At 36.2% G+C, this 144,179-nt stretch overlaps 5 protein-coding genes and 2 long non-coding RNA genes across 8 annotated transcripts; 3 read left to right on the top strand and 4 right to left on the bottom strand.

Annotated features, from left to right (window-relative positions):
* Positions 1-24,005: 24,005 nt before the first annotated feature.
* On the top strand, positions 24,006-27,653 carry LOC144438211 (uncharacterized). Its single transcript, XR_013481033.1, has 3 exons — positions 24,006-24,137; positions 24,860-25,057; positions 27,033-27,653. It is a non-coding gene; the product is annotated as an uncharacterized LOC144438211 (long non-coding RNA).
* A 13,813-nt stretch (positions 27,654-41,466) lies between these two features.
* On the bottom strand, positions 41,467-49,528 carry LOC144437551 (coactosin-like protein). Its single transcript, XM_078126508.1, has 4 exons — positions 49,275-49,528; positions 48,987-49,069; positions 48,331-48,488; positions 41,467-42,351 (listed from the first exon to the last, which is right to left on the bottom strand). Exons 1-4 carry the CDS (start codon positions 49,346-49,348, stop codon positions 42,241-42,243), a joined length of 426 nt encoding a protein of 141 aa, XP_077982634.1. The 5' UTR covers positions 49,349-49,528; the 3' UTR covers positions 41,467-42,240.
* A 5,044-nt stretch (positions 49,529-54,572) lies between these two features.
* LOC144438079 (DNA replication complex GINS protein PSF3-like) lies at positions 54,573-56,318 on the bottom strand. Its single transcript, XM_078127109.1, has 2 exons — positions 55,917-56,318; positions 54,573-54,812 (listed from the first exon to the last, which is right to left on the bottom strand). Exons 1-2 carry the CDS (start codon positions 56,316-56,318, stop codon positions 54,573-54,575), a joined length of 642 nt encoding a protein of 213 aa, XP_077983235.1.
* Positions 56,319-56,452: 134 nt separating this feature from the next.
* LOC144437604 (pseudouridylate synthase RPUSD2-like) lies at positions 56,453-66,317 on the top strand. The gene is made up of 11 exons (XM_078126577.1): positions 56,453-56,795; positions 57,044-57,152; positions 58,723-58,844; positions 60,261-60,449; positions 60,844-60,922; positions 61,438-61,486; positions 62,500-62,592; positions 63,066-63,202; positions 63,840-63,985; positions 64,963-65,514; positions 66,065-66,317. Exons 1-11 carry the CDS (start codon positions 56,553-56,555, stop codon positions 66,140-66,142), a joined length of 1,797 nt encoding a protein of 598 aa, XP_077982703.1. The 5' UTR covers positions 56,453-56,552; the 3' UTR covers positions 66,143-66,317.
* Positions 66,318-67,513: 1,196 nt separating this feature from the next.
* Positions 67,514-108,794, bottom strand: LOC144438174 (cytoplasmic dynein 1 light intermediate chain 2-like). Of its 2 annotated transcripts, XM_078127212.1 has the most exons (13): positions 108,704-108,794; positions 108,555-108,628; positions 108,334-108,450; positions 105,349-105,579; positions 78,734-78,900; positions 78,343-78,436; positions 77,619-77,754; positions 76,669-76,780; positions 75,637-75,738; positions 75,199-75,303; positions 74,226-74,364; positions 72,589-72,615; positions 72,211-72,310 (listed from the first exon to the last, which is right to left on the bottom strand). In XM_078127212.1, exons 1-12 carry the CDS (start codon positions 108,781-108,783, stop codon positions 72,602-72,604), a joined length of 1,371 nt encoding a protein of 456 aa, XP_077983338.1. In that variant the 5' UTR covers positions 108,784-108,794; the 3' UTR covers positions 72,211-72,310; positions 72,589-72,601. The 2 variants fall into 2 exon arrangements, with proteins under 2 accessions (XP_077983337.1, XP_077983338.1); XM_078127211.1 differs by lacking the exon at positions 72,589-72,615 and having other exon boundaries at positions 67,514-72,310.
* Positions 81,045-82,817, top strand: LOC144438176 (uncharacterized). The gene is made up of 3 exons (XR_013481026.1): positions 81,045-81,081; positions 82,481-82,582; positions 82,739-82,817. It is a non-coding gene; the product is annotated as an uncharacterized LOC144438176 (long non-coding RNA).
* Positions 108,795-123,581: 14,787 nt separating the features above from the next.
* LOC144438157 (uncharacterized) lies at positions 123,582-129,086 on the bottom strand. Its single transcript, XM_078127188.1, has 6 exons — positions 129,012-129,086; positions 128,162-128,248; positions 127,250-127,351; positions 126,873-126,946; positions 126,241-126,318; positions 123,582-123,793 (listed from the first exon to the last, which is right to left on the bottom strand). The coding sequence occupies exons 1-5, from the start codon at positions 129,072-129,074 to the stop codon at positions 126,279-126,281; spliced, it is 366 nt and encodes a 121-aa protein (XP_077983314.1). The 5' UTR covers positions 129,075-129,086; the 3' UTR covers positions 123,582-123,793; positions 126,241-126,278.
* Between the last annotated feature and the right edge of the window lie 15,093 nt (positions 129,087-144,179).

Raw genomic sequence — 144,179 nt, 5'->3', positions numbered from 1 at the left:
GAACTTTAAAAACTAGATGAATTAGAGCTGATTTGCTGGAAGTGTATAAACTTTTCCATTTACATATTCTCCTTGATCCAGTTGTATTTATCAAAGTATCTACTTCGACAACAAGGGGATATAGATTGAAATGATTTAAAGACTGATCCAGATTGGATATACCATAATATATTTTCAGTCAACATGTTGTAAACATTTGGAACAGTTTACCAGAAAGGGTTATTGTTATTACTACAGCAATTAAATCATTGTAATTACTTAGTAATTATTTTAATCCAGATTGGATGTACGTAAATATTTCTCCAGTCAATATATCATAGACATTTGGAACAGTTTACCAGAAAGGGTTATTGTGACTACATCAATTAATCATTTTAAAGTGTGTATTGATAACACCTCAGAAAGTAAGTGGACTATAAAAGCCTCAGTGGCTTCCTTGCCCATGTACATTCATGAGTACATGCATCGTAAAAAAATAAAGGCATTCATTTATTGCAGAGAACGACCCTTGCCAAATTATATGTCATTTTGACCAATTTCGCGTATTGGTGTGGCTTGTTATCAAGTGTACATACACACATTAAAAATCTGGCATCTGGTTTTAATACGTATCTACACATGTAGTATTGAATCCTGGGCAGGTACATTCTACACAGGATATAGAGTCCAAGTTTAGGTCTACACAAAATTTGAAATTTACCTCTCAATATTAGCATACAAGTTACATAATTTGGACCTCTTGCAAATATTAGATAGAAAAGAAACATCACTCAGTAAAACACCTTTAGAAACCTGAAACTCTGAGTGTTTTACCCCCATTTTGACCAATTGAGATACTTTCTAGAGCAATGGAAAAAGTCAATATGGCAGCTACTTTAGAACGTTTTTGTTATTTGTTCTGTATGCAGTTCTCCCTCTATGTTCTGTAGAAATATCATGTTAAAAAGTAAATGAATCGTTGTTAAAGGCATTTCATGAGTGCTTATTAATTTCCCACTTTGCAATGGTGTCAAAATGAGATAGACTTAGTCATGAAGTTGGCATGTGACTACTTATTCCCAGCAATGAAGGTTATTTGTGTATGAGAATTACCAAAAGATGTAAAAGGGTACATTCCATGTTGTTTACGTTGAGGATTTGAATGTCAGATTTTCTTTGAGTACTAAAACACGTGGAATGGTAGCTAACAGTGCAATAAAATTTGATTAAAGATACTATTTTCTGGTGGGCTGGTGGTTGGGGTTGGGTGGTACATTAGAATGTGTTTCTGCTGTTACTTTCAACCTTTATTCATGACTGACCAAGAGGAAGTTCGTTGCGTAATCGAATGTAAGAGTGCCTTCACGCTGAATAACTAAACTAAATATGCATATATTCATATTGTTCCTTTGAAATATTATAAAACATATTCTTCAGATACTGAATTTATCATCTTTATTTTATACTACATTGTCCTTTATTGTTTTATTTTAGAATTTCGATGAAATAACGTAATCAAATGTAACAGTGGAGAACACGTCTATTCATGTTGTTCCTATGAATTGACATGTAACGCCATCCAAATAGCTATACTAGTAGAAATGTAGACAATGCATACGACATAATGGCGTGAGTGAGAGAATAGACAGTAGTTTTGAATAAAAATAATTGGGTCTATTCACTCGAATACATAACTTTGTATAGTAACGATTCAATTGATTCCCCCTATGCTATTGATCAACAATATGTTTATATCAGATGTAAACTAAATGCCTTCAGTAAAGGCAAAACTTTGCATTGCTGCTCCTTCACGCCTTATCGAAAGAAAAATTCTGTGCTACCAGACATGATATTGCATATCCATTAGTTACTACATCAATAAATAAAACGTAGCTTTGGAACTCATTTTTCATATCCTCTTCTGTAAAAGTTGAGTTTGCTGTATTTTCAATCCACTGTAACTTTCACTAGAGTTTAGTTCACTATACGATATGTCATATTTGACCATGTCTTTCCACCGGGGTAAATCGTTAGCAGAGGGTGTGTACATGTGGTGAGTATGAGACGAAGTGATACCTTTGACTTAATTCACCTCCGGTGACCTCTCCCCTGGGGCTGTGAAGTCAAAAGTATCACTTTGTCTCGTACTACCCCTTGACAGAGATGATAGTTAGGTGGGTCACAGGTAGGGTAAAGGTTGGGTAAAGGTGGGTAAATTTGACTTTTCGTATAGTTATCCTCAACTGAATCTCTGCCAGTAAAATCAATTTAATACTAGGCAATAATTTTGAAAAAAAAATTAATCAGGTCTACCACTCAAGTAGTTGTTTAGTCAACTATTTTTGTCCTTGTTACCACGTCTACTCAAATAAAGCCTACCTAAGAGTACCCATTCATTCTCATTCAGGCTACTAGCCTACCATCCACAGACACCACCACGATCTAGCCCTATGAGATTCGCCAAGTTTTATTACAAAAGGGCGATGGATATATTCACTTGTTTCAAAGATGGTAAATGTAATTTGCTAGTTAAATTTCAGTGATTGTACGTGTATTAATGTCGTACAGCTTGGTGTAGTTTTAGTGGAGATTCGACTAACCCTGGGCTTCGCATCACTGTTTCATAGCTGACCCCCACAGGCTACCTGTTCCGAATATATGCATGAACCGTTTATTGTTTCGATACTGAGAGGTATGACATGCAAAAATATACATGTACTAGTATACAATATTTTCTCTATTTTATCGATTAAGTAATATATCTATTGCGATCAGAAGTGCATATTTTTAATCAGCTCACACATCCATATAACACCAGAGGATGAGTGCATCTTTAAGTGTGCATTCTTAAGATCTAGCCTAATTACTGAAAATCACTAATTATGCAAATAACTAATTACAATTTCAAGCTATACGTATTATCAAACTTGATGACACATGCACCTTGTTATCATTAATGTATGTATTAAATTGCATTTAATTTAAAGTATGCATTCTTAAGATATAGCCTAATTATTGCAAAACCATTAATTATGTAAATAACTCATTAATATTGTAAAGGATAACAATATGGTTGGATAGGTAACTGAATAAACATTCTGCTAATGAACACCTATACATAGCATGGATCAGATGTGTGGATAAACATTTTAAAAAACGATAGTTGTGCTACAATGCCATTGGTGCTATTTTTAATTATAGATTTGGAAAATACAAATTTAAGATACACACACGTCAATAAATTTATACAATGTTTCATTTTCTAAAGTTCCATACATACCGGTATTTAAACAGTCATAGATTTGTATAAGAGGTCACTTGGTAGACTGAAGTTCATTTGTAGAAACTGATATAGTATATATACAGCCTGGTGTCACTATTGAATGACCTAGATTTTTACTTTACAGATGTGTAAATAATTTATACACAACTTTAATTGTAGTACAACTCCACAGTGTATGTATTAACTTGTAAAGCATTTATCCAAATGCCTAACCATCCATGTTGTTATCTTTTAATTGTACATCCTCGCCCTTATTCATTTGGTTGTTGTTTTGGACACGGTCTTGTTGCTAGGCATCTCTGTGTTAAGATTTGAATGTTCATCTACTTTTATGTATATATATATATATATATATATATATATATATATATATATATATATATATATATATATCCATCCCAATTGTTATTTTTCACATATACAAAATTTTACTGTTGTTATTGGCATGGTCTTATTACTAGACACATGTGTATGTCCTTTTAAAATGTTTATCCACTTGCCTGACCATCCCTGTTATTAGCTTTGCAATATATATCCTCATTTGGAAGTTGCTATTGGTGTGGCCTTGTTGGTAGGGCCAGGCATATGTAACATTGTCCATTTTTGTATGTTTATCCACATATGGCCCTTAATTCTATGTTTGCCATTGTAAAATCTTTAAAATGATTGGTCTGTGAGTCAGTTAAAAATTTAAAAATTTTTTTTTTTTTAAATAGTAAGGTTATGATTACTTGTTGGTGATACTTCCAATTCATTATCATATTTTAATATTCTGAATGACTTAGAAATGGCAAGTAAAGTCAGAAGGAACATTTGAACTGTTTGTTTTATTGAATTTGCCCAAATTTCAGCGATAAACAATAATTTTCTTTCAGTTACGCACTCATGAGTTTCCTAACCCTGCCATAGAGGTCGTCAATTTAATTTTTGTCATCTAATTGAAGACATTTAGGGTCGTTTGGGTCATGAGAAACAGAATTAAGGCTGCCCTTACATATACCTAATTACTGTTGTTATCTTTACAATATACATAATGTTCTGATTGTTGCTATGGACATGGTCTTGTTGATAGGCATATTTGCATACATGTTTTGATAAATTTTTTGCCTGACTAACCAAAAATGTTGTTATCTTTGCAAAATATACTGGCATTGTTGGCTGTTGCTAAGGCCATATCAATGGAAGTTGACTATAATCATGGATTCATGGGTTTCCATTGCCTAACCAATGGTTAAGAATAGGGTCTTGGGGCCAAATTTTATTTTGAAGATAAAAATTGCCAACATGTATTTTTTATATGTGGTTCTATAATTACGTAACCATATATGTTTCATAAAATTAACACGCTTCTCACACGAAAACCCATATGCCCCTGCACTATCACTTTCAATTTAAAAAATAATGAAAGATTTTGCAAAACATTGCAGCTATGCAGGTTTTTAAAATGCGCAGAGAGTTAGTTAATGGACTAAGTCTGTAAAAACAGGGACTCTTTTTATTGCAGCAATACGGAAAATTGAAAATAAAATACGAAAAAGAATCATGTTTGATGAAATGGAGTACAAAGGAGAGTGATGAAAAGTCTAGAGATATCAATCTTTTCACCTATTGTATTCAGTCATCACCATTTTCACCAGTTATAGAAAATATTCAAATTTGAATGATATTCCTGAATCGATGTCGTAAAGTAATAAAATTCACAGTCCAGGTTGAAGAATAAGTGTATGTGTATACCAAGGAATGTGGAACATATATGTCTCTCTGTCTGTCTCTGTCTGTCTGTCATGGGTCAATACAATGTGGAACGTCTTCACGCTTTGGAAACATCTTCACAGCTTCAGAAAGGGTAATTTATCTGGGTAATTAATGGTGACTGGAAGTCCTGAACAATGGTTTTTTACCTTCCGTAAGGAAGGTTATAATATACCGATGAAGTCTGTCGAAAAAACGGCTGCATCAATTCGAACAAAATTTCGTAGACATGTTCCGTACTGGTTAGGTTTTGGTAATAATCCGATGAATATTAATGACAAATTTGAGTAATTAATCGATCGAACGAGTATAAAGTTGGCATCAGATTCAGATTCAGATTCAGGTAGCGTTATCTTATGAACGTTATATTGAGCGTCAGATGGCCTCAGATCCGATTCTGAATCTCACTACTGAGAAAGACTATGTTTTCAGGGGTTTCATACCAACCTTATTTTGTGTGTTTCCCTTGGATCTGCACTCTGCATTGGCTGCACAAACATGATGAAGAAGAAGACCGAGGCAGGGTATTTAAGTGATTTAAACTCACCAGGAAACATTTTTTTCTTGGCCTTAAAATAGGTTTACAATGAGCACGGAGTTCACAGACAGGTGAAATATTTATCATTTTTTCAATTTCGTCAAATATGGACTTATCATTTTCAAATTTCACACACTGATGCACAGATGAATAAAGAGAAATCGTGTCAACGGTTCTGCTAACTTCTTGGACGACAGCTAAAAATTTACCCTGTTGGAGATAGTCAAGGACCTGGACTATGCCACCAAAGAAGCCGAAGGTACTGAGGGGTCCGGGAAGAACAGAAATAAGGATAGAAGAGTTGATGAGATGCTCACAACTGACCAAGAAAGAACCGACCTCCAGGACAAAATAATCCAAGATGGCGACCTGCAACGTGCATTGATGCTACTGAGTAAGGAGCGATCGGAAGTTACGATGAAACTGCTATTTTCTATCAATATAGCTATAGCGAAGATAGACCCAATGAAGAAAATGCTTGAAGAAACTAACCAAAAGGGGGAGGACATGGAATCCTCACTAAATCAAGTATACGAACGAGTGGAGGAAATGGAACAACTCTCGGAAAATCGAACCATAGAAATAGACGCCCTGAGAAACAAAGAGAAGCAGTTAGAAAAACGAATGGAAGATAGTGAGGAAAGGAACGAAGATCTTGAAAACAGAAGCCGAAGAATCAATATCAACTTCATGAATGTCCCTGATGGGATAGAAAAAAGGGATCATAACGGGTCATGCTTAGACTTTATACAACACTTCATCACAAGCCATATGAAAGTAAGAGGGATAAACGAGCGAGTGGCCATACAACGTGCACACAGAGTGCCAACGCAACCACTACATACGGGAAATCCGAGACCCATAAAAGCCACCTTCGTCGATGCCAACGTTGCCAGAACAGTACTATTAGCTGCTCCGGGATGCCTGAAAAAAAATAAGTTCGAAGGGAAAGACATTTTCGTCACTGACGATGTTTGCAGGAAAATCTTGAATGAAAGAAAACGACTAATGGTGTACCGGAAAAAGTATCAATCTGAACATCCAGTCAAAAAAGCTACATCGCATGAAAAGTACCCGCAACGTGCATGATGGAGACTGAGGACGGACACATGAAGCCAGTCAATGTGAAAGACATTACAGGATAAAACGATCCATGACATTGTGTTTTTATGACGAAGCCATTAAGCTGAAACGTACCACAGGCAAGGCCACTGGAAGATGCACTTCCAGGGGCCCTGCTACAGCCTCAGGGCAAAAATTTGGTAAATCCAGTAATACATGGAGCAGTCCATGCAGCAGAACATTACCTTTGAACTCAGTCTCTTACTTTTTTTGCGTTTTGTTTATGACTTCGTTTAGTTGTTACATTGTTTATGAGAAAATGGGTAAAGATTTTTATTCACTGTGTACACACAAGGAACAAAACAAGAGCAAAATATGGACACACAATTATCGCTAATGACTTTCAACACAAGGGGACCCAGGGAATTCAAAAAAGGAAAAAAATAGCTAACTGGATAAATGATAAAAAATATTGATGTAATTTATTTACAAGAAACACATAGCACTCCGGCAGACGAACCCATATTGTTTAATATGTTGACTTCAATGAAGTAAAACAAAAGCCCAGGAAATGACGGCATAACCATAGAATTCTATAGGGCTTTCTGGCCATTGGTAGGAAAATTACTGGTAGATTCCTTGAATTATGCATTTGAACATGGGGAATTCTCTGTCTCACAGAGACAGAGCATGATCACACTAATAGAAAAAACCGGACGGGATCGCTTGATGCTAAAAACCTGGCACTTAATTTCTTTAATGAATGTAGACATTAAACTAGCTTCAAAATGCTTAGCAAAGCGTCTTGAAAAAGTTTTACCAGAGTTTAATAATTGGTCCAACACAAGCAGCGTTTGTGAAGGGCCGCAACATCAGCGACTATGTAAGGCTAATATAGATAAAATTTATCAGTATACCAGAGAAACCAACATAGGAGCAATACTTTTCGCCATAGATTTCGAAAAAAGCATTTGATACTGTGAGCTGGTCCTACTTATTCAAAGTTTTACAGAAGTTTAACTTCGGCCAAAACTTCCAACAATGGATAAGAGTGTTGTATACTAACAGTGAAAGCTATGTAATGAATGGAGGATTCAGCACAGGCTACTTTAAATTAGGAAGGGGGTGTAAGACAGGGAGACCCATTGTCTCCTATGCTTTTCATTCTCGTTTTGGAAACTCTCCTGGTTTCAATACGGTCAAACAAAAACATTTCTGGCATCACCATACTGGGGGAAGAAATTAAGGATGCTGCCTTTGCAGATGACATGACTTGTTTCGTGTCAGATGTTGAGTCTGCTGGGGTGCTATTCAGGCTGTTAAACAAATTTCATGGGTGCTCAGGCTTAAAAATTGATGTGGATAAAACGCAAGGGGTATATACTAATAGCTCGTGCATATATTGAGTTCACTGGTCAAAACCTCTTGTTATACCATCCCCAGGGAGTGGTTTATTGCTTAAGTATACTAGTATTATGACTTGTACATTTAAGAAAGATACCCAATAAAATACTATAAATACAAAAAAAAAAGAAATCGTGTCTTTTTAGATTTTCTATTAGAAGTTTAGGAAGTATTACCTCGAACAGTCTCCTTTTTACCGTGTTCTTTTCCGATTTCTCTCGATAGCAAACTACCGCTGTTTGTTGCAAGGCTTGTACTAGCTCTGTATCTCAGGATATAAATACACTCTCACATATTTATCAAGTGTTAATGTGTGTAGTCAAAATATGGAAAATAGACCAAGCCTCGCCTCGCCGACAAAGGAAATTTCGCGACAATGTATCAATAATGGTGACCTATACATTGACCTCTATATAATTAGTGTACAGTGAGGGCGCTGTACTACAGGGCGCGCCACTCAACAAAATCTTGAGAATGTGCAAATTAAACTGGTGGTTGGACAGAAGGAAGTTCAACACGCACATGCCATATCCCGGGTATGTAGGGGATCACGAAAGCCGAATGAAGTCGAGGATGGCAAGCTTTCCTGTACTGAGAATAGGAGGCGTGGCATGCATTTGAACAACATTTTTGACGACTAACTTTCATTGGGACTTGACGAATCACAGATATAGAGCTAAATTTCTTGCATACATCCTTACGGAAGGCATTCAGTTTAAATCTGGTTAGATTATATATGAATTGATGATAATGTATAGTGTAAGCATTTTAACCACAGACAAGTTTAATAGAATAAATACAAATAACAATCCTCTTTAATACAGTAAACACAAACCACAGAACTATTCCGACCCTCAGCATACAATGTTTACATGCAGTCATCGTACAGGCTGTAAATTATGATGGACAATAAGTTAGATGTTTCTCCTACTGTCCGATGCTGTTGAAATGCATTTCGATATTAACAACAACAGATCGATAACGTTAACAGGTGCTTATCTTACATATCAAACTTTAGCTGAAAAATGGAGCTTGTGAACTTGTAGTGAACTCTTTCTATTATTGTGGCTACAGTGAGCTGATATTAACTATTATATGCTTAATACCACTTAGCCCCAGAAAGCTGACCAGTTGACCTGCTTTGAATATGTGATGAGCAAATTAATATTTGGAGAAGATGCAGCTATGTAATTCAAGTCTACACCACAAATGGGGATATTTCATTAACAAACGTGCCTTGCTGTTCCTTTACTTGGAGTTTAGCCAACAAAGATCTGTTTAAAGTGCTGTATAATGATGATCGCTATGATGATCGCTAGGTGAAGTAGAATGTTAGTGTCTGCTTGTCTTCATGTGGTGCCCAACCAGTTTTGGCGCCAGCTTTAAAGAACATATTCTCAATCACTTCAATTGGCTCATCCATGTTATTGGCACGCAAGATCTTCAGCAGGTTAGTAAAATTGCTTTCCTTGAAAATCTCCTCGTTGGTAGGATTCTCCTGTTCCACTGTCTTCTGTTCGTCAGCCTTGGCTGCTGTCTTCTTCAAATAATCAAAATCTGATTTTTGATGGCTGCATTCACTACTGCCCTCAGATCTAGGCCTTTCGGATTTGGTTCGTTTTTCTTCGGCCCATCTTTTACACCATTCATCCAAGATGTACCCAACAACGGGTATCTTTTCTTCATATAATCGATAGAATAACTCACCCCATTCTGTGCAATTTTCTGTAATACCCATAGCTTTTGACAATAGCCTTAGTCGAGTACAATAATGTAGGTCGAGGGCGTTGAAAAAATCTTCTTTTGCTGGCTGCAACATCCATTTGACATCACACGAGTAACCATATCGTTGTATAAAGGTTTTGTCATAGCCTCGACAAAGAAGCCTGGTAACGTCGTCCTCCTCGTGCAGTGTTTTCCCATCGTCTTGTGCCTCGGTAATCTGCTCCACTGAATAGCATCTAACTAGTTCCGGGTCGATATAGCCTCCAAGTGTATCACCACCTAGGATTAGTTTACCAACTTTGGTGTTGGGACAAGTGATTTCCAACACATCATCTACATCCTTTGATACCATTTCAAGAAATTCGTGACATTTACCATTGTGGTTTTCACTCTCGGCTCTGACAAAGATATGGATTGCCCTCCTATCATGGGTCATGTATACAAGGCCCTCTACTTCCTTCGATATATTGACACCATTTCTCCAGTTGCTGGTAGGACCATCAGTTTCAGATAAATGCTTATGCAGGCGACTCTGCAATTTTGGAAAGAAACCAGCAGTTAAGCTATCAATATCACCAACGCACTGGATTCGTCTTCCATAGTAAATTTGCCTTGAGGGACAGACTTGCCATTGATCTTCGGGCATGTCATCTCTAAGGAGGCCTGGTATTAGAAACGTCTGCCTGGTATCACTAGAACTGTAAGCTGACTGAGTTGGGAAGACGATCTCAATCTGCTCAAGGAGATGGAAGAGCAATTCAACATCAGATGTTTTGCCCACGACTTTCTTGATGTCCTCTCTGCTGTACAAATACTTCTCTGTTAACTTGCTACTACACTGGTCAAATAATTCAGCATATAACATTGGACCAATAACTCTGTTACAAAGCCATTGCAGGTCTAAAATAATAAAATCATCACAGCCAGGCTGTTGTTGTGTAATAAAGATGATCTATAGCAAACAAGAAAAATAAAGGACGAAAGTTTAAATAAACATAATGTGTGGATGGATGGATGGATGGATGGATGGATGAATCAGTGGATGAAACAGTGAAACATACGAACATACGTATTATGTTGTATGTATGTATGTGTCTTAGTCTGTCTGTTTGTCTGCATGCTTGCATGTATGTATGTATGTATGTATGTATGTATGTATGTATGTATGTATGTATGTAGTAAGTACTTTCAGACATAGTGTGTGCATATGTATACATGCGTGAATCGATACATGTGTATTTAGTTTGTGTGTCAGTAAAAATGTGTATCTATAATAAGAATTAGATGCTACACACATTGAAGAACATTGAGATTTTTCGAAGTTACTGTTCATGAGTAAACAGTGTTGATATGGATGTACATCCACCCTCAGTGACGAGGTTAGTCGGGCTGATTAGGTCATACCCACCAAGTTAGGGCGCTATTGCGGCTCAGTGCGATAACTATACAATAATGACACTGGACATCATCGTAGAAATATAAAATAAGCAATGCTACTAATAGCGCATTCGTTAAATAAAGAAGTTCGAACTGCACAACAAAGCAAGCAATCTATCTGATGTGATTATTACAAGACATGTGTTTACTTTAAAGCACAATGCAATAATGTATTTTATATTTCTTACTTCTCCCTTCTCATGAATCAACCTAGTTGCTGTTTTCAGGAAAGTTTCATCAACGAATCGATCCATTTTTTTTACTCTTTCCAGATACGTAGACCAGGTTATTACTGGAAATGATGTATTCTCTATCCACTTCTTTTTGTTTTCAATTATCTTAGCACATAGCTTTGGTATCTTCCCACGTTTCTGAAATGTAAATAAAAACGGGGTTGTAAATATAAACAACTCAGTAAATTTCCATTTGAAAACTAAATGTTCATTCAGCTTGAATTGTGTAAAATGAAAGGAAAAGGCGTTTATCAAGTTAAAGTCCGTTGAAATTACCCGAACCTTCTTAGAAAATCATCCCATCTAATTTCCGCCGAATCTCGCCAGTTTTTGTGAGTGCACATTGGTCATACTACCAAACCAGAGTTACTATAGACTTTCAAGTAAGCAGCTGATGTTTATATTGTATTGCACAACGTGCTTTTGTTACAAATAAATTACTGTAACATTAAACAAAATACAGACACTGATCAGGGCCGTAGCCTGACCAAATTGCCAAGGGGGGCAGAACTTTGTCTTGGTGCAATCATGGATTTAAAATGTAGAAAAATGCTAATTTACATAAATTTGCATGCAATATACATAATATATATTTCAGCATACGCAATTAAATATCATATGTAAGGTCAGAAAAAATAAAAAATGCTGGTCCACGGGTAACCTAACCCATCACATTGGGTAAGTAGGTCGATTTCAGTTTTTCACAGTGCTTGACAAGGATAAAACAAACCATATATAATGACAGCAAAATATTTCAGGTCGAGTTTAGATTATTCAGTCATCTTGATCGTATTTCATGCAATTTGTCTGCAAACTAATGGTGTAGTTCCTCTCACCCCCTCTTCCCAAAAAATGTTAAGCCCCGCCAATTGAATCTCGAGCATTATTTTATTAGCCACCCAGGCTTCTGTCACCTACACTACAGTGGAGATATCAAATCATATGGTACAATGATGCATTGGAAGGACACAACTCCAAAGGTGAAAAAAAATTGAAAATAAGACAGTGTAGGAGGCCATTTTAATAGAGGCACAAAATATCAAACCATAGACATAATAAAATACCAGAATTGAAACAATTATGCTATGCATTACATATTATCTGGAAGTGTATTTTGTTGTGGCAAAGCTGAAAGATATTATGCGGATGTGCACATGGTAAATGACTTCTCCTGAAGTTTAATTTGGTTCCAAAATCTCCCGTATAAGGACCAAAACATTGCAAGACTTTCAGACTTTTGATGGCCCAATGGTCGTAAACTTTTGTTCAATTCTTTTTAGTGCACATTGGATATTTAATCTCAATTCATGCTTGTATGCAACATCAGAGCCAAGTAAACCACTGTATAAGATATTATATAATTTGGAATAGACTCAATTGTACACTGTTACAAGTACTATTCAGAAAATATAAAGAAATGTCCTTACTTTTGAAAAAAATGCGAAGCCCGCATGAGGATATATTGCCCATCACCAAAAAAAAACATATGGGCAGGTTGAACAGCTTTTTCATTTTTTCTGGCCTAATGTCGTATCTTTCAAAGTAGTTGCCGAAAAGATGTCACATTCAAAGTAAACAAAAATGGATGGTGCTTTCTCAAATAAGTAAAACAACAAAATAATCATTTTCTTTACCCAAATTCCAAAACTGTTATGGCCTCGTTTATGTCGGAACCCAATGTGAACTCATTGAATTCCCCTTGCCATTATCATTATAATGGAAATTGAAGTTTGGATTTTGATGTCACTTTTATAATATCACAAACGTTCTGGTTGGTGGCGTTTCAGTTGATCGGGCATAACAACTACCATATTTATTTATTGCGGATATGTATACCAGGTACAAAACTCGTTTGGTATTAGATGCATGTGTTCGAATTTGTTATAGCATTTGAGTGTTGCCCCCCCCCCCCCCCGCATAACTATTCGGATTTAGGATTCACTTCTTGTATTTGACTTGTGGTGACAAGTCCCCTTATGTCACTCGTATTTAATGCAACAGAACGCAAAAATATTGTCGATTGCCTACGATATAAATCTTACGTAACCACCGCACCTACATCAGAGAGAAAATTAATAAATTACTGTACCTTTAATCCATTCAAACAAACTTGAAGTCTCTGAATATCTTCACTCTTAGAATCTCGACAGTTCATGATAAATGCTTCATCCACGATGTTGAGATAGTCTTTAAATGTATTGATAGCTTCTTCACGGATCTTTGAGGCCCCGTCCTCTGCTGTTGAAATTGTCAAATCATATACAAACTGAGACAATATGCTGATATATTTGTTGAATTGTGCACAGACAAGATTTGATCAACCCTTTGACGAAATCCGGATCTGATTTTTTGCATAATTTGATCCAATTGGTCGCAATTAAAAGAACAGCATTCTGAGATAGAGACAGGAATCATTCTTGCATACCAATGTTACCATAGCTTATTTTTCTTCTGTCATGCATCGAAAAATCTCAGTGCATTTTGGAAGGTGCCGTAAAAGAGGCTGTGGTTTTACGAAAATGACAGGAATAAGAAAATATGGCAGAATGATAATACAAATAGATTTACGGTAATGTGCGAACATAAGACAGACAGACAGGCATGCAGGCAGACAGGCAGACAGACAGACAGACAGACAGACAGACAGACAGACAGACAGACAGACAGACAGACAGACAGAAGCATAATATCACCCTTGCTTACTGAAGGTAAAAATGATTGAAGACGAAAATTAGGCAAATGAAGAAATGCTAGATCAGCGTGACTCAATGGTGTTTAAAAACGGCAATTCATTATAAAGTAGACTTACCCTGTCTCCTCTGCTCTTCGAGTAGCATATCTGCATGGCTGGCTACTATTATAATATTCGGTTTATTTTCCGACTTAGACACGTTTGTTGCTTTAATGAACTTTAACCAAGTGAAGACCTACAGACATTAAGAACAAAAAGTATATATAAAGATAATTGAGTGACTGGTGTAGTTCACTGTTATCATAACGCATACATACATACATACATACATACATACATACATACATACATACATACATGCATACATACATACATACATACATACATACATACATACATACATACATACCCGATGTTCTTGTTTTATCAATTTTGCAGAAGTAAAATTCATGTAGGTTTCATACTAATTTCAAGGGATAGAGCTTGAAACTTAGAAACCTTTTTTTTTTATTCAACGCCATAAAATTACTCATCATAGTTGTTTTGAGCTTTTATTGCTATGTGCGTACTGGACCATTTTAGCGACATTTTCTGGAATGGGAACAAGTCGGTTTTTTTACCTGATTCTTTGCCTCTTCCATCACTTCTAACGGTTCCACTGGTTTACCATTCACTTCATCAGTGATTTTATAGACAACTATAAATAAACCATTCTCTTCATCAAGGAACATATTGTGTGTAACATTGTATTCCGGTCGACCAGAAAAATCCCATATACAGAACTTTCCAGCAGAAGGTATTTCAACAGTTTTAATGTCAATGCCAAGTGTTGGTGTGTAATTTGGAACATCTCTCTGTCCACCAAATATTCCTTTAATATTATCATACCATTTATCCTGTCAGAATGACATGATATTATTATACACGTACAAGTGATTTGGTATGGTACGATATGATGATATGATATGATATGATATGATATGATATGATATGATATGGTATGATGATATGATATGATATGATATGATATGATATGATATGATATATGATATGATATGATATGATATGATATGATATATGATATGATATGATATGTTATGATATGATATGATATGATATGATATGATATGATATGATATGATATGACATGACATACAAGCTGTAGGGGAGGGGTCTGGCATCTACGCCGAATGTATAATAAAGGATTTAGACATGCTATCCTAAGTGACAAACACAAAAAGGTAAATGACGCATGCATGAGAGTAATTGACCCACACGTAATGGTAAATGATGCACGTATGAAATTAAATGACACACTCATGAAGGTAAATGGTGGGGTTTTTTTTAACTTCTTTGCTTTCGAATTTTCACATTATTTACCCTTTTCCACCAGAAGTTTGACATCGACATATTCCAATGTTTATTTTTAACTGTGTTTCTTTCTACTGCAGTTGTCAACCATTTCCTAAATTAATTTATTGACATGTTTCGTTTTACATACAGCAGTTGCTTTTGACATTCAAACACAACACTTCAGATTTATTTACTTTACTACCAACATTTGAATCATTACCCCACTATTAGTTTATTTTGTTTTTACATTTGTAGATTTCTGACAAAGGTCCTCTATTAAGGACTGAAACGTAAGATCAAAGTATTCAAATTCAATCAATGCGGGCTCGGGGTATTGTGTTTTGCATATCAAACCTATAAACTATGTCATCACAGATAAAAGGATTTCTAAATAAAACAACATTAATATTTTGATAAGATGAAACATAAATCAACTGTAAGTCACTTGCCTTCTCGAGAGAGTTTGTAAGCGTTGTCTTACCAACTCCGGTATATCCACACATATGGAGTTTGCATATATCGAATTCAACCTTTGGTTCTCTCATCTGCATACTATAGTCCAGTTCCTACATTAAATAAGTACATTTTTGTCATTATACCATAGGCAAGTCAAGTTGCACAAGCACATTATCAATTGTGTTACAGTCGTATCACGCCATTGCAACTAGCTCTACATCATCGATTTGCAATGCTCGAAATGTGAGTTTAATGTTCTGAAACGCCATTATTCTCCCGATTTTGGTTTAATTTGTTAATTACAAGTATAAAATACTGGTGACATAAGGGTTTTGACACTATCCGTTTTAAACTGGTAATACAAAATATCCCGTATGTCATTTGTATTTTCGTCAGGCTCTATAATGAAAAAATATTGCCAGAATAATATCTAATTACACTTCGTGTTAGCCAAGGTGGACGTGTGCGAACAGAACTATGAGAGTATACCCTGGTCGTTTTTCATCACTACGATGTTCATTTATGTCATCCATTTTTTCTGGGCAAAACATTTATGGAACAGGAAGAGACTTCTGGAAGTTTAATGTCACGTTGGCCCATGTCCCTTGGTATAATGTCCAGTAAATATATATTACCTTCTGGTGTGCCGCAAATTCTTTTTCCACGGCGTCTGTTCTAGCAAAATCCAAGGCTGTTCTACCATACTGATGATAAAAGCATGCATGTAATAGTTTAGGTAAGCTTTGTTTTCTGACGAGGTGTACTTTGACTATCCGGTAATTACACAATTTCAATATAATGACTAAATAATTTCATAACTAAGTTCTTAGTTGCTTACCGAGTATGCTCATAGGAATAATATTACACATTAAACAAAAGACAATCCTGCGTAGAAGACATTGCCACCCCCTCCCCTCCACTTGTGTTTAATTCAGCTTGTTTCATGTAGCTTTATTTGTTATGAGCCATATGCATAATTAATGGTTTGGTAAATAAGAAGTATTTTTTAGGGTTGCAAACTTCAAATTTCAAATAAATGTATATATTCAATGGCGATGATAGAGTTTCCAATGATTCATTTGCACTATCAATGGTTTGTGTTAATAAGCCAATGCAAGCTTCACATTTCATAAAATAAGGTACATGCCACTGTAATAACAAACACACATGCTGCCAATAGCTGTACTGGTTTTACTCTATATAACTTTGTATTCACATTTATTTAAAGACACACCTCAAAATACCCCTAAACTCTACGTCTTAGATTTATTTAATATCCCTACCTCATCAGTGTTTGAATACTACTGCTAGTTTTGATTATTATGTTTGAAGGTATCTAGGACTACATGGAGCATCACCAATTGTTTACAAGAATGTATTATAAAATACTATTACTGACCTTGGTGGTTGCATTAATTGAAGCATTGGCAGCTAACAGCAACTTGCAAACTTTTGAATGACCTGACTTTGATGCCATGACTAATGGAGTCTCCTGCCACTGTCAATACAAGAAAATCAAGTCATAAGGATGACTTGCGTGATGACTGGTTTTCACAGCTTGGTTTTTTGATTGATTGATTGATTGATTGATTGATTGATTGATTGATTGATTGATTGATTGATTGATTGATTGATTGATTGATTGATTGATTGATTGATTGATTGTCTGACAGACAGACAGACAGACAGACAGACAGACAGACAGACACAGACAGACAGACAGACAGACAGACAGATAGTTTTGGTTATCACTTTCAGAACCTACACTTTACAGGTAATAATACTCCAAAAACGGTAATTGTTATTCAAGGTTTTTAAAATGTTGCATTTTATCAGCAAAATATCAACAAAGGTGAAAGATAGTAATAACCCCGAATAGATCAGGTGTTTTAGTCAAAGCTTAGGTAGTCTTACAAAATGAAATGGTGTAAGGTAATGCACTAGATGGATAAGATACCAGGTCATATACAGTCAACTTACATCACCAACTGGATCCACCTTTGCCCCAGCATTTAGCAACACTTTACAAACTTCCACATGTCCGAGGTAAGCTACAGAATGCAAGCTTGTCCATCTGCTCTAGTAGTTAAAAAGAAAAACAACTGTTACTTCTCATATGTTTAGTATTGTAATATTTTTTTGTGTGTTTACCATGCAAACGTGAACAATAGTCGTGCCAGGCAGACTAACAGGAAAGCCTGACCGGCTAATCAAGTGGGGAACTGTAGCTTAGCAGAGGAGTTAATTTCGATAGATAAATCAATAGAAAACATATCTTTATCGAAGTCATTTCAGAATTATCGATTTCTATGTCGGTTTTTATTTGAATATAAGATTGAAGGGTGACAAAGGAGAGGCTTGTTTTATGTTAAGTGTACTTGTTCACACTCTCAAGACCTAGAAAAATTATTTTCAGCAATACTACGTGTCAATCCACAACTTGAGGCACTACTTTCTGTTTTCAAACCTGCCATATCATCACGGTTCATGCTTATATTTGCACTACCATTATATCTGTTTTTTCTATGTATTCCACTATACAGCATGTGATACGTTTTCAACCATAACACTGTCACTGATAATTGATGTATAATTCATTTTTGGATCCGCTCCCATAAATCTGTCCCAAACGCGATTGCGATTTTAACTTGAATTATTTATGGATAAAATCGACATTTAATTAACATGTACAATTCCAATGTCTGATTATTGCTACTTTAACGATTTTCAGTGAATATACTGTTGGTTATCTTTATTGAGAGAAAAAAAACAATACGTCAGTTGCAGGGAGTACATGTCTAGGAAATGCGTAAAACGTGTCGATATTGTTTCTGCATTTTCTCAGTTTCAGTTAGTAGTGTATATAGGACATCCATGGCATAACTAACGATCGGATACACTAACCTGCCCAAAGCCTGGATTTGCATAATTCACATCGTAACCATCCTTAATGAGTTGTTTAACCTTGTCTACATCCCCTTTCCCAGCAGCCTCTAGGAGAGCCTAGAAGAAATTAAAACAAATGCACCCATCAATTATCATAACGTGAGTGCACAGTTTATACTTGGGGTATTTGTACGTGTGCTTACGGAGGTCTTTGCGGCCGACATTTCACGAATGCAGAGAGTACTTTCAAGAAAATAAAGAGTGAAGCAAGCACCAATGCAGTGTAAATACTATAACCTTTACTGATACCAAAGTTGTATGGGCTTCTGTTATTATTTATTCGGTTATCTGAAACTGTACAGTAAATTTATGTAAAAATCACCCTGATTCACTGACATCTCATTAGCATTGTATACTCCAAAATACCCTTTTTTCACATAGAATATATATTAAGATTTGTGCAAGGTTAAATTTACCCTTTTATGACCATGCAATCGACACACTTAACTTGACAGTGATTTCTTAAAGGACACACATATCTTGCAAAACAATTTTATCAGATAAAATGTCAAATGCAAAGAACATCGGGACAGGTGTATGTTTTCAATGCCTAGTTTCCAATGGAACACCACGCGAGAACATGATAAGAATGCGCAGATCTATACGCAGCGCACGTAAGTGTAGACCTTGACGTGTTTGGCTATGATTTAGGTCGACATGAAGGGGTCATTCAGTGGCCTTCCATGACGAAAAAGGACCAGCAGGTTAAATTCATTTGTGAATATCATACAATGCAAGTTTAATATCAAGTTTTCTTTATGATATAATATATCAAACGGTATGGACATTAAAGTTGATCTCGTATAGCTTTGAATGCATCTATTAATTGACCCACGCTATAAGCCTTATATCGTACTCGAATAATATTTCAATGTAAAAGCAATAGAATTGCAAGGTCGCTGCATAGATCACTGACACCCATCACACACCATGTACTCGTCGACGACAGCTTTAGCATAGATACGTCTTATTCTGCATTCTGTCTATGTGTTCACTTACCATATTATTAGTAGACTAGTCAAACGCACAAGCAGTATATGTCAAAGTTTTTAAAAGCTTTACATAATGCCAACCTCCCGCCTTATAAACTTTTGTTTATTGTACAGTTATACATACATATATACATATGACAAAGGACTTACCATGTTTTCCATAATTACCAATTCTACACTTACTGTTCAAAACGCAGTTACTATAACCAACTTGAAGACGATGGTGTAAACGCACAGACAACCTAACATGACCCCAGTAATTTAGGTCAACTATTCAAGATATTCGACTGCAGAGAGTATTAACACTACAACAAAGAGATAGGGTGTTTATTAACTGACAGGGAGGGGGTAGTAGTGGTCCTATTGAATATCACTAGGAATAGATAGGAACACACACACACACACACACACACACACACACACACACACACACACACACACACACACACACACACACGCTTTGATCTTATTTTAAACCAACACAGCGAAACACAGTATGCACCATTGAAATAATTAGATGTTAGAAAAATACGCGTGACCTAAGGGGCCTTTGTCACTACGAGTGGCTAGACGCGTAGGGACAACCCTTTGGTCATGAGTATTTTCCAGCTGAATGAAGACAAATATTGAAGAATAAGTTAACGTAATTATACCACCACCAGTAATATCAAAGAAATATCGGGGGAAATAATTTTGAACGTTTTGACTAATACAGCAGAACCAGTGACGTAAACACACGTTGTCGTTACGTAGAACTACTCGAGTATATATTCCGTATTTGTGGCTTATGCATGGTATCATGCACATAATGTGAAACTTTTCTCATATTTTGATTTTCAATTCAAGTTTCAAAATTTTAAAAGTTCTAAATCTGATATTTATATCTGAAAACCTACTTTCAAACTCGCATGTCATTCTAAATGCTGATTGCTTAACACGAGTTGATAAATTGCAGTTATGTGACCAAACGAATTGTTTTCATCTCTAGATATATTAAAATTTCACTTGGTCGTTGTTAGTCACGCTCCCAAAATGTATTCCCTATGAAGTGATAGTCAGAGATCAAATTGATATGTCACTGGATTGATTGCTCGGTATACAGCGACAAGGTCTATCATTGCTTCCAAAATGTTTGAACACGTTTCTCATGTCTACATTAGTCGACATTGCTGTTAATTCACTTCAGGACTGACAACAAATTGAAATTTCACTGTAAGGCCTAATAAAAAAATGTGTGGTTCCAATTACGTTCAATTTTAGAATAGGTGGAGGTAGGTAGCTTTTTTATTATTTTTTGTATTATAATTTGTTTTCATGTGCGAGTGTGAAGTTCAGGTTTTCCATTGTTTTCCAAGTGGTCTCTCTGTTATCTATTTCTTGCTATCAGATGTACAGCCATTACAGATTGGGAGAATACTTTTATATTGTCTTTTTAAGTTGATGTCAGTTTCCGCATCCACTATTCCATACCAGTCTTCACATTTTTCGCGATTTTATTATTTTCTCTCTCAAAAAAGTAAATTTGCCGAAATCACCAATTCACGGTCTTGTAGTAATAGTATGCAATGAGTAAGAAATGCCTATTCGGGTATGATATGATTTCGAACCATTAACCGTAGCCAACACGTCACAATGTAAAGGATAAGGTTGAATAAAGTTAAATTTGAACGTTAGGGAACCTCACAAGACATCAGGAACTATTGAATGTAATTTAACTACATGAAAGTGGTAAAGAACTCATGAAAGGGTCAACATTCAAAATCGCAAATTGTTTTAATAGGCTTCTCGTTGCAAATGTATTTAATTTCTATTTAATTTACTTCGGCAAGTTTCTTTTGGTTAATTTTGCTCATTTTTGCCATATATATATATATATATATATATATATATATATATATATATATATATATATATATATATATATATATATATATATATTGTAGACAGAGGTTAGTAGTGACAATAATGAATGAAAATGAATGAATGATGAATGAATGAATGAATGAATGAATGAATGAATGAATGAATGAATGAATGAATGAATGAATGAATGAATGAATGAATGAATGAATGACATTTTAATAATTCTCCAGATAACAATAATAAGGCTACAATTTCAAAGAACATACGTATGATACAAATATACACTGGATGTAAACTGTATGCCTTCCGTAAGGGTAGTCTTGCAATTTAAAGATTTTGCAAGAAATTTAGCTCTATATGTGTGATTTTTCAAGTCCCAGTGAAAGTTAGTTGTAGTTGTTAAAAATGTTGTTCACATGCCCGCTTCCTATTTTCAGCACAGAAAAGCTTGCCATCCTCGACTTCACTCGGCTTTCGTGATCCCTTACACACCCGGGATATGTACACCCGTTTCCACGGCAAATAATACACGGAATTAAAACTTTCATAACATTGATATTACGCATCAGAAAGTTTACATACTTCATGGTATGCATCATAACAGTTTAACAACTTTAATATAGTGAAGTGATATGGTATTATTGTCCTACTTCGTCCTTGGGTAAAGTGTATACATTCCTGTTTCGACCGAGATTGACAAATGCACCATCTTCCAAATCCAATAAGTTTCTCCTTACAACTTTCATCAACTTTGTCACATATTGTTTTTGTGGCACTAACACCACCATCGGCATTTGAGTGTTGAACATTCTTCTGTCCCACTAAATTTGCCACGAGTTTACAAGTCGGTTTGTCTACTCGAACGCATGTAAACTATTTCACACTCCTGCTGAGCTCTATCGCCGTCAAACAAAATAGAAATATGTTTAGCTTCGTTTCTCATATCGTTAACGAAGTCATTCCTGATTCGTCCAGCAATTGTTCCCATCATCTCCGAGCATCTGTGAGTGTTATCATAGGTTGGATTTAATGCCGACGCCATCTTTTCAGAGCAGTAGCAATAACTCGGAAATAGTGAAAATGACAGTTCTTTTTTGGCTATCAGATAGGCAATATTTATCTTTTTTTTCATTTCTTCTATTTTCTTATCACCCTATTATATCAAGGGCTTTCGTCAAGGGACTGGCCGCCGCTGATTTTGCTAAATATTTTGAATTTGCTCGAACGAGCGTCACCAATTTTCCCCGTTCCAAAGCGAAAACAAACTTCTCTTTCGAGAATTTACATTATCAACACCATACTCTGTAAATACTGCCATCTATTAGGTACTTGCTGTCTTCACTGGTATCAATGGCCATCCAATCAAATTGTTCAAACCACCATACAAATTTTACATCTTTAGATTTCCAGACTGTGACGATTGACCTTTTCAAGCCACCACATTTGAAATGTCGCCTATTCTCTTGTTGCGATTAGCGGGTTGTTCATCATTTCTATCACTCGCACCTGGCTTACTAGCTGGAGAAAAGAAATGTTATGTTTACTCATACTGGAACCAGTGGTTCTCCACTGTGTAGGTACTCAGTCAAAATGTTGTTCTTCTTGTTGCTAAGTGTTATATATATTTCAAAGTGTACAAAAAACAGATAGATTTGACGGCATACAAAGAAAACTTATAAACTATTCAGAGTGTAGAGTTGTATGAGCAGCAAAGATAATGCTGGAGTTTAGTTCTTTTCTTTAATATCAATTGTAAACATGATTTAAAGAAATTGGCTATATGTTAATACTACAACGTCTGCGATAGGCAGAAATTGGCTTCATTTTGATATTTGACCTTGAAGGTCAGGGTCAAGGTCAAGCTTTCAAAAGATAGTTTGCATCTGATAACATTGGAATAGACACTTGAATCGAGTCTCTATGTATTACCGTTTTTAGATATGCAGTAAATGTTGATTTTTAACTACAAACATGGCCGCCATTTGGTAAAATTTGTATACATCAGAAAACAAAGTTATGTACATATGTTCTGGATGATATGTCACCTTTTCGCCAGGTTTGAAAAACATCGGATATTGCTTGTCTGAAACGGATGGACGCACGCACGGAGCCCATTGTAATAGTCAACTACCCTTCGGGGACTAAAAGCAAAAAATTCTTACTGGCACACAATACTGTGGTCTTTGTTGAAAGTATGTCACCCGTCGCGACTCATGAATAATGCCTCACTATGGTAGAACCTAAAGGGGCAAGTTTGTCAATAACAATACTTGGTGTACATTTATTTATAGAGAGATGAATTACCTAACAACTGTATAGGTTTTACGTGACACAGGGAAAGTGAGTCCACCACAAACACTTATCTCCACTGAGCTCAGGACTATCATCAGGGTTGTTTTCATCTCATCAGAAAACAGATAAGGTACAACTTTTATTGTCTCCTGTATGTATTATCTTACTGTGAAATGTAAGGTTTGAACAGAAGCTCTAGTCATTTCTCTACGTTTGTCCATATATTGTGTAGCAGGCAGTAAGTGGTTCGAATGTTACACAGGTAGTCAACCTATACTGGTCGTCGAAATACTGTGTACGACCTAAATGAACTTAAAATATATGCAACTGTGATTGTGTTGCTATTCATTTTTTTAAATGAAACTGTCAATTTTGATAGTAGCGTTATGTATATTAATATGAGTAGTGATTGGTATTCAGTCGATATCGAGTTTATTAGAGACTCGGCCTACCAAGTGCTCTTAGTTGGAGACTAATACGCCCAAGTAACGCAATTGCAAATGGCCGCCGCGTACAGTGACTGTGTAAAATCTGTTATCTTATGGGAAAATAAAAGATTGCCAATTCACCTGACAACAGCACGAGCGTGAACCTCAAATTTCTTTTATCAATTCAAAAAGGGACAGACTTTCGAATGGCAAAATTTGGAGTGATTTAAGAGTTTTAAGGGAAATTGGTGCCTGAAGGGCGTTTTACCATTACAGAATTTTCAAGTACATACTCTACACGGCTTCGGACAGATATCTACGAAGTGGTACTTTGTAATTTGCTCTTACGGAAATCTTATCATCAAAACATTCAACACATTGATAAAAATTAAAGTTTCTGTTTTTTCCTTTTTACGTATTACAGCTTTGAAGGCCATTTTCCTAAACTTACTATGTCTAAGACATTGCTTACTTTCATCATTGTTGGTCTGGTGTTGACCGTTTTTATTCGAAATGGCAAAGGTCGTGGGTACGGGTATAGAAGACATGCACCAGGTTTCAAGAAAGCCAAGGTACACCAGCTTGAGGACACAGTTAACGAAGTGCTCCTGGAAGAGCATGCGTAAGTTCTGTAACACTTTAAAACGTGTTCGATAGTAATACAATTGAAATCACAAAACAACTCTTAACAACAGTGCTACATTTTATCGTCTGGGTTTAACAAAACTCTTACCAACAGAAATATTTGTCGATAAAATGTAACACTCTTAGTAAGATTTTTGTTGCACCAGACGATAAAATGTAGCACTCTTAGTAAGATTTTTGCTGCACCAGACGATAAAATGTAGCACTCTTAGTAAGATTTTTGTTGCACCAGACGATACAACGTAGCACTGTTATGTCGAGCCAGACGACGTTTTTTTCAGGTTTTGTGATTTTGCTTGTATGGTATAGAAAACTACCAGTTTGTCTGGAAACGTCAACCACTCTTAAACAAAATCTGTTGAACTGATTAGCATGGCGTCTGATAGGGGTGAATATTTTGGTTGGCTGTTGGAAAATTGTTCTCAACAAATTGATATAATCTGTGATACGTAAAATAATAAAGAAATCACATGATCAGGGTCAGGAAATTAAAAGTTATCTTTAATAAACAATAAATTGGATTCATAATTCTTCCCAGTTGTACTGACGTTCCACCACTATTCACAGATACTACCAAATGTATCGTAACCAATACAATCAAATGTTCAAGAAATGCATATTCATTGCATAGCTTCACAAAATGTTCATCAACGTATTTATCATTATTATTCAATATTTTAATCATTTCATTGATGTAGTTCTTACAAATAAAAGTACATCATCTGAAGACGCGATGAATTATGAGTATATATTCCATATATTCTCTGGTATTGACTATTTATTCACGTGTCAGTAGGACTAGCATCTCCAACAAATGCCTAACAGTACTAACATCATGAATACTGACAGCTTTGGTAAATTTCTAGAAATTCTTGTAAATGTAAACAACCGTTGTTTGTCTTGAAATATCATACGATCGCGCGAGCAACAAGTCTCACTTTTAGAGACAAGGCTACATAACAGTTCAGAAATATACTTGTTAAACTAAAACTGAGCTACACTTACAAGCTGTAAACATTACCAAAACTCCCAGTACTCCACAGATACGTCCAGTCAACCAGAAGCAGCGTACAAAATGTACAACTTTGACCTAGCTAGTACGTAGTCCCTGCTGGCTACGTACGTGTCGTGTGCATACTCTCCATGGATTACGAAGTACATGTACTCTGTAAATACTGTTGACGCACATCATTGTATTGCAAGTGATCATATGTCACTGTCCCTTCATATCTGTCTAAGTAAATCTTGTAAACACCAATGAATTTGATGATCGACACAGCTTGTGGATTTTCTAACTCAGATTAACTGCACTTGCACAGTAAAAAGAAAGAAAGCATAACTAAGTCATGGGTCATGGGGTCATGGGTCATGAAAGACACATGCATGAAGGTCAGGACAACATACTGTGTGTATGTCGGACCCAGGTGTCGGACTAAATAGGGATAAACTATTTCATTTTTTCTTCGAGAGCAACTAGACAACAATTTTTTTTTTGCCAAACAGGGATACAGCCAATTGTTTTTTTCAATACATGCTGTAAAATATGACTTCGCCGAGTCGTGTAGCGTCACTCAGTGTAACGTTTTATGTTGGAAATTGAATTTCGTCATAACTGGAGACATACATTTGTACATGATGAATGTAGCTTATTTTAAAAGTAAGAGGTAATAATAAAAGCAGCTAGTAAAGTTGGAAAGTAGGCAGTACAATTTGAATAGAAGTTTGAGGGAGCCATGTGTGCGAGAGTGTGGTGGGGGTTCCCCTCCTGCCCCTAGAGATTTTTGAAATTCAAGGACTGAAAAATACTTTCCGGTGCTATTGTAACATATCAAGGAGATAACAATACCTTTTCCTGGTCACGATTGAAATCTGATTTTAAACAACTAACGCCAAGAACAATACTTTTACAGTTATGACTAACCAATTACAATTACTTTTCTTGTATTTTCCAGTGAAGTAATGAATATCAATGATGGAGAATATATGAAGAAATGAAAATGGAATAACCTAACCAGATGCTAGGGTGAGCAACCTGTGGACTCCTGGTTGATGTACAACTGCGATGTTGTTAGCAATTATAATCAAATTCGAAGTTACTGCATAGATGTCACTTTTATATAAAAAAATGATGTTCCGATGCTGCAGTATTATAGTAATCAATAACATTTTCTTGTTTGGTATGATTTGACTCTCGTTTATTCCATATCACCATCAATTATTTTTTTATATAAATAATCAACGTTTACATTTGTAGACACAAACGCTACTACAATAAAGTACATTATAATGTTTGGATGCAGGATGTCTGTTTGTTACGCACTGTTATAGACTTGGCGTTTATTTGTCTGCAAGACACAACTGTTTTCCGTATTTTTTTTTTACAAAATTGTAATCCAATTCATTTCTCTCAGGCCTGACAAAATAAAAAAGAAAGTGTGTTTCCGATAACTCGACCGACCCTAGTTTAAGCCCACCCCCATAAACATTTTTTACACGCAAAAAGGCAAAATGGTAACAATTTACTTGTATCTCCTTGCGTTCACTGACTGAACACTATTTTCGTAATAATAAACATGACGTAGAAAGTCAATAAAATATACTTACTACAACTTGCAATACACGACATTTGAAAAGTTTGAATGGTGTATTTTATTTGTATGTAATTAATATATTATTTCTTAATGGTAGTGTTGTTGAATAGACACAGATAAGCTTAAACAAGTTCTCTGAAAACACATGCACCTTGGAAATTGTCATTTGTAGTTAGTTCCTCCACTCTCAGCACAACACATTTTTTAGCTCATGCTGGAAAAAATGTGTTGTCTTGAGTCGGTCAGCAATTCTTTTTCCTGCTTTTGGCCAGCTACATTTTTTTTCTGAAATACTCCAGCCTCCATCCCCCCCCCCACCCCCACCCCCAGCCCCACGCTTAGTACAACAACAAAACCACTAGACAACGTATAGGCTGTAATTTATGTCGCCGGAGCGTCCTTTAATATCATCCCATTCCTTTGTGCTAAGTGATTAAAAGAGCGCCCACAACGACTGATCTTTCAGACTCCCTCTAACCTGGGTTGATTCAAAGCGAAAACCAAACGTTTATCCAACAATGCAACTTCTAATGAATTGATGGTGCGTGACTAACGACGTCCAAGTGAAATCCTAATCTATCCAGAGATGAATTGATTCGTTTTTGACGTAATTTCAAACCATCAATACGTGTTTAAGAAATCAACATTTGAAATTACATGTGAATTTGGAACTTAGTGTTGCAGGTGTTGATATCGAAATACGAACTTTCGTTATTTGAAACGCAATCAAAATCAAACCACAAACAACGTTTCACGTTTCAACGTTTTACTGGAAAGTTAGGGGGCACCTTTTACTCGTACTATCTGCAGTTTCTTTGAAGTTTGCATTTTGTTTACTAAAAATGATATCAAAGCGAAGATCAAAGGAAAGCGAAGACAACAAGTAACAGATACCGTGGAATATGAACATATCCTATTGGACGTCCTAAATGTACAAATAAATTGTAAATTTGTAATCAATGTTTGGGGCGGGACCTCGTTTCTGGCGCATATTACATGACTAACTGATACCAGCCATCCATCCACCCATACAGTGACGATTGTTTGTACATTATACAAGAATTGTTTTTAGGTAGTGAGTTATCGTCGGTATTATTTTTTCAATCAAATGTATTTATTGTGATGTCATACCGACGGTGTTATATAGTTTAAATATATTTGTGTTGTGACGTAGACGGGGATGGGGAGGGGCCGGCTGCGCCACTAGACTGTGCAAAATAAAATCAGGTGACTCTGCTGAGACTTCCAAATCCAAACGGTAAACCCAAACTCTAGACATTCCACACACCCAAAAACTTACGGAGCTCAAGACCCTTGATCTATGTAATGCTTGAGTTGATTATTTGAATAATGAAATAATAACAATTGTAAGCAAATTTTGAGAAAGCAGCGAATTTTGTGAGCAAAATTTAAGTAAAATATACCCCTGAACTTGGGCAGGTCTTTCAAAAAATATTCCAACCTAGAAAAGAATGCCCTTTATCATACTTAATGAGCAATAAAAAAAAACCCCAACCATTTCCAGCACATTTTGGGTGAGTCGACGTAACATAGTCATTACTATACGTTTGTGTTAAACCTCAGACCACTATGAACACAAGGTTGCCGAGCTTCGAACACAGCATGGCAATAGACTTGGCACAGTTTAGCGAAAGATCAAATTAATGAGATCTAATAAGCTTAGCGTCGTACATTCTTTCCCCGTGCATGCGTGTCAGTTTTTCCCTTTTTTAAAAACACTGACAGATCTAGCTAGATGCAGATTATTGTTCGCTAAAATTTGAGGAGTGACTTTGATTTAACGATTCCTGATTGGCTGATATATATATTTGTACATGTCAGTCAAACTAATTACGCCTACCTTGAGTGTAAAGTCTATTACAATGCGTTCACCCATTGGTTGAAACCAAGTCATTCGCCATCTAATTAGTATTCAGTTTTTATCCTAACTCGCACACACCTGTGTGTAGTGTTATACTTGATAAGGCTGAGTAGCGAAGATGGCGATGCGAATTCGTGTGTGTCGGCTGGTAAAATTGTCGACACAACATCCACTGCTGGTTGAAGAATATACATATCGGTTTAAATCAGACAGGTCGTCTGGCAGGGAGACGCTATTTCACAAGCATAGAACTTTTAAAACTTATGAAAAATATCATTGAACCAGTATTCTGACATGATAGTTTATTAAACCCTATGTGTGACTATCTCGTACTCAAAGTGGGGCTATCGATTTGTTGTGCCACGTCATGCCCGGTGATCGACGGGATATTAACGAAGACGTCTGGTTTGTACGGAAGCGTATTAGTGCCAAGTTGTAAGGAAAAAAATAAAATTTAAAATCTCGTAATTACGAGATTTCAATTCTCGTAATTACGACTTTTTTCTCGTAATTACGAGTTTTCAATTCTCGTAATTACGACTTTTCGATTCTCGTAATTACGACTTTTTTCTCGTAATTACGACTTTTTTCTCGTAATTACGAGTTTTCAATTCTCGTAATTACGACTTTTCGATTCTCGTAATTACGACTTTTTTCTCGTAATTACGACTTTTTTCTCGTAATTACGACTTCTCAATTCTCGTAATTACGACTTTTCGATTCTCGTAATTACGACTTTTCGAATCTCGTAATTACTTGAATCGTAAAGACATTTCGATTCTCGTAATTACGTCGCAATTCTCCGGTAAGTTGATATCTAACTGGAAAAATCACACTGCCATTTTAAGTTCATGTTATAAGCAACAGCTGACTTCTCAACAACACCCGATCATCGGGTAGTAAGTGAACTGAACACTCTCTGAATATAAGTCCAGTGAAATTACATAACACCAATAGGTTAAAAAAAGAAATGGCAATGAAATAACGTGTTCACATATATGTACACACATATACTGGATGCAACAAGAAGTTAGTAGGTTCACTGCAATCTGTCAATGAACTTAGCCAAATAATAAACACAAAACAAGAATTCCAGAACAACAAGAATTCTTCATCAGCAAAGAATTTGTTCAAATAATGGAGTCCAATATTAAACATATAGATATTCTTCTGAAATTCGGACACAACTCCAACTTATATCCAATGATGAAGATGTAGGGAAACTGTCCAATACAAGACAGGATTACGACTGATAAAAGAAGGATCAATAAAGTTTCTATCTGGGGACGTCTCGCCAATGCCTTACTACTAACACCCTGATATACCAGGGTCAATAACCTCGACAAACCGGTCACTTGGCTAACTGACCCTCAAACCAATATTATTATACCATACCAAATACATATATTCAAGTATTTATCAACCGTGGAAAAGGTCTCCACACATTTTCAAACTTGATCGAACGACCTACGGTGCCACGTTATTGAATTTTAAATTTCAAAACCGTATAAATCTGATTTACCTTAATGAAGAAAATTCTAAACTAAAGTTGTGAATTTTACCAAATATCAGATGGTAAATACTATTTTCTTCAATTTCAAACCCATTATTGATTCATTTTGCCGACATATAATGAAAGCATATTCTTCGCTGTTTTAATGCACTCGAGTTTTTTTTAAAGAAACGAAAAACGCAATCAAATCATACAAACCGGTTACCGTGTCAAACACTCTATAGTACATCTGCTTAGTACATCAAAATTATAAGATTCGTGTCTGAACAATTCAAAAATTGAAAAATAACAAACAATAAAAAAATCATAATTTCATAATTACGACAATCAAAAAGTCGTAATTACGAGAATCGTAAAGTCGTAATTACGAGAATCGAAAAGTCGTAATTACGAGAATCAAAAAGTCGTAATTACGAGAATCAAAAAGTCGTAATTACGAGAATCGAAAAGTCGTAATTACGAGAATCAAAAAGTCGTAATTACGAGAATCGAAAAGTCGTAATTACGAGAATCGAAAAGTCGTAATTACGAGAATCGAAAAGTCGTAATTACGAGAATCAAAAAGTCGTAATTACGAGAATCAAAAAGTCGTAATTACGAGAATCAGAAAGTCGTAATTACGAGAATCGAAAAGTCGTAATTACGAGAATCAAAAAGTCGTAATTACGAGAATCGAAAAGTCGTAATTACGAGAATCAAAAAGTCGTAATTACGAGAATCAAAAAGTCGTAATTACGAGAATCTTTTAGAACGATTCTCGTAATTACGACTCGGAGAATTAAACCTGTGATTATTATGAAAATCTAAAACATGTATATATTAGTAAAGTTCATGTTCGTATAAAACATGTGGCGTCTTACGATGTTTTTATCACCATGCATGGCAGCATGTGACCTATTTTTGATCAGCAAGGCGCAAGCTCCAAATACATTTTATGCACTTCGTTGAAAGCGCTTAGAATGCAGTACTATATAAGGGTAATGTTACTTGATGGAGGGGGGGCGAAGAAAATGGCATAAAAACAAGTTACTTTCCGAATTTTAAGGCTGTGACTATTTTGATGTGATTGCTTATATTTTCCATGTTACCTCTAACTCCATTCCTCCGCAGCAAACCAAAAACAAAACAATACTACATATTTGATAATGAGAGGGTGATGTGTCCCCTTCTAAATATGGACCTTGGGAATCCCAAAAGTCAAATGGTTCACTCCTAAATCCCGCGCTCAGAGTGATAACTGACTTGCTACTAACTGTTGTTGGCTTACCACATTCAAAAAGTCGTAATTACGAGAATCGAAAAGTCGTAATTACGAGAATTGAAAAGTCGTAATTACGAGAAAAAAGTCGTAATTACGAGAATCGAAAAGTCGTAATTACGAGAATTGAAAAGTCGTAATTACGAGAAAAAAGTCGTAATTACGAGAAAAAAAGTCGTAATTACGAGAATCGAAAAGTCGTAATTACGAGAATTGAAAACTCGTAATTACGAGAAAAAAGTCGTAATTACGAGAAAAAAAGTCGTAATTACGAGAATTGAAATCTCGTAATTACGAGATTTTAAATTTTATTTTTTTCCTTACAACTTGGCACTAATACGCTTCCGTAGGTTTGCTTCCCTGCGATGTCTCTTTGATTCGAGCCTAGTGGCACAAATGTTGCAATAATGTAACGATAAAAAGTACCCCTAAACAGCTGAAGAAAGTGAAACTCGGTTCATGTTTTGATTTTCGATGAGTCTATAAAAAAAACGAATGTTCAAAAATCGATATCAACATCCAAAAACCAACTTCAAAATTACATGTATTTCTAAATGTCGATTGTTTAAAAACGTATTCATGGTTTGAAATTACGTCAAAAAACGAATCATATCATCTCTGGATAGATTAGGATTTCACTTGGACGTCTTTAGTCACGCACCTGAATGCTTTATGCAAGAAATTTAGCTCTATATCTGTTGTGGCATTGTTGACCATTGATTGTGATACCGAAAAGATGATTGTCGGTCAGAAGTGAAGGAGTTTCGTTTCTTTTTCCAATAAAGATTTTCAAAGGTGTAAAACTTTTTCAGCTTCCTAATCCTGGAATGTATTGACAGCAGACACTCTCCGTAATGCATGGCACAAATTCAAGTTGGACATCCCTGATGAGGCAGTTACAGAACCGATCGTAACAACTAGTGGTGAAACAGTATCAGATGACGTCGACAACGAAAACATGGTGGTGTGATTGACCAGATCGCTCCCACTGACAGACAGGAAATTTCGGACTCGCTTATACTACGAATGAAGCAGACCCCGGACACCAAACTTTTGATGATGAAGAGATATCACACGATGCTAAGATTGACACTGAAATTGATAGTGAAACTGAAGATAAAGAAAACGATGTCTCATGTGAACCAGTATCATCGCACGGCGAAGCGGCAGCTATGTTTTCTCGGTGTTTGTTATGGATGGAGTTACAGCCTGATTGTGAACCTACCCAGTTGTTTGCTCCGTAGTTTACACAGAAACCCCTTACTTCGTTTTTCTGAACTTTATTTTTTTTCTCATTGAGTGGCTAAATTGTGGACACATCGTTTGTACACATTGATACAATTTGATTACATTTACATGTCAGTGAACACTATTTATAGATTCAACCATGACATCAGTGGTGAACTTTGGGGTAGCAGAATAGCTCGCGAGTGGCCGAGAAGCTGGGCTAAATGATGAGGAATAACAAATAACGGGAACATTTTGTAAATGAGTCACCTACATGTTTGCAGTACTGCAGAATATTTTGTGTTCTATATTTTGAAGTCAACTATCATTGGAAATTTGGAGGAGGGGGGAGGGGATGGGCGACGAGAAAGATAATATATAAAAATCAGTCAAAGCTACAGGGCATAGAATAGAAATCCACCCGTGTATTCACATATACCATGCATTTAAGATTTCTGAGTTGAAAGTCTTTCAAGGTGCATTTTAAACTTTGTTTGCGTAGAAATTTAATTTGTGTAGAATCACATTTATTTATAAAACCCCCTCAGTACTTACAGTGGTTGAAAAAAAAGAAAGATGAGGGAGCAACTGTTTTGTCCATACCTTCAATTTCTAGTTTTGACGTGGATGCTGGAAAAGAATGTGTTGATATCTACACAACGGAATAACGGAACTCCATGCGCTTTATACAACTGTTGACATCAGACCGTGAACGAACGGGAACCTTTTACAAACAGGGAAAGTAAAGAATTAGATTAAAAACACTTGGCTCAGCAGCATGATGGAAGTACATACAGATACTTGTGTTACACACGTGGTTTGATAAGAACAGATATAAGGCTAATATTTGGAGAACATGTTCCTCAGTGTTGGTACAAATAAAAGGTGTGAAAGGTGTTCGTTCTGTATGTTCCGTCTTTATATCATTGAGGTTGGGTTATTTTGACTAAATTACAATTTGGAAGACTGGGTATTCATTATTGGCCACTCCGAAGTCGACAAAGATTGCATTAAAAGTGAATAAAGAAATTACTAGGTATAGGTGGTGGTGGTGGTATTTGAATGAATCCGACACATTTGTGTTGGTTGTTTGGATGGCCGCGTCACGAGGGCGTAACATTAACAAAGTTGAGTCTCATTAGTGTATTATTTGCAAGAAATGAGAGACAATGACAAAATGTTAGAGCATGAAGCAAACAGAGTAGTTTATTCTTTTTCCTTGAATAGAGTGATAGTGTAAGTACAAATGAAAATAATAAGTACATACTACGACAACTGATTCGGTATGCTTTTTACAAATGTTCCCACTTCTCATGGTTGAGAAGTCAGGCAAACAGATAACCAACCTTCGATACCCACGATGACAACAACCTTGAAGCTTCAATCATGATGACAACAATCTTATATAACCAGGACAACAGCATAACAACCTATGTTAGGTAACCATGATGGCGACAACATAACAACCTTAGGTAACCATGGCGAAAACACAACAGCCATAGGTAACCATGGAGAAAACACAACAACCTTATAGGTAACCATGGCAAAAACACAACAACCTAAGGAAACCATGATGGCGACAACACAACAACCTTAATAGGTAGCTAGCCCCAGCCTGGTGACAATAACTTTGCTTCAAATCGGAAGGTTAAATTTACCCCCCCCCCCCATAAAATGTACATGTAGAGTATATAGAATGTATGCTCCCTCTGTTGCTACAGCTCATTTTTCTTTTTCAATGTTTACAATTTCTTTGATTTCAAGGTGGCTGTTTCTGACTTGTGTTTGGTAATATCCATGGATACACGTTGACCCATAGAAGCAGCCTTTTCTTTCTTTTGTGCAACCACTGCCATCCGTCGCTCTTCTGCCCTTCGAAGCTTGGCCTCCAGTTCAAACACGTTTATGGGTGGTAGAGCTGCGGACTTGGACTGGCGTATTTTCAGAGGTGGCAACCTGACTGGCTTAGAGATATCAAATTCAATTTTATAGGCGATGTTTTTTCGTTCGCCTTCGACAGCGGTTTTCTGGGTTGATCCATCTGGATAAACTAAATTAAATTTAAAAAAAAAAAGCATTTACTCTTAGACTAGGAGTATCCGGCATAGCTCTATCTATCGTATGTAATAATGTTAATCATAGAATTCATGTAATATAACGTTAGATCAGTTGAACTTATTAATTTTCCTGTGAAAGTAAACCTTCTACCAAGACGTGAGTTGTCTTGAAAATAGACAATCAGACTTACCCACACTCCGCTGAACATTATCACCAGCATCCCGGGTAGTCTTGGTAACAAAATGATCAAATGATGGCGATTGGTTGCGTGGTCCAAACATAGGTAATGGGGAGCGCAGGGCGTCAGAAGTTGTCAAACCACCAATTGGTACCACTTGGCCACGTTTCAGTTGAATTCGTTCACGTAGTCTGGAAAACATTCGGGCAATCGACCCGAAACAACCTACAGAACCATTTGCTACTGGCACATCGCCTACAGCCTTCTTGTTTTTACCGGATAAATCCGTTGGTTCGGCTGCAGTACCATCCTTCTTGGATTCCGTCATCAGACCAGATGTCTGTAAGTGTTCACTTTGAACCCTTACATTTTTCTTCCCTTCTCTCTTTCTCTTTGTCTTCTTTTTCTTTCCCTTCGGTTCACTCCACCTAATCCTGTTGTCAGCACGATGTGGCGCGGTAGAGTTGTTCACATTTTGATGCTGTGATGTGGGTTTTCCACCCGACTGATCTAGGTCGATGACTTCAATTCCGTCGTTGGAATCACTGCCTTTAACGAAGATGGACGTAGTAGCCATGATGGCGTAGAATTCAAACTAGGAATCTACCCGCTCATACAAGATCTCCGGACAAAGACATAGGTACGTGTGTACAGATGTTCTGATGTCCGTGGTGTGATAAACAGAATACGCGTTGACATGCATAGAACATGGAAAATTCGTATCACCCTTCTATACATTGTTGTACGCATTCGAAATATGCCGTGGTTGGTGATTGACGCGTTGGAATGTTGGAGTTTCGAAATGCGCCTTTGTTGGCGCGCGCGTTGGAATATTGGAGTTTCAAGATCGAATTGTTGCTAAGCCATGGAGCTTCCTTTGTACGTACATTTCAGTCTATAGATAACTGTAAAAGCTAATTCTGTACTACTTCTGCAAGGACCAATTTCGAATAACGAAAAAGTTTAAGACAACTTTTGATTTAAATTTACTGAAACACAACTTAATAGTAATTATTGATGGTTGGGCATTTTATCTTTTGGGATTGATGATGTGTGAGAAAGGGGTAAGGGGTCGTTAGTCACGCACCTGGTGTAAGAAATGTCGGAAAATTTTGCAATTTTGCAACTTGGAATCTGCGTAATATACATTGTCAAAATTATGGGGTCAACTTCTATGTGATGATTCAAAGAGTGTGTGACATCTTTACGTACTAATACTTACAAAACAAGAGTCAAAGGTTACATGATGAGTCGAAAAGGGGAAGTCAAAACTTAATATGTATAATTGGTGCGTGACTAAAGACGTCCAAGTGAAATCCTCGTTTTTTGACGTAATTTCAAACCATGAATACGTTTTTAAGCAATCGACGTTTAGAATGCATGTAATTTCGAAGTTGGTTTTTGGATGTTGATATCGATTTTTGAACATTCGGGGTTTTTTTTGAGACTCATCGAAAATCAAAACATGAACCGTGTTTCACTTTCTTCAGTTGTTTAGGGGGCACTTTTTATCGCTTCATTATTGCAACATTTGTGCCACTAGGCTCGAATCAAAGAGACATTGCAGGGGAGCGAACCGTTAATATCCCGTCGATCATCGGGCATGACGTGGCACAACAAATCGATAGCCCCACTTTGAGTACGAGGTAGTCACACATAGGGTATAATAAACTATCATGTCAGAATACTGGTTCAATGATATTTTTCATAAGTTTTAAAAGTTCTATGCTTGTGAAATAGCATCTCCCTGCCAGACGACCTGATGTGGTGTCGTCTTCATAGTAATCTGAGGTTAAACACAAATGTATAGTAATGACTATGTTACGTCGATTCACCCAAAATGTGCTGGAAAGGGGTGGGTTTTTGTGCTCATTAAGTATGAGAAAAGGCATTCTTTTCTAGGTTGGAATAATTTTTGAAAGACCTGCCCAAGTTCAGGGGTATATTTTACTTAAATTTTGCTCACAAAATTCGTTGCATTCTCAAAATTTCCTTCATTTGTTATTATTTCATTATTCAAATAATCAATTGTTTTGATCAGGCCTTAGCTATTTCATTATACGAAGTGTCGTCTCAAGCATTACATAGATCAAGGGTCTTGAGCTCCGTAAGTTTTTGGGTGTGTGGAATGTCTAGAGTTTGGGTTTACCGTTTGGATTTGGAAATCTCAGCAGAGTCACCTGATTTCATTTTACACAGTCTAGTTACGCAGCCGGCCCCTCCCCACCCCGTCTAGGTCACAACACAATTATATTTAAACTATATAACACCGTCGGTATGACATTACAATAAATACATTTGATTGAAAAATAACGCCGACGATAACTCACTACCTAAGAACAATTCTTGTATAATGTACAAACAACTGTCACTGTATGGGTGGATGGATGGCTGGTGTCAGTTAGTCATGCAATATGCGCCAGAATCGAGGTCCCGCCCCAAACATTGATTACAAATTTACGGGTGACACTAAAACGAATGACAACCCGAATGACAGAAAACTAATAACAGCATTTACAGTGTGTAAACAGTGGAATGACATCCTTTTCTGTATGCAGTTAGTTGAATGACACCCTCTGCATTGTAAAACCAGTGGAATGACAGCCGCCACTCTATAAATTAAATGGAATGACAGCATTTTCAATGTTTTGGAACTGGAATGACAACATTTCCAGTATGTAAACAGTGGAATGACACCCTTTTCTGCAATTAGTTAGTTGGATGACACCCTCTGCACTGTAAATCCAGTGGAATGACAGCCGCCACTCTATACAATAAATGGAATAACAGCATTTTCAATGTTTTGGAACTGGAATGACAACATTTCCAGTATGTAAACAGTGGAATGACACCCTTTTCTACATTCAGTTCGTTGAATGACACCCTCTGAACTGTAAAACCAGTGGAATGACAGCTGCCACTCTATAAGATAAGTGGAATGACAGCATTTCCAATGCTTTGAAAAAGGGTGTTATTCCACTGTTTACATACTGGAAATGTTGTCATTCCAGTTCCAAAGCATTGAAAATGCTGTCATTCCACTTAATTAATATAGTGGCTGTCATTCCACTGGATTTACGGTGCAGAGGGTGTCATTCAACTAACTAATAGCAAAAAAGGGTGTCATTCCACCGTTTACCCATTGTAAATGCTGTCATTCCAGTTCCGTATTCCAGTTCCGTAGGCAAAGCTCATAAGCTCGCGCAGGGTAGATTCATTTGTGACCGGTTGCCTGGGCCAGGGTTGATACACTTGATTTGGGTCATTTTCCAGGGGTATTGACCATCAAAATTTATTTTATTGAATGCCATCTAATTCTCTTTACTAATAAACTGTACACGTGCATGCGCAGTAACTGCATAATGACGTCATCATTCTGAAATCTAGAAAGAAAATAGAACAGTTGTTTCAAAGAAAGATCCAGAACTGAAAGACCAGCAAAAGTGATTTTACTCAAAGTCCAATATCTGGACGACAGGTTCGTCATATTGTTGGTATTATCGACGTTTGACATGACTTGGATCGACTTCAAAACTGAAATTCTATGGACGAGCATTAACATCTTCTAGTCAATTTTGAAGAAACTCAGTTTCTTTAAACTGTACATGAAATGGTTATGATTTCTTTAGCTATTAATTGTGTTTATTTTAGCCTAAAAACAAAGGGAATTGGGTTAATACTCCAAAATATTGCGTGCATCGGCTAGAATAGTAGCAAAAGTAGTTGTTTCTCTGTTATATAGTCCCTACCCACTGACTCGGTTCGGATTACCGAAGATCACCGAAGGCCCCGAGTGTATCAACTTTTTATTAGGAAAGTGTAATGAATAACTAATTACGGTCTCAGTCAATGGCGCTGCTGACCCTGTGTTATTCTCCCGTCTCAACTTATTGTCTAACAATGAACCCAAATACGTATATAGAACTACAATCTCATTAAAGGTAATATGTATATATTCGAATCTATGACCGTCGTTGCTCGAAAATTATACAACTTGATGCAAAAGGAAAACGCCCGTAGAGGGCGTCATTCCAAAATCGATTTTCGTTATATTTCCAGCGTTTTAACGAACTGAGCAGATCAGTCGTGTATTGATCAATGCATGGATCATCAAATTCGATGTCGTCGTTCAGCATATGGTGCAAAATCTCACGATACTCAAAGATGTGTAAGTCTATTAGCCTCGAGAAAGTCATATTATGTTTTACAAGAACTCATCTCAGTTGGAACTACTCACTTTCGGGGACCTAATTTACTACTAGAGGAAGTTGTAGAAATCGCGAAAGCTTGTGTGTCATGACTTTGAAGGTATTTTTGAAATCTTCTCTTCGATGATTTACAATATGAAATAAAGTCCAATTTTCAAAATGGAAAGAATATAGATTATATTTGTTTTCAAAGAAAGAACAGGCGATCCGCGATTTCAGGCTGACATAGACCAGGGACTTGACCGTATCCCTGTCAACGACTCTAGCTCTCCGCATCAAGCCGAGAGAGCACATGGATAAGTTTTTGAATTTGAAATTACTACCAGCAACTGCGATAGCTCTGCAAAATTAGATATGGGTCTCATATTTACTTAAGCATTTGTAATTGAGCAACTTCCAAATTTAAGTTACGTGTGACCGCGATTACATTGTAGGTTTACACAAGATCCACTTAGATGTAAAGTAGATGACGTCACTCAAATACTCTGAATTAATTCTAACTTACTATAATCTTTTTTTTCGGGGGGGGGTGCTGCCACCGGGCATGCAGAGCTGTTATAAAATAGTCCTGATCAGTACGTTCTTGATAAATCATCAACACACAAAACACAATATGTAACCCTTAAAGTAGTTTGTGGAATAAATTGATCATAATTCACGTTAACACTCGAATTTAGGTTAATTTCAGTCGGTGATTTGTTTTATATATTCGAATGTGGTTAAAGAAACTTCGTTGAAATTGAATTAGGATTTACATAATCTTAATGACATCACAAATTATATGCAAATGAGTTCATAAAAATATCTGTAGAACGAGGCTAAATGAAAACTTGAGAAATGTTGACATTTTGGTTTACGAGGGCAATCTGAAAGCGTCTATAAAGGTCCAATTATATACCAAAGTTTCAAAAATAGGCAGAGTTGGTGTTGATTTATCAAATGTTCAGAATATCTTGTTGAAATTGCAATTTGTGTATAATTTTTTTTATCATTTTCTCTGAATTTCACACCGTTTTGGGTTATTTGTCCTCTAAATACATAAGGAAAAATGTTCAGGGTCCAAGTCGGCAAAGTCCGGCAAACCAAGTAAGGTTGAGTATAGACCCTCCACCAGTGGGTCTATTGGTTGAGGTATTCGTTGACTGGTTGGACACAACCATCTTCCCGATAACACCATATTATAGATGCGTCACTCACAAAGGCCACACCCATTGACATCACCATCACCTAGCAACACGCCAAACACAAACACAAACACAAACACAAACACAAACACAAACACAAACCACAACAACATTCAGCAGTAACTCCACCCAGCTACACTCCTATGGTTGTACATATGGCCAAGCGTGAGTGATAGTCATGTATTGATACCCAATGAAAATTTAAACACACACAAAAACACAATATTATAATATACACAAATAACTGTTGGAAAATTCAAGAATTTTTAATGAATTTAGAATCTGGTGAAATGAAACTAACATTGCTCAAATGTAAATATATTTACTTCTAATTAACATAATTTAAATCAAAGTTATGAGTACTCTCTTTCTGAAAATACCAAAGACGTGGAAAACTAAATAAACCATAGACAATTTTCTACGGTTGAAGATTTTATTCAGCATGGTTTAATGAAACCTTTGTCAATTACAGTAGCGTCATAGTCATCACAGTGACGTCATGTCGCGTGTCAATTTCAGTGACGTTACAGCAACGTCAGTGACAAATCGTGACGTCATAACTTCCGTGACGTCACTCATTCAAATGACGTCACCATTAAAATATATGTTTGACTTTTAAAATTTCCAATTACAAATTTCCCAGAAAAAATATTTTGCGGCAATGTGTAAGGTTTTTTGGCCAATTGCAAGGTTATAGTTTGAAGATGACATCGAAAAAAAAACGCTTTAAATACCACCGGGATTAGGTTACTCTAACACTTTGCCGCATGGTAAGATTGAAATCGGAACATAATTTATTTCAGAAGTTGGCATTCACTAAATTTCCTTCAATAGTTTTATCATCCTGAAAATAACCAACAACAGAATTTATTCATTCAACGCTATTGTTTGAAAACTTTTTTAAGGTGACAAAAACACACAGTTTTACGGAGAGAGAGAAAAAACGAAAGAAACTAAAAAAATAAAATTAAACGATGATGGCAACATGTTCTGATGAGACCATGGATGACCACACGCATGCTGGCAAAAAAAGAAAAGGAAACACAACGTTGCTATGGTAACTATCTTGCCCCAGTGCCGTAGTTTGCACCACCTGCCTTTTGAACTTCTTCTTTGATAAGGTCTTCTTCAAGGTCGTTAAGGTCACTGATCATAAGTTCTTTTGCGAAATTCTGCAACAAAAACAAAACAAAACAAAAACCGGATGAAATATTGAATGTTAAAAGGTCTCAGACAACAACTCGGAGTCGTGTACATGCTCTAACTTTGTATGGGACGAAGAAATTATTATGTAGACTGTAAGATACGTCATGTCGTTCCGCCCTCACCGGCCTCCTTGATGTGTGAGAGCTCCCCGTCACGACGTACCTTAAAGGTGAAAGTTACGAATTCAATACGTTCGGTTTCTTGATCTGTACGTATACACCTAGTTTACAAAAGGAGGACACCTGGTATATATCTATGCCAGCTGTATATATGAGTAGTATTATATACTATGCAAATTAATATTTAATTATCAACAAAATGCACAGGCCTCGGATCATGTACTGCATAGTGTTCCATTGTCAAGACTGATTTTTGGAAAATGTACAAAAAAAATTAGGAAAATATATGTAGGTATATTGTGTATATTCTCTTGCCCGGTATATATGGATGTGCACGTACATGTATATATTGTATTATGTAAATTAGAATGGCGTCGACGATGGTAGATTCCCAGTCGTCCGAGCACAACACGATATACACAATAATGAGCATCAAGAACTGTGTAAAAAAATCAATTGCTAACGTATTGAGACGCTTTGACTACATGATTAAGCACGACATTGTTTGTATGTTCATTTCAGGATGTCTATTTCAGGATATGCAGGTGATCGGTGTATAGTTATGCAAGTCAAGTGTCGGAAGCATGTACATTTCATTCACAGTCGTTTGATATTGCATTGTTTAAAACCACAGTAAGGATGTTCAGATTTCAAAAGGCAACAATCAAAGTGTATCACTCAACCGCTTTCAGGATGTTTAAGAATTCAAAGGTAATTATACGGTTTTTCACTCAAGATAATATAGGGAGAATTTAACAGACGTGTGTCACCTGTTCTATCACACAGATGGTCGTAGTGATCACGTTTCATATTTATAACATTCAACTGAGAGGCTAGTTTTGGTTTCTTTGACATTCTAATTTATCAAATACAACGTCTACATTCTTTGGGGTACCCGCATAGAAAGGGATACAATATTTGCTGCCCAAATGTGTCACTTCTTTTCGTGAAACAATCCCTAAACATGGGTCAACTTTTCATCTGAAAATTCACTAATCATGGGGTCAGATAGAGTCGCTAACGTCTTCATGTTTTACAAATACTGATAATTCACCGACATATCAAAGTGAACTACAGACATCCACTATGAGTAACACCTAAATGTCAAAAATCACCTCAAGTAAAACCAAAACTAAATAATCGCAAAATGGAAATGGCAAATTCTACCATGTCAGGTGTCAAAAGACGAGCACATTATCCTTCTGAATAAAGTAAATTGAGTCAATCCGTTGTATTTTTGAAAACCAGTTTTCGACCTTTTGATGTATTTTGTATATATTAATTTTGGACTTCGAGTTATCACACCAAAGCATAACTGATTACAGAGAAATATCAACGAGGAGTTAAACACAAGTCATTCCCTCCCACTCACTATTTCAGATGTTGTTAATCGGACTGTGTATCTACTCATTTCTATGAAATATTTATATTAGGGGTATGGAATGTGTTGTATTTATACTGGACACCTTTCAATCTATTGCAATATTTTGTATTTGCACTGTGACACTACAGTAAATCGAAAATATCCCCGGTAATGCTACTAGAGTCGTATGACTCATCGACGCTACCTGGGTACGTGTTGAGGGCGTAATTCATCATGTGTGATTATTCAGTACGCAATCAATTCATTACAGTTCACTTGAGTCTGTCGTCTATAATCCAACGATACTAATGAACATGTCGCGTCAAATTTGTTCTTCTTCCGTTTTACACTCTTTGTAAAGAACCGTGTCGCATTTTGATAAAGTAATCAATTTCCCGAATTTGAGAATTATGCAGACTGTTAAATAAATTAGATGAAAACGGTAAAATTAACAGAGACACAGAATTCTGGACTTTGAGCAGAACATAATCGTGTGTTCAAATATTATATCAAACGTCAACGGCTTGAGGTTTGCAAGGAGTCGGCAAATGTTTGCTTAGTAACATGCATCTATGTTGACGACGTTATCAAAGGGACATTGCTATTTAATAGTATTGTATGGGTTTAGTTTGGGGTTGGTGAATGGTTACAATAGTTACATCGACATGTTTAGTCTTTTATTTAAAATACTGTTTACTAAAACGCCTACAGTAGATAAATTTACATTTTCGGTCATGTCGATTTTTTGTGTGCATTTTTTCTCTTCACATTTTGTATTTCGAAAGTCAAAGCTTTTGTCTGTCTGTCTGTCTGTCTGCCTATGTGTGTGTGTGTGTGTGTGTGTCGGTATGTAGTCTAGATCTATCCGTGCCAGTCGTCGTATCGACTCATCTCTTGACCCCGAAATATCGTGCGATTCCATGATGCCACGGATAGCACTAGGCTAGCAGGTATGTATGTATGTGTATATGTGAGTGCACAAAACCATGTTTTCAGAATAAGCGACCGTAGAATTATTTTCATTCATAATATGATGACATATTTGTGTTTATATTACAAATAAAACATTCAAACAAACCCGGACAAAAACTACACGTAGAGAGAAGGAATAGGTTACATGTAAACAGTTTAAGAATTTTCATTCGAAACGTCAGAGATTAACGTTTACTACTTTATGTTAGGGACTGCATTATCTTTTGACTTCTGCACCAACATATATTTTACTATATCTTGATTTTATCACGAATTCTACAATTAACATATCGCTCTATCACAATTAGTGAATTAGTATCTCTACGACCCCAGGCCTTCTGTGGTCGTTTCAGAACAGCCACAGGTGACATTTGACCTCTGGTGAGGTAAATCTAATTATCAGTGACTTGCAAATATCTGGAATTCAAATTATGTGGGGGGTTTTAACTAATTAAACTACATGATGGTTCGACTGCCTGGATATGACAACTCCTCATCGAATACAAAATCATTTTGTCGGTTATGTCTCATAGCCTTAGGAAAAGCTGTGACTGAACATGGGTTATAAACGAAAGAGTGTATATTTTCATTACTGGGTAATTTGTAAATTTAAATTGATGACATTTTACGTTTCGTTACGCTAAATGTCTTTATAATCAATTGAGAAAAAGGCCTGATTTATGGCGTGTGAAATCAACCAGTACCCAAAACATAGAAATCAGACCTCTAATATGCTGTATTGTTATTTATGACACTCGCAACAGTGACACTACTCGTTCTGGAAAAGCAAATTACCCACGTCTGATATAAAATTTGATTTATACGATTGCGCTTAAGAGTATATAGACTTATATAGTTTCTACGTACACGTGTGCGGTCTATGGTTGTCGTGTACTACCCAAAATAAAAGCTTGGGAACGACTTGGAACTGATTTTCAGAATCAATTTTCAATTGTTTTATTATATCATAGTAGATGTTGAAGTTCATTATTTACAGATACATCACTTCACCCACAGATTGAGAAAAGGAAGTATATTTTTTTTAAACCACCAGGAAGTCAATGATATAATAATGGCGCCGCTTCCCGTTACATGTATAGCGTGGGTGGTGAGAAGATCCCATATCTATCCCAATAATATTGACACACATTCCACAACAATGGTTTGTCTGACAAATTCACACCCTGCAACTCTCAATCATTCAAGGTATTATCCCAATAATATTGTTTCAAAAAGTAAAAAGAATAAATATTTAAAACTATCAGTCATAAATATAAATATGAAAAAAAAGGTTATAGAATTTGTCATGTACAAGCGACAAAGTTCCCTATATTGAAAGTCCAGATTTTTATCTGTGAAGAATGACTTAGGGGTCAACAGAAGGTCGAAATGTCTATTGAAGCCTGACTGACTGACTGACTGACTGACTGACGACTGATGATGAGACAATCCAAATGAGATACATGGTGGCGAGCTTCGAATGACCAAGTATATATACAGATTGGGATTCTGTATCAAAGTACTATTTGCAATCGCCTATTATGAGGTGTATGTGTGGTGACTGTGAGATACAATCTGTAAACTGTTCACGTGGTATGTCGGTGTAATCCTGTTCCGAGTACTGTATGCTATCAATCTGATTAAAATCTGATGTTAGATAGGCTGGTTTTCCTGTATTTAGCTTTATTCCATCGTTATTGCGTCTTTTACGTTATTTTTTTTTTTCCTGGGCGAACGCCTTTCCAACCCAGGAAAAAAAAAACTAACGTAAAAGACGCAATAACGATGGAATAAAGGTAAATACAGGAAAACCAGCCTATCTAACATCAGATTTTAATCAGATTGTGTATGCTATGTACGGGACGTGGATGCAGATTACCGATCAGGAAGTCAGTGCCGCACCTTGCGACGTGTCATGACCCGATCAGTTTACACATGTATTCGTCGGCACGACTATCTGAGTAACGTGACATTTACATGTATTTTGTTTTATTTCAATTCATTTCTCCTTATTTTATTTTACGCCATTTCATCTCATTTTAATTATATATGTATATTTTCTATTTTATTTTATTTTATTTTATTTTATTTTATTTTATTTTATTTTATTTTACATACATACATACATACATACATACATACATACATACATACATACATACATACATACATACATACATACATATAAGGCATGCATTTCCCGTTTCTATCAATTCAAAGTGTGATTGGTGGATATATTTTTGATACCACTATGATACGGACAATACCTGAGACTGAGATTCCTGATCATTATAATGAACTTTGCCAATGACCATAGTGTTAGTAACCACGCCGCTGTATTTCGAACATCCCAACGTTGTAATTCAAAACTGATATATGTAAAGTGACAATGGACCGACTTGAGATCACTATTTTATCTAAATCAATAAATACTTGCATAAACCTTATCTCGTATTATCGTTGTAACTTGTAGTTACGATAGGTTTATACGTTCACATATCTCTATACTATGGTCACGGTGAATTTGGTACATCCAAAACGTATGTCATTGCATTCATTCATTATAATATATACTTGCCCAACTTTTATGTTAGAGACATCACGGTTACGATTGATAACAATTGTTAGAAAGATATAAAATTGTGTAATTGTTGAGATGAAATAGTCAAATAAGACCACACATTCACACTAACACCCTTCCTCAGTTATCCCGACTCACTTCTGAACATTACTAAAATTCGGACCCCCCCCCCCCCCAGCCCCGCCCCAAGAGCTGACAAATTACCCTGTTGGTGTTCTCAGTTCCTTGTCGCAGATCTTGCTCAAGGTGGCTGTTCTATTCATTTATTCAAACTACTACTAGTACACTCTCTCACAAGACCATCACAGTTTTTGGAGAAAAATCATCCACAAATTTTGTTTAACTTAGTCGGGAAATCCGCTCTGATAAAATCAGAAAAGCAACTTGAAGGCCATTGTCACTAAAAAGGGAACTACTCATCACGTTCGATAATGTAAACGAATTTGCATGGAGTATAACTTCCATGGTAAAATAGAAGCTATGCCATGCCATGTCAGGAAGTCACCGTTCAAATCAAGTCTGAGAAATATCTCTATTTTTTTACGAGGACATATATAAAAGCAGAACTGCAGTGAGACTTTGTTTGCTTAATTTTCTGATGTCTTGATAGAGCGATCGATCGAAAAGGTCAAAGGCGTAGTACATAAAACACCCTGCTGTCACTCAATGACACCATGCCTCGATGAATGGGTACTTCCGCAGTGTCAAAGGACATTGTCACTGAGTTTACGTAATAACGGTGCAAGCACGATGCAATGTGACCCCATTCTAATGTCGCCTGGCATGGCGGATGGACGGACGACGACGCCAACGTAATTTTTTTTTGCAAACATACCAGTGTATCCGTCAGAATCACACCAGGAAACTAGCGTACAGGCTCAGAGTAAATTAACGTTTTAATAAAACTCACCTGAATAATTTGTTTAACGTGTCCCTTATCTGTGCTCACTTTAGCTTTCTTGAGAGGACTAACTTGATTGCCGATCCAAGTAATGAATGTAAACTTGGCACGTTTACTCATCTCATCGCCAGTCTCGACACGAAGAAACCCGAAGGCACGCTCCTCGTCTGAAATACACAGAAACGGTTCACAGTTATTAATACATGTACAACGATCGTGTATGCGTGTCAACATCCATACATGTAATGATAGGTAAGGTCAACGTTTCATGTTCCAATCAACATTATTCAATATAAACACAAGAGAATCAATGAAATATTAGCAAACAAAATGATAACACAATACCTGCACATAAACGGTGAATAGACTAACACGAATGTCGCATAGAAATTCCACATAACACGAACTGTACATACACTCGCCGTGAAATTACTTCAAACATAGGCTATTAAAACTCTCAATACATTGGTAAAAAGCCCCTTTCTACATCTCTTTTATTCGATCAGAACAGATGAAAAACGTGTCTGTATAAAGGCTATCCTAAAAACTGATCAAAGGTCAACAAATAGTTCTATAGAGGCGTTTCCCAGTTCGCGATTTGATTAAGGAATTTTCTCATCGTAAAATGTGTGTATGTTTTATTCTTACTATTGTGTTACACATACCTGTAAATTTCGACTGGAAATCTTCGAATTCCGTTCCAGAACAGTCGTGTCCAATACCCGTATCATTATATTTGAACACCGCCCTGTAATCAGAGAAAACGTTAAAGTGTTACACCTCACCTGTGTTAAAACACATATTGACATCGCAGACTTGAGCCCGGGCGATTTCTCTTCACAGGTGTCCGTTGTATGTATGTTCGACCGTTAGTATGTGTCCAACCGTTAACCGTATCATGAGGTGGTAATCACCTCCCCTCCCCCCCCCCCCTCTCGCCTGCCGGCACTTACCACTTTGTCTCTGTTTTATCGTCTCTGACATCATTGTAAGCTTCATTCAGCGCTTCTCTGTCGATTGTTGCCATGGTTTTCTGTATTTTAGAGTAAAAATCGGTGAAAAAATCTTGGTCCGTATGCCTGAAGTCGTATGTATCCTGCTGAGGCTGCGGGTGTGTGTGTACTAGTATACTTGGAACGGTGAATGACTGGGAGGGGCTGTCAATGAGCAAAACCGGTGAACAAGCCGGGTGAGTCACGTGGCATTAGCCTGATGGAAATCGACATCAGACAATGCCACTGACATATATGGTCACGAGAGATCTGTGGCTGTTAATACGTGATACATTATTCATTATAGGCATTCGAGACTGCGCAGAAGAGACCACCTGTCATAGTGTATATACGGTTGCTGCTTTTCCGAGTCAGACTAATTTTCCAATGGACGGCCTGGAGAATATTATATTCAATGTGAAATAACATAATTGAATAATAAATTCTGTCATGCAGGTGTTACTGACACAATAGATACTTCCTTTTCTACTGCCTGCGAACAATAACATACATGAGTGTGTTGATTATGATACAGGAGTAATTTGTACTCATTTCCGCCTAAATATTTCCAAAACTAGTTCACAGAAGGCGATTTTCACCAATTTAGTCAATATAGTAAAATTGTAATTTGCAAATTGCTTGGTTTCTGTTTATTTCGAGAAAAACATATACTAGTACGTATGTATTATTGACAGATAAATTTGTTGTATAGTCGTGAGTATATAGTTTATTTACATGGCACGCATACTACATGTATAGTAAGAACGTGGTGCGTTATGTACGTTTGAATCGGACTGTACATCGGCAAAAAGTATTGTTTCCGGTTTAACACAAACAATTGCGTTTTTGTTGTTGTAGCAACAGTACTGTGCATTCTGTACGTGTAGTAATTAATTAAGAGCATTAAACCCAAGTCGCTAATTTTATGCAATATTTACAAAATCAAAATATTTTCAGAGCGGTAATGAATTTTAACATACACTTGCATACATACATACATACATACATACATACATACATACATACATACATACATACATACATACATACATACATACATACAGATGCAGACATTCATACAGACAGACAGACACACACACAGTCACAGATAGATAGATAGATAGATAGATAGATAGATAGATAGATAGATAGATAGATATAGACAGACAGACAGACAGACAGACAGACAGACAGACAGACAGGCGGACAGATAGATAGATAGATAGATAGATAGATAGATAGATAGATATCGGATAATCGATGCCTCTGTCTGTTGAAGAATAACAAAAATATCGACTGAAAGGCCAATCATTAAACTAATTGATACGCCTGTCGATCGATTGCTTGATTGAACAAGGGTCCTTTCATTGGTTCACTCCCAAATACCTTTTCGTTGCAAATCATATGATATGAATGTGTCTATACAAGTTTAATAATACAGACATATTTATGTTGCTTCATTTTCCACCGATGCACCAATCTATTCGTCGACATATTGCCACAGAGGAATCTTTTATAGACTGTTAGATGGCTATGACGGAAATAGTTTGAATGATTGTACCAATTCAGTTGAGTGATTTATACCCGGACTTACCTGGAACCAAATACAATAATCCACCGTCACGGTGCAAGATTCCGAGCAAAGGTCTACGAGGAAACAGAAATGAACACCGTGTCACACGATACGTGCAAGATAGATGAGCAAACAAGGAAACAAGTCAGAAAATCTCAACTGTTTCACAAATTTATTTTTATTTACCTCTAATGCCAATTCTATCATTTGATCACCATGGATCACTTTACAGTCTGTAATCAATTTCGAAATCTACAACCAATCGCATTTCTGAAACAGGTATTACAGGGAGAAGCGAACTTGTAACTGATTGATCGATTGATTGATCGATCGATCGATTTATTGATTGATTAATTATTTGAATGAATGGATGGATGGATGGATGGATGGATGGATGGATGAATGAATGAATGAATGAATGAATGAATGAATGAATGATTGACTGATCGATTGAATGATTAACTTTTGTGGTGAAAATGATAGCAAAACATTTCAGGTTGAGATTTATATAGTCAATTTGATTTTATCTCTTGCAATTTGTCTGCATAGCAATCGATTTCCATCAGTTCTACAGTTAGGAAATGTACACAATTTACGGTTTAACAAATTTTGTAGCTTCTCTCACCCTCTCATCTCAAAAAATATACAGACCTGCATAATGAAACTCCAACATTATTTTAGCCACCCCTTCTGTCACCTACACTACAGTGGAGATATACAATTTTACGGTACAATGATGCATTAAAATAACAGTGATAACCAACTACAAGAATTGTCCGAACGAGATTACTTTACAAAGGATGTGGATTTCATATGCATAAGGAGATGTCTCATAATGAGCTCTAACCTATACATGTACATGGAAGTGCTTAGCCAGACACCTTCCATCTTGTTTTGGGAGAAAGACAATTATCACCATGATTGCTACTGATTGGAAGGAGACAACTCCAAAGATGAAAATATTTTTGAAAGTAAGACAATGTAGGCCATTTCGAGGCATAAAATATCAAACCATAGACATAATTTAAAGTCTTAAAATGCTTGAATATGGTATTAAAATACCAGAATTGAAACACAATTATGCTATGATATTATCTAGAAGTGTATTTTGTTGTGCCAAAGCTGAAAGATGTTTTGTGGATGTGCACTTGGTAATTTACTTCTGAAGTTTAATTTGGTTCCAAAAAATCCTGAATATAGAACAAAACATTTCAAGACTTTCGGACTATCAGAATTTTAATGACCTAATGACTGCTCAGCCCCCTTCCCAAGGTCGTAAACTTTTGCTCAATTCCTTTGGATATGCAACAGCTTAATTTAATCTGTTCATTCTTGTATGCATCATCAGAGTCAGGTAAACCACTGTACAAGATATAATTTGGAATTGACTCCAATGTATATTGTTACATGTATTATTCAGAAAATATAAGGAATCTCCTTAATTTTGAAACAAAGTGTGCATTTTACTGGCAAGCGAAGCTCACATGAGGATATATTGACCATCACCAAAAACAATATATTGAAATGCCAAAAATATGGGTTGGTCGGGCCCGTTGAACAGCTTTTTTATTTTTTCTGGCCTTATCTCTTATCTACTGGGTTATTATCACACCGAACAACCACTCAGCCTAGCATAAACTAGTACAAAAGAAATTAAAGAACTGAATTGATTCTGCTAAATCGGTTTGAAACCGGTTTATGTTCTCATAAGAAAACTGATCAATAGATTTGCATCGATTCATTCACTTTTTCCTTTTTGCGTCAGTTTCCGACCAATTTACTTTGAATTAGTTCAAAACCAGCAGTCACCAACTGAAGTGGTTTCAAACTAATTCAACTAAATCACTTTAAACCAGTTTTAGTGCAGGTAGTGCATGTGAAGACTGGCCATAGACAACCGACTCTCATTCAATTTAACACTGATTCAAATTTTCAAATGAGGACAGGGCTAATGTCTCACTTTGCTGCAGTGTGTATGGAGAGGTTGAAAACTAACACACATTGATTTCTTATACGACCTAGAGGAAAATTTACAGCCAAAGTACATGTTTATGATTCTCAATTATTATCTTGGTAATGTGAGAAATAAATTTCCACATAAACCTGTCACTGCAAAATCAAATGAAATAAGTTTAGTATCAATACTAAATGAGAATAGACTGTATATTTTATTCAATATTTGAGCAAGGTAAAGATTTATTTAATGTGTGACATAGTTTCAGAAATGTCTGGTGAAATTATAATTAATCCATCTACATATATATACATACTGTCGACCAGAATTGATTAGGACAAGTAACTATGGTAATTAGGACAAGTAACTATGGTAATTCTCGCCACAATAATTCTGTAAAACATAAAAAATGATAAATCTCATTCTAGTTTATAAGCAGTGAAAAAAATTGTGTGTTTCCGATAACATGGCCTGAGAGATTAGAGTAGGTAGGTGATGATTTTATTTTTTTTACTTTATCTTTTTGAAAAATATTACTTCCATCCAAAAACAAATGAAATGTCAGTCAGAACATCTCTTTGGTGATAGTTTGATGAAATATGTACAAGCATCACTGAGGTAAGAAAACAAGAAGATCAAGAAGGCACAAAATTTCTTATTTTTTTGTTTTAAATGTTTACAAAAATGTTTAGGGTCAGTGGCGTAAATAAGGGTCAATGGGGTTCTCAGAAACACACTTTTTTTTATTAATTTTGCCTAAGTAACACTCATTACAACAGACGTACTTCTGCTACCAGAACCGTCTCACAATTGTTGCCCCAGCAAATTCTTTCATTAAAATATAAAATTATGTTTGGCCATTCAATTCTCAGTACTTACAATAGAATTCTACCACCTAGGTTTGTCATAAAAATATTTCCAGGTCGACACCATAACTTCTATTCCACGCGCTACACATGCATTACTGAGTCTGTACTATAGGCATGCCTAGCCTGAGAATAATTCAGCCACCTTGTTCTATTTTGGCCCTCTAGTATAGGGTAAAATGCTATTGCAAGTACAGAGAGTAAGTCGACCATCTTGTTCTATTTCGACCCTCTAGTATGAGGTAAAATGCTAAATTTTGCAGGTACCAAGAGTTACAATAACATCCAGATTACCTGAACAGAACATCATGAATTTTGAGATATGTGAACAGTTTGGATAATTCATTGTAAAATGGTTGGAACATTATAGTGTTTCTGTGTTCAAAACACACATGCACGTAAACTCAATCCACTTCCTACCAGGGATTACTTGCTAAAGTTTAAATGCAAAAAAAAAATACAAGTTTGGGAAAAACAGGACTAGTAAATTTTAACACCATGCAATATCAAATGAAAATAAAAAATATGATTTTTTGTTTTATGATAGGATAAAACATACTGACTCATTCCTTTCTTGCAGGTGACCATCAAAAATGTTGTCCTTTCATAAACAAATTGTGTACATATTTTAGCTTAAATACATGTATGTAGAATAAAGTTCAAATAATTCTATGCATATGACCATTTTGCAAGAGGTTTTTTCATAACAAAAGAGATAAAACCTAAGTGGCAATATCTTTCTTTTATTTGCATATATGCATATCCATATGCAAATTTATCTGTAATTTAGCCAATGAAAATTGATGGATAATCATATGCAAATTTATGCCATTTATCTAATGAGAATTTATGTTACTTGAGCCAAGTTACTCAGTATCCTTTTCCATTTCCTGTCGTTTCCTCTTTTTGTGATTTGCAACCATTTCTGACATGGTTATTTTCAGTGTTTGTCGTTTTTGCCAGCGTTGAAAGTCATTAAGTCCGCACTGTCCAGCTTTGAACACAGAACGTTCACTTTCATCTAACTTGGATATCAAGTGTGTTGTGTCTTCATTGTAAGCATTCTGGGATGAGTCCATGATTTTACGAAAACGTGATGTATATGTCTGAAAAGGTAACCAAGATAATTACATTAAAATGGGTGTATGAACATACAAAACATTTTAGCTGAAATACAATTATTCAAATTAGATACCAATTTATACTGAGCACAGTGGAGATGTAGAAGTAGACAAGTTTTATCAGTTGGAAAGAAAACAATTCAATTTAAGAGACATAGTGATGATTAGAAGTCCATGATGTGTATTTTTTTCAGCAGAAACTATTTCTACAGCATTGCAAAAGAATAGCAATACTTTATGTGCGTTACTATGTCTCTGTTATCATTAGGCTAGAGTTGAAATGTCTGTCACTATCATGTCAAAAAAACAAATTATGTCCCAAGAGTGAACGATCAGGCCCAAAAAAATAATTGTTTGCTTCCAGTTACCCGAACCCACCTAGTTTTTCACTGCCGACCTGAAACTTTTTTTTACTTTTTCGAGAAAAAAATTATAAAATCGCAAAAATTGGGAAGTCTCATGAGAAATAGTGGATGGGGAAACTAATATCAACTTAAAAGGGCAATATAAGACTGTTCTACCAATCTGTAATGGCTGTACATCTGATAGGAAGAAATAAATAACAGAGAGACCATTTGGAAAAACATTGGAAAACTTGAACTAGACACTCACATATCATGACATGGAGAAAAGTATAGGAAAGTAAAATAAAAAATCTAACAAAACTACCCCACCTATTCTAAAATTGAGTGTAACCGGAACTACACATTTTTTTTAGGCTTCATGGCAAATTCATTTCTCAAAAAAAAAAAAAAACCTTGTTTCAGCCAAATGAGCTTGGAACAAAACAAGGCTAGGGCTAAAATACACTTATTCCCTCTAAATTAGGAAATCAAAAGATAATATAATTTTCCAGTTTCTTCAAAATCAGTAACCTCTCATAGCATATTAATCACAGGAACATGTATTCTTGTGCGAGTGATTACGTTATCAATGATGTTGGCAATACTTTATTAAATCAATAAAAAGTATTATATAAATCCACTCACACAAAGTAATATTACAAGTCCCTGTGATATAAATAAATGCATATTGACCTTGACATTGATAAGTTCATAGATATTTCTGATATTGTAGTTCCACACATACCTGTAGCAATGATTCAGCCACATCCCTTACTTCCGGGTTGTCAAAATGCAACAACTTAGTTCCGAATGCATAATAAAAAGGTCCATATTTATGTAAATTTACAACGTTCGCATCTGCTTTTAGAATCTCTCGATCGGTGTCTTTGTAATATTTGGGTATATCGACGCTGACAATTCTCCGCCTTCGAGTACACAACGATGAAGCCAACCAAAATGGCAGATCTAGTTTTGTCCCAGGTTGGATGTCTTTGTTGTCGGAACTAGGATCTAGAAATCCCAGTCGGAGAATCGATTGTTCCACGTTTGAAGGAATTCTTTCCTGTGTCGCCAGTATATCTTCGATGTTGAAATAATTCTCGGCGGTGCTAGCATAGCGAGTGTACGCGGTACTTGTTGAAGACATGGTTTCGAACGGTCTTCTGTTATTTTTGACGATCAAAAGTTGTCATGGTCGTCACAAATCTTGAAATCCGCCGCCAAATTTGAATGCTGGGAAAGGTGACCCGTCGTGAACTCTAACCTCTGACCTTCAATGGCGACCTCCTTCGGAAGGCATGCAATCGCGAATGCAAAACATTCAGTGAAAAATAATGCTTTTCGTTGAACCAATGACAGAAATTCAAAAGGTTGTCCGTGAATGAGAACATCTTTCTTCACGTTTGTATCCTACGGATCAAAATTGCCGTTTAGGAGACGCGTGGACCAATTGTTTAGTGTGCGCTCAAAAACCACCATGTCTACCACTACCAGTACCAAGGCCCAGGAACAAACAGAAAGTGTTCACTCTGCCGATAGTATTGGCACAAGTTCTGTGTCCAGTGATGTCGCGAAGGGAAGAAGAGCCCGTAAACGAAGAAGACGAAACCGTCAAGACACTCAGGTGAACCTTTGTAAATTATAACAATATGTATGTTCATCATGGAAACACTGTGATTCATACACACATTCTTTTCTTTCCATCTCATATTAAACTCGTTTTACTTTGTAAATAAGTGTTTTCTCCCAAAATCATATTCTTTCTACGTATACTGTAAACAGAGCCTTCACCTTTTAAATACCTCTAAACACATCTTTACATTTTCTCATTCCCCCATTAAATAAAATTTAAGTATTTTTTTCATAATCTAGGAGGGTACCAGTGAATCATCAAATTCAGTTCCAGTAGCTGTACCTCAAAAGAAAACCAAGTTTTTTAATGAAGATATGTACAAGGAAACAAGTTACTACATGGATAATGGTAAGTATATAGATATGAACCTGAGGCTGAGCAGATGTGCTAAAACATTTGACATGATTTGCATTGTCACAATTTACATCCATGGGCAAATAGACCATGGTAAAACAGAAACCCTCCTCATACAACCCACGAAAAAAAAAGAGTGTTGTATTTGCTTGCACAGATGTTTCATGCAAAGACATACAATGTAAAATTAAAGTCAGTATTAAACTTATCAAATTATAAACACCACAAGAGCCCTGAATCTCATAACTATTAGAACACTACACATTATAATAATGGAATACGACTATTACCTACATTTTAACTTCCACAGATGTAAACAAACTGATAAAAAGTGTCATGCAAACCTACATCAAAGGTTCCTGTTGTTGTTTTATTTATCAGTTGTACATATGTTGTTTTTATCTAATTTTGTCATTGCAAGCTGTCTTTCATTGGCTCACCTCAGCCTGGTGGTTTTTTTAGCAGATTGTACTTGTATCTCAAATTAATCCTCTTTTAGCTGAAGGACAGTACATGTAGATATCTATCTAGTCTTGCTGCTAGATGTTTGGGCCTTTTTTCCGATGCCATAAGCGAACAAAGTTCGCAGTGAGGGCTTTGCACGAATAGTCAAGCAAATGTCATTTTCAGACCGGACATTCCATTGAGATTACGTTAAGCGGTGGGTTGGGCCATGTATGCATATATATACGTTAATATATTCAATAACCTATGACCTCTATAATACCTTAGGCATCTTCCTTCCTCCAATTTTTTCTTCAACAAATTTGACACAGTCTGCCAAATAGACAGCGCCGATGTTACTTCTTTGGAGGGCATGTATGTCCAGCGAAAGTTTTGTTTTGCCATGTTCAATTGCTTTCCTGATTTGTTCAGACAATGCCATGGTAAACCTATGGTGGGGAATCTCTGCATGCAGGTGTTGACAAACACATTACGTCATTACTATGTCTTATCAGTTTATGGTAATTGTGAGTTTTTTGAGTGTGTAGACATTGTCATTCACACATTTCAGTTAAGGCATTGGTGGTTATTTTTACAAGCCCCTCGATGTTCCATCCTCGATAGCGATGTTCGGTCGTGTGTCGTATTGTATCGAAAGAACATCCGAGGTCTAGCAGATAGACTAGCAGTCTGGTCTCTGACACACAATTATTTGTTAGTCAGTTATTCCCATTTTTGCTTGACTGCGACCACACTGTTCCACCAGCATAACTGAAGGATGTTGACAGATGTCCATACAGAAATGAGTGCATTATGTCCTTTCAAGGGTTGCAACCTGTCAGTACAGTCACTGTCATTGTACCATTAAGTATCAGCTAGAGCAGGGACAGTGTGATTATTGCACTTATTCTGTGCACTACTACTACCCACTACAGTTTAGAGGATTAATAATTATAACATTTGAAATTAATAAATTGTGACTTTTATATTATCTATCAGGTCTACATAAGGTATATCTCTACTACTATACATTGTGACTTCTAAGTTCTATGTTATCTTCCAGGTCTATGTAAGGTATATCCCTATTACTATACATTGTGACTTTTATATTATCTTCCAGGTCTACGTAAGGTATATCCTTACTACTATACATTTTCAACACACTGTAAAGGTCGATGGATTGGACTGAAACTACATGAAGTTTTCAAACGAGAATTCAGATCAGAATCACCAGAATACTATGTAAGTTGGTCATGTAAGTAGTAATTTGTCATACAGTGAAAAATGTCACATGTCATACTTATGTCATATGTACTAATGGTCAAATTATTTGTACAAAAAGTTTGTACATCTTTGTTGCACACACCTATCACAACCAAGTTCAATAGACATTGTTAAAACTGTGTGTGTCGAAAACATTTTCATCTTTGATAGCACTTTTGCAGTGTACTCATTCCAATTACAGGGCTTCGAGAGAGTCCTGTATTGTTATTTTTCATCAGACGTGAAAGCCGCACATCATATGTGTCGTATGATATTTGCCCCCCATTTGTGAGAAACAAAGAAAAAAAACTGTTGACAATGGACTACTGGTAAAAAATAGTCTGCCTGGGTTCCCTTAGTCTGGATGCCAATGTGATCTCTAGCTAAACCATGTCTGGTCAATGTCCCTCAATAAGCACAAAAAGTTGTTCATCCAATCAGTGAACCCCAACTGTTATAGTGATGTAAAGAGTGTATAAGTAGCATCATGAGCTGACAAATATATCATATTTGGACATTACATAACTGCCCCAATAAACACTAACTTTATGAGGGACTGTGTTATTGGTTAGAATTTTGTGATTAATTAACAAAGACATGATGTTAATGACTGCCTGGGTAGCTGTGGATGAATTTTAAATTGCATCTCAGGACTTGTAGAGTAATGACTTTGACTATACTGTGAGAGGAGGTGTAAATGGTAATGATACTGTATAGGAACTAGACTGTGAGTGGAGGTGTAAATGGTAACAATACTGTATATGAACTATACTGTGAGTTGAGGTGTAAATGGTAACGATATTGTATAGGAACTAGACTGAGTGGAGGTGTAAATGGTAATGATACTGTATAGGAACTAGACTGTGAGTGGAGGTGTAAATGGTAATGATACTGTATAGGAACTAGACTGTGAGTGGAGGTGTAAATGGTAACGATACTGTATAGGAACTAGACTGTGAGTGGAGGTGTAAATGGTAAGGATACTGTATAGGAACTAGACTGTGAGTGGAGGTGTAAATAGTAACGATACTGTATAGGGACTAGACTATGAGTGGAGGTGTAAATGGTAACGATACTGTATAGGAACTAGACTGTGAGTGGAGGTGTAAATGGTAACGATACTGTATAGGAACTAGACTGTGAGTGGAGGTGTAAATGGTAACGATACTGTATAGGAACTAGACTGTGAGTGGAGGTGTAAATGGTAACGATACTGTATAGGAACTAGACTGTGAGTGGAGGTGTAAATGGTAACGATACTGTATAGGATCTAGACTGTGAGTGGAGGTGTAAATGGTAACGATACTGTATAGGAACTAGACTAGGTTTTTATGAAGGATGTCACAATTCATAAAAGCAAACTATTTATTTATTTATTTCTATTTTTTCATACAGAAAGCAGCTATAAACTGTGGCATGGTAACCGTCAATGGAGCCAAAGCTAGTCTGGACTATGTGATGAAGAACAATGACTTTCTACGTAGTCGAGTACATCGCCATGAACCTCCAGTGACAGGACAACCTATTGATATTGTAGAATGCAACGATGACATTGTAGTTATCAATAAACCTGCTTCCATTCCAGTAAGATGTTCCCAATTTTATATCTAACTTTTGTATAAATTGAACAGTGTCTTTTATAAGGTTTGGAAACCATGGTAATGTCAATTTATTGAGTTACAAGCAAGGATTTGGCGTATGTTGTTCCACATTGATTTTTCAAGTAGGACGCCATGATAATATTGTTTTATAAATTAAAAGTCCGAAATAAATATCTAATGCTCATTCATATGACCACTTTAATGTCATCTACCATAACAACAATATAATTATTTGTGTCTATCTTGGTCAGCTTTTCGTAGAATATTTGATGTCAACAAAATGAACTGTCATCTGTAAAACTAACTATATTCACATCAAAAAAAAAAGAAAATTCCTGACGAATTATAACTGAATATCTATTCTAATTGATCTGTAGGTTCATCCATCTGGTCGATATCGTCATAACACTATTGTATTCCTACTGGGAAAAGTTCATGGTCTGAAAAATCTTCACAGTAAGTGATTCAAAGCCAATCAATGAATATTCATGAGAGATGTTTTACACTGAAGGAGAAGGCACTTAGGAGTCATGAATATTCTATGTTCAACCATGAATATATTAGTTCTGCTGACTCCCGTGACCATTGGCCTACAGCAAAGATACCGTATACCTGCACAAGATCAACTTGATTTAAAGTCAATCAATGAATATCCATGAGAGATGTTTTACACTGATGGAATAGGCACTTAGGAGTCATGAATATTCAGTGTTCAACCATGAATATGTTAGTTCTACTGACTCCCATGATTCACAGGGCCTCATCAAAGATACCCTATGCGTGCACAAGATCACTTCTCTGAAATTGAAAGTACATGTAATTGTAGATGATGTAAAATCATGAAATGACTCTCAAGAACCCATGGTTTATGAAAATGTCTCTATTTCATGGAGTGATGATCCCCTTTAATTCTCTTAGCTGCCATCCTCAGCCTAAACTGTTTCATTTTATGAATTCTACTTATTCCACAGCAATCCATCGATTGGACAGATTAACATCAGGTCTACTTATGTTTGCAAAGTAAGTTACAATTTACTATCAAAGTTGTGAACTTAGTCTGAAGTGTAAAATAGTATGTTGTCGTATTTTGCCAAATAGATAGGACAATTTTTTAAGGCAAGCAGAAAATTGTCAAGTTGTGCATCAACTGATGAAAACCAGCCTCAAATTTTGAATTGTGTCAATTGATGCAAACCAGTCGTTTATGTTAGATTAGGCTAAATGATCCAAGTCTCTAATAACGAAGTACTTACAATCTATCCTACTGGACTTGCTGTTGTTTTGAATGACAACAGTTTCACGTCCTATCCTGGACACTTCTTCAGGCCAACTGATGATCTAATGACAGGTGGTTGGTGATACTTGACAGAGTAGAATTGTCATGTGATGATGAAAACCATTGCCATTCAAAATAACAACAAGTCCAGTAGGATAGATTGTAATACATCATATTCCGGTTATAGGAAAGATGTAAGATTTCATGGTTTGGCCATTGGGAGTGCTGCTCACAAACCATTGGCAGGAAGTGAGGGTCAGATTAGTAGAGTATATTGTAGCATAAAGACAGCAGACACTAAGTTTACAAACATTCTCTATATTGTTCCCATAATACTATTTTATTAGTGACTACCAGTAATCAAAACATGTCTAACCACTACTGTAATACTCTGTTATGAACATTCAGAGTTCTTTCACACACTTTCATTCACTGCTTCATGTAAGCCATGGCAACGACACAAATTTTAGCCCTCACGTACTCTGCCAATATAGTGCGCCCTCTTGTGATGATTACCTGACAAATGGCTGAAACTTCAGGAACCAGAATACGGTGTATTACTCCATTATTAACTTCATACCTGGGATGATTTCAAACATTCATTGACAGATTCATGTCTCTTCTTCCACAAAAGAAGACTTCATGATTTATCAGTTTACAGTATTGAATGTAACGCATACTTTATTTGTACCTATGTTATATTCTTACATGTACAAAATGATCTATTGATCAAAGCTATTTAAATTTCCTTCTGAAGGACTCTGGAAACATCTCAAAAAATGGATTCACTGGTCAGGGAAAGACAGTTACAGAAAACATACATTAGTAGAGTGAAAGGAGAATTCCCAAGGTAAATATTTAACATGTTTTGATTGGATGCAACCAAATCTTGTTGGACTGTGCAGGATATTGGGCAGTTTGGTACAGTCGTGGTTTAGAAGCTTGATAGGGCTGAATAACATGGTGTATCTTACACTCTACTCTAATACCCACTCTAGTAATGGGTCAAAAACAACTATTCTACCCCAGGCAATAAACCAACCTTGTAGGGCGTGATATAAACCATTTATTTCGGTGTTTTTACTTCCTTTTTATTTATAGCAAAAAATTATGATATGTTGCTCCAAAGCTGTTGAATACGGCGACTAATACCAACTTACAGCCTGTATTGATTCCAAGCAAACAATGAGTCTGTTTTATAACAAACCACATAGAGTCTAACCATTCACTGCCAATGACAAGACCCCTGGAATTTAGGCTTTATGGAATTGATTGATTGATTGATTGATTGGTTGATTGATTGATTATTTTTTTCCCAAACAGTGAGCCAATAGATTGTTCAGAGCCAATACAAACCATGTCTCACAAGATTGGAGTATGCAGAGTGAGTGAAGACGGCAAACCTTGTAGAACTGAGTTTTCTAGACTGAGTTACAATGGCACTAGTAGTGTTGTCAAGTGTAAGTGGACAAATTTTTAATGTCTATTCCATATTATTAAAGATCAAAATTATAATATCCTTGATTCATACTTCTCCAGTGACTATCAATAACGATTACACCATGCACAAGCCAAGTTGTAGACATTTGAACAGGAATACAGGAGATACCTAGCCGATCTAAGTCTAACCCACATTCATCTATGATGTTCAATCTGCTGTCCTTGAAATTTTAGCCAAAATGTTCAAAATCACAATTATTTTTCCTATTTTTTTCATATCTTACATTTGAACAGGTATAATTACATAATTACCATACATATTTCTTCATTCAGTAGGAAAAAATACTCATGACATACAGGTTTTGACATTTGTCTTGGACTCGTAGTGACAAGGCCCCTTAGGTTACTCGTAGTTTCCTTGGCTGAGCAAATGATGATATTGGAAAGCAATATCTAAATACTGCAAGGAGATATGGGTAATATAGCCAATTTTGGAATATACAAGTTTTTGAGGTGATTTTTTTTTACAAAGTTTGATATGTGAAAATACACTATATCGTTAAATGTTTATACTCCTCATAGGTTTTGATTCAATAATTGACTTCATATAGGCACACATTTACTAACATGTTATTTTTTTATTCTATAACTTCAAAGGTGTACCTCACACAGGACGGATGCACCAGATACGAGTTCACCTCCAATATCTAGGTTATCCTATAGTAAATGATCCTCTGTATAACAGTCCTGTTTGGGGACCTGATACTGGCAAAGGTGGAATCATAGCTAAAACTGATGACGAGGTAGGACTTGATCAAGTTCTCTCAGTTTAGAAGTGATTCTCCATGAGTAATACTTGCAATCTAGGTGCATGAATTGTACATACATAGCTCTAGGCAAACACGCCAAAAAAAAATACATCATTACAGTGATTCCAGAGAAAAATGAATTCACTTGTGTAAGCAGACGTTGATAGATTACTAGTATTAGTTTCCAAAGTCCTGAGGCGAGCTTACCTCAATAGTTGAAATATATTCATGTGATTTTTTTACGACTAATGTTAGTGGTGTCCTGATCAGCTCTGGCAATCGAGGTCTTGGTTTATGTTCTTATTGAAAACTATCTTCACTGATTTCAATTTTTGTCGAGGAACAGAAAAAACTAGAAACAAACTAAAAGTGTTGTTGTGATATGTTGATCAAAGTTACATTTTGTACTGAATGGACCACAGCAGGGTGGCATTTCTGATGACTTCCATGATCTTGCAGAGTGTACATCTTTGTGAACTTTCAATGTATGTTTGACCACAGGGTGATTAGATTCCCACAACAGAGGCACCCATCATCACCTATGTGTGTAACTGTAATCTACCAAGTTGATCAACAATAGTTATAGTCTGGATGCCAACGTGGTCTCTCTAACTAAACCATGTCTGGTCAAAGTCCCTCAATCAGCACAAAAAGTTGTTCATCCAATCAGTGAATCCCAACTGTTATAGTGATGTAAATGTATATGTAGCATCCTGAGTTGACAAATATACCATATTTGGACATTACATAACTGTCCCAATAAACACTAACTTTATGAGGGACTGTCATTGGTTGGAATTTTGTGATTGATTAACAAAGACATGATCTTAATGACTGTGTAGGTGGCTGTGGATGAATTTTAAATTACATTTCATGGATCTCAGGACTTCTAGAGTAATGACTTTGACTGTACATCAGTGGAGGTGTAAATCATAACAATACTGTATAGGAATTTCATTTATTTCTTGCAGATACTGACATCTCTGATTGAACACCATAACAGAGAAACTCAATCAACATTGCTAGAAGATAATACAGACGAGATTTCAAACACGGTACATCAAACAAACATGAAGGAAGCTGTCAGTAAGGAAACGGAAACTGTATCTGATGTGAAAGAACCAGATGACAAAACGAATTGTGAGAAACTTGAAAAAAATGAACAAACTAAAAAATTTATGGTGACAGAAAATGAGATGCTAGCCTCAGGAGACAGAACTGAGAAAGCTGGTGTCACAGCCAATAGGGAAGCTGGTGTCAAAACCAATATGGAGGCTGATGTCACAGCCAATAGGGAAGCTAGTATCACAGGAGGAACGACAAGTACAGACACAAACACTAGTATACTGGAGGAATTAAATAAGGAATCAGCACCCGCTGAAACTGTTGAGGGCAGTATACCTGCTGATGACTGTGGGCCAGCCAACGACATAATTAATGCTATGTGCAAGGAATGCAGACTGAAACATAAAGATCCACTACCCCATGAATTGGTTATGTATTTACATGCTTTGTCTTACAAGGTATGTCACGTGATTCATTTTGTTCAAAAAATGAAATTTTTTACCAGTGAGCACATGCACTTGTATCGTGAGACTAGAATTAAATGTACAACTCCATCTTTCTTTGTAGGCTTGAACAAAAAAAATTCTTTCTGGTCAGCATGCACATCACTTAAATACCCTCGTGCCAGTCTCTCTATTTTTTTCATGTTTGTCCAGCCCATACAGTCTACAGATCCATGGGGAAACACAAAAATAACCTTCCCTACTTCAGTGAAGACAACTGCAGAGCCAATCATGAACAAGCAAATGACATCTGCCCCACATACACACTTGCTCTAAAGTACTAAATAAAAAGAACAGTAACTGCCATAAATAGCAGACTGGGTGACAGGTTTGTTGAGAATTAAAAAAAAAACAAAAAAAAACATCGTTACACCATTTTAGACAAACTGTCCTGACCAGAAACAATTCTTTTTTTTGAAGTTAAATGAAAATGATTTTAAAAAATTGTCAGACATGAAAATACAATTACAAGGTGTAACTTTATGTTGTTCTATATTTAATACAGGGTCCAGATTTTGAATACAGTACACCAATGCCAGAATGGGCAGCTGACGACTGGAAGGAGCCCGAGGAAGTAGTGTAAGAAGCTATTGACGGAGAGTGAGCAATGTAAAGGGCGCCCTCTTAGTTCATTTTTTAGTTTCTGTCGTTTATGATCATTGCATTTTTAGATGTCACGATTTCAGCAATGGAAAGAGTCAGATGGAATAAATATGTAAGAAGCAATGGAAAATGTATTATATATGTGCCATTATAAAGAACAACCTCTTTGTTCATGCTGTAGTTTCTGTTTCAATAAATAAAAAGTTTTATTTCAACTAAATGATCAACAGTTTGAACTCTGTGTGTATGGGTGCCAATAATGGAAGGAGTAAGTCTGACTTAGTCTAGTTCCTATACAGTATCGTTACCATTTAGACCTCCACTCACAGTCTAGTTCCTATACAGTATCGTTACCATTTAGACCTCCACTCACAGTCTAGTTCCTATACAGTATCGTTACCATTTACACCTCCACTCACAGTATAATCAAAGTCTTTACTCTAGAAGACCTAAGATGCATCAGATGCAGTTTAAAATTCATCCACAGCCACCTACAGTCATTAACATCATGTCTTTGTTAATTAATCACAAAATTCTAACCAATAACACAGTCCCTCATCAAGTTAGTGTTTATTGGGACAGTTATGTAATGTCCAAATATGGTATAGTTGTCGGCTCAGGATGCTACTGATAATACACTGTTGGAGTTCACTGATTGGCCACGGGTGACCAAATATTTTTGCTGATTGAGGGACTTTGACCAGATGTGGTTTGGTTAGAAACTGGTCTGACTGGTTACATTAGGTGACACATTGCATGCATTGGGTAGATATGAAATTAAAAGCAGCGCCCTCATTGTTCACGTTGTAGTTTCTGCTGTTTTCAGCATTTACATGGCTTTTACAAATACTTGCACTGTCGGCAGTTGATCTGTGTATATGTGCGGTTGTCATTGATGACAAAAGGCTCCTACTGGCGTGGTGCATACTAGTCAAGCACCATTGTAAACAGTGCTCAAAACACAGCTCTGACAGACACAAAACACATACACGAACACACACACCTCAATGAAAGACACCAGCCACACAAAAGTTCAATGATTGAGACTACACACACACACGCTCACTCACAAATACATTATGAGACACCAACCTCACAAAACAGGTAGATGAAAGACTCCAAACACACACATGGACACAGCTCATAGAAAGTCTCCGATCCTTTTCAAGCACACAGACACACAGCTCAGACTCCCATCCATTCCAAGCACATACACAGACACACAGACACACACACACAGACAGACACAGCTTATAGAAAGACTCCCATCCTTTCCAAACACAAGTCAAGACAAAGACCAGATATATAGACGATACAGGAAAAGCAACATTCTATTTTGACACAAAACTTGCTTTGACACGCAGTGACTACACTTGATTTATTTTTGCAGCAAAATGGTGATTACCATAGTCCATTAAGTTTTGACATAATAATTACGAGCTCAAAAAATTCATAAAATTAAACATAAAAATTGCAATTTTTTTTTAATATTATATATTGTGGCAAGTGATAGTGATAAATTGACATTCTTTTCCCCAAATTTCCCATATCTGTTGAATCTCTCTCAAACGATGCTATACTACATTGTGTGTTTTGCCCATCTCTGTGTAAGTGTGTGAGCGTGTGTGTAAATTTCAGAAATTATAGTAGAAAAGAAAATGTACAAATCTTGATGCATACTGATTTCATTTCATACGTGCATTTGATGCAAGTGACACAGTGGTGTAATACCTAAAAAATTTGTCCTCAATGTTTCTATGAGTCATTTCAGCTTTCATTTTCTTCTTCACGTAAGGCAAAATGTCATTTTGTTATCTTCGAATCTTAATGGGAAGAAAGTTGGCATCCTTGTTTACATAACACCAATGTACACATGGTTGCATTCAGTAAGACTAAAGTTAAGAAACAGGTATGTATTTCTTCCAAGACCTTTCTATGTTTCTTTTCTCTGTTACAATCGCATGTACAAAGTTACCAATGATCGTTTACTATGTTCAATGGGTTACAGTTGTTGGGAGTGACAAATTGACGGTATATGTGATGAGCGCCCTCACAGGCCACACCTTGTCTCTTCAATGTTGTGTTTCATTCACATGTTATAAATGTTCAACGTTTTCATATATCCACACTATCTACTTGCATTGGACTATTCCAAATATACATGTTTTTCTTTTGTTACTGCTAGTTTGTTTTGCCTTTTCCCAGTCAATCTACATAAATGCCCTCATTGGTTAATATTTATAAAAACACATACACGATTGGCTAGCTGTCTGAATGAAAATAACCAATCACAGTCCCTAACATAATATCTGTATGACCTCATGCAGCACAAATCACAATGACTGATAGTGTAACCTGTGTCTTAGAAACAAAACTATGACGAACGCGACCACCCCTGTTTTCCAAATGAAATAGACTGATCCATGATACCAAACCATGGGACTTCACCCATTCATCACAGAAAACAGGGGTGACAGACTTGCTTCAAACAAACTCGAGAGATGATTCACAAGTTCTTGTAAACACCCATGACTTGCAATCTGCTGTTAAAAAAACTGAAAAGACTAGCTTCAACTTGAGTTCAATTCTTATTATCCTTCAACATATTTGGAGAACATGAAATTTGAAAAAAATAATTGTTACAAAATGGCAAAATTGGGATTTCAGATACAGACTATTACAGGCCCTGGCCATTGAAAAAATTTGAGAATTTTGAATCAATTTTAATTTTGATGTTCGCTCTCTAATCCTGCCACACACAAAATGAACACCATATTGAATTTTCAAATATAAATATTGACTACTGTCCCCCTGTAGATGAGCTCTACAACTTTTATATATTACACTTCTAGCAAATTTACACTGACATAATATCATTTAAGTGCTGCAAAAACAAAACAAAAACAAAAAAATTCTTTATAAATTAAAATAAAAGTCAGTAAATACAATGGGAACAAAATATAAACCTAAGAAATTTGTGACTTAAAGCCCATTTTGCTAGTGCCTACTTAAGAAATGTATAATTTTTTTACTTTTTTTTCTTACTTTTTTTTTTCTCACTTTTATGAAGTTACATTTACATTTAAGCACTTATATTTGGTTTGGTTTCAACAGAAAGTTGTAAAAATTCTTCAACATTTAAATCATAAAACATGCACCTTTCACCTTTTTTGAGAAGCACTGGAATCGTTATAATGTCTTCAGATGTCAACTGATCCCTGAAAACGTTTTTTTTTTTTTTCAATTTTTTGATCATGCGTCATCGTCTTGGTATATTATATTTAACAACTTACTGTAAAGGTTCAACTGAAAAGTGTATCCCAACTTCAAGTATTACCCTACAACTGGTAAAATAAATTTGTAAAAAAGTTTGGGGTACATCATTTATGACATGTTTTGTGAGGAATAACACTATTAACAGTGGTACATCTGATTCAGAGTACAGCCACATACCAGATTTATTAGCTTAGTAAGTTTATAAATTTGGTATGTGTTCAATGTTATGTGCACATTATAATCATGTGCACATACAGCTCTAGTCTATCATGTGCACATACAGCTCTAGTCTATCATGTGCACATACAGCTCGTCTATCATGTGCACATGATTATTCTGCAGTTGGTCAAGTGTACATACTGCTCTTTTTTGACATACATGTGTACATTATTTTAAAGTCAATCATGTGCACATGAATTATCCTAGTCAGCCATGTGTACATAATTATTCTCTAGACAGTTATGTGCACATACATCTCTTTTCTCATTCATGTACACAGTTATTCTAGACATGCATGTGTACATGGTTATGATTATTATACTAGTAATTCATGTGCACATGATCTCTCTGAGGTCAATCATGTGCACATATTTCGGCAGTCACTCATTTAATTGAAAACTGCGAAGTAATCAATATGCACAAATAAGTGCTCTTTTGACAATCATGTGCACATGAATTACTCTACAGTCATCTATGTACCCATGACCTTTGACACTGAGACAACACCGAAAGTTCAAATCTCTGTATCTCACCCAGAATCATTCAGTTTTGCATTGTCACAAAAACAATCCCCTCTCCCAATAAATTGAAAATCTCCTTTCAAAAGGTACTTTTGCAAATACAACATTTTCAGTGTATGTCTTCTCGTCAGCCATTCATGACAAGATAAATTAATTAAAAACAAAATTAATCGTCTGTGACTTTCTTACCACGTTGAAGCCAACACCAGTCTCAAGACAGGGCTTTGTCTGTCTGTAAATATGCAAAACAGTTCAACCTTTTCACGATCAATAATTTTTGACTTCTGGAAATGTCAATGTCAGATTTCCACAAGATGTTATTTTTCTTCAAGATTTTTCACCACGTAAACATTTTACTGTTAGATAATTCTCCAAAGTTACCTAATTAACATCAATCTTTTTTTTTCTGACCCTCCTCCCCTACCCTCCCCCCACCCCCCTGAGATGGCCTCACATTGGACACTTTTATACAACATTTACTTTTCAACATATTTTTGGACTTTGTATAATAAGAATTATTTTCTGTTTACCACGGATTCACATTTTTGACAAAAAAACATTATTTGTGTGGAACACTTGATATGACTTGGTGAAAAGGTTGATTACTCTGATTTGCATGGAAAGGCAGGATCAAACTATTTTAACATAGGGGAGTGAAGGTTAGGCTTGCCTATTCTTATATACAGGGGTGATAGGTCTTAAAAATACATGCACGTCTCTTGATGAAAAGTAAAATAGACTCAACTGGATAATTATTGATATCACTAGCTATCTTAATATACACGCCATGATGATGACACCACAGCCTGCCATAATATGCACGCCATGATACATGCTGTACCACAGCCTGCCAGAATATGCACGCCATGATGACACCACAGCCTGCCGTAATATGCACGCCATGACACCACAGCCTGCCAGAATATGCACGCCATGATGACACCACAGCCTGCCGTAATATGCACGCCATGACACCACAGCCTGCCGTAATATGCATGCCATGACAACACAGCCTGCCGTAATATGCATGCCATGATGACACCACAGCCTGTCATAATATGCACTCCATGATGACACCACAGCCTGCCATAATATGCATGCCATGATGATATGTGCTGTACCACAGCCTACCAGAATATGCATGCCATGATGATACCACAAGCCTGCCCTTACCACCAATTTCTTGAATTCAAAACGAAAAAAAAGTTTGACACAGAGCACCATGTATTTCAACAATTCCCAATATCGCTGTACAAAGCTTTAACCTTTGGAATTACCAAAAACGAAACTACAAAAAGCTTCTGAGAAAATATCAGGTAAAAAAAGAAGTTGTACTCAAAACAAATAATGTACAGGAAAAAAATGAAAGTTCTTGTTAACTGCAAACGTACGATTTCTCTGTCTTTTTAGCGGCCACTGTATGTATGTATCTTTCATAGCGTATGACATGTATTCGGTACGATCGGTATGCGTGGTGAGGCCAATAGTTCAGTCTTGTGTCATTATATTTGAAGCCGTTACCTATTTCTATGTAATTTAGCTGTGTGTAAGTATCTTTCAAGTGTTTCTTTGAAATAAAAAAAAAATGGAAAGTTGACGAAACTGCTGTTAATTACAGCATAATTGACACCTTAATCCATACAATAAAAAAAAAATAGTGTTGATCGCTTACTAAGAAATGGCAGTTTCTTTTATTACAGTATGCAAATTTGTTATTATATTACTATTTTTCTAATGGTACTGTGTTGAGTAGGGCAGGACATTAGGCAAATATCCAGTTACATGCATGACATAATAACTAAAAAGCATGACAGTCAATAAAATCAGACAGGCCAAGTTGGAAGCATTCAAACATAATGGTAGCAAATATGCCTCCCCACAGACACGTCACGTCAGAGCACTGGACGTTTTTTTATTTTTTACGAGACTAATACACAGAAGGCCACAAAGATATCTATACTTATATATCACGTTTTAAGTTTGTGAGTTTGGTTGGAAAGCTTTCTATAAAGGCAGAGTTTACGTTTTTCATGATGAGTTTTGACTTGGCCTTTGTTCGCCGACTGGTTTCCTTGTCGAGGTTAGTCTGTCAAGTTCTGCGGCTGCGTCTCTTCGCATCGATGTCTTGTCACCTGTAAGACGAAATCGACAAACGCGTCATTACGATTTCCACTACGACTACTCAACTGAAAGACTCAAAATTATCCCAAAAAGTGAAGAACAACACACCACATTAAACAATAACAAATTGAAAATAAGTAGTAAAGAGTATGAAAATTTTACAATCAGAGACAAAAAAAATGAACAAAAAGTTGGACGGAGAATGACAGCACAACAGGGAAGAATTCACATTTGACCTTTGACCCTGAGAACTAGGGCATGCAGAGGAGAATGATCATTCTGTACTGACCAGCAAAGACTACTCATGAGTCTTCACCTTGGAGGATAAAAACAAGAAAACGGAGAAAAAAAAGAGAAAAATGAATCAACAACACAATATCAACAATACAATGAGGTTGTTACTATAAAATTTGTAAATAAACTATGTTCCTGGCCAGACTCCGTGCTTCCTGTTGGAACTTAGTGACATGCTATGTGGACATGCAGAACTGAAATGAAATGTGCATTGACAGGGATAAATCTACGGTATGACCACACCTTTCTCATAAACAGCACCCTCTATAAACTGAAATGTGTATTGACAGGGAGAACGTTTGAAATCCGTGATGACTCGACCTTTCTTGTAAACACCACCCTCGACACACTGAAAGGTGCATTAACATTGAATAACTTTGAAATCTCTGGTATGACCAAACCTTTCTTATAAACGTGTAGGTATACGTAGTAATGGTAATATTGCTTTTAATGCAATGTTTCCGTAATGCAGTATTTCAAGAAAACTTCACTCATTACAGCATGAAAGGGCAGCCCGATTTATTTCATCTGTAATACATATTTGCCATTTTCTGCAGTGTGGAAACTCTAATGTACATGTATAGTCTGGTTCTCAGCCCTGGACCCTTTACTTGACTACAGTGAGTCCAGTGGTAAGAATATGACAAGAGGGTGAAAATCACTAGTCAGACCTCACAAACAGAGGGCGCTGTTTATATGAAATACATCACTGAGTGTGAGGTTTTTAGATAAAGGCCTCTTTAACATCAGGATTGTGGTGGGGGCTACACTTGAACACCTCTGAAGTGTTTTATGATTACACACCAACATAACACCCCTTAATGCTTTACTACACACACAGCATCTACTGACAACATTTTAAATACATTTACATAAATCTTCTGGTACTATTCAGTCATTACTTGGCATTAACGCAACCCTTAAAACTTTACACGTTACATAAAAACTGATCTACAAGCCATGATATTCTGTTGCATTTCCACACTTAATAGTTATAACACATCACTATGAATGCTGCCTACAGAATAGATCACCACATTGTGCCTACTAAACACCAACCAAAGCATGGTATGCATGGCAACCCAGTGCATGAACAGGTAGTGGGGATACAACCCTGTGAAAACTATGTACACCACTGAACAAGTAAATTGCAACCAAAGAAGTGATGTCAAAATACCAACATAATACAGCAAAAGTGACTATTATCCTAACATACTGAGCAACTCTTATCAAATAACACCATGCACATTTCATTTATGTTACAGGGTTATACAGCTATTCTATTCTATTCTACTCTATTCTATTCTATTCTATTCTATTCTATTCTATGAGATTCACAAGCATGATGAGTTTTTAATAAATCTTCTGAAATATTTACACAGTATCTTCAAAAAAATCATTTTTTGCACGAATGGCCATTACCATATATCACTTACATTTTCTCTAGATATGAAAATAAGAATGTCATTACGAGACTCCTTAACTTATCTGATCTGCATAGGTTCCCCTAACTCATCTAATATTTTCAAATCAATTTCGGACTCCTTAACTTTTCACTTCAAAGCACATAGGACTCCCCAAGTTATCTAATCAATACCGATATGCTTAAATCTTTCTTCCAATTTGACTCACCTGGTTTCCCAGGTGTTGGTGGGCCTGTTGATGGCTGACCTGGTGAACCAGGTGATGCAGCTGGCTTTTTACTGAGTAAACTGTTGAAGAAGTTGGCTAGGACACCCTCACTGCTTGAGGGAACAGCCTTACCATCCATCTGTGAAACAAACAATCATAATACCGTCATCCTATGTCACCACTTACAACAGTGACTGAAAGTTTATTACCTTCTTACATGCCTGGCAGTAACATTTCTTTGCCCCTTCCTACATCATATCCTCAGCTGTACGCCGTAAGTGGCACAAGATGCAAGACAAGACTTACAAGTTTACGTGGAATTTGATGACAAAACTTCTTAAACACACACAAGTATATCTGTTAGCTACACACATACACTCTCGCACGCAAGCACACATGCATGCAAGCATGCGCGCACACACACACACACACACACACACACACACACACACACACACACACACACACACACACACACACACACACACACACACACACACACACACACACACACACACACACACACACACACACACACACACACACACACACACAATTGCAATAATAGGTCAAAAATAAGACAGGGAGATGCAAGATGAAAAACACATAAGTGTTTACATGAAGTTTCATAACAAATATTTTTACAACTCAGGAGAGCAAACTTTGCTACTTCCTCCACACCCCAACCTCAACAACAGGTCAGAAGCAACATATAAAGATGCAAGGTAAACAATACATTCATCTTCTTCACTGTGGTTAAAATAGTTGTTAGCACAGTAGTGTAGACTTTTGACATTTTTTACTTTTCAAGTACTCATATTTTGTTACTCTATTTCTAGCACTGATTTTTGTCGATAAATATTTCATCTTATCCTGGTCAAGATGCAGGTATATGAGAGATAGTCAAACTTAATGAGAGATAGTCAAGCATTTTATGGTTGAACAACATATCGCACAAAACTCCAGTTCTCACCTTTGCTTTGCCTGAAGCAGTTATTGGTGATACACTAGCTACATTGGGCCTACCAGGTCTGTCTGGTGTTCTGCCTATCACAGCTGGTGGCCTCTGTGGAGACTCCTACCAAAGAAAATCAACAAACAAGTCAGCAAATATACATATTGTAACACTGTATCAGAGCACAACTTGTCACTGTATACACCACTGATTATGTCATAGATATGCAAATGATATGCAAATATGCAAATAGCTACATACTACTTCACAACAATATGCAATTACAGATTAATAGCCCTCAGAGTGCAGTTAACATAATATTACGTTTACATGACAACTTCACCTGCACAGATGACTTTTTTTGTTTACATAAACTTGTATTGTCTCAAATGTCATTTGGGTGGGAAAAGTGTCAATCAGAAAGATATTAACATTGATTGTGGTTGTCTTGGTTACCTGTTGTCTTCCAGCTGGGATATTCTTACTTAGTAAAGCCTGTTGTTTCATTAAGAACACTTGTTCATCTTCTGCAGTGATTTCTTTCATGTCTTGCACATGCTGCAAATAACAAATATCATGATAAGTTACATATTGTTCTATATATGTTGTGCCGTGAACAGTAAACAGCAGACACACTTCATGCATAGTTGTATCATAAAATGATAAAGAAGTTGGGTTGTCGGTGGCCGAGTGGTTAAACCACTTGCCTCTTACCACTGCAGTCAGGCTTTGAACACATTCAGGGTTTGATTAAATTTACCAAGCTGAAAGTAAGAAGATTGTCGTTAAGTTTGACTCTACCAAACAACGCAGGTTTTCCCCGGGTACTCCGGTTTCCTCCTGCATTAACACTGAACCCATGAGGGTTAGCCCCTAACTGGACTTCAAGTGTTTATATATTTAAAGAACTATCCAGTATAAATAAAGATTATTAGAAGTAGTCTCAAATATACGTTTGTAAGGATCTACAAGATGTGACACATTACCCTACAAGGCTACACAAATTCTTAAAAGTCTTGTATCTTTCTGGCAATGGTCTCTGATTGATACTTATAGACCTTCAAAATCTAGCTAAAGTATCACTACAAACTCCACCAATAGAGGGTGTTATCTGTTGAAAGGTCTATATATCCATTTGACAATGGTCTTTGAATGATACGTGTATGGACTTTCAGATTCCAGCTAACTTATCAATACAAGCTATACCACTAAAAGGTTGCTATGACGTACTACAAAGTCTACACAGGGTACACCAGCAGAGGGCACTATTTACAAAAGGTCTACTCATCCTTCTGACATGTGGTCTCTGAATGACACTTTTATAAGGATCTAACTAACTTGTCACGGTAGGGTACTCCACCAGAGGGCGCTAGTTACCAGAAGGTCTACTCACCCTTCTGATGAGTAGTGATTTTCATAAGGATCTAGCTAACACAGCTACACAAAGTACACCACCAGAGGGTGCTATTTACCAAAAGGTCTACTCACCCTTCTAACATGTGGTCTCTGAATGACACTTTCGTAAGGATCTTCAGGATGCATACTCTGCATGTTTTCAAACAAGATACTAATCTTCTTTAGGTTATCCCAACCTGATGGGCTGCAAAACAAAAAGTTATTTATACAATATCCATTAGTGTGGTTCAAGAGCATGAGGCATACACAAATGCACTTCACACTACAAATAGTGACCAACTTTAATCAATTATTCTTCCTGACACAGTGAGATTGTACTGTCTGCCAGCAGAGTCAGTACACCCTTCCTGACAGTGAGATTGTACTGTCTGCCAGCAGTGTCAGTACACCCTTCCTGACAGTGAGATTGTACTGTCTGCCAGCAGAGTCAGTACACCCTTCCTGACAGTGAGATTGTACTGTCTGCCAGCAGTGTCAGTACACCCTTCCTGACAGTGAGATTGTACTGTCTGCCAGCAGTGTCAGTACACCCTTCCTGACAGTGAGATTGTACTGTCTGCCAGCAGTGTCAGTACACCCTTCCTGACAGTGAGATTGTACTGTCTGCCAGCAGAGTCAGTACACCCTTCCTGACAGTGAGATTGTACTGTCTGCCAGCAGTGTCAGTACACCCTTCCTGACAGTGAGATTGTACTGTCTGCCAGCAGTGTCAGTACACCCTTCCTGACAGTGAGATTGCACTGTCTGCCAGCAGTGTCAGTACACCCTTCCTGACACAGTGAGATTGCACTGTCTGCCAGCAGAGTCAGTACACCCTTCCTGACAGTGAGATTGTACTGTCTGCCAGCAGTGTCAGTACACCCTTCCTGACAGTGAGATTGTACTGTCTGCCAGCAGTGTCAGTACACCCTTCCTGACAGTGAGATTGTACTGTCTGCCAGCAGAGTCAGTACACCCTTCCTGACAGTGAGATTGTGCTGTCTGCCAGCTTCCAATCAATGACACACTATACATACACTTACATGAAGACAGCATCTTTTTCTACAACTAACGCTGGTGTCACAAAGGGAAAAGAATATAACCTGTGTATAATATACTTGTACAATAAATCACAATTCTTCTTTTCTTTAACAGATGTGTAGAATAAAGCTGCCCCATCTGACGTGTTGAGATGTAAGGAAATAATTGACAGTAATGGTAGAAACGGTGTCATCAACTCTAAGTGAACAACACAAGGTTATAATTGGATTTCCATGGCTAAACAAGTAATAAGCAATGTGTCATGAAAAAAACCACAATATGGTTCTATACAAAAATGCAGAAATCACAATGCAGGAAATTAATGTCACGGATCGAAATTATAATTGTACAAATATAAATAGAGATTGTTCAGTCATATTCATATTTTCAGAAATTTCTAAAATCTTTGAGACTACAATTAGCACCCGATCTGAAGTTTAAAATTGTGTACTTATCTGTACATGACTGAAATAAATGAGTACAAAAAATGGCTGGAAATATTTACAGCTTTTTTGAAACTCCTTTTATTGCAGATAAAATCTGTGAGATAACAATATTTTAAAAGTGCCAGTTGAAAGTTATGGAGCCTGCTAGTTAAGCACCTCTGACCAATCACAGTTTATGTTTCTCTGATTGATGACAGTCTGCAGCACAAAGTAACACCAGACGTCATTGGCTGTTACAACTGGGAGGCAAAGGTCAGAGCATCACATTGTTAAAGGATACAATTAAGGCAGAATTTTCTGACGTATTGTTGAATGAAGTCCAACTGTTCATCTCTGTACTCGTGTTCTTTTTCCAAACTAGAAATTGCATCAGACTGCAATGAAAAAGTAACAGAATATGACTTGTGAGTTTTCCAAAACATAATACAGAAGGGAATATTGTGAAATGCAAAATACAAAATCCATCTTTTGTTGCAAACATTTCACATGTTTTCAAATTGTTTGCAGTTTATTGAGTTACAAACAGGGACTTGGTACATGTTGTTTCACATTGTTTCGTTTTTTTCAAGTAGAAAAACATAGCAGACTTGTTTTGTGAATTAAGAAGTCCAAAATAAATACCCTCATCTCATCCATATGACCACTTTAACAAAGTCCTCAAAACAACATACCTTTGTTACTACAACTACAATTGGAACACCCAAATTAAGTGTTAAAGTAGTTTCTCCTAGTGGAAGTAAAACTTTTTCTTCGTCTGTGGTGGGCGTGACAGCCGACGTTCGTCGCGGTGAGTTCTGGCCTTCTTCTGGTTCTGTGTATTCTTGAAAATGTTGAGTCACTGCAAAAATAGCACAGAATGACACAATTAGTTAAAACTGGTAGAGAGTATTTCTATAATAAGGAAACGGAAGTACTTGAGTTGGAAAATAATGAACACGAATTCATAACTTTAATGATATTTTCAGTTTAGCAATGTACATCAATATAATGTTGTTATACAACAAATAACAGCTTCCACAGGATCTGACAAAATTATTAAATCCATACTTGTAAATGACAGCTAGCATCTGATGTCACTGTAACTATGGCAACATATTTTCATGATCAATATTTTGCTGTCAAAACTACAAGTTTCACATATGTAATAAGATACCTATATATTTCATTATCATCAAACTATACAGATATTAGAAATCATGTAATATATATGCAGTTTATCGTGAAAATAGTAAATTGATTTTGAGATTATCGTTATTTGTGAAATTCAATACAGGCTCTGAATAATCTGTGGTCAAATCTTACATACAGATTAACAGACAAAAGTTGGTCAATTCACTGTGACAATGCCACTGAATACAAATATTACAATATGGTATCCAACATTTGCAGTGAGCCAAATATGACATACCACTAAAACACTGCAATTTCTGGGGAGTGTAACCCATCAATATGTGGTGTTCCCCGAAATAACATTTCATATATGGTGACTCAAACAAAAACACATTTCTGATCATTTTGATTCACAACAAAATATCAATTTTTATTAGAGGGCTTGCCAAAGTCCAAATCATTCTGGGGTTAATACCAAAATTGGAATACAATAACTGAATATTGCCATGGTGATGTAAGACAAATGCAGTGGTTTAAACACTCTTTTGCCCTTATAAAGGCTGCAATGGGTTATATGCTCCCTTGGCAGTTCAGGAAGTAAATGGTCATTGTGCCGCTACAGATCTGTGCCGGGATAATAATCATAAAGTGCTTTGAACACAGTGTAGGAAACGCTATATAAAAACCGACATTATTATTATTACACTTTATTTATTAAAACAATTGAAGAAATACTGTGTTTTTATGTCAGACTAAAGTAGCTGGAATCACTATATGAAACAGATGAAAATAAACATGGGTGGGCAAAATGATAAAATTTATACCAATTTATGCCAAGTTGAACAAAAAATATGGAATAAACACTATGGTCTTTCTACGTCACGACAAGGCATGTCTATGTCACTGGTTCTGCTGTCTTCGAAATACAAGTCAAAATATTCAAAATTGCCATGATTACTTTCCCTGAGTTTTCTTTGATATTACTGGCGCTAGTATAATAATGTTATTCTCCAATATTTTTCTTCATTCAGCTGGAAAATACTACTCGTCTAGTGGCTCATACTGACAAAGATCCCTTAGGTCACTCATATTTTCCTTGGCTGAACAAAGAAAAACATTGGGGAATAACAGATAATTATAAAGCTATAGTCACAGGTGGTTGAAACCAAATCAAACTGGGTCATAAATTTGACAACAGATGATTTGATCCTTTGGGGGGTAATACATGATGTATTAATTCATTAGATTACATGAAATATTGCAGCTTTACTTGCTGTGGTATACTTTCTTTGTTAATTCTGGGTATTTACATTATTAAAGGGAAAGGATACCCTATGATTGAATGACTTTTAATAAAAATATGAATGTTAAACACGATAAAATGTGTTGGTTTCATTCACTTTCACTTATCGGTATGGGAGAAGACGTCGCTCGAAACGTCTCTGTCCGGAGGCGGAAGTGACGTGCGTGCATAGACACTACTTCCGCTGTCTGCTTTCGCATGGCAGGAAGTGACGTATGGACCCATGAGAAGTTTATGGTCAGTTCGGTCCGCAACTCTGACGCAAACAGAATGGCATGTTGTCAAGCGTATGGGTGTAAGAACAGAGTTGGTAAAGTATCGGGAAAGAGTTTTTTCAAGATTCCAGATGCATCAAAAAACTATGATCTGGCAAAGAAGTGGCTTTGCAATATTGGTGTCAGTTCTCTTTCTAATTTTAAGTTTGGAAAGAACAAAGTAGTATGTGAGGATCACTTTGAACCCGAATGTATCGAACGAGATTTGAGGGCTGAATTGATGAACTGTCCGGCGAAACGAAAAATATTGAAGAAAGGCTCGGTACCAACACTTACAATATTCAAAAGGCTACAGGAAGATGACGGAAAACTGCGACAAGAAAATAATGAGGTGAGATGAGTCTGTCTTTTCAAATCCGGATCGCTTTGATTCGACCATAAGTTTACAATCTGGCGGAGGCTGTATTTTCATCCCTTCTCCAATCGGTATCTAATATTATCTTTTTAAAATTCGATTTGTACATTATGTTTAGACACGGCCAACTGTACACGTACGTTGACAGGTACAAAACTGCTGTCGGAACAAAGTCATTTTTTTCGATGCGAACGTCCGATCTACTTGGGCCGCCAGATATTTAAAGTTATGAACTTATGTTCCATACCCATATATCAGAATTGATTTTGTTTTCTCCTATTTGTAGTTATTCACTGATATTCAATGACTTTTTAAAAAATTCAAACTCCGACGGCATACCAAGTGATATTTAGGTAATCCACAAATATCTTTGAAAAATAAAATCGTTTTCATGATGTTTTTCCGTCAACTTTTACCTCTTTTTTTATAACTAACGCCAATAAATTATGTACTTTAGGAAAATGGCACGCGATATTTTTCACAGTGTAACCATGTAACATGTAATCGAACTTTACTCTCTCAAAGTGTTGGATAGTGCGTGGGAATATTTCAGCCTGTCATGACTCAAATAAACTGACCGGTACAAAACCATCTGGACCATCTTGTAAAGTGTGAATTGTTCGATCACAGACCCGCCACTATTGTTCAACAGACTTCCTTTCCTTGGTTGCGAAACATTCTCAGCTACATTGTATTTTGATGTTAAAGTTGTCGCCACATCACAGACAAGTATGGGTGTCAGAGTGCGACACATCCAATTTGCTTTCAAAGTCCGCCCACCCGATATTTAAAATCGTACCCATATTGTGAAATTGTTAGCATCATACCAATTAATTTTTTTCCTTTCTCTTTCGTAATATAATAAACATTGGTGAAATGATTGTGAGAAAAACTGGTGAGACACACCCCAAGAGTATAGTAATATTCGCAAAGTACATCCACAACTTTCGATTCGATATAATATTTGAAAATTTCGTTTTCATGAAGATTGTTTCCGTCAACTTAGTCTCACTTATGAAAATAACACCAGGAAACTACTTAGCTAAGGGAAATATCGAAGTGTGTGTCAGCATGTTAATATGCATTCACTTTGTGACCACGAGAATCTTTGAAAAAAAATAAAAGTAGAGAAATTTCTGACCACGGTTTATGACGTAACAATACGCTATACGGACATCGCTACGTTACCCGTTATGGTTTCTTTCACTCATAAAAAAAGTACCAAATACTTATTTATACTTCTGTATTTTTAGTCCCCGCCGGACGTAGTCCGGGACGGGGACTTATGGATTGGGACTTATGAATCGAAAGGGTATACTAGTATATTACATGTATTTTGTTCTGACGTTGTTCTTTCGATACGATCTTTTTGTAGGGTGTGTATATTACAAGTGGAAGCACTGACAAAGCAATGATGGATGCCGAAAGCACTCCTGGAAGTATCGACAGTAACAACGAACAAAATGATAAGGATGAGGTAAGACATACTCTTTTTTATACTATACTTATACGCTGATAACAGGCAGGAAAATAGGAATTTGAAAATATTTGTTCAGATAATTTTCCCCAATCATCGACATTTCTGAATTTGCAGACAATTAATTAATATAAATACATATTTTCTTTATTCTAGCAAGAAGGCACAAAATCGAACACTCGAAGTGTAGAAATCCAGACCGATCCAGTCATCGTCCTATCATTATCAACTGTGTCCAGTGGTATTCACAAGCGTATGCAGAATGATGACAATGAAGAACAGCAACCACCACCAAAAAAATCGACATCCATCCCTGATTCGACACCCGTGACGTCTTCGCCAAGCCAGATGTTTTTTCATCCAGTCACATCTACACCTTTGAAAGACAGACTTAGAAATGACAGTTTTAACTCTCCCTACTTGGACAGCACAATATCATCTCCTAGACAACTAAGTTTTAGGCGAGATCCTGATTATGAGCCAAGTGAAGATAGTCAATCTGAATCAGAACCAGAAACTAGTGACTTTATCAATGAACCAAAATTTATTGTATTTGAAAGTGCTATTGATGAGTTGTGTAATCAATTGAAATGTTGTGAGTGTAACTCGCCTGTTGACGAAAGTAAAAAGATAGTCACAGGTACATCATTGAGTGTTTCCCTGTATTGTATCAGCGGCCATTTGATTTACAATTGGGAGTCACAACCTGTAATAGGTAAAATGCCCGTTGGCAATTTGTTGGTTTCAAGTGCAATTCTTTTTAGTGGGCAAACCTTCCAACGTGTGTCGAATTTCACTGATCTTATAAATTTGCATTTTGTCGGAAAATCAACCTATCAACAGATTCAAAATGATTACTTGATACCAGAAATAGAAAGCTCGTGGAAAAGTGAACAAGAGAAGGTTTTTACTTCCTTGCAAGGTAAAACAAATACAATGATAGGTGATGGTAGGTGCGACTCTCCGGGCTATAATGCTAAGTATGGAGCCTATACGATGATGGATTCACAATCAGAGAAAGTTGTTGATTTTTCTGTCGTACAGGTTAGTGAGGTATCATCCTCTGTAGCCATGGAGAAAGAAGGATTTCAACGTGTAATGGAACATATGATTACCAATAACGTTAAACCAAGTACAGTAGCAACAGACAGGCATGTGGGTATCCGTAGTGTTATGAAAAAAAAATACACAGACATTTCCCATCAGTTCGATGTCTGGCATCTCGAAAAATCAATAAAGAAAAAAATCATGGAAAAGGCTAAAACTAAGAAATTTAGTGCATTAATGGACTGGGCCAAGGCCATTGGTAATCATTTATGGTTTTGTGCACAACAATGTCAAGGTGACAGAGAACTTATTGTTGAAATGTGGCAGTCCATTTTGAGACACATTGTCAATAAGCATTCTTGGAAAGGTTGTAAGCACTTTCACAAGTGTTGTCACGGCAAATTAACACAACGTCAACGTAGGTTGAAGAAATGGCTGAAACCAAAATCTGCAGCTTTCCTAGCTTTGAAAGAAATAGTTCTCGACAAGCGTTTATTGAAGGATATACAACACCTTAGTGAATTTTGCCACACAGGGTCCCTAGAAGTTTATCATTCAATGATGACGAAATATGTCCCGAAACGTCAAGAGTTTGATTTTAAACAAATGGTTGCGAGAGTTCAGTTAGCCGCTCTTGACCATAACCACAATGTCAATAGGAAACAGGCCGTAATTAAAAAACCTAGAAGAAATACCGCTAGTTTTGGCGAGTTACGCTTCAAAACTGTGTATCACAAAGTCAGTGGTAAATGGGTAGCCCGACCAGTGTATGAAAATAAAACGTATGATTATTTGTATATAATGATGCAAAGGGTAATGCAGAGAAAAACCGACTCCGTCAAGTCAAATGTTGACGCAGATCTTGTTAACCGTCCTAAAAATGTCGCAAAGAAACCAAAACCTCTGAAGGAAGAACTAATTCGGCAACACATCAGTCGTTTTGGTGACATATAAACGGCCATGACTGAAACATTTACCATGTATTGTCTGCGAGCAATAACAAATTTATTCACAGTGAAGGAAACTTGAAAGTTACAGTGTTCCATTGTTACAGTTCTTTATAACAATATGTATGCCATGTTACCAACTATTGTAAATATGTAAATAAATGAATATAAAATGTTATCAATGAAAAGAAACGGCTTCTTGAAATTCTTTGTATCCTGTGTATCCAACTGCAGCCAATGGGAATCTACATACGTATGCATAATAACTTAACCAGCTCCTGCTTTTCGACATTTGCAAATGTGTACAGATCAGATCGTTATGGCGTTTGGAATGGAAGGGACGGGTACCATCACTGGGTACAATTTTGAACCAGAGTATGATGACAGTGAGCATTCAGACGAACATTCTACAGACTACGATACTGACAGTGAATCTGAAGCATCAATCTCAAGTAGAGAAAGTGAGATGGTGGCAATTGGCGATCGTTCGCGATTGACCGGTACATCATGGTGCAAGTGTGCTAAATGCGAAGTCATGACTAAGGCAAAGGAATGTAGCTGTTGCTATGAAATGGATGTGATTGCAGAACAGATGGAAAGTGTCAAATGTATAACAGAAGTTAAAGATCTAGCAGTTATTTGTTTGGAGCCAGTGGTCCTCGCAACAGCATATGTACAGTTTCATATATATAAGCGACGTAGTGGGATGGCACCTGATATACTTACAAACAGGTACGTAAACGAAATAATCTCTTCTAAAGTAATTTTGCACTTAAAGTTGCATTCATTATTTCAAGTAATGGTTGCTCTTATAGATCGTATTTGAAAAAGAAAGAATCGGCATCATGTACAGGGAGACACACCGATGGTAGTAGTGGTTCGAATGTTGACGCCATGTCATCAATTCCAGTGATCATAAATGAATACATTTTTTTATCAACACAGAGGATGATCTGTTTTAACTAGATTCTTTTCAGCCTGAATTTTGAATACACGGACTTAAAGATTCTCTCCATTTTTATAACAGGCAGTGTCGTTTGATGGCATACAGGCAGTTTATATTGTGGGCTCACCGAGGTGAACGACTTGGGAAGCACAATCGGCGTGTGATACCAGCCTGTGTTGTTGGAATGATAAGAAAGCGGTTCCCAGAAAATGATGCAAAATATGTTGGCTACAAAGAAGTGGAAGAAGCACTTGATTTCAATTAATTCACTTTTATTGTTCTTTTTACACTATTTACATACCATCGTTTTGCGTATACAATAAACTAGTGAAAGTGATAAGTTGTTGTTCTATGTTTATTTCGACCTTGCATACAATGACAATAGATAATATTATGACCAACTTTCTACTGCTTTCCAAAGCAACTGGTGTCTTTTTTAGTGACTTCTTGTTTGGCAGGCATGGACAACTATGGATAACTAAACAATGTTCCTTACCAATCTCTTGTCTTATTGTATTGGAAGACAAGAAAATTCAACCATACTGAAAACAATCACAGATACTGACAACATATGAATAATCCTCCTGTAAGTCTTTATTTTTAGTATAATTACGGCCACAAACGAAAGAAAAAAAATCGAACGGCAGGCAAAACATTTTCTCGACATTTTATGACAGCATAAACGATAATTTTACTTGGGAGTACAATCACTGGCACGCCGTGACCGGGTTTTACAGCAAAGGCACATCCCAACATATAACAGACAAATGATTGCGATCATTACAGTAACTGTTAACTGAAATTCGAATTCATAGTAAAATTAGAAGAATTAGGCATAGTACCTTCGTTAGTGGTCTGAAATAGTACACAACCTAATAAAAATTAATTCGTCTTGACTTCCGGTGTCAATCCATTTTGACGTTTGTAAATATGAAACTGCACATACATAGTACCGAGAACAGCGTGATCCGGAGAAATCTTTCCAATTTATTATACATGTCAGGTTCTGCATCGGATCTGATAATAGGTGTACATCAGGAACTTTCCCTTACAATCGACACAATTTCACATTTACCGGACTTACAGTTACACCAGCACAGTGTTGACGGGTAAAAATGATCAATGACTGTTGCTGACTCTACAGCTTTGTTGTCATTTTTATTTCCCTCCCTCCCCGAGTCATTTGAATTGACATTGCTATTGGAAGACTCTGTCTCCGAACTTTTATATGTCCATTCAACATCAACTTCGACGCTATTATACGTGTACTCAGCTGCGGGTTTATTCGTAGCTAACGATCGGTTCATTTTGCGGAGTGGCTTACTTGAACTGACCTATGTTATACTTATACAATGACTCGACATTAACAATACAATGGTACCTTGAAATCTTGAAATGAAAAAACTCTTTCCTGACACTTTACCAACTCTGTTCTTACACCCATACGCTTGACAACATGCCATTCTGTTTGCATCAGAGTTGCGGACCGAACTGACCATAAACTTCTCATGGGTCCATACGTCACTTCCTGCCATGCGATAGCAGACAGCGGAAGTAGTGTCTATGCACGCACGTCACTTCCGCCTACGGACAGAGACGTTTCGAGCGACGTCTTCTCCCATACCGATAAGTGAAAGTGAATGAAACCAACACATTTTATCATGTTTAACATTCATATTTTTATTAAAAGTCATTCAATCATAGGGTATCCTTTCCCTTTAAGGTAGCAGTAAAGGCTATTTTTCTCCCATTTCTGTGTAAAAAAAATCATAAAAAATGTCAGAATAAAGATATTGCAACCAAACTCGCAGCAAACATCCTTCTTGATATGATTGTTTTAGGAGTATTATTATTTTGCGTTTCTTTATGATTAATGAAATATGACACCAGTAAATATGAAAAATAAATATTTTTTAATATTTTCATTTCGATCTTGGAAACTACATGATCTTTTAATCATTTCTTTGCATTTATATATTCCTTATAGAATTTTCTAACTTCTCTCGGTGGTTTTTGTCGATATCTATCATCGTTTTTTTTTAATGAATTTTTAAAACTGTAAATTTCGGTAAAAAATGAGTGCTACTTTGGCGACACCTTGTTGTCGAAGTATACCTGCTACGTCGAAAAACCACCGAGAGAATTTTTATATAATCACGTTTTATCGACCATAAAAGGTTTCATTCCATTGCCATGAGTAACAACGTAGATCGAAAGCTTTGAAAAAGAGATACAAAGGGTGAAAAATGACGTTTTTCGTGTATTTTTAGCATTTTTTACAGTACCTCTTTTGCTCTATTCGCTGGTGTGATTGGCATTCTGACATGTTAAGACCCTCTAGTAAACGTAAAGATTATCAATATGGCGTGTTCATTATTGTATGGTGTAGAAAAGCACTCAAGCAAGACACGTGTCAAACGTCTACCAGAATGTGATACTATGTAACTAGGCTAAGGGGTCGTAAACAATAGACACTACACTGCGCATGCGTAGAGTCCTTTCACTAGCGAGTTCTTTAGTAACGTATACCACATGCAACGCTTACACCATGCTTACACTAAATGCTCAAAGAAATCGTTATTTTACCGAGATTCGCCATTCAATATCAAAATGGTTTGCTCAGTAAGTAAGATAGAGAAGGTAAGAACAAGCATGAAGGCTCTGTCTGAGTTTTAGCATCTGAGAAAAATAAGGAAAACTCATCGAGGACTGATACCTCCGTCACAGAGCTACATGCAACACCATGTACCAACAACAAGCTCTGGAACTTGAAGCGAAAGAGAAACTCTAAACACCCAGTATGTGTGACATCAAACTCAGTTCAATACACATAGTAAAAGCATGATTTTGATTCGACAGTTTTGTACGAATAAACATGTCTTCTGTCAAATTAGTTAGTTTTTGGTAATCGCGTACTGTACAGTGTAAGGTCACCGGAAGTACCGTACTTTGAGTGACTCCCGCACATGTAGTTTTGACTTGCAATTGTGAATTTAGTTTAGACATTCATTTCACTCAGAATAACACGATAAAAACGTCTTGAATTGTTCACGATAGTTTAAATAATATTGATATCGACAGACGTCATTGAAAAACAAATTTGTCGCTAGACAAAAACTAGACTTGATTGGTATATCGCTACCACATAGTAGTAGAGTACGCTCGACTTCGGAGCAAGTCGCTGTACACGAAGGCCGGCCCGATCGGGGATGAGTACACGTGGAAGCACATGTCGTGTGATTGTATGTTGGCGAGTCTATGCCAATTGTTTTTGGTAAATACAGATGGATTTCGTAAATAGGACAAGTTTGATATTCATCATCAAAGAGCTTTAGCCATTCATACATTCAAGGGGTGTGGATAGAAAATCATTGAAAGATTTTGAACACAAGAAATCGCGTACTTGTACACAGTGCAAGGTCACCGAAAGTACCGTACTTTGAGTGACTCCCGTACATGTAGTTTTGACTTTAATTGCAATTGTGAATTTAGTTTGCAGTCAATTTACCTAATACTGTGTCCCACATGATGAAATATTTTGCCATCCGTTAAAAACAATTCTCGCTTTTTCAAATTTGTGTTACGATCAAAGCAACCAAAATATGAATCATTGAATGTGTAAACATGTAACCTTTGGACTTCAAGCTTTGGGCTAGTATAGTAGTAATTGTGCAACGTGACACGTTAGTATTATGCAGCGAGTAAGTTTTTCTTTTTATATCCGATGGCGGTTTCATTTGCAAATTGTTTTAAAGTGGTGTTTCGAAATACTGTCAGATTATTATTACAGTTTACACCATCATTTGAAGGTCTTCAGACTTTACTGTAGGCGTGGATGTATTCCCCATTTCCCTCGTAGAGGGCGTATCAAACCCCCTAGCTACACAGAAAGCTTTCCAATGTTGGGATATTTAATTCGTGTGTAGTGTCTCCAACTATGAATGGATTTTTTTTTTGCGTGTGAAAAATAGTTTCTAGTGACTGCTTCAAGTTTTTTATGAAGTGTTTATATGCAAATTCAACTGACGTCCTAGCCTTTCCCGCTACCTTAAGGCAGATTTTTATTCGAGACAATTACTATTATAGAAATATGATGATAAAGTTTTAGGACTCTAGCGTCATATTTGAAGATAAAATATTGTTACTCATACAGCACACAAATAATTCCGCACCCATGATGATAAGATTTCAGTAGAAATTTGTAATCATTCTCAATGATTTTCTGAGTAGCAATATTTTATGTTTACTGTAGAATTATTTTTTTAGTATCTCTATTCTATTATTTTGTCCCCTGCAAATATAACTAACTCCAGTGTAAGACAAATATATGTGACATTTACATGTACCCGAGAAAAACTTAGAAATTATGAATTCACTCATAAATCCTCTATGCCCTGTAGATTTCTAACAATTTCTCACTTTCTATTTATATTTTTCTTGTTTCCCATTATTCTTGGTGATGGAAATATTAGAAATTTGGGGATAATTCCCTTCCCAACCTAATCCTCAACAGTTTTTGGATCAGATTTGACACCCAGACACCTAGATGAACATCACAGAATACAACATTACTGAGACAGACCACAGCTGTGCCATACTTTAACACTAATATCTACCATTAGTTGAATAACTGACCTTTTTTTTAAATACTTTTATTAGCAAATACATCCATTTATATCAAATTTATGGCATGAAATTGTGTTGACATGCAACAAACAGATGTTGACAGTTTCTTTATTCAATTTCAGACCTGAATTGCTGGATTTCACGCTGAAAAGTAAAAGTGGGTGTGTCCAAACTCAAACCCTTCAAAACATAATAAAATCGCTGACGTTGGCCCGTCTAGGTCGGTACATGCAATAACATTTTCCATCATGCTAGGGGGTCGAAAGAGAACAAGAAAATCGACTTATTCGCAATGCGCACTTATAGTAATGTATGTGAAGCACGTGGAGCGGAAGCTATGGCGTCAACCAAGAAATTGAAAGTTCGTTATTTTTATGATGCATGTAGACAGTAATATTCTATTTCAGGTACCACGAATTTACATTCAATTTTTCATATCTTTCATTCATTATCTTATAAACCTGGAAGCGTGGTTTCAATAAATCACCTTTCCTCTGACAAGCAGCAATGGAAAATTATAAAATCAAGTCCTTTTGAAATTTGTCTGAAAACGCAGACATCATTATATATTCTGATCACTTTTTATTACAATGTAAATCCTGTCAACATGTTGAACAATCACAATCAGTCATCACATCTACATGTACCTTGTATGGATAAACACATCATTTCAATACACTTAGCTATGAATACATATATTACATTTATAAGCAAGAACTGGAAATGAGAAGGCAAACAACAGAGCAGGGCCTACCCATACAAATCAGGAATATGTTAGGGAGTCCAATCCTATTCTTATGCCTTACCTTGCCTTAATCATCACTCCCTAACTCATATACAAATGTGTACATATTGTGCAATTGCCAAATGAACTTAGGTAGATATAATAATAAACACATCTTCTCAATGTATTAACTTAGGAGTATTTCCACAATTCCTGTAAATTCTCACCTATTTATATATTTACAGTTAAAAGCAATAACTGGATTTAATCATGAGCCAAATACAGAACAGTGTCCACTTGGTGCATATGATATGAATCAGGGATGTGTTAAGGAGTCCAATGCAATCCTTACCTTGCCCTAGTCCTCACTCCCTAACTTGAATACAAATGTGTATACATTGCACAGTTGTCTACTGTTTCAAAAATGTTGCATAATTCATTGTTCTACTTTCTACACATTACCTCATCAACTCCCAACTCTCAATTGATCTAATCACGTAACTTTATAAATACAAATCAAATTCGGAAGTTCAAAAATGGTCCCTACTTGCACAGTGCAAAAGTGCCCTAAATTTACACATTTTAAGGCAAAATTACATTTATTGTCAATAACAGATTTGCAAAATTTTCATAGTTCCCCCCTGCCATCAGCACTTTTACTGACATTTAGAATCTCAATCAAAAGAAGGAAAATCAGGTCAAATTTGCATTTTCCTATACTTTCAATGATGACTTTGAGGGACCAAAAAAAGATAACCTTTATCTTGCAACCAACAGTTACTAGACATATAGCATTTAGTGTATTTTCCAGTCATGTTACAATTTGTACTGTGGCAGTCATATTGACTACTGAAGACTTCATCTCAGTCATACTGGTGATTTGTGTCTAACTGACATAAGTATTACTATACAAACATCACCTCTGAATATGTACAAATCTAACAACTTAAATGAAAGCAAAGAACACAACTTGTAAAGATCACATGGTACATGTTAAATCCATCTTACAACACAAATACTTGCATGCCTGAATTCTTTATAATAGTCTAGTGCTATCAGTGCATCAAATTTCAAGATTTCTGAGTTGATCGATACCATGTGTAGCATATAGACCAGAATTCATTCCATTTCCCCAATGCATATACATACTTTACCATTGTTACCAAAGGCCACTCTTTATTGCCACTAAATGCTTAGCTAATATTTGTACATATGGCAAAATTTTCATATTCACAATATACTATTTACTAATACACAGAAAGAGAAGTGTAAACTTTGGGTCCTGTTTTTCAATTATAACATGTCAAGTCTAAACTTGCAGCTACCTCTACAATCATAAATATTTAACTTCTAATTTTTTTTCCTTTCATTTCATTTCCAATTGACATTAATTTTAATTAACAATATCGCGTTCATTTATCAACATTTTTAATTTTTGGATAATAATGAACAATTTCATTAATCAACAGGTATATCCTTTCAAAAAAATTACAAATAATCAGTTTTCAAAATTGAAAACCACAGTTCTTTACTATAACTGTCGACTAGCAATAAATTGATGACCTATCTAGGATATTTACAGTTATTATATTCTGCAAGTGATGAACATATTGTGTATCTGGATTGATTTCACCACCTACTACATGTACCTTACACAATCACAACTACGTGTTTTCAATCAATACAAAATATGCTGCATGTTATGACAAGTCAACACAATGCTGGCCAACCTCTAAACTTTGACCTACGACCCTTACAGTATACCTGGGATAATGTCATGGTTTTTGTATACACAACTACATTGTATAGCATGTTATTAACTTTATAAATGTTTTACATGGACAGGCATGCTTTCAATATTTGATATTGAATATATATGCATTCCTGATTCATATCTGGCTGTGGTCTTTTTTTTACCCCTTCTAAAGGCTGACACTATATTTCTGGGGTGTAATTACACAGACTTACTACAAACCAAATCCTTAAAGGGTTACACTATTTTCCCCAACTAGAAATTATTCGTGTACAAACAATACTCCTTTCGGAGAGAGGATTAATGTATGTAAGATCTGTATGTTTCCTTAAACTGTACGACTCTACGAGGGGAATTATTGGAAGGGGGGGGGGGGGGGGGGGGTTTACACAAAACTTCCCATTTTCAAATACATTCATTCAAAACATAAAGACTGTAAGATACATCATGTTGTTAAGCCCTATCAGGCTTCTTAACCGCAGCGAGAGCTGGCTGATAGCGTGGCAAGAATGTCTGTATCTTTTAGATTATTCAAAACAAGGAAGTAAGAACTATGTAATGTTCAGATAATCTACCTCACTATAAATAGCAATGACTTATTTCCTTCATTTATTGTCCTAAGGAAAGAATTACTGATAATTGTCTTACTGCTCACCTAAAGGGAAAGCCACAATAATACTAAAGGGTTTATTTACCAGCCTTAATGTTTTACAATATAGTCAAAATGTACTCATGGGGCCGCTATGACCAAAAGCTGTGACAAATGAATGTAAACAGTTTTCAACAAGAGAGTATTGTCAACCAATAAATCAGTGCATTTTGTCATGGCAAGGAAACAAACCTTAAAGATATATCAAGTACAAGTAATGTACTAGAAGTTTACATAATATTAACAATATTGAAAAGATATACAAAAAATATCATGGAATATCGCAACATACATGATTGTATACACAACCGTACACTGAAATGACGCACACAAACCTCAAATGTAAATCAAAGGATTGACTGATGTACTACTACAAATCTCTGGCTGTACCAAAACAATACATTTGATATATTAATCCTAAGATTAACCTGAAAGATTCATCGTATTTGCACTCCACATTACTATCACTGGAGTAAACAACAGCACTGCGAAATGCCTACAATGATATTTCCTTCATTTCTACACCAATATGGTATAACAAACCTCCATAATGTCAAATGCCTACATGTACATACAGAGTGCATTTCTCATGTTTTTTTTACGTCACTTGAAAATGACACATAATTAATCACACACACATTATCATAGTAAAATTTCTCAGCTGCACCAATGGTATTTGGATAACTATACAGCACACAAAACATTTTATTCCTAAATGACAACATTATTTGCATTTAAAATCATAAGTGGATAATGCATTTATCATATCTACATTAATGTAGACCGCCATCCCTATCAGCTTACATCATGTTACACATTTCTGCCTAAGTCCAAGTTAGTTCCATGGATAACAATAATAAAATGATGCACAAGCCAAGTTACTGTCTTTGAACAGAAAATATGGATTATATACCCTGGTCATTTTACGCCACGTCAACCTATGTCTAAATCACTGGTTCTGTGATGCTTGAAATACGAGTCCAAATGTACCAAATCACATTATTTTTGTTAGTTTATCATAAATGTTACTTGAGGAGGTATAATTATATTATTCCTCAATATTTGTCTTCAATCAGTTGTAATATACTCATGACCTACGGGTTTTATCTCTACACGTCTAAAACCTCATAGTGACAAGGCCTTTTAGTTTAAGGTTATAGACCACGTTCAATGTCCCTTGCTGATATTGGTTTGCAGTTAAGAAAGTAATGATTATACACATCCATAACTATACATTTTCTGAAAGCTCTTGATCCACTCTTTACAATGAAATTAGTAAAATTTGGTTTTATGTACTTCAGATCACGTGACCTCTACATACGTGATAATTTGCATGTTTGGTTCAACAAAAATTAGCTCCTTCAAATTTCGACCAACAATAGAAAACGACGCACAGTGTTTATCACCACGTCAGTGGCTACAAAACCGTGTCTCAGATTTTTCCTATCTGTTTTTGTAACGAAGATATATAAATAATAATAAATAGTGTCCAAATAAACCATGTATGTCTCATCTAAATCCGTCTTACTTTCGAACAAAAGACGCAATCAAAAATCTGAGACACGGTTTTGGAGCCACTGACGTGGTGAATAAGATCCTACTGTGTTTGTTATTGTCGGGTACTCTTTGAGGTTGCTAATTTCCACAAAGTAACGCAATTCTTTACAAAATGTAAACTTGAGAAAATGACAAAAACATGTGTTTGAGTTGAAACAAACAAAAAACGTTTAACACATTCCTTACAGAAAAGTTGTAAGTGTCACACCCTTTATCACCTTCGAAAATTTGTTTTTTTCCATGTTATGACCATTCTATTGGCCAAAAAATATGAAATCTGTCAGTTCAAAGGTAGCCAACGCCCACTATTCGACATGCGATTTTGGCTATTCGGGTTAAAAATTAACTTCCTCATTTGCATATGTTTGCGAACAAATTGAGGGCGGAGCCTACTTCCTTTTATGGAAAGCAGAGTGTCAAGCTACGTTTTAGCGGTCTCAGGTTTTATGTAATTATAAAATAAACGTAGTGGTTTCCGGTGAGAGAGTAAATGTTCCCTGGGTTCCCGTTCAACATGAAACGACGGAAAATATACCAAATGCTTTGAAAGTGGTGTTTTAACTAATAAAGAATCTAGTTACACTTTTTGTCATATAACCTTAGCATTTGGGTGTTTGAGACACACACAATTCTTGTTCGAAACACACACAAACCTTGTTCGAAACACACACAATCCTGGTCATAAGACCTTAGCATTTGCCGTTTTGCGCAACAATTTACTCTAAAACAGGACACATCAAAAGATGCGTCAGTTCCAGGCGACAAAACAAACACTCCAGTCGAAACCACACCAACTTGTGTCTGCATCAACTCTCATTGACGGAACCCTTGATGTCTTCTGTTTTAGAGTAAATTGTTGCAGAAAACAACCAAATGCTAAGGTCTTATGACCAGAATTGAGGTGTTCGAAACACACTGAATCCTGGTCATAAGAGTTTAGCATTTGGGCATTTTCTGCAACAATTTACTCTAAAACAGCACATATCAAAGGGCCGTCAACACGGATTGACAGTTCGGGTAGTCTACAGGACGGGTGTTTTCGGTGACCAACACCCCGTACAATTCTGACTCTCCGACGCGTCGCGACGCCCCAGCAGTGGCAGTCGCTCGATCATGGATTGGTGGGTACCCCGGCTTGTTAGCAAAATTTCATATGTACCCCTTTTCCAGTTAATATTTCAATGAAAAAGAACCCCCTCCCTTTTTTTTATATAGTGAATTTGGGAGAAAATCACTTCAAAAACCCCATTCTTTCCGAAATCCGGGAAGTTTTACCTTCAACTAGCTCTGGATTTCTATGCTACGGGGTTTCGACACGTCGTGTCAAAACCCCGTAGCGTATAAATCCAGAGCTATACCTTCAACGACACCTAATCCTTACACTGAGAGAGAGAGAGAGAGAGAGAGAGAGAGAGAGAGAGAGAGAGAGAGAGAGAGAGAGAGAGAGAGAGAGAGAGAGAGAGAGAGAGGAGAGAGAGAGAGAGAGAGAGAGAGAGAGAGAGAGAGAGAGAGAGAGAGAGAGAGAGAGAGAGAGAGAGAGAGAGAGAGAGAGAGAGAGAGAGAGAGAGAGAGAGAGAAATGGGGCATCGTACCCATATTCTCGGAGGGTGATCTGAAAAAGTACCCCCTTTTTATGATTCTACAGACCTAGATGGCCGACGAGATGCGAAACATCCTTGGACCGCGACCAAGAAAACAGGTCGTAAATTGTGATATTGCGATTCTGAAGAGTCACTTTCACGGTAGTCATGCTCACAGACGGTGTACGCGTTTCGCTCAAGGGACGACTTACCTCCCGTATGCAAGCAGGACTACTATCACGGCAGAGTACCATCTAATTTGGATGAAGAATCATTGAAGTTTGAGCGTATCATACAACACTTTTTAAAATTTGATGTAGACACTGGACGTACGTACTCTACGAAAAAGACACAGCGAGAGAGGGGTGAAAAAGGAGACACGAGAAACATCAGTGGAAAGCGGGATGGTCACCGAAAACACTGGACATCGCGTAGTAGACGTCTATACTGACTGCTCGAGCGCTCTCTTCAACGTTGAAAGCGGCATTTGAGAGTTAATGTCAACAATTTACTCTGTTCGACAGACCAGAAGTTAGTGGGTCTTAGACACCACACGAAATTGTAACAGTGTGTAAAGCAGGATGCTTTGGAAGAAGTCACCTTATTCAGAGTCGATTGTTTTTATTTTGATACATAACATGTATCTGTGTCGAAATCAACGTCAAAAGACGCACCACTATTGTTGTAATTTGATATGTTGCCATTGTTGAATTTCTTGTGTCTACCAGCGCCGGTTCATCTGGATACAGCATACACAGTACATTCAACCATGGGTGGAGCGTCTATGATTCAACACATCGCTTCAACGTCAATGTAAAACGAAAACTGTTAGACATGTCTAGCAATATAGCTCTCTCATGTCTCTAGCTCTTCGGCATGTTAATTTTTTTTTACAAAAGCAAAATAGTCGGAGATGACACGGCACCACGCGAGGGCTTCAGTGAGCACGGGCCGTGTTTAGAAAGAAGACGAAACCACCTCGTGTCAATTTGTGGTTGGTAATGAACTCAATCAAAAGAAAATGAAATAAGCGAGTACATAGTTTTCAAGAGGGATAGTTATCCGACAGCTTCGCTCTACTACGCGTATACGACGACTTCGCATTTTGAAGGTCGAAGTGTAGCGTGATCAGTGACACGTGCTACGAAGGGAAGGGGGCGGGGGGGGGGGGGGGGGCGGACTTAGCGTTCGATACTGACATACCGCGTATACCGATGGAAAATCTGTACATTGAATATCGTAGATTTTTGAGGACATGTACCCAAAAATTCAATAACTGGGAATGATAATGTACCACGTTGTTCGTTTCTGTGACATTTTATTTAGTGTCACCTAAGTGAAGTAGTGTCGATGAACAACACGGGACGGTATATGTTTACATGGAAACGATCTGTTGACCTGTACTAGATAACTAGTCTTGCTGCTAGACGTTCGGGCTTTCTTTCGTATAAGTTACTATAACATATAAGCGAACGAAGTTTGCAGTGAGGGCTTGCCCGAACATCCTCGATAGCGATGTTAGGTCGTGTGTCGTAATTGTAACGGAAGAACATCCGAGGTCTAACAGATAGATTACTAGATAACGGGAGAGATACGAGTGGTGAGTTATATTTTTTATTACAAAATGGCTATGCATGTTGTTCACGAAAAGATAACTTCCAAATCGTGGGTTTTGACTTCACTCGCTGAAACATAATCACCACTACTGTACCACAAGGGCGAGTATGTTTTGTAAACCTAGGCTATGAATCATTACTTCGCCTAGATAGCGAAAATGGATTCCCCAGAGGATCGATGCGTTGCTGATAAATCAGCTGATAAATACTTTTTTCCCTTTTTTGTTTAAAATTGTGATGATGTGGTACTATTTACACCTTTCCACCATTCTTTGTTGTAGGATGCCTTTGGGTTTTGGAAGACTTCGCAAAGACCATCTGTGCTAAACTGTAACAAAGCTGACTTTCACTTGCATTTTGACACCTATTGTAATACATTCCTTTATGCACAGTAAAATTTCATTAAAATTGAGAAATGTTTTCACCATTTAAATAGTTTTGAGTAGACAATCGGTTATAAGCAATATCTTGAAAAGACTGAGTAAGAGAGAGAGAGAGAGAGAGAGAGAGAGAGAGAGAGAGAGAGAGAGAGAGAGAGAGAGAGAGAGAGAGAGAGAGAGAGAGAGAGAGAGAGAGAGAGAGCAACTCTAATTCATTCTCTTTATTCATTTTTTTAGCTCGCTCATTACATTATTGGGCAACTCTTTTTTGACACTGGAAGGACGTCCTCTTGTTATTCATACTTGTGGTACACTGTACCCCAGACCCCATGACCATAACAATTCTTTTACTGGTCTGAGACTGTACTGTATCAGCAAGTTTATGTAAATGAGTAGCCAAGTACTTGACACATTTCGTCAAATGTATGCTAATGAGCTGCCTAGTACTTGACACTTTCCGTTATATTATAATAAAGTGTGCAAATGGTTGTAAAGCCATGTGCATTTGTTTTGGTTTTTTATTCCTTCCCATATCTCAAGATTGAGAAGTGCTACATTTATTTGGGTTGCATACAATGATAGCTCAAATGGTTGGTAGTCATTTCCCCCAAAAAAGTTAATTTTGTAATTTTTTCTAGCTTTATCGTGGTCTATAACCTTAAGTCACCCATATTTTCCTTGTTTGAAGTTGAGCAAAGGAAAATATTGGGAATAATATAATTATGTCATTTCTCTCAATATATGTACTCCTCTATATGGCATTTATTTCCTTTAATAACATGAAAAATTTGCTTCGATCTTCATATTTTCTTTCATTTTTCTCACAACTGACATATCTCTATTTGATTATTAAAGTTTGCAAACTTTAGCTGTGATGTAAACAAACAGGAGAGCTGCCAGTCACACATAATCTAGTTCCTATACAGTATCGTTATGATTTACACCTGAGGACTTCCATCATAAACATACAATAGGGTAATACACAAAGTCAGAATCCCTACTAAAAACTATTGCATTTATGCCTGCAATATTCCGTCATAACATGAACACAGGATGAAGACATTGATTATATGAAAATTATTAAGTTTTAACCCTAAACTATATGACATTGGTTTCCCGATACATATTATAAACTAGAAATAGCAGGTTGAGTTTAATAAGGTTGATAACACATAAAAACATATTATTAGCATAATTATATTATTACTATGTATATTATTACTATGCTGTTAAGAATAGCATTAACAATTGGAAACAATATGGACAATTTGTATTTGATAATGTCAATATTTATAGGGTCTTGGTAAAATGATTGTTCTTCCATTTACTGAACACAGCAAACATGTCAGTAATAAGGATGACAAACATACAGTAAATGTACAATACTATTCTTTGTTAGACAAGGACACTTAGAAAATGGAAGAAAAATGCTGACTTTTAACTGTGTGTGACAACAATCACATAAATCACCTCTATACTTCTGCCGTGAACTCATTCAATTTAGAGAAATATATACTGAGGTACACTCCTCGACCATGAATTCATTCTTAACTTTAGGAATACACTAAGCTACATTTGCTTTAGAAATATATCGAGTTCCACTCCTCGGCCATGAATTTATTCTCAATTTTAGAAACACACTAAGCAACAAACAAAAGACATCTGAAATCACTGCACCAAACTGTTCAGACTAGGGGATTTAAACAAGTAATTTTCACACACAATACAGACAAACTAGTTATAAATCAGTCCGGTTCTCAAAGACTGTCACTATGCAATTCACAACAACACATTGACATCTCTCCAAACATTTCAATAGAAAACCCTTATTGATTTTCAGATTGTCTACAGATTATGCAGGCTATAGTGCTGTGAAATGTGCAATAATCACATCATACCATCACATTGCCCACCATACATTCATCACCACACTTGTTTTTAATAAATATAGTATTTATAGCTGGCATCACTCTGGTCGTATTAACTGCCAGGATATTGCATATAATGAAAGATCTCTTTGTTACAATTGCAGACCAGTGAGTGTACAGGGTGGGGTGAATGAACAATTACTATATATATGTGTAGACATGAATCCTGACCTGATCTGACCTGCCTTTCAGTTTAGTTTTCGATAGGTTAGCCATTTTATTTTCAATTGGTATAAGTTACAGTGGACATAATGCGACATACAAATGTTTACTAACATCTCTAGATATTGTTTTATAAGCACAAATGGTGTATGTGTGTGTGTGTGTGTGTGTGTGTGGGTGTGTATGTATGTAGGTGTGTGTATACATTGTGTGTGTTTACATACATGTCTATGAATGTCATTGTGTATTTTATTATTGCAATATTCCAACATTTCAGTTATGATATCCAATATTTGATAATATTTTAAAACCTTAATTTTTGACAAATATCATGACTTTATCTAAAGGTAGTAAGCACTTAGGAGTCATGAATATTCAGTGTGCATCTAATACATATCTATCACGAGGTAACGGTGGGCCATTCTGAGAACAATGGAAGTGGAATAGAGTTTCAATTTGGTGTTACTTGGCAACCATGAGAAAATTTATGTGATGTCAAATCATGAAAATACTCTCCAGAAACCCAAGTTTATGAAAATTCATCTATTTACTGGCATGGTGTCCTATTTAAAACTGTCCCATTCATTTAACAAAATAATATCTAACAATAGACATTCACCTTTGGAAATAGCTACATGTACACATGATGGTGTACATACAAAAAATTGTATCTAAAAGTAATGAGACTTAATAACAGACTCCACCGTAAATAGATACATCATTGCAACAAATCTTTTACTCCAAGGGTGGTATATTTTGCTGATAAATGAGTCAAAATTACTTTATCTGAATTTTGCCCTCCTACAGCTCAAGAATGGCATACAAACCAATTATTCAAAACTGAAGAAATTTATAGTTTGTTATCATTACAATATTGAGAAAATAATGATTTCAATATCAAATTATACAGATTATCCCAACTTATGCTTTATTCAATGAATTTATAATGAGGTCACATTTAATATAAAAATATAAATATCTCATTTTTTTTATTATTAAACTCCATAATCTATTAAAAGTTTCTTTCATCAAATTATTTATACATATTCCTATTAATACCTGATTGATATTTGTACATGACCTGGGTTATATATTGATGTCATGAGGTGCCTTTAAAGCAACAGGGACAAATATTCCAAATTTGCATATTAATGATACTTTTTTGTGTTCAAGCCATCTGTCACACTTTGTCTATGATATTTACAATAGATTCTATTACATTACAATGGCCGTCAATCATAACAGATAATGATCATGTGTTTCTAGTGAAATGTACAGCATGCTATGTACTACTGTTTTCACAGCTGGTATACTTGTAATGTATTATTTCTCCTTTTTTGAAGGTTAATAGCCTTTTTACAGTATAGACTCATATTCTGCATTTATCAAGCCTACACTCGCCGTACAAAATCATTCAAATATGGCACCTAGATTAGCTTGTCTATGAGGTGTATTGTATTGCCTCTCATTTAGCAATTGAATCCCAATACCAACCCAACATACGTGGTATGACTAATCATTTAAACAGAACACAGGCCTATAAAGGGTCGTGTCTCAAATTTTGCATTAGTTCAGGGCACATAGACTACTAACGGTTGTATCTTGACTACCACATTTGCAGTAGTTCAGGACACATAGACTACTAACGGTTGTATCTTGACTGCCACATTTGCAGTAGTTTAGGACACATATACTACTAACGATTGTATCTTGACTACCACATTTGCAGTAGTTTAGGACACATAGACTACTAACGGTTGTATCTTGACTGCCACATTTGCAGTAATTCAGGGCACATAGACTACTAACGATTGTATCTTGACTACCACATTTGCAGTAGTTTAGGACACATATACTACTAACGATTGTATCTTGACTACCACATTTGCAGTAGTTCAGGGCACATAGACTACTAACGATTGTATCTTGACTACCACATTTGCAGTAGTTCAGGACACATATACTACTAACGATTGTATCTTGACTACCACATTTGCAGTAGTTTAGGACACATATACTACTAACGATTGTATCTTGACTACCACATTTGCAGTAGTTCAGGACACATAGACTACTAACGATTGTATCTTGACTACCACATTTGCAGTAGTTCAGGACACATAGACTACTAACAATTGTATCTTGACTACCACATTTGCAGTAATTCAGGGCACATAGACTACTAACGATTGTATCTTGACTACCACATTTGCAGTAGTTCAGGACACATAGACTACTAATGATTGTATCTTGACTACCACATTTGCAGTAGTTCAGGACACATATACTACTAACGATTGTATCTTGACTACCACATTTGCAGTAGTTCAGGGCACATAGACTACTAACGATTGTATCTTGACTACCACATTTGCAGTAGTTCAGGACACACAGACTACTAACGATTGTATCTTGACTGCCAGATCCATAAGGTGGTAGTCTGTTAGACCAATGGACATAATTAGGAAATTGTAGCTTAAAAATGAAAAAGTTCACTTGGCTAAATCTGACTATATCAAATATAGACGTTAATGTCAAACCATGACTTTCACTTAGCATTGCTCCAAGCTTACATTTGCAGCACAAAATGTGAAATTCAAAATATATAACTACATAATATATTTCTTTATCCATCTAAAGAAAACATGAAGAGACTACATGTAAAGGCCCTAATTACAAGTTGAAGATGAGTATAATCTTGTAAATTATGTTGAAATGTGTACATAATGGCCTACACATGGCATAATGTTGCATATTTGGCATTAATTTGCATTCACATTCAAACAAAACAATAACCATGTCTAAGGGTATATAACATTTGCCTTTCTACATTATGCCAGCAATGTTTACATCTCTATGTATTTCATACTAGTACTAGTGTACATTGTACATGTACGTCACAAAGTCATTACAGTGCCACACATGATTATATCACAGCCTTCAAGCCTTCATTTCATATAATATGATTGACAGTACATCATGATAACATCTCATAACTGACAGATAACAAATCTGTGCTGTGACAGCGGCAGCAACATATCATCAAGCAATACAAATAAATTCAATTCAGTTAACATTTGTGACAATCCAAAAACATGCATGTGAATTTAGAAATGGCAAATCAGAAATCGGTTGTCTGTGAATAGTACTAACAGCAAACAAGGTCATCATGTCAGGTACTTTGACAAACCCTCATGTTGAGTTCAAAACAATCTATACTCAATAGTAGTACTTCAGTACAAAGACAGCTTGATTCTTTGACCAGTTTCACACCATGAGCAAGCATTGTCAATATATTCATCCATTTACTTCCGCTCAACAAATTCCTACCAGCACATATTATCATAATACATCATGACACGTTAAATGACATATTAGCTATCACCCTGTGCATTCTACTGAGTTTTAATTTCAACACACATGCTTTCAAAAGTAATATTATCCAAAAGGCTGGGGTCAAAGGTCACCAGGGTCAGGTGTTCACAACAGGAAACTACTCAAAGTAACAGCAATATAGTTTTATGTGTTGTTTCCTTTTGAAAGACGGAGCATAAATGTACCTCTGTTCAGATTTTATACCCCTGGAGAGATTCTATGTACAAAATCCTGCAGCTAACCCTCTGGCCAACGACGCTGTCCTAAACTTGTTTTGAGTGAGTGTATGTGACTTCTGCAACTACACTATACCATACAGCTCAAGAAACCTTTTCTGGTGTCAGCAAGATATCATCACCAGCCTTGCCTGTTATTACATGTAACATCAGGCAGAGGCAGGCAGTGATCAGACCATTCCTAATTACTAACACAGGCATGTGAGGTGCTTGGCACCAGACTGGTAGTGGCACTGAGCTAGCTCGATACTAACACAGTTGGCAAGTAATTTTTGACCTGTATTATAGAGTTGTACATGTCAACATAAAATAATCAAACCATAGGTAGAGACAGTCCACAAGCATATAGCTATTAAAACATCTATTAGTAAATGGTGCTAATTTAGCACATATAGTCAGTTGTAATTCAGTACAAACATGGCTTGCTTGAATCTCTCACTGTCTCAGTATAGTGTATAGTATATGCCTTGTGGGTGTAATAAATCCTGACTTCAAGTAGGTACTGACTTTACATGTACTTGTCTATACTTGCTTCTTTTCAGATACCATGAATAACTTCATTGACTTTGTCTTAAAAATCATTCAAACACTTGACTTGTTTCTATTTACTAAACATTTCCAACAATGGATGTTTTCTTTGCAAGTTACTGGATGCAACAAACTCTGGCTAAATCAGTCACACACATTTGTACACTGTACACTGATGTTTATCAGTACTAATCTATAATTACCGGGCACAATGATGGGTGCTACAGTCACATACACATAACTTAAAACATGCACCTACTACACAAAACTAACTCCCTTTTCTCACTCTGACCAAAAACTAAAGTACTTTAACACAGACCGTTCATTTTTAAGTTTTTCTCTTTCTATGTACAGTTTTCTATATTCCTCAATATTTTGGTACGTGTGATTCTAATTCCAATTCTGAATCTGAATGTAATTTTTTGGTTGAAAAAAAACTTAAGTTTGGCATGTGCATACAACCATTCAGAATACCATAACCTCAATATTTGCACTACTAGAGAATTTAGTGATTTTTGCAGCTACATGAAGTTCCCAAAGACTAATTTATACTAAGTAATTACCAGACTGGTACATTGTGTTAATGTACAAGAACGACATTTTAGTCACTACTTAATTTTGCGTCTTTGTTTTCCAGCGAAAAATTTTTGCGAAAATTTCCAGGTTTTCAGTAATACTGCCGTGCATCTAGAAAAATACAAGAACTACTTACATGTTTCTTCTAATTCTCTAGTTTTCTCTGGCGGTACTTGTAGTAAATCTATGTGGTCTCTAAGAATTCTAGCCCATTTATTTAGTGATTCCATTATAGTCCATGGCCGTGACATATCCACAGTAATTAAAACTAATGTGTGTTCTATGCTATCCGGAGTCAGTGCAAATTTTAGAAGACGTTCGTGTCTGGTATCTCCATCTAAGATCCAAACTCCACATCTTGTTACGTCTGAAAAACAACAATAAAAGAAAGTTAAGTTTCTCAACATCCCTGCTGTGTATCTGGTGCAAGATTGGAATCGAGGACACTCACTATTCATAAATTGCTGCCATATGCAAATTTAATGATTCATTATCTATGGAGGATATTCAATGGCCTTGGATTGTGCATTGTATACTGTTTAAATTTAGCAGTAGTCTAGGGCACTATAGCCTACTAAACACTGTATCTAGACTATCAGATTTCTAGATACTATATGTTTAGTAGTCTATGTACTGTGGACTACTGCTAAATTCAAGCACTGGATATCTAATAGTCTAACTCTTAAGCTACACTGAAAACTATATTTTGGGAAATGACATTGTGCACAATCCAAGACAACTGAATATCTCCTTGGCGGTTAGACAAACAACAATCGACAGAAAACTGTAGCTGAATGAGTTCACTTGGCTGACACTGAACCAAGCCTATCAGTTAAATTGGAGCCTGGTATACCACAATAAGGTACACTTGTACCAATATACAGATCTTTAAATTTAATAGTTACCAGTTCAAACTACTTGATCTAACGTGACCCTATACACAAGTTACTGAAGTACTTTTAGTAGAAGACTAATTTACTATGAAGTGGAAGTTACTGAAAGTAGTAGCAGTAAACACAAAGTTAATGTAATATGTTCAAACACAAGATAGTTTTTTAATGTAGCTTAGACGTATAACCCACTCTATCACACTTTTATTAAACTTTAATAATTTCATTTTCTTAATAATGTTTACTCAACTCATTACATGTGACCTACTTTTGACAATGCTGTCCAATTAATCATAGTGGGTCATATTTTGTTGGCCCTAGAACCACCATAAAATTGCCACAAGGTCAATCATGGTGAAAATTTAGGATTAAAACTAGGTTCTAGTATACAGACAGAGACCAAATTTATATCGCCACACAGTCTGGGTCCATTTCACTACAGCTGTCAAATACAGAATTATCATTAAATCCTGGTATGAGTCCAAGCTTTCGAAGAAGCCTTTTCAAATTTACACAGAAGACAAAGTATATTTTTTTAATAAATACTCTATAAAAATAGGCATCTAGATATTGATATATCTCATCCCAAGTAAGAAATGTTATAATATGATTCTAGGTAATGGACTGGCTTCAACTACTTTATCATCATATATATTTTTATCCCAGTTTTAGTTAGTATTTTTCTATTAATTTTTTATCTGAATTAAAATTGACAAATCAAAATAACTTCATTCGTTGTTTACCCAACAATCAAGAAATTATTACATTTCCCTTCTATTTCATCAACCTGAATTACATTTCTCACAAATATTTGCAGATTTTTCTACATTTTAATATACATTGTCATTGTCAAAGGTGCATGAGCAGCAATTGGAACGTTGTTTGAAACTTTTCATTTTTTTTAGATATAATTGACTTTATCCAATAATAACATACACCCTGAACAGTATTGAATCACCTGTAGATGAATAATTTTGTCTCGTTACATACACATATAACAATGGAACAACAAATCCAATCAAATTGATTTTTGGGTCCACACCCAAAAATCAGAGGCCCTACATGATCATGATTTCAACTTGTTACTGCATATGGATAGTGTGACTGCTAATTAACACATATAATTATGATTATTGATATTTTAACATTTTTTCAGTGAATTTATATTGTTGGTTGCCTGATTTAAGAAATAATTCTCCGGTTTTAACACTTCCGTTTCAATTACTGTCTTACTCAAAAAAATATAGAAAGTGGAAGGCAATATTGTTTGTAATTTATGGCGTTGTAATGATATTGACTAAATTATTCAGTTTATGGGGAAACTGTAATATGATGTAAATACGGCCATACTGGGTATTCTAATAGGTATACAGCTAGACACCATTTAACAGTATGTGTCTGGTACAATAGACACATGTCATTGGCATTTATAAACAATTCTACCCTCCATGGCCTCTTATGAGTATGATTCACGTGGTCTGCTTCTCAAACGTACAGTGTGCATAAATTATCTTATAGGTGAACTACAATTTGAACTCTAGTTTAGAGAAGATATGGTCAGAAAATATCTAAGTTTTTCCACAATTGGCGCAAACATAGCTTAAATTTGTGAAAGTGTTTATATAATGTCAAGTGTTAAAATCACATGATGAGGCAAAACCGGGGTTGTCAGATATATTGACACTTCGTTGTTTACATACAATGTGAGTGGCATTCAGTGAGGAGACAAATTACCATGAATCTTGCTAATCAGTTTAAACACTTCACTGAATCTTTTAACACTTTATCTATAAGATTGCATTTAACTAATTCAAGCAAGTATTGTTCACTAATCCAATCTCACTATGCATGTATTTAGCAAGTTGCAAGTACAGACAATGATATGTTTGTTCTGCGCTTTCACAGTTTATATTGCATTTGTGAAGGTCAAGTGTAATATCGTTATGATGACGTGATTATTTTAAAATGATGCAATGTAATTACGGTGCTTAATTTTAAAATAAATGTTTCAATTCATCACACTCATTGAGAACGGTTATGTCACATGAGGGCGTGCACCTTTTTCGTTCTGTCAAAACATTGATTCGTGACATCATGCTCTTTAAAAATAACGTTCGCGTGCGTGCAAATATAAACATGTGTCGTTCCAGGCCTTACTCAAAAAGCCTGCTGTAAAAACTTGTCGGATACGAAAAATTGTTAAAATTCTAGTGAAGTAAATTGCAGCTTACCATCTCTATCTTCGTCCCGAACGTCGAAATAAAGGTATTCTAAACCTTTACCCTTCTTCGGTTCATCTGTTCCTTGTAATTTGGCAATTAGTGTTGTTTTCCCAGTTTCATCTTCACCTGAAAGCACGAAGACAAATAAAATCCCAAATGTTGAAGAGGTAAAAGTAGAAACGAGAAAAAGTATGAATTATTGCGATTAAAGCGACGGAAACTGCACCCACCTAATACGAGAACGGACTTGCAAGATGGCAGCTTCGAGCTCGAATGGGATGAAACTTCGGCCAAAATGGACGACCTAGAAAATAAAAAGAACTGTGAGACATTGCCTAGAATAACTTGAATCGATACAGCCTAAAGGTATTGGTCTTACCACAAGTTTTGCTGACTATCTTGGTCATCATTTAAATCTACTCCGCCTGACACAGCCGCCTTCTCACCGATCGGCGCCATCTTGATTCCGTCAACGACCCGGATGTGCGATGAAACAGGCATGCGTGAAAGAGATATTAAATATTCATGACACGCCAAAGTAATGATGTCATGTTTTTGTTAGCGTTTCCTTCTGTGTCAGATCGCTGGAACTGATAAACACAGATTAATCCGAAAATAAGAGCAATTGCTCAAAATCTATCGAGACTCAATCAGTTTCATAAGCTGCATTTTTCCTCGATATAGTTAGATGCAAGTTATTGAACCAGTGATTATAATAATGGCCCCGTCTCCCCATTTCAAAAAAAGTAATTGGTTTTACAACACGCCTGGACCTGTAATAACTTTATGAAAGTTGGTTCATATTTTCTATCTCTTAATATATAGTAATTAATTATTTTCCATCGTTAATATCTGCTGACATTATTACACTAGCTTAGTCTGCAACACAAATAAAATTTACATTCACGGTTGATGCTGTCATCACTGTTGTTGTTGTTGTTGCTGTTGTTGTTGTTGTTGTTGTTGTTGTTGTTGTTGTCATAGACGCCTAGACAGCATGATGAATTGGTTTTGAATAAATTTTGATAGGTCTCAACCAAGAAACTTGTAAACCTTTCGACATGTTCATTATCTTCATTGTAAACATTTATGAATACATTATTATCATAATCGGTATTTCCAACTCCTTTCATTTGTAAATTAAAATAACTAACTTGTAGACACTGCACTGCATGGGGAGAAAGTTTGTAGTGCCTGTAAAAGTCACGTGGAAGTTGTTCCAACAGTGTTTATATATACTATAGTGCATACATGTAGGGCATGTACTTAGGGAGCCTTTAAATAGGGTGGATATATGGGTGGGGGTCACTGATTGTACAAATGGGTTCTCTGCTGGGAGGACTATACTTTAGAAACCGGGAATTGGGGAAGGTCACATTTAAATTGACTCATTATATTATCTAACTTTTATGTTATTTTTGTGATTTTACAATCCGGCCGCATGTCTTCGCTGTCACATCCCACCAGTCCCCGGGCCACTAGTACCACCATTCTACCGTAATATCAAAACATATAAGTGAAGTCGCTGCTGAAAACCATGTAGTGAATTAATTGTTAGTTGTTATGTGAGGAGAGGAGTAGGTCTCACAGGTGGAAGGGGAAACAGTGTTGTAAGATATTTGGGGACAATATGGTGGAGTGGGGATGTTGACCTAGGACCCGACAATGTCAGTAGCGCTCCCATATAAGTTTGGATGATTTTGCCTTCAGCTCTGTCAATTAGATCAAAATATAGGAGTTAATTAATGCAATGCCTTCATACAAATTCACGGTTATGTGTTAAGAAAAACAAAAGCCTTTAATGTTATCAGACTGTGGTGGCAGCATTTAGTTCGATCTTTACTTTTAATTAGAACTCGTGTCTCAGATAACATTTTAAACCATATTTTATTTTTATGAATATCAACTTGAAGATAACTATTCGCAATAACGTTGTGACATAAAATCACCATTACATATTAATACCGTAGAATAGTTGTAACAGTCATGTGACAAATTATCATGGTTTTAAAATTTCAATTTATCAACTAAATCTGGGGCCATATTATTCATCCAATTATAAACGTTATGCGTGTGAGAAAGCTGTTCCCGCGTACCAAAACTGAGGCGGAGGACTTCTTGGAGATACATGTCCTGTGTTCCAATATAAACTCACACCAGAACTCGCGATATTCTGCGTGACTTTGAGAAGTTCGAACATAGTTACCATGCACAACGAAAGTTGTCAATGTAAATAGAACGTGCAAATGCTGACTGTTTATGCAGAGATAGCAAACGTATATGCCGTATATATTCACTAATATTACTCGAAAATGATTTGTTCAAGACGAGCTTCTTTGTCAATGTTGACAACATGTACTCAAGGTAAGATAGAAACTCTTTTCTTGACAAAGAAGGTATTCAAAGCTACTTTTTTTAAATATCAAATTCAATGCTTCCGTTCTTCAAAGTTGAGGTGCGTTGCTTGTACTATTTACTCTTATTTGATACGGATGATGCGTAATATCATCTCTCTCTCTCTCTCTCTCTCTCTCTCTCTCTCTCTCTCTCTCTCTCTCTCTCTCTCTCTCTCTCTCTCTCTCTCTCTCTCTCTCTCTCACTCACTCTCTCTCTCTCTCTCTCTCTCTCTCTCTCTCAGCGAGTTACAGTAGTAGACAACGATTATTGCTACCGACGACTTCGTTCGATCGAGTAACAGTACATTATGGTAACTGGTGTGTTGACGTTATGCCACATCCTGGCGTATTTGCCCACATCATGGAAATAGGACTGCCTCAAGTTGCAATCAAAGTGATAGGTGAGCCATTTTTCATAGACTTAGTTCTTATACCGTCTACAATGTCGGCGACTATAATTTTGGTGAGCGAAAATGCGACATTACAAAAATTATTGTTTAATGCAACTTTAAATTAAAATGATAGCACATTTCTATGACAACAGCGCATCCTTTACTTACTGTACTATTATTAGTACTATAATAAACGTAAGTTCACACAGCACATGATGCAGTGAAACGCCTTCTCCTAAATTAATTGGTCCAAATGCAACCCATCATACATGTATGCGATATGGTTCGTTTCATTCTTTTTATTTCAACAGAGATTCGTCAAAAATATATTGATCTAAAGAATGACGAATTGACAAAATGGAAGACAGAACTTGAACAGAAACAGAGAGAAGTTTCTGATAAACAAGACGAAGTAGAAGAGAAACTCAAAGATCTTGAGAACAGAGAACAAATAATTGGTGACACTCAACAACAGCTAGAAACAACTCAAAGAGAACTTCGTACAGAGAAAGAGAGATTAGTTGAGAGAAATGACAGTCTTCGAGAAAAGGAACAACTTCTAGGAAACAGAGAAGGTCATCTCGAAGACGAAATTCTCAATATCGCAAACAGGGACACAGAACTTAATGACAGACAACAACAAATTGAAAGGAGAGAGGGAGAGATAGACGAAGCTATGACAACCGTCGCTAGGAAACAAGCAGAAGTAAAGGAACGCCAGCGTCATCTAGACGATAGAGAGCAGATACTGAATGCAAGAAAAGATAGACTTGACGGAAAGGTGATTGAGACGACTCTGATTGAGGAAACCCTCAAGGACAAAATTAGGACTCTACAGTCAAAAGTCAGAGATCTTGAACACAAGGAGGAGGAGATAAAGCAAATGAAGAGAGAATTTGATTCCAGAGAAATAGAACAAAACGACAAACAACTTTCTTTGGATGAGAAAGAGATTATAATGAATGTAGCAGAGATTATGATCGACAAGACGTTAACAGAAATCGGTGACAAAGAAAGGAGACTAGGGAAAAAAGAGACCATGCTAGTGAACAGAGAGCGAGAAGTTGAAGAACGAATGAAACATATTGCTAGCAAGGAAGCTACATTGAATGAGATACAGACTCAGTTGGACGAGAGAGAACAGACAGTGGCTGCAAAAGAAGAAGCAATCGAAGTGAAAATGAAGGAAGTGGTTATGATGAGAGATGTCCAGGAGCAGAAAGCAAAGAAGCTAAAAGAAGAGTATAGAAAAATTACATCTGCTCAAGACATAGTACAAAAGAAAGAAAAGTATCTCCTTCCACGAGTGCCTCTGATGAAGAAAAGAGAGATAGAAGTAGCACAGCTAATGAAGAAATATTCAGAAAGATTAAACATTCTAGACAATAAGAGTAAAGAACTGACAGCAAAGGAAAATGAGCTAAGAGAAAAAGAAATCAAAGTCACAAATATAAAACAGGACAATGCCGAAATGAAAAAGAAGTTAGTCGAAGTGAATGAAAAACTGGCCACTTTCACCAAGTTAACACAAATGAAAGACGAAGACTTGATGTCTATGATGAAAAAAGGGAAGGAACGAAAGAACTTGCAAAAAGAACTGGAGTCAAAAGAATACTTTCTCAAGATGATTATAAGTGACGTGATAGAAAAACAAAAGACCAACGAGCTGAAAGAAAAGTGCCTGAGAGAAAGAGATCTGAGCATAGCATCATCAAAGGGTCTCATAAAAGAACGTGCCGACAAATTGGACAAAGAAAAGAAAGTGTTGGAAGCAAAAGACGAAAATTTGTCACGAAAAGAAAAGGAGTTGGAGACACTGTACGCTGAGTTTGGAAAGAAACAGAGGGCTGTTAAGGAACAATCAAACCGACTTAAGGAATTGTTTGAAAAGTTACTTGAGAAGGAAGAAGCTCAGGGGAGACGTGGAAGTGAACTGAAAGAGATGATAAAGGATGTCAAAGTACGAATGGATGATATAAAGAGAAAGGAAGTCCAACTTAATAGAGACAACGGACATGCTGATGAAGAAACAGTGTCAGGAGAAGAAGAAAACTTGGACAGAATCTCCTTGGACAAAGAAACAAGTAAAATGCTGAATATAGAAGACGAAAGAAAAACTGTCAGAGTAAGAGAAGAGAATGTTGAACAAAAGTTGAAAGAGATATCTCAGCGAGAACAGTTTATTTTGGATGAACAGAAGAGACTAATGGCAGCTGAAGAAGATGTCAAAGTAAAAATGGAGAAAATAATGGTGATTGGAGGAAGATTACAAAATATTAGAAATGTGATCAGAAAACAAGATTCCAAAGCACAGAACAGTGAGTATTTATACTCCCTTTGCTCATTTGAATATGTGAATGATTTTACCCTTTCATATCTTGACTGTTACGAATGTTGGACTCAGTTTCAAACGATTTTCCATGCCAACCGTTGCATGCTGTACTGTAATAAATTATTTCGGAATCCTCATTGTGTTAGAACCAATGGAAGTGTGTACCTAGCATTGCCATCTTGTACAAGATAGAGGGCGACATGTCAGTAATCAATAACTAATCGATCTCTCAAAACAAATTTACAGGTTCAAGACGTCATTCAGGTGATGGCTCTGAGATTATGACAACAGATACTGGAGAGAAGGAAGAGAACGTAGGGAAAGACTGATTCTGTGTCAGACTACAAAGACAATACAGGTAAGTGTTTGTACACTACTATTTTGCTTAGAAAACATTTTAATACACACATACATGGATAAATATATTACACATAGAAATATGTACAATTATAATTATTCAACACATTTCTTAGTTCAAAAATCCGATGCGTGTGAACTTACAAATTCATCAATATTGCTTTCTCCATATATTCTCAGACCACGATACACCACTATAGTGATCCCTTAAATAAGGACTATAAGTAATGATAAATCTCTTCTTGTAATATCCCTGGACACAGAATTGGTCTGACGATTTGTAGAAGTCGGAAAAGTATTTTCATGACAAACACCGCGTCTCATTACGTACTCTGACTGCAAGCCATATTCAAATGAAGACATCAATGATATACATGTATATCTGAACTTAATGAAATCAATGTCTACATTACAGCGTTGATTTTGACCAACACCTTGGGTGTTAATTGAATCGCTCTTTTTAGAGCAAAGACTGCCATATCATTTAAAATATATGGATTTTATTGTAAATAAATAAATATTTACTTTTTGTTACAAGCTGATATTACCGTTTGTGTGTACGTTTTATTAATTTCATGTGTGTTGAGTTACATCAGCTGTATTGCTACAGTTTTGTGTGGCTGCTGTAACGGATATTTCCTAATTTCTAAAATTCGTTATTTAGTATGCAAGTTGAAAGTCATTTCCTTTAAAAAGCTACAGGGGCTATCGTCTACACTTTTTTCAACCTCGATAAAACACGTATGCTACAAAACATGTACTTTCCAGTTGAAATCAGTAATCAGACACTAGGGGGCGATATAACATAAACTGACATGGGCTGTTAAGTGTTATGGTACAATTCGTGACATGACATTCCAAGAATTCTGAAACACTTACATTTTTCTTTTGTTTGAAGGCTTCAAAGCATTTTTTTTTTAAAAAGACGAAGTTGTAATACAGAAATGCATGGAGCTACCGAGATAAACGATTTTTCAAATTTTAATATTTTTAAGGGAAATTGGTTTTGGAAATTGTGCGTATAGACACACAGATACACTGATACATACATATATACATATACACACATATATGATCTTTCTTGCTTGCACAAATGTGCTCTCTGGGGGACTATACTTTAGAAACGGTGAATTGGGGAAGGTCACATTTAAATTGACTCATTATATTATCTAACTTTTATGTCATTTTGTGATTTTACAATCCGGTCGCATGCCTCCGTTGTGACATCCCACCAGTCCCCGGGCCACTAATACCATCATTCTACCGTATTAATATCAGAACATATAAGTGAAGTCGCTGCTGAAAACCATGTAGTGAATTAATTGTTAGTTGTTATGTGAGGAGAGGAGTAGGTCTCACAGGTGGAAGGGGAAACAGTACAGTTGTAAGATATTTGGGGATAATATGGTGGAGTGGGGATGTTGGCCTATAGTGTCAGTGCTTCCATCTATAAACTTAGGAAAATTTGCCTTCAGCTCTGTCAATTAGATCATAACATAGGAGTTGATTAATAACGTAGTGTTTTTATGTAAATTCAAGGTGATGATAGTTAGTCGCTCTCTACCATTATTAGTTTTGGAAATAGTGTCTCTGATAACATTTTAAACCATGTTTTTTTTTTTAAATTTGAACAAGGAGAGGATCGTGTTTTAGGAAAAGGAAATTCAGAGAGGGCCATTTTTACACTCTATGCGATCAGCTTTAGAACGTTAACCCTACCGTAACGTTGCAAAACAATATGTCAAATTCATTACAACATAAATACTTTGGAGCAATACGAATTCAGCAGATAAAAGTATCTTATGATAAAATCGTCCAAATAATTCGTAGCTTCTAATATTTGTCCGTTTGGAAACACGTCAAGTCGTACAACTCTACATGAAATGGTTCAATCATTCTAACTTGTTTACCAGTAATGGTGGTATTATGTACACCCACTTGATGTCCGTGTGTAAACAGTGGTGAAAGGTATACGGATCACTTCCTTGCTTATTGAAAAATTATCAACTTTATTGGATGTCGTTACACGTTGGTACCGTACAGATCATACTCAGAACAATGAAGTCGGAGAAAAATCATTTCTTATTACATTCAGTTTCTATGGCAATACTTTTGTATGGTTGTCTCAGATGGTACTTGGGAAATCTGGTTTCAATCGCTTTGTATTCGGTACACCTTTGGCATTGTCAGCTATACACTTAGTTTCCCATATCTGTGAGACATGTGATCAACAGATTGGACAAATACTAAACGGCCCTAGTCTGAATATCAACTTGAACATTACGATTCGCAACAACCTTGTGACATAAAATCACCACATTACCTATTGTAACGCACAATGGTTGTAACAGTCATACAAGAAATTGTCATGGTTTTAAAATTTTGAATTTTTCAATTTATCAACTCAATCTGTGGCCATATTATTCATCCAATTATAATCGTCATGCATGTGAGAAAGCTGTTCCCGCGTACCAAAGCTGAGGTGGAGGACTTCTTGGAGATACATATCCTGTGTTCGAATATAAACTCACACCAGAACTCGCGATATTCTGCGTGACTTTGAGAAGTTCGAACATAGTTACCATGCACAACGAAAGTTGTCAATGTAAATAGAACGTGCAAATGCTGACTGTTTATGCAGTGATAGCAAACGTATATGCCGTGTATATTCACTAATATTACTCAAAAATGATTTGCACAAGACGAGCTTCTTTGTCAATGTTGACAACATGTACTCAAGGTAAGATAGAAACTCTTTTTTCAACGAAGAAAGTATTCAAAGCTACTTTTTTTTCGATATCAAATTCAATGCTTTCGTTCTTCAAAGTTGAGGTGCGTTGTTTGTACTATCTACACTTATTTGATACGGATGATGCGTAACATCATATCTCTCTCTCTCTCTCTCTCTCTCTCTCTCTCTCTCTCTCTCTCTCTCTCTCTCTCTCTCTCTCTCTCTCTCTCTCAGCGAGTTACAGTAGTAGACAACGATTATTGCTACCGACGACTTCGTTCGATCGTGTAACAGTACAGTATGGTAACTGGTGTGTTGACGTTATGCCACATCCTGGCGTATTTGCCCACATCATGGAAATAGGACTGCCTCAAGTTGCAATCAAAGTGATAGGTGAGCCATTTTTCATAGACTTGGTTCTTATACCGTCTACAATGTCGGCGACTATAATTTTGGTGAGTGAAATTCCGACATTACAAAAATTATTGTTAAATGCAACTTTAAAATGATAGCACCTTTCCATGACAACCGCACATCCTTTACTTACTGTACTATTATGAGTAATGTGCACTTTCTTCGTACCAACACTAAGTCATTCAATAAACGTAAGTTCAAACAACACATGATGCAGCGAAACGCCTTCTCCTAAATTAATTGGTCCAAATGCAATCCATCATACATGTATGATTTGTTTCATTCTTTTTATTTCAACAGAGATTCGTCAAAAATATATTGATCAAAAGAATGACGAATTGACAAAATGGAAGACAGAACTTCAACAGAAACAGAGAGAAGTTTCTGATAAACAAGACGAAGTAGAAGAGAAACTCAAAGATCTTGAGAACAGACAACAAATAATTGGTGACACTCAACAACAGCTAGAAACAACTCAAAGCGAACTTCGTACAGAGAAAGAGAGATTAGATGAGAGAAATGACAGTCTTCGAGAAAAGGAACAACTTCTAGGAAACAGAGAAGGTCGTCTCGAAGGCGAAATTTTAAAAATCGCAAACAGGGACACAGAACTTAATGACAGACAACAACAAATTGAAAGGAGAGAGGGAGAGATAGACGAAGCTATGACAACCGTCGCTAGGAAACAAGCAGCAGTAAATGAAAGACAGCGTCATCTAGACGATAGAGAGCAGATACTGAATGCAAGAAAAGATAGACTTGACGGAAAGGTGATTGAGACGACTCTGATTGAGGAAACCCTCAAGGACAAAAGTAGGACTCTACAGTCAAAAGTAAGAGAACTTGAACACAAGGAGGAGGAGATAAAGCAAATGAAGAGAGAATTTGATTCCAGAGAAATAGAACAAAACGACAAACAACTTTCTTTGGATGAGAAAGAGATTATAATGAATGTAGCAGAGATTATGATCGAGAAGACGTTAACAGAAATCGGTGAGAAAGAAAGGAGACTAGGGAAAAAAGAGTCCATGCTAGTGAACAGAGAGCGAGAGGTTGAAGAACGGATGAAACATATTGCTAGCAAGGAAGCTACATTGAATGAGATACAGTCTCAGTTGGACGAGAGAGAGCAGACAGTTGCGGCAAAAGAAGAAGCAGTTGAAGTGAAAATGAAGGAAGTGGTTATGATGAGAGATGTCCAGGAGCAGAAAGCAAAGAAGCTAAAAGAAGAGTATAGAAAAATTGCATCTGCTCAAGACATAGTACAAAAGAAAGAAAAGTATCTCCTTCCACGAGTGCCTCTGATGAAGAAAAGAGAGATAGAAGTAGCACAGCTAATGAAGAAATATTCAGAAAGATTAAACATTCTCGACAATAAGAGTAAAGAACTGACAGCAAAGGAAAATGAGCTAAGAGAAAAAGAAATTAAAGTCACAAAGATAAAACAGGACAATGCCGAAATGAAAAAGAAGTTAGTCGAAGTGAATGAAAAACTGGCCACTTTCACCAAGTTAACACAAATGAAAGACGAAGACTTGATGTCTATGATGAAAAAAGGGAAGGAACGAAAGAACTTGCAAAAAGAACTGGAGTCAAAAGAATACTTTCTCAAGATGATTATAAGTGACGTGATAGAAAAACAAAAGACCAACGAGCTGAAAGAAAAGTGCCTGGGAGAAAGAGAACTGAGCATAGCATCATCAAAGGGTCTCATAAAAGAACATGCTGACAAATTGGACAAAGAAAAGAAAGTGTTGGAAGCAAAAGACGAAAATTTGTCACAAAAAGAAAAGGAGTTGGAGACACTGTACGCTGAGTTTGGAAAGAAACAGAGGGCTGTTAAGGAACAATCAAACCGACTTAAGGAATTGTTTGAAAAATTACTTGAGAAGGAAGAAGCTCAGGGGAGACGTGGAAGTGAACTGAAAGAGATGATAAAGGAAGTCAAAGTACGAATGGATGATATAAAGAGAAAGGAAGTCCAACTTAATAGAGACACCGAACAAACTCATGAAGAAACAGTGTCAGGAGAAGAATTCTTGGACAGAATCTCCTTGGACAAAGAAACAAGTAAAATGCTGAGTATAGAAGACGAAAGAAAAACTGTCAGAGTAAGAGAAGAGAATGTTGAACAAAAGTTAAAAGAGATATCTCAGCGAGAACAGTTTATTTTGGATGAACAGAAGAGACTAATGGCAGCTGAAGAAGATGTCGAAGTAAAAATGGAGAAAATAATGGTGATTGGAGGAAGATTACAAAATATTAGAAATGTGATCAGAAAACAAGATTCCAAAACACAGAGCAGTGAGTATTTATACTCCCTTCGCTCCTTTCAATGTGTGAATGATTTTACCCAGTTTTCATAATTATCTAGACTGTTACGAATGTTGGACTCAGTTTCAAAATATTATCCATGCCAACCATTACATGCGCGCTGTACTGTAATAAATTATTTCAGAACCCTTTGTTATAACCAATGGAAGTGTGCAACTAGCATTACCATCTTGTACAAGATAGAGGGCGACATTTCCGTAATCAATTACTAATCGATCTCTCAAAACAAATTTACAGGTTTGAGACGTCATTCAGGTGATGGCTCTGAGATTATGACAACAGATACTGGAGAGAAGGAAGAGAACGTAGGGAAAGACTGATTCTGTGTAAGACTATAAAGATAATACAGGTAAGTGTTTGTACACTACTATTTTGCTTAGAAAAGATTTTAATACACAGATACATGGATAAATATATTACACATAGAAATATGTACAATTCTAATTATTGAACACATCTCTTAGTTTAAAAATCCGATGCGTGTGAACTTACAAATTCTATCAATATTGCTTTCTCCATATAATCTCAGACCACGATACACCACTGTAGTGATCCCTGTCATGCTCTGATGTCGAACACTCAATATATGCAGTCGTAAAAAGTATCAACTCGTAATGGTCATGTACGAACAGTTGTAATAATTACCCCTTGTCTATGTATAGATGTTATCAATCATGTGTACGTGTTCTTTCTTCAAGCTAATTAAGAAGGTGCAATGATAAATCCATTTTTTGTGTAACTTTCCACTAAACATTAACACAGTGATAATATTTCTTAAATAAGGACGACAAGTAATGATAGATCTCTTCATGTAATATCCCTGTACACAGAATTGGTCTGACGATTTGTAGAAGTCGAAAAAAGTATTTTCGTGACAAACACCGCGTCTCATTACGTACTCTGACTGCAAGCCATATTCAAATGAAGACATCAATGAAATATATCTGAACTTAATAAAATCAATGTCTACATTACAGTTGATTTTGACCAACACCTTGGGAGTTAATAGAATCGCTATTTTTAGAGCAAAGACTGCCATATCATTCAAAATATGTGGATTTTATTGTAAATAAATATTTTCTTTTTGTTACAAGCTAAGATTACCGTTTGTGTGTACGTTTTATTAATTCTAGCATGTGTGTTGAGTTACATCAGCTGTACTGCTACTGTTTTGTATGGCTGCTGTCACGGATATTTCCTAATTTCTAAAATTCGTTATTTAGTATGCAAGTTTAAAGTTTGTTCCTTTAATAAACGACAGGAGCTGTCGTCTTCACTTTTTTTTCAACCTTTAAAACGTCATAGCGTTCGATAAAACACGTATGCTACAAAACATGTACTTTCCAGTTCAGTAATCTGACACCAGGGGGCGATATAACATAAACTGACATGGGCTGTTGTGGTACAATTCATGACATGACATTCCAAGAATTCTGAAACACTTACATTTTTCATTTGTTTACGAAGGTTTCAAAATATTTCAAAAAAAGACGAAGGTGTAATACAGAAATACAGAAATAAACGATTTTTCAAATTTTAATATTTTTAAGGGAAACTGGTTTTGGAAATTGTACGATGCAAGCTTATACAATAAATAAAATATGTACTCGTATATTATATAGACACACAGATACACTGATTCATACATATATACATATATACATATACACACATATATGATCTTTCTTGCTTGTACAAATGGGTTCTCTGAGAGGACTATATTTTAGAAACGGTGAATTGGGGAAGGTCACATTTAAATTGACTCGTTATATTATCTAACTTTTATATTATTTTGTGATTTTAGAATCCGGCCGCATGCCTCCGCTGTCACATCCCACTAGTCCCCGGGCTACTAGTAGTACCATCATTCTACCGTAAATATCAGAACATATAAAGTGAAGTCGCTGCTGAAAACCATGTAGTGAATTAATTGTTAGTTGTTATTTGAGGAGAGGAGTAGGTCTCACAGGTGGAAGGGGAACAGTGTTGTAAGATATTTGGGGAGGGATAAGGTATAATATGGTGGAGTGGGGATGTTGGCCTATAGTCAGTCAAGTCGATCGCCATATAAGGAATTAGTCATGAATATTAAGTAGTACGTTCTACTCTTCATTTTAACCAATCAGCGTCACAGAAAGTTTGGGTCATAGGTTATGCAAATAGGCGCGCTTACTTTTGTTTTTCTTATCGTCTGCTGAACCAGAGCAAAACCACAACAAAGTTTTAATCACGATGCCGAAAGTCATCATCAGAAACGTAATTGCTGTGGGAATGCACCATTATTCGGGGGAACTAACGCCAGGGAGAGGATACAACATCATCCATGAACTGAATAACGTGCATGATCCGAATGCTTGCGGTATCGTCGAGAATGGAATGGAAAAACATCAAAAAGTACTCGGCCATTTGAAGAGAGACGCTGCTCAGTTACTAGCAAAAGTGATTGATGCACGTCTAGCTTCAAATGGACGGTATTATTTGAAGCCAAAGGGCCGTTGTTTCTTCCATTCTCGGCGGTATGGTAAAGTTCAGATGTGTACGGCCGGCTTCATGGTGAAGACAGAGGACGTCACTCGGGCAAAGGACATAGTCCTGAACCAGAGTTTTCCTGTCTTGTTCCCCTAGACACCAAACCAAATCAAAACGGCCCTTTTCAGGGCCACACATCCTCCAAAAAGAGAACTACCGTAATCAATGCGTGATGTATGTGTGTGTGTGTGTGTGTGTGTGTGTGTGTGTATGTATGTGTAGAAATGTGAATTACATGGTTTCATGGTGTTATGAAAGCTGTTCTGTGCACTTTCACAAAATGTTAACTTAGTGTAGAGTTCGAAGTTTGAATTTTGATTTGAATACATCACAGGTAGGTAAACTACATGTACACAGATTACCGTCACCAGTGTGCTATTGAGTAAACGCTGATTAGGATACAACACATATGTTTATAGTATTACGTTATCGTTGTGACATACAGAGACTATACTGTAGCTAGTTCGTGTTTGCTGATGTCGTTGGTTTTGGCGTGGAGGGGGGGGGGGGGCAATCATCACTTGTTTGACAGATCATTACGTACATGTTTGTGACTTCAGGCAAACCTTGGTCACGTGATGTATTTCTATGATTCAATGGTTGGTTATGTGTGTAAAATTAAGGTGGGTGTGTTAATGATGATTTCTAATTTAACAAGAGATATGCTTTGGTCTTTCAACTTACAGCTGTTTCTAAAACAAATCCGAAGCACTACTTGGCAATATACTTAATTTGCAAAACATGTCATTGTACTTTTGATACCCCTATTATGTTGATTGATATAACTTTTGTCACAGACTACTTTATTTCTCACTTGTTTGGTGTGATGGGATCATCATCACTTTTCTAACATGATATCAAAAAGACAAACAATAAATTGTCTTTTTTGATGTCACTTGCACAATATATTACTCGTGTCACTTATTTCATTAATTCAATATTTTATCTCTTATCTGAGAAAACGAGAAATACTAGCAAGGACACTGTAATTGATGTCTTAATTTCTTTTTACACATACTCCTTGTTTGTAGTGTTAAGACCTTCAACTGTTTATATACACAGTTGTCACAATTAACTACTGGTTTGTCATTATTTACTATTTTGGGGAATGGAGTTTGGGCTAAATAGGTATTGATGGGTAGATGGTTGAGTGGTAAGGGATGGTTAGATGGACAATTGGGCGTTATTTCTAGTTAAACTTGCAATCAAATTATGTCTAAGCAAGCATGTATCTATAAGGGAATGAAAATGATAGACGATGAATTATGATATACAATGAATTTTATTTTCAAATAAAACTTCTGAATTGAAACATTTACAAGTATTACATATAATACATACATACATACATACATACATACATACGTACGTACGTACATACAATACATAGTATGAACATGTATGTAAGCCTTCAGTAGGAGTGCTGTAAGGTACTACCAGAATCAGTTGGATATATAAAAACTCCAAAAATGTGTGAAACAGGCTACAGATAAAAAACAACAACTGACTCCTTACTGAATATGCTATCTACTCGACCAATTACTTGAATAGATGTATTGTGTGCATGCATGCATGTGTGTGTGTATGTGTGTGTGTGTGTGTATGTGTGTTTTATAAAAAACACATGTATGCATCATTACCATTAATAACTGGACAATTTCAATTTGAAATTTTACATGAAATGTCAATTTGCCCTCATGCTTATTTGTTGTCTACAAATATAAAATGGACAGAAAATGTTAAAAACAATCCAATTATTTTAATAATGGTATTTCAGACCTACACCAACAACAAAATTATTCAACACAGTGTCATGTGTTAATTTGTACTACAGTGACATTTGTCTTGTTTTGACTTTGGTATATTTGTATAAAGATGTAGAGAGCAACTTGACAGTTCATTATTTCTATGAATTAATTACTCCAAATCAGCCATGTTTAGATTTATGATTCGTATATGAAAGGTGGAACCCCAAACACCATACCTGAAAAAGACAATGCAAAAATGTTATTGCTGAGATAAACAGTGAAACTTACATCTAGCATTAAATATTATAGAAACCAACTCTAATGTAATCTAAATTTAATTTTTCTACTTTAATCTTTTAAACTATCAGAGTCTATACATATATATTTGTAATCATGAAAAGATACACTTCACATTGTAGCATCAAAATAGTTACATTTTCACTGGATAATTTTAATCTTCACTTTAACAAATATTTGTCTCACTTGTCATCCTCAGAAATACCATCTACATTACCATCACTTTCCCCCACTTCATTAATTATTGCATCCTGGATTTCTGTGACAGGTTTTAACCATGTTGATTTAACAACCCTACTTTTACTCAGTCTAGTTACTTTACTATCCCACTCTATTCTTCTTTCTGGAGACATCACTGACAAGTAGGATTGCATTTCACACTTTAATTGTGCCACAGATTTAGATTCTAGTTTGTTATATTTTGCCCTTTCTTCTTTAGTAACAAAAATTACAGGGACGTGTTCTCTTCTCTGAGGGAACTTAGAGGCCCATAGATACTGAGTGACAAATCTCATTCTTCTCATACCTGCCTCGCTATTAAAATCTAGCAAACCAATGTCAAGATCCTCCCCATGAATATTGGTAATTGTTCTACCTGGGTTAGGTGTAAGATATGCCTTGGACCTTAACACCACTTTGAAGTTAACAAGATCGTTTTCATATGGAGGAAGATTGCGATCAAATGAATTGTCAACTCTCATTCCTAGTGCCATCAATGTGGTGTTACGGAGACATACAAGACTGTGATGGTTGCGAATGACCCTTTCCCACTTAGTATAGTCAGGAGTCCCCACTATCCATGATTTGATTGATTTATTATATTCTTCAAGGACAAAGTCCAAACCCTGGTGTTTATTTGGCTTTCCAGATCTAGAAACAGATTCATATTGTTCTAATACCTCCCTTAGGGCCTCTGGCCAACACAATCTATCATACTCATCCCATGACTCTATTTCCTGGTATTTTGGGTGACAACGTCCAAACCAAACTGGAGAAAATAATTGTCTCCCTGCTCTGAAAAGTTTAGTATCATTGTTTCGGACCCCCTTCCTGAACAAATGAATTCCAAGGCAATGTTGCAGCATTGTTGTCCAAACAAACTGTATCGTTTCATCACTACTTTTGTTTCTTATCCATTCCAAAAGTCATAAGGTGATGGAACTTGAGACTCACACGTATATGGCCAAAGTAACTCTTGATAGATAGCTTCATGGAATTTACAGAAATTATCAAAACTTTGATGGTGGTCCCCACATCTCTTAAAGAAAAGCTGAGCCTTCTCAGTCACAAAACCCTGTGTCTTCCCAAACTCTGAATAGATAATTTCCCAATACATTTCTGCAAAAGATCTTATCATATTCATTTCTTCATGACCTGGACCAGTGCGAAGAACCACCCAATCAAACTCATCCCCATACTTATGAATAGCTTATTCTTATGATGTGCTGGGGTAAGCCATCACATCTTACAATGGTCCATTCCCTCTTTCCTTTACCGTTGCAGTATTTATGAATCCCTGCATGTTTCCCTATTGCCCTAAGAATTATTACAATAGCTTCCAGAGAAGATGGGTTTACAAACATAGGGTCTACAAGACTAATATTGGCCTTCCTAACTTGGTTAAGTACATTTTCAGTGTCTGGGGATTTTCCTTCATATTTCATTACTACCCGTTGGGTACCTCCCTCATTAGTCACTGTGTGGCCAGTATACTCATGAAATAAAATTGTATTATCATCACAAGTGCTTTTTGTCCTGTATGTCTTTGTATCCACACCTTTTTTACTCTTTCTTTTCAAACCAAAGTTACCACAATTTACACATTTAATTCTATTTTCAACCTTTGGATGGCTGTGATTACATACACTACAGATGTCAGTGGCTTTACTTAATTACACAATTTACACATTTAATTCTATTTTCAACCTTTGGATGGCTGTGATTACATACACTACAGATGTCAGTGGCTTTACTTAATTACACAATTTACACATTTAATTCTATTTTAACTGATTCACTATTCCCTATTAAACCAATCCCACTTTCTGTCTGTTTAGCTGTTATTGCATTTATAAATGCGACAACAACAGGATTTCTAGAATTTATGTGACTGACTAAATTGACATCTATTAGATTATCTCCTTCTATCTTTATCCCTGGTCAGTTTTGTTGTTTCTTCATAGGCATTCTTATTTTCTATGAAACCTATTTGTTTGACTGCCTCAATCCTCTGTTTTTGTGTTTCATACATATTGTCTAATTTCTTTTGTAATTCATCCTTGTCATCTTCTAGTTTATTTTTATCTTCTAACAGGTCCTTATTTTCATTTCTAAGAGTAGTCACTTCTTCACTTAACTCATCTACATCCTGTATTAGGGACTTTACCTGATCTTTCAGCTCACTAATTAGTTGCTGGTATTCGCCTACAACATCAAGGTTGTACATGTTAGCATATTCTGGTATCTGAAATAAGTGTAAAATACAAAACTGTTAAATCTCTAGAAGTTGCATACTTTCATTTCATTTAATGACTCTTAGTTACTATGTCACAACTACCTACATGGCAGACATGAATGGAACATACAATATAGCTTGGTATCATTGCCTGTAGTACTGTGTACACCAAAATGTATGATGTTATTGAATCGGTCTACTGACTATGTGCTACATGTTACATGTGTTACAGGTTACATGTTCAAGTGATGGAAAATTGGTATATTCATGTCATTTTTATGTCATGTAATCGCTTTCATATCAGTGTATCTTTCGCTCATGTATACATTGGAACTAATTACATAAACCAGTCCTTCAAGATTATACATGTATGTATGTATGTATGTATGTATGTATGTATGTATGTATGTATGTATGTAATGAAAAATGAGGAGAGACAAGTGAGACATATAGGGATGTAGGAGTCGAACCCACATCCCCTGAATACGAACAAGCGTGATCCTGCCAACTGAGCTTACTCGTTAAAATAAAATATGCAATGTACAGCAGTAACTGTGACTTGCCTTTGTTTCAGGACAAAGTGTACCACCTCTTGCTGCTTCAGAAATACGACAGTTGTATCTGCAACACCATTATACTTAAAAAAAAAAAATTCATTGAATTTGTTAATATCATGATGTTACAAATACATGCATATTATATCAGCCATCCATAATAATGAAGTACACAATGTACATCGTCAATCATAAATGCAGTACTTAAAAACACTACATAGATTTCATTTATTCAATTTTACAATTATAAGAACAACATATAATACTGTTGTGAACATGTTCAGCAAATGTGTACTGTATCATGTAAATTTCGTATAATTTTAAAATTTTTACCATTGCCAATAAAGTAACATATTAAATAATATGCAACACAAATAGCATCTTACCTTTGTGTGACTATCAATTGGAGTTACCGTAGCTATAGCTTGGTTTTGGAGTGTTGTACGAGTAATATGACCTGGGATAGATGAACATCCTTTGCTTGGACACTAAATAAATCATACAGCAAAAATCAACCCATGAATTGGGAATTTAGTGAGAATCAAGAAATATATATGCACTCTATGGATAATTTGGTACTGGAAGTATGGGATTAGTGAAATTAACAATTACTGCTAGTTGGGTATTAGTATTTTAAAACAAAAGTACTAGTAACTCATTTCAAATCTAAATATTCGTTTTGGGGTGTTATGCACTCCCACACACATGTACATAGTCATTGTTATTCAAAAGTCTACTGAAAAATCAAGGATGGATCATTTTCTATTAGAGTATAATGTTTTTTCTACATGTTGCTGTATCTGTGTTGATATAACTGTATACATGGATTGTGTATACAAGTGTATTAGCAGATCTTATTTTATCAACATTTCACTGTTTATAATTAAAACACTAATATATCGTTTGGTACATATTCTTAGATAATACAAACTGATAAGTATACATACTTATATCAACAGACCAGTTACATCACTCATACTGTGAAAACATCTCTGAGAAGATGTACAGAAATGTACAGACCATGTAACTGCATTTGTACATGAAATTTTTCAAACAGATCACAATAGTCATAATTTTACATCTAATATGCTAGCTGTCACATGTCTATTAGTACAGCTATGAAATCTTACCAGATTTATAGACCCTATATAACATCACTTTTTTCACATACCCTGTTTTAGGAGGTGCAGGAGGTCTGTTACAGGCATGTCCTGTAATCTACATGTGGATTTCTAGCTGTTTATATACATGTAATGTAAACGGCCTGACCTTACTTAGCCAATTATATCATGACTAACCTGTGACTGTGTAATATCATGAATATAGTCGATGTCTATACATGTAGCTGGAGATTCTTCATGGGTCTCCTTTCGTTTGCGATCAGCCTGTGAAGAAAGCAATTCCAAATATCACACAAATGAAATACACAAAATAGTACATACCACTCGTAGGTGTGTCACCCCGCGTCTCCATTTATTAAACGAGTCGTCAAACAACTACAAATGTAGTGATCATCAATAAAGTTTTTACACTTGCTAACTATACACTGACTGTCAACATAAGTCTATAGAACTATAATACATATTTGATTTACTGTTACACGAGCAAATCATCATTACAAAAAAAGCTCCAACGAATATAGAAGTAAACTTAGTTTGCTCAGCTGCATCGTCCTGCTTGCAGACTTGAAAGTCGAGATTCAATGCTGACATTGTCCCTTTCGTTCTCAGCTCCGTATTTAGAGACATTGAATTTGTTAGTCCTGCAACCGGAATAAGTCGGGACTCAATTCTGACAGTGTCTGTAATGTTTCTTGTCAGTGTTCACAATTATTACAAGCAGGACTACATTTGTTATTTGTCAGAGTTGTGTCCCGTCCACGGTCGTCAAACAGGACTGCTCCGGATCCCGCACGAGACGAGGCTCGGTCAGTACAAAGAAAATTTCTGACTACATGTATGTTACAACACAGAGACAGACTGCAAATTGCAAGTGGGATCCAGATATCAACTGTATCAACATATTATCAGTTCACAACAAAGGCTATGTCGTTCAGCAACTTGGAAGCACAAGGTCATCGGTCAAACGTGAGAGGTCATTATATACATCGCCCTCAGAGTTATAAAAAACAACCTCTTTTGTACATACCTGAACTTTCCGCTCCGCAACATTATTGAAGTGCTGCGTAAATTCCCGTCGCATTGCAGCCATACGAAGGCAGTTGGTGCAGATACTAGCTGTCCTGTGAACTCCAAGTCTAGCGAAGGCATTGCGAAAGTCCTTCCGTACATATTTCGCTATTTCAACCCCGGTTTTCTCACGCTCAGAACCTCTATTCCACCTTTCATGGAACGGGTTTTTACATTTCTTCTGTGGGCCATGGCCAACAAACACAACGATCACAATAATGCTAATTAAAAATAAAAAGGCTAAAATAATTGCTGCAAGGCTTGACAAAGATTGATGCGTTTGCATTGTTGAACCTTATCTTTAAAAGTGTCGTCTGCTATTGTAAGCTCGAGCTCAGTGACTATCATTTCATCGATCGGGAGCGTTAACTGTCAATCATTTGTCAATTGACCAATAAGATGTAGGAGAATATTTTGTGTACATTTTGTAATTTTCTCTCAATATTTGTAATTTCTACAATTGTTTTTGTATGGTAATGTCAATAATCACGTTATTTACATGCTTCATAGAACACTGAATATTATTTTACAGCTGTGATTGGTTAAATTAAAGACATCTCCCTAGGAACGATTCGATCATAAATATTCATATATGCAAAATAGCATGACTATATATGGCGATCTTGTAGACTGATAGTGTAAGTGTTTCCATCTGTAAAAAAACTTGGGATAATTTGCCTTCAGCTCTGTCAATTAGATCATACCATAGGAGTTGATTAATAATGTAGTGTTTTCATGTAAATTCAAGGTGATGATAGTTAGTCGCTCTATACCATTATTAGTTTTGGAAATAGTGTCTCTGATAACATTTTAAACCAGGGTTTGTTTGTTTTTTAAATTTGAACAAGGAGAGGATCGTGTTTCAGGAAAAGGAAATTCAGAGAGGGCCATTTTTACGCTCTATGCGATCAGCCTTAGAACGTTAACCCTACAGTAACGTTGCAAAACAATATGTCAAATTCATTACAACAAAAATACTTTGGAGCGACAATACGAATTCAGCAGGTAAAAGTATCTTTATGATAAAATCGTCCAAATACAATAATTCGTAGCTTCTAATATTTGTCCGTTTGGAAACACGTCAAGTCGTACAGCTTTACATGAAATGGTTCAATCATTTTGATTAGTTGAATTACTTGTTTACCAGTAATTGGTGGTATTATGTACACCGACTTGATGTCCGTGTGTAAACAGTCGTGAAATATATACGCACCATTTCCTTGTTTGTCGACAAACTGTCAACTTTATTGGATGTCGTTAGACGATGGTACCGCACTGATCTTACTTAGAACGATGAAGTCGGAGAAAAATCATTTCTTATTACATTCAGTTTCTATGGCAATACTTTTTGATATTTTTGTTTCAGATGGTATTTGGAAAATCTGGTTTAAATCGCTTTGTATTCGGTACACCTTTGGGATTGTCAGCTATACACTTAGTTTCCCATATCTGTGAGACCCGTGGTCAACAAATTGGACGAATTCTAAACAACTCTGGTCTGAATATCAACTTGAAGATTACTATTCGCAACAACGTTGTGACATAGAATCACTATATAAGTATTACCTATTGTAACGTAAAATGCTTCTAACAGTCACATGAGATATTGCCATGGTTTAACTTTTGAAGTTTTCAAGTGATCAGCTAAATCTGTGGCCATATAATTCATCTAATTATAAACGTCCAGCATGTGAGAAAGCTGTTATCACGTACAAACCAAAGCTACGGCGGGGGATATAGGACGCCATGGTGCTGTGTTCGAATATCAACTCACATCAGAACTCGCGATATTCTACGTGACTTTGAGAAGTTCGAACATAGTTACCATGCACAACGAAAGTTGTCAATGTAAATAGAACGTGCAAATGCTGACTGTTTATGCAGTGATAGCAAACGTATATGCCGTATATATTCACTAATATTACTCGAAAATGATTTGCTCAAGACGAGCTTCTTTGTCAATGTTGACAACATGTACTCAAGGTAAGATAGAAACTCTTTTCTTGACAAAGAAAGTATTCAAAGCTACTTTTTTTTCGATATCAAATTCAATACTTTCGTTCTTTAAAGTTGAGGTGCGTTGTTTGTACTATTTACTCTTATGTGATACGGATGATCATGAAGCGTAATATCACCTCTCTCTCTCTCTCTCTCTCTCTCTCTCTCTCTCTCTCTCTCTCTCTCTCTCTCTCTCTCTCTCTCTCTCTCTCTCTCTCTCAGCGAGTTACAGTAGTAGACAACGATTATTGCTACCGACGACTTCGTTCGATCGTGTAACAGTACAGTATGGTAACTGGTGTGTTGACGTTATGCCACATCCTGGCGTATTTGCCCACATCATGGAAATAGGACTGCCTCAAGTTGCAATCAAAGTGATAGGTGAGCCATTTTTCATAGACTTGGTTCTTATACCGTCTACAATGTCGGCGACTATAATTTTGGTGAGCGAAATTGCAACAATACAAAAATTATTGTTCAATACAACTTGAAAATGATTAACATTTCCATGACAACAGCACATCCTTTACTTGCTGTACTATTATAAGGACTGTGCACTTTCTTCATATTAACACTAAGTCATTCAATAAACCTAAGATCACACAAGACATGATGCAGCGAAACGCCTTATCCTAGATTAATATGCCCAAATACAATCCATTATACATGTATGGTTTGTTTCATTCTTTTTATTTCAACAGAGATTCGTCAAAAATATATTGATCTAAAGAATGACGAATTGACAAAATGGAAGACAGAACTTGAACAGAAACAGAGAGAAGTTTCTGATAAACAAGACGAAGTATTAGAGAAACTCAAAGATCTTGAGAATAGAGAACAAATAATTGGTGACACTCAACAACAGCTAGAAACAACTCAAAGCGAACTTCGTACAGAGAAGGAAAGATTAGATGAGAGAAATGACAGTCTTCGAGAAAAGGAACAACTTCTAGGAAACAGAGAAGGTCGTCTCGAAGACGAAATTATAAATATCGCAAACAGGGACACAGAACTTAATGACAGACAACAACAAATTGAAAGGAGAGAGGGAGAGATAGACGAAGCTATCACAACCGTCGCTAAGAAACAAGCAGCAGTAAATGAACGACAGCGTCATCTAGACGATAGAGAGCAGATACTGAATGCAAGAAAAGATAGACTTGACGGAAAGGTGATTGAGACGACTCTGATTGAGGAAACCCTCAAGGACAAAAGTAGGACTCTACAGTCAAAAGTCAGAGAACTTGAACACAAGGAGGAGGAGATAAAGCAAATGAAGAGAAAATTTGATTCCAGAGAAATAGAACAAAACGACAAACAACTTTGTTTGGATGAGAAAGAGATTATAATGAATGTAGCAGAGATTATGATCGACAAGACGTTAGCAGAAATCGGTGACAAAGAAAGGAGACTGGGGAAAAAAGAGTCCATTCTAGCGAAAAGGGAGCGAGAGGTTGAAGAACGGATGAAACATATTGCTAGCAAGGAAGCTACATTGAATGAGATACAATCTCAGTTGGACGAGAGAGAGCAAGCAGTGGCTGGAAAGGAAGAAGCAGTTCAAGTGAAAATGAAGGAAGTGGTTATGATGAGAGATGTCCAGGAGCAGAATGCAAACAAGCTAAAAGAAGAGTATAGAAAAATTGCATCTGCTCAAGACATAGTACAAAAGAAAGAAAAGTATCTCCTTCCACGAGTGCCTCTGATGAGGAAAAGAGAGATAGAAGTAGCACAGCTAATGAAGAAATATTCAGAAAGATTAAACCTTCTCGACAATAAGAGTAAAGAACTGACAGCAAAGGAAAATGAGCTAAGAGAAAAAGAAATTAAAGTCACAAAGATAGAACAGGACAATGCCGAAATGAAAAAGAAGTTAGTCGAAGTGAATGAAAAACTGGCCACTTTCACCAAGTTAACACAAATGAAAGACGAAGACTTGATGTCTATGATGAAAAAAGGGAAGGAACGAAAGAACTTGCAAAAAGAACTGACGTCAAAAGAATCCTTTCTCAAGATGATTATAAGTGACGTGATAGAAAAACAAAAGACCAACGAGCTGAAAGAAAAGTCCCTGAGAGAAAGAGAACAGAGCATAGCATCATCAAAGGGTCTCATAAAAGAACATGCAGACAAATTGGACAAAGAAAAGAAAGTGTTGGAAGCAAAAGACGAAAATTTGTCACAAAAAGAAAAGGAGTTGGAGACACTGTACGCTGAGTTTGGAAAGAAACAGAGGGCTGTCAAGGAACAATCAAACCGACTTAAGGAATTGTTTGAAAAATTACTTGAGAAGGAAGAAGCTCAGGGGAGACGTGGAAGTGAACTGAAAGAGATGATAAAGGAAGTCAAAGTACGAATGGATGATATAAAGAGAAAGGAAGTCCAACTTAGAGACAACGGACAAGCTGATGAAGAAACAGTGTCAGGAGAAGAAGAAAACTTGGACAGAATCTCCTTGGACAAAGAAACAAGTAATACGAATATTATAGAAGACGAAAGAAAAACTGTCAGTGTAAGAGAAGAGAATGTTGAACAAAAGTTAAAACAGATATCTCAGCGAGAACAGTTTATTTTGGATGAACAGAAGAGACTAATGGCAGCTGAAGAAGATGTCAAAGTAAAAATGGAGAAGATAATGGTGATTGGAGGAAGATTACAAAATATTAGAAATGTGATCAGAAAACAAGATTCCAAAGCACAGAAAAGTGAGTATTTATACTTCCTTCGCTCCTTTGAATGTGACAAGGATTTTACCCTTTCATATCTTGACTGTTACGAATGTTGGACTCAGTTTCAAACGATTTTCCATGCCAACCGTTATATGCTGTACTGTAATAAATTATTTAGGAATCCTCATTGTGTTATAACCAATGGAAGTGTGCAACTAGCATTGCCATCTTGTACAAGATAGAGGGCGGCATGTCAGTAATCAATTACTAATCGATCTCTCAAAACAAATTTACAGGTTCGAGACGTCATTCAGGTGATAGCTCTGAGATTATGACAACAGATACTGGAGAGAAGGAAGAGAACGTAGGGAAAGACTGATTCTGTGTAAGACTACAAAGATAATACAGGTAAGTGTTTGTACACTACTATTTTGCTTAGAAAAGATTTTAATACACAGATACATGGATAAATATATTACACATACAAATATGTACAATTCTAATTATTGAACACATTTCTTGGTTTAAAAATCCGATGCGTGTGAACTTACAAATTTCATCAATATTGCGTTCTCCATATAATCTCAGACCACGATACACCACTATAGTGATCCCTGTCATGCTCTGATGTCGAACACTGAATATATACAGTCGTTAGAACATCAACTTGTAATGGTCATGTACGAACAGTTGTAATAATTACCCCTTGTCTATGTATAGATGTTATCAATCATGTGTTGTTTCTTCAAGCTAATTAATAAGGTGCAATGATAAATCCATTCTTTGTGTCACTTTCCACTAAACATTAACACAGTGATAATATTTTTTTAAATAAGGACTACAAGTAATGATAGATCTCTTCATGTAATATCCCTGTACACAGAATTGGTCTGACGATTTGTAGAAGTCGAAAAAAGTATTTTCATGACAAACACCGCGTCTCATTACGTACTCTGACTGCAAGCCATATTCAAATGAAGACATCAATGAAATATATCTGAACTTAATGAAATCAATGTCTACATTACAGCGTTGATTTTGACCAACACCTTGGGTGTTAATTGAATCGCTCTTTTTAGAGCAAAGACTGCCATATCAATTAAAATATATGGATTTTATTGTAAATAAATATTTTCTTTTTGTTACAAGCTAATATTACCGTTTGAGTGTACGTTTTATTAATTTCTAGCATGTGTGTTGAGTTACATCAGCTGTATTGCTACAGTTTTGTATTGCTGCTGTAACGGATATTTCCTAATTTCTAAAATTCGTTATTTAGTATGCAAGTTTAAAGTCAATTCCTTTAATAGGCGACAGGGGCTATCGTCTTCACTTTTTTGCAACCTTTAAAACGTCATAGCGTTCGATAAAACACTTACGCTACAAAACATGTACTTTCCAGTTGAAATCAGTAATCTGACACTAGGGGGCGAACATAAACATGGGCTGTTATGGTACAATTCATGACATGACATTCCAAGAATTCTGAAACACTTACAATTTTCTTTTGTTTACGATGTTTCAAAACATTTTTAAAAAAAGACGAAGTTGTAAATACAGAAATACATGGAGCTACCGAGATAAACGATTTCTCAAATTTTAATGTTTTTAAGGAAAACTGGTTTTGGAAATTATACGATGTTAGCTTATACAATAAATAAAATATGTACTCGTATATTATATAGACACACATATACACTGATTTATACATATATACATATACACACATATATAATCTTTCTTGCTTGTACAAATAGGTTCTCTGAGAGGACTATATTTTAGAAACGGTGAATTGGGGAAGGTCACATTTAAATTGACTCATGTAAATGTAACTTTTATGTCATTTTGTGATTTTAGAATCATGCCGCATGTCTTCGCTGTCACATCCCACCAGTCCCCGAACCACTAATACCATCATTTTACCGTTATATCAGAACATATAAGTGAAGTCGCTGCTGAAAACCATGTAGTGAATTAATTGTTAGTTGTTATGTGAGGAGAGGAGTAGGTCTCACAGGTGGAAGGGGAAACAGTGTTGTAAGATATTTGGGGATAATATGGTGGAGTGGGGATGTTGGCCTATAGTGTCGGTGCTTCCATCTATAAACTTAGGAGAATTTGCCTTCAGCTCCGTCAATTAGATCATAACATAGGAGTTAATTAATAATGTAGTGCTTTCATGTAAATTCACGGTGATGATAGTTATGTGCTAAAAAAAAGCCTTTACTATTATCAGACTCATGTGGCAGCGTTTAGTCGATCTGTACTATTACTGGTTTTGGAACTAGTGTCTCTGATAACATTTTAAACCATGTTTTTTTTAAAAATTTGAACAAGGAGAGGATCGTATTTTAGGAAAAGGAAATTCAGAGAGGGCCATTTTTACACTCTATGCGATCAGCCTTATAACGTTAACCCTACAGGAACGTCGCAAAACAGTATGTTAAATTCATTACAACATAAATATGGCAATACTTTTATATGGTTGTCTCAGATGGTACTTGGGAAATCTGGTTTCAATCGCTTTGTATTCGGTACACCTTTGGCATTGTCAGCTATACACTTACTTTCCCATATCTGTGAAACATGTGATCAACAGATTGGCCAAATACTAAACGGCCCTGGTCTGAATATCAACTTGAACATTACGATTCGCAACAACGTTGTGACATAAAATCACCACATTACCAATTGTAACGCACAATGGTTGTAACAGTCATACAAGAAATTGTCATGGTTTTAAAATTTTGAATTTTTCATTTTATCAATGACAACTAAATCTGTGGCCATATTATTCAACCAATTATAAACGTCATGCATGTGAGAAAGCTGTTCCCCCGTACCAAAGCTGAGGCGAAGAACTTCTTGGAGATACATATCCTGTGTTCGAATATAAACTCACACCAGAACTCGCGATATTCTGTGTGACTTTAAGTTCGAACATAGTTACCATGCACAACGAAAGTTGTCAATGTAAATAGAACGTGCAAATGCTGACTGTTTATGCAGTGATAGCAAACGTATATGCCGTGTATATTCACTAATATTACTCAAAAATGATTTGCTCAAGACGAGCTTCTTTGTCAATGTTGACAACATGTACTCAAGGTAAGATAGAAACTCTTTTCTTGACAAAGAAAGTATTCAAAGCTACTTTTTTTTCGATATCAAATTCAATGCTTTCGTTCTTTCGTTCTTCAAAGTTGAGGTGCGTTGTTTGTACTATCTACACTTATTTGATACGGATGATGCGTAACATCATCTCTCTCTCTCTCTCTCTCTCTCTCTCTCTCTCTCTCTCTCTCTCTCAGCGAGTTACAGTAGTAGACAACGGTTATTCCTACCGACGACTTCGTTCGATCGTGTAACAGTACATTATGGTAACTGGTGTGTTGACGTTATGCCACATCCTGGCGTATTTGCCCACATCATGGAAATAGGACTGCCTCAAGTTGCAATCAAAGTGATAGGTGAGCCATTTTTCATGCACTTGGTTCTTATACCGTCTACAATGTCGGCGACTATAATTTTGGTGAGCGAAATTGCGACATTACAAAAATTATTGTTTAATGCAACTTTAAAATGATAATATATTTCCATAATAACAGCACATCCTTTACTTACTAAATTATTATTAGTACTGTGCACTTTCTTCGTACCAACACTAAGTCATTCAATAAACGTAAGTTCAAACAACACATGATATATGCAGCGAAACGCCTTCTCCTAGATTAATTGGTCCAAATGAAATCCATCATACATGTATGGTTCGTTTCATTCTTTTTATTTCAACAGAGATTCGTCAAATATATATTGATCAAAAGAATGACGAATTGACAAAATGGAACACAGAACTTGAACAGAAACAGAGAGAAGTTTCTGATAAACAAGACGAAGTAGAAGAGAAACTCAAAGATCTTGAGAACAGAGAACAAATAATTGGTGACACTCAACAACAGCTAGAAACAACTCAAAGCGAACTTCGTACAGAGAAAGAGAGGTTAGATGAGAGAAATGACAGTCTTCGAGAAAAGGAACAACTTCTAGGAAACCGAGAAGGTCGTCTCGAAGACGAAATTTTAAAAATCGCAAACAGGGACACAAAACTTAATGACAGACAACAACAAATTGAAAGGAGAGAGGGAGAGATAGACGAAGCTATGACAACCGTCGCTAAGAAACAAGCAGCAGTAAATGAACGACAGCGTCATCTAGACGATAGAGAGCAGATACTGTCTGCAAGAAAAGATAGACTTGACGGAAAGGTGATTGAGACGACTCTGATTGAGGAAACCCTCAAGGACAAAAGTAGGACTCTACAGTCAAAAGTGAGAGAACTTGAACACAAGGAGGAGGAGATAAAGCAAATGAAGAGAGAATTTGATTCCAGAGAAATAGAACAAAACGACAAACAACTTTGTTTGGATGAGAAAGAGATTATTATCAATGTAGCAGAGATTATGATCGACAAGACGTTAACAGAAATCGGTGAGAAAGAAAGGAGACTAGGGAAAAAAGAGTCCATGCTAGTGAACAGAGAGCGAGAGGTTGAAGAACGAATGAATCATATTGCTAGCAAGGAAGCTACATTGAATGAGATACAATCTCAGTTGGACGAGAGAGAGCAGACAGTGGCTGCAAATGAAGAAGCAGTTGAAGTGAAAATGAAGGAAGTGGTTATGATGAGAGATGTCCAGAAGCAGAAAGCAAAGAAGCTAAAAGAAGAGTACAGAAAAATAGCATCTGCTCAAGACATAGTACAAAAGAAAGAAAAGTATCTCCTTCCACGAGTGCCTCTGATGAAGAAAAGAGAGATAGAAGTAGCACAACTAATGAAGAAATATTCAGAAAGATTAAACATTCTCGACAATAAGAGTAAAGAACTGACAGCAAAGGAAAATGAGCTAAGAGAAAAAGAAATCAAAGTCACGAAGATAAAACAGGACAATGCCGAAATGAAAAAGAAGTTAGTCGAAGTGAATGGAAAACTGGCCACGTTCACCAAGTTATCACAAATGAAAGACGAAGACTTGATGTCTATGATGAAAAAAGGGAAGGAACGAAAGAACTTGCAAAAAGAACTGACGTCAAAAGAATCCTTTCTCAAGATGATAATAAGTGACGTGATAGAAAAACAAAAGACCAACGAGCTGAAAGAAAAGTCCCTGAGAGAAAGAGAACTGAGCATAGCATCATCAAAGGGTTTCATTAAAGAACATGCCGACAAATTGGACAAAGAAAAGAAAGTGCTAATGAAGAGATCAGAAGAATTGGAAAACCGGGAAGAAAAGATACAATTGAAGAAGGTTCTGTTGGAAGCAAAAGACAAAAATTTGTCACAAAAAGAAAAGGAGTTGGAGACACTGTACGCTGAGTTTGGAAAGAAACAGAGGGCTGTTAAGGAACAATCAAACCGACTTAAGGAATTGTTTGAAAAATTACTTGAGAAGGAAGAAGCTCAGGGGAGACGTGGAAGTGAACTGAAAGAGATGATAAAGGAAGTCAAAGTACGAATGGATGATATAAAGAGAAAGGAAGTCCAACTTAATAGAGACACCGAACAACCGCATGAAACAACAGTGTCAGGAGAAGAAGAAAACTTGGACAGAATCTCCTTGGACAAAGAAACAAGTAAAATGCTGAGTATAGAAGACGAAAGAAAAACTGTCAGAGTAAGAGAAGAGAATGTTGAACAAAAGTTGAAAGAGATATCTCAGCGAGAAAAGTTTATTTTGGATGAACAGAAGAGACTAATGGCAGCTGAAGAAGATGTCGAAGTAAAAATGGAGAAGATAATGGTGATTGGAGGAAGATTACAAAATATTAGAAATGTGATCAGAAAACAAGATTCCAAAGCACAGAACAGTGAGTTTCTATACTTCTTTCGCCCATTTGAATGTGTCAATGATTTTACCCAGTTTTAATATCTTGACTGTTACGAATGATGGACTCAGTTTCAAACGATTTTCCATGCCAACCGTTACATGCTGTACTGTAATAAATTATTTCGGAATCCTCATTGTGTTATAACCAATGGAAGTGTGCAACTAGCATTGCCATCTTGTACAAGATAGAGGGCGACATGTCAGTAATCAATTCAATTACTAATCGATCTCTCAAAACAAATTTACAGGTTCAAAACGCCATTCAGGCGATGGCTCTGAGATTATGACAACAAATACTGGAGAGAAGGAAGAGAACGTAGGGAAAGACTGATTCTGTGTCAGACTACAAAGACAATACAGGTAAGTGTTTGTACACTACTATTTTGCTTAGAAAAGATTTTAATACACAGACTCATGGATAAATATATTACACATACAAATATGTACATTTCTAATTATTCAACACATTTCTTAGTTTAAAAATCTGATGCGTGTGAACTTACAAATTTCATCAATATTGCTTTCTCCATATAATCTCAGACCACGATACACCACTATAGTGATCCCTGTCATGCTCTGATGTCGAACACTGAATATATGTAGTCGTAAAAAATATCAACTCGTAATGGTCGTGTACGAACAGTTGTAATAATTATCCCTTGTCTATGTATAGATGTTATCAACCATGTGTTGTTTCTTCAAGCTAATTAAGAAGGTGCAATGATAAATCCATTCTTTGTGTCACTTTCCACTAAACATTAACACAGTGATAATATTTTTTTTAAAATAAGGACTACAAGTAATGATAGATCTCTTCATGTAATATCCCTGTACACAGAATTGGTCTGACGATTTGTAGAAGTCGAAAAAAGTATTTCGTGACAAACACCGCGTCTCATTACATACTCTGACTGCAAGCCCTATTCAAATGAAGACATCAATGAAATATATCTGAACTTAATGAATTCAACATCTACATTACAGCGTTGATTTTGACCAACACCTTGGGTGTTAATTCAATCGCTCTTTTTAGAGCAAAGACTGCCATATCATTTAAAATATATGGATTTTATTGTAAATAAATATTTTCCTTTTTGTTACAAGCTAATATTACCGTTTGTGTGTACGTTTGATTAATTTCTAGCATGTGTGTTGAGTTACATCAGCTGTACTAGTCTGCTACAGTTTTGTATGGCTGCTGTCACGGATATTTCCTAATTTCTAAAATTCGTTATTTAGTCTGCAAGTTTAAAGTCATTTCCTTTAACCTGCAACCTTTCAAACGTCATAGCGTTCGATAAAACACTTACGCTACAAAACATGTACTTTCCAGTTGAAATCAGTAATCTGACACCAGGGGGCGATATAACATAAACTGACATGGGCTGTTGTGGTACAATTCATGACATGACATTCCAAGAATTCTGAAACACTTACATTTTTCTTTTGTTTACGAAGGTTTCAAAATATTTTTAAAAAAGACGAAGGTGTAATACAGAAATACAGAACTAAACGATTTTTCAAATTTTAATATTTTTAAGGGAAACTGGTTTTGGAAATTGTACGATGCAAGCTTATACAATAAATAAAATATGTACTCGTATATTATATAGACACACAGATACACTGATTCATACATATATACATATACACACATATATGATCTTTCTTGCTTGTACAAATGGGTTCTCTGAGAGGACTATATTTTAGAAACGGTGAATTGGGGAAGGTCACATTTAAATTGACTCGTTATATTATCTAACTTTTATATTATTTTGTGATTTTAGAATCCGGCCGCATGCCTCCGCTGTCACATCCCACTAGTCCCCGGGCCACTAGTACCACCATTCTACCGTAAATATCAGAACATATAAAGTGAAGTCGCTGCTGAAAACCATGGAGTGAATTAATTGTTAGTTGTTATTTGAGGAGAGGAGTAGGTCTCACAGGTGGAAGGGGAAACAGTGTTGTAAGATATTTGGGGAGAGGTAAGGTATAATATGGTGGAGTGGGGATGTTGGCCTATAGTGTAAGCGTTTCCATCTGTAAAAAAACTTGGGAGAATTTGCCTTCAGCTCTGTCAATTAGATCATAACATAGGAGTTAATTAATAATGTAGTGTTTTCATGTAAATTCACGGTGATGATAGTTAGTCGCTCTCTACCATTATTAGTTTTGGAAATAGTGTCTCTGATAACATTTTAAACCAGGGTGTTTTTTTTTTAATTTGAACAAGGAGAGGATCGTGTTTTAGGAAAAGGAAATTCAGAGAGGGCCATTTTTACACTCTATGCGATCAGCCTTAGAACGTTAACCCTACGGTAACGTTGCAAAACAATATGTCAAATTCTTTACAACATAAATACTTTGGAGCGACAATACGAATTCAGCAGGTAAGTATCTTTATGATATAATCGTCCAAATAAAATATTTCGTAGCTTCTAATATTTGTCCGTTTGAAAACACGTCAAGTCGTAAAACTTTACATGAAATGGTTCAATCATTCTAATTAGTTGAATTGCTTGTTTACTAGTAATTGGTGGTATTATGTACACCGACTTGATGTCCGTGTGTAAACAGTCGTGAAATATATACGGACCATTTCCTTGTTTGTCGAAAAATTGTCAACTTTATAGGATGTTTTTAGACGTTGGTACCGTACAGATCATACTTAGAACGATGAAGTCGGAGAAAATCATTTCTTATTACATTCAGTTTCTATGGCAATAGTTTTTGATATGGTTGTCTCATGGTCTTTGGAAAATCTGGTTTCAATTGCTTTGTATTCGGTACACCTTTGGGATTGTCAGCTATACACTTAGTTTCCCATATCTGTGAGACATGTGATCAACAGATTGGATGAATTCTAAACAACCCTGGACTGAATATCAACTTGAAGATTACGATTCGCGACAACCTTGTGACATAAAATATCTGTTAGTATTACCTATTGTAACGTAAAATGGTAGGAATAGTCATGTAGGAAATTGTCATGATTTTAACTTTTGATGTTTTCAAGTGATCAGCTAAATATGTGGCCATATTATTCATCTAATAATAAACGTTATGCATGTGAGAAAGCTGTTATCACGTACGTACCAAAGCTACGGCAGAGGATCTCATTGTGCTGTGTTCGAATATCAACTCACATCAGAACTCGCGATATTCTACGTGACTTTGAGAAGTTCGAACATAGTTACCATGCACAACGAAAGTTGTCAATGTAAATAGAACGTGCAAATGCTGACTGTTTATGCAGTGATAGCAAACGTATATGCCGTATATATTCACTAATATTACTCGAAAATGATTTGCTCAAGACGAGCTTCTTTGTCAATGTTGACAACGTGTACTCAAGGTAAGATAGAAACTCTTTTCTTGACAAAGAAAGTATTCAAAGCTACTTTTTTTTTCGATATCAAATTCAATACTTTCGTTCTTTACAGTTGAGGTGCGTTGTTTGTACTATTTACTCTTATTTGATACGGATAATGCGTAATACCATATATCTCTCTCTCTCTCTCTCTCTCTCTCTCTCTCTCTCTCTCTCTCTCTCTCTCTCTCTCTCTCTCTCTCTCTCTCTCTCTCTCTCTCTCTCTCTCTCTCTCTCCCTCTCTCTCAGCGAGTTACAGTAGTAGACAACGATTATTGCTACCGACGACTTCGTTCGATCGTGTAACAGTACAGTATGGTAACTGGTGTGTTGACGTTATGCCACATCCTGGCGTATTTGCCCACATCATGGAAATAGGACTGCCTCAAGTTGCAATCAAAGTGATAGGTGAGCCATTTTTCATAAACTTGGTTCTTATACCGTCTACAATGTTGGCGACTATAATTTTGGTGAGCGAAATTGCGACATTACAACAATTATTGTTCAATGCAACTTGAAAATGATAGAACATTTCCATGACAACAGCACATCCTTTACTTGCTGTACTATTATAAGGACTGTGCACTTTCTTCGTACCAACACTAAGTCATTCAATAAACCTAAGATCACATAAGACATGATGCAGCGAAACGCCTTCTCCTAGATTAATTGGTCCAAATACAATCCATCATACATGTATGGTTTGTTTCATTCTTTTTATTTCAACAGAGATTCGTCAAAAATGTATTGATCTAAAGAATGATGAATTGACAAAATGGAAGACAGAACTTGAACAGAAACAGAGAGAAGTTTCTGATAAACAAGACGAAGTAGAAGAGAAACTCAAAGATCTTGAGAACAGAGAACAAATAATTGGTGACATTCAACAACAGCTAGAAATAACTCAAAGCGAACTTCGTACAGAGAAGGAAATATTAGATGAGAGAAATGACAGTCTTCGAGAAAAGGAACAACTTCTACGAAACAGAAGGTCGTCTCGAAGACGAAATTATAAATATCGCAAACAGGGACACACAACTTAATGACAGACAACAACAAATTGAAAGGAGAGAGGGAGAGATAGACGAAGCTATGACAACCGTCACTAGGAAACAAGAAGCAGTAAATGAAAGACAGCGTCATCTAGACGATAGAGAGCAGATACTGTCTGCAAGAAAAGATAGACTTGACGGAAAGGTGAT

The sequence above is a fragment of the Glandiceps talaboti genome, chromosome 7, assembly GCF_964340395.1.
Source record: "Glandiceps talaboti chromosome 7, keGlaTala1.1, whole genome shotgun sequence".
In the NCBI taxonomy this organism is placed as follows: Eukaryota; Metazoa; Hemichordata; class Enteropneusta; family Spengelidae; genus Glandiceps; species Glandiceps talaboti.
Note: the sequence above shows the minus strand (reverse complement) of the source record. Positions and strands in the feature narration are given on the sequence as shown.

Coding starts and splice junctions, on each gene's coding strand:
- LOC144438079 (XM_078127109.1), bottom strand. CDS start 56,318: ATGTCTTCAACAAGTACCGCGTACACTCGCTATGCTAGCACCGCCGAG. Junction 54,813..55,916: donor TGGCTGAATCATTGCTACAG/GTATGTGTGGAA, acceptor TTACCTTTTCAG/ACATATACATCACGTTTTCG.
- LOC144438174 (XM_078127211.1), bottom strand. CDS start 108,783: ATGGCGCCGATCGGTGAGAAGGCGGCTGTGTCAGGCGGAGTAGATTTA. Junction 108,451..108,554: donor CAAGTCCGTTCTCGTATTAG/GTGGGTGCAGTT, acceptor TCGTGCTTTCAG/GTGAAGATGAAACTGGGAAA. Junction 72,311..74,225: donor ACCAACACCTGGGAAACCAG/GTGAGTCAAATT, acceptor TTCGTCTTACAG/GTGACAAGACATCGATGCGA.
- LOC144438157 (XM_078127188.1), bottom strand. CDS start 129,074: ATGGCTGCAATGCGACGGGAATTTACGCAGCACTTCAATAATGTTGCG. Junction 128,249..129,011: donor TTGCGGAGCGGAAAGTTCAG/GTATGTACAAAA, acceptor CTTTCTTCACAG/GCTGATCGCAAACGAAAGGA. Junction 126,319..126,872: donor CACTTTGTCCTGAAACAAAG/GCAAGTCACAGT, acceptor CACTTATTTCAG/ATACCAGAATATGCTAACAT.
- LOC144437551 (XM_078126508.1), bottom strand. CDS start 49,348: ATGGCAACAATCGACAGAGAAGCGCTGAATGAAGCTTACAATGATGTC. Junction 49,070..49,274: donor GATAAAACAGAGACAAAGTG/GTAAGTGCCGGC, acceptor CTCTGATTACAG/GGCGGTGTTCAAATATAATG. Junction 48,489..48,986: donor TTTCCAGTCGAAATTTACAG/GTATGTGTAACA, acceptor TGTGTATTTCAG/ACGAGGAGCGTGCCTTCGGG.
- LOC144437604 (XM_078126577.1), top strand. CDS start 56,553: ATGAGAACATCTTTCTTCACGTTTGTATCCTACGGATCAAAATTGCCG. Junction 57,153..58,722: donor AAGTTACTACATGGATAATG/GTAAGTATATAG, acceptor ATTATCTTCCAG/GTCTACGTAAGGTATATCCT. Junction 61,487..62,499: donor GGTCTACTTATGTTTGCAAA/GTAAGTTACAAT, acceptor TTCCTTCTGAAG/GACTCTGGAAACATCTCAAA.